Here is a 144,179-nt window from a genome sequence, read left to right as displayed (position 1 = left end):
CTTGTTCCTACACAAAAGTGTTCACCTAAATCCACAATTACAATGCAGCTAACAAAAGCAAAATTAACAGCAGTTAAAACCTACAACCATAAGCCTTAGCGCCTTTTGTATTTAATCAGATTTAGTTTCCCTGGACAACAGTTAATAACTGAGGGAATTAGTTAAGAATTTTAATACTTCTGCCATGCATTTCTGTAGCTGAGTGATGTCAGACAGTAGCCTGCTGAAAAGCATTGATACTTTATTTAAATACTTTTTAGCCTGGTTTTTTCTCCCCCAAAATGAGATCCACTTTGACAGTTGCCAGGTCCTTACCCAGAGATGGTGCCTAAAGCCAAGAATACTCTGAGGTATCAAAAGAGGCTACAAATGCTGTGCTTCCTAATTCACTCCACCCTGAATTTCCTCTCCAATCCTTCTCTGCCTTCTGCTGAAGGGAGGGAGTTGCAGACTGGCTTTATACTGCCTCATTGCTTCACAGCTTAAAAAGTTATAAAGCAGGATTCAGCAGCAATCCTCATTATGTATGTGTGTGACAGGGGAGTCAGATCTCTGTGGATGTTGTGCTTCTGTAACTATTGATCTCCAGAAAGAAAAACCCAAGAGCTGAATTATTACAGTAGAACATGTCAAATGACATGTTGCCTCTCCCCCACAAATATGTGACTGAAAATTTGTGACTGGAAATCAAATGATTTATCAAGAGTAGCAAAAAAATCTATTTATCGAGCATGTAACATCTGACTTTAAGCAGTGGGACCTCTGAAAGAACCATTTATGAGGGAAAGAAAAAAGAGTTTTGTGACATCTTAAAGGCTATTAAGGAACAAAGCTTTTATGGACTATACCTCATTTCATCATATGCATGAAGTGTATCTCACAAATTGGCAGATACATATACATGAACATGGAGGGGAAAAAACCCTTCTCCTGGGAGACAGAATACCTTCAACCAACTCTTTATTTTAGCTCAAGCAAGACAGTGTTTTGCCTCTTTTTTTCTTGTTCACTGCCTCAATGAAAACTTTCCCTTTGTGACTGTTCCTTTTGTAATAGTTCACCTTGAAGGATGGTCAAGGAACCATCTTTAGGTCTGACCTCAAGAACACCATTATTTGCTTCAGGCTAATAGCACTTATCTTCCTTCGTCTTTGTGCCTCTTTCAGAGTTAATCAGATTCAGCTTTCACAGCTCCTGGATAGCAGTCGATAATCCTGAGGAAAGAAGTCAATAATTTTAATGCTTCTGTCATGTGTTTCTGTAGCTAAGGGTGTTGTCAGTTGGTGCCCTGCTGAGAGGCATTGACAGTTTGTGTTGAAAGAATTTGCAGGCCCCATTTTCCTTCTTGCCAATAATAGGTCCTACTAAGATTCCCCAGGGTTAATGCTTGCGCTAGGAGAACCAACATTGACTATATCCATTGTCATGTGAAGCAGAGTGTCTGTGAGCATACTACAGTCTTAGCTTGTTCTGGGGAAATCACAAGATGGCTTTGTTACACCAAGGCCATCCACAAAGCCCGTGCATAGGGATGGGTATTTTTTAAGGGTCCTAAGAGGACTGGAGATGTATGAAAACTGACAGACTAATGGAATGCAGTAGAACTTGTCTTTCATTGTCCCATCTCCCAGCATAGTGTAGTGGTTAAGAGCAGTGGTTTGGAGTGGTGAACTCTTATCTGGAGAACCGGGTTTGATTCCCCACTCTCCCACATGAGCAGAGGAGGCTAATCTGGTGAACTGGATTTGTTTCCCCACTCCTCCACATGAAGCCAGCTGGGTGATCTTGGGCTAGTCACAGCTCTCTCAGCCTCACATACCTCACTGGGTGTATGTGGTGAGGAGGAGAAGGGAAGGTGATTGTAAGCCAGTTTGATTCTTTCTTAAATGGTAGAGAAAGTCAGCACATAAAAACCAACTCTTCTTCTTCTTCTTCTTCTTCTTCTTCTTCTTCTTCTTCTTCTTCTTCTTCTTCTTCTTCTTCTTCTTCTTCTTCTTCTTCTTCTTCTTCTTCTCCCCAGCCTAATTTAGACAGGGTTTGGACATTGTGATGCTGCAAGAGGTACAGGCTGAACAAGTATTTCATGCTTCCTGCTTCCCTATAACATCTTCTCATCTTCTTGTGCTAAACCACAGTCCAATTATTAACAAGAGCATGTTGTAGGTGATATGAAAGATCTCTGCCTGAGACCCTGGAAAGCCACTGCCTGTCTGAGTAGATAGTCTGATGGTCTGATGCAGTATAAGGCTGCTGAATATGTTCTGTATATGAGAAACTGGTCCATTTGTAAGAATGCTTTTAGTGGTTACTGTACATATTATACACAATGAAACAACATTTTCCTCACCTGATACGTTTCTCTGCTTTTAATTGTTCCTCCAGCATCTTTTGCCTCTGCAACATGTGTTATTCTTTCTAATTTCCCACTTCCTAAAGGAACATCTCAAGGCAGATTTAAATGTGACACTGGTGGGACAGAAGACTAGGGATGCCAGCCTCCAGGTGAGACCTGGGGATCCTCCAGAATTACAGCTCATCTCCAGACTACAGAGATCAGTTCCCCTGGAGAAAATGGATGGTTTGGAGGGTGGACTCTATGGCATTGTACCCCACTGAGGTCCCTGTCCTCCCCAGGCTCCATCCCCAAGTCTCCAGGAGTTTCCCAACCTGGATCTGTCAACCCCACCCCCCATCCCCCACTGGTGGCCAAGGGAGAACTGGCAACTCTACAAAGTCTGTATCTATGTGAAATTTTGTGTGTCTGGTATCTTGGTTGTGTTTGAAAGAAAACAGCATATGACCAATTTTATTAATGTAAATACTGATACAGGGTATGTGTTGTCCATTTAAACTCTAGTGGGAGCTGTAGTTCATTCTGTTTATGGTCCAGAGCTCATTGAATGTTTTCCTTGCCTCTTTTTGTTCTTCCTTTCTGCCTATAAGTCAGTTCTTATATCCTGAAGGTCTGTCTCTCTGCTGCTGGAAGGCCTGGCACTTGGTTAACCCTTTTTGCAAATCCCATTTTTGTAGTATACCTTACTGAAAGCAATAAAGCATGTTTGGGATTGGATTATTTCCTCAACTCTGCTAACAGGTTACAGGCTCAGATCCCAGGATAAATTGCCAGAAAGCTATAGCTGTGACTTCATAATAAATTGAAACTAAACCCTGAAAAGACAGAGGTAATGCTGACTCAGTTAAAAGCCCTGGGGTTATACTGGATCCAGCTTTAGTACTGGAGAAGCAAGTTAATGCAGCTGCAAGAAAAGGCTTTTTATGAATTCAGCCTAGCTTGTAAGATGGCCCCTTACCTTGATACAGCTGACCTGGCCTTGTGGATTCACACCACAGTAACATTGAGCTTAGACGTCTGTAATGCATTGTACCTTGGTCTGTCCTCAAAATCAACTCAGAAACTCCAGCTGGTCCAGAATGTAGCGGCTTGGCTATTAACAGGAGCTAGACAGTAGGATCCTATTTATGTAATTTCTGTACTGCTTAATGTCTCATGTGAATACTTATGCTATGCTTCAGTTCTTTCTGGTGGTTCCAGACTTCGACAATTCTGGTCACTGAATGTCCCATTTTGTTGATTGTACTGGCCCACTATGCATAATCTGCCTTGAGTTCGTGTGAGAAAGGCGAACTATAAAACAGATAGATAGATAGATAGATAGATAAGAAAGGAAGGGCATGCGCAATAATCCAGAGGAGGATGGCAAACAGTGCAGATGTTAAATTTGTTGTGGAAATTCAAAGTGGAAATGCTGCTATGTAAAGATGACCTCTAGGGCTGTCGATTCGGTTTGTCCCAAACCGAAAAACAGCCGAATTTTCCCCGATTCGGCGGTTTTTAGTTCGGATGGAACCAAACTCAAAAAAGGTGGGAAAACGGGGAGCCAAATTCGGCGAGTTCGGGGTGTTCAGCGAATAAATTCGGCAAATTCAGGGTTCGGCACAGCAGCAGAACCGTCAGTTAGTAAGCAGCATTCTCCCGGGGCCAATCGGTGGCCAAGCAGGGTCTTCTTCTGGCCAATCAGTCGCGATTGAGCACGTGAGCCCAGCTGCTGCGCGGCCCGGGGAGAGAAAGACAGAGTATCTGTTTGTGTGAGAGAGAAATCCCCATGGGGGGTGCGTGTGCACATTCGCTCCTTTCCGTGGCTGCAAGGGGCGCATTTTGGGGTTAGAGGTCTCAAACTTTCAGGGTAGCTTGAGGGGACGCTTCTTGCAAGAACCCTCAAGTTTTGTAAAGATTGGGTCAGGGGATCTTGAGATATGGGCCCCGAAAGGGGTCCCTCCTAATGTGCATTTTTATTCCATTTACAGCACACATTCGAGCCATTCCGTGGCTGCAGGGGGCACATTTTTGGGGGTACAGCCCCCAAACTTTCAGCTTAGCTTCAGAGGAGCTTTCTTGCAAGAACCCCCAAGTTTTGTAAAGATGGGATCGGGGGGCGATCAGGGGTCCCCCCCTTTTCCCTATTGGGATGAATGGGATCAGCCGATCCTGTGTGCATCTCGAGAGCGGCAAATCCAAGAAAGCAACTTCAAGCAGACGGAAGACACCTGAAAAAGATCTGTTCAATCTGGAAAGCTAAGACGAGGAAACGATTCACAGAAACGCCCAAAAGAAAAGGCTAAAGCAGCTGCTGTCAAATTGGCTGGTTGAAATATGAAAGGATGACTGAAAACCACACAGGGCAACACATCACATGGATAGTAAATAGATTTAGGGGCAACAATCATCTTGCTGAGTGACCAGGAGTTTTTCATAGACCTTGACCTCAGTAAAGGAGAAGGGCTACTTTGTGGGTGGCAAATGGATCACTGACGATGCAGTTGGCAATGGATTCTTAAAGTGCATTAAGCCATCTAAGGGGACATCTAAACTCCTTGTGGAAAATGTCCTAGATGTCCCCAAACTAGAGGGAAGCTTTCTATCAATGATGTGTCTCACTAGTGATGGCCTCATGGTGAAATTTGAAGTTCACCAATGTGAGCTTAAGAACAGGACAGAGGTTACACCCAGAGTACCTGTGAATGGACACCAGTACATTTTAATTAATTCGTTTGTACCCCACCTTTCTCCCCATCGGGGACCCAAAGCTGCTTACATCATTTTCCTCTCCTCCATTTTATCCTCACAACAACCCTGTGAGGTAGGTTAGGCTGAGAGAGTGTGACTGGCCCAAGGTCACCCAGTGAGCTTCCATGGCACGAGTGGGGATTCGAACCCAAGTCTCCCAGATACTAGTCTGACACTCTTAACCACTATACCATACTGATTCTATACACACTTACTCAACAGAATGAGCAAACTAGAACCACTTCTCAAGTTTGTCATGACAAATGCATCTTCCCGTGGCCTAGTAACCTGGGACATAGATACCCAGAAACCATAATAGAGCTTGGTGTTTATCAAAGGACATGAAGATAACATCATGTCAAATGTATGTGAAGTGCACATGTTGCATAAAAGTGAAAGCAACATGCACATACTTTGATGAACCCCCCAGACTGCTCCAGACTTCCAAGAGGAAAGGTGGGGTAAAAATATTTTAATATAATAAATACCAAGTACTGCTCAACCCCAAATTGCTAAAGAAAACCCTTCCATGAGTGAGAGAGAAACCACAAAGCAAAATGAAGTGGAACTAAAACTGACATGTTTGAATCTCGTGGGCTCTGATCTGGAGAACCGGGTTTGATTCCCCACTCCTCCACATGAGCAGCGGAGGCTAATCTGGTGTACTAGATTTGTTTTCCCACTCCTACACATTAAGCCAGCTGGGGGACCTTGGGCAAGTCACAGCTCTGTTAGAGCTCTCTCAGCCCCACCTATCTCACAGGGTGTCTGTTGTGGGGAGGGGAAAGGAAGGTGATTGTAAGCCGGTTTGAGTATCCTTTAAGTGGTAGAGAAAGTCAGCATATAAAAACCAACTCTTCTTCAAATTGGAAACTGTGAAGTAATAGGCATCAGATGCTTGATCTGAACAACCACAGGACTACTATCCTGAGAACTTTCCTATGTAGACAAAACAGATAAAATACCTGAATGTTTATCTTGGGAAGATATCTGAAAGCTGTCCAAAAATTAAGCCAGGAAGTGAAGAGAGGACACAGCAGAAGTAGAGGGGTCTCCTGGCAACCCAGTATCTTGCCCACTGGCATCTGAAGTAATGGTGGGAAGAAATGAAGGAGGGGAATTGGGGTACATGCCGGCACACTGACATTATGGGGTGGTCTAGGATTTACAAAATCCTAGTTTTATAGTTTCACTGTAGGTGTGGCCCCGATCCATGGATTTAGATATCCACAGATGGCTACATGTCGCTATTAGATATATAGATTAATGTAAATACTGACACAGGCTGTATTTAATCCATTTTAATTCTAGGGGGATCTGTAGTTCAATCTGTTTTGTGTTCAGAGCTTATTAAAATGCTTGTCTGGTTTCCCCTACCGCTGGTCGACCTTCCTCTCTGCCTGCAAGTTCTTATATCCTGAAGGTCTCTTTGCTGGTGGAAATTATTTATTGCTTTATTGAAAGCAACTCTGCTAACAATTTGAATTAGATCCTCAAGCTGCCAGGCCTGCCATGTAGGGTTGCCAACTTCTATGTGGCGCCTGGAGATCTCCTGGGTTTACAACTGATCTCCAGATGACAGAAATCAGTTCAATGGAGAAAATGGCTGTTTTGGAGTGTGGGCTCCATCATGGCATTTACCCACTAAGGTTCCTTCCTTCTCCAAACTCCACCCTCCCCAAGTTCCACTCTGGGTAACCCAAACCTGAAAGGGAGAACAGATCTGCGGCGGCTGGGAGAACCACAGCCATGCTTCCTCCTCAGAGGCTTCCTGACCACTGTGGAGGCAAAAAAAGAGGTTTAAAAAATAAAACAAAAAAGGGGGGAATCCTCCATTGCCTTCAACAGGGCTGTGCCACCAAAAAAGGTCACTCAGCACCGCCACAGCGCGAGGTGGGTGTTCCCTGGGCGAAAGGGGTGAGGAAGCTGCCTAATGGGAAAGCCTTGCTGGCGTGGCTGCACTGGCGGTAGGGGCTGATGGCTCCCAGATGCCAGTGTGTTCCCACCACACCAGTGTAATAACCTTATTCTGTGATAAGGTGGCACCTATGCTGGTGCGGGGTCACACTGGCTCCTGAGGAGCTTTGCCCCCCCTTCAAGAATGGGGTGCAAATCTCCAGTTTTGCAGCCTGTAGTTGGCAACCCAAGTAGTATGCCAAAACTCTGTTTGAGTGGCCATTGCACTAGTGTCTTAATGTTAGTATACTGGGAGCATGCAATGTCACAGGGCAAGTTACTTTTGCCCACCAGTATTGAATATAAACTGGGCTTCATTAAAAAAGAAAAAAGAAATTAGGGTTAAATTACATTGCTTGTGTTTATGCTCCAATCCTCTTCACAGTAGGGTAGCTAGCCTCCAGATGGGTCCTGGAGATCTCCTGGACTTATAGCTGATCTCCAGACTACAGAGATCAGTTTTCCTGGAGAAAATGGCGGCCTTGGAAAATGGAATCTATGGCATTATACCACGCTGAGGTCATTCCCCTCCTCAAACCCTGCGCCCCCCCAAACTCCACCCCCAAATCTCCAGGAATTTCCCAAAACCAGCGCTGACAACCTTATTTCACAGTGCCTCAGTGGCAGCCATCTCCAAGCCTGATCTTGAACATCAAGCCTGAAATGGATGTGGCTTCTAGCCCTGTTGTTTGTGAGCAAGCTGTGCCTGTTTCTCCTGCATGGAATGAGGAGCTATATTAATTTTAATTCTGAAAATGGTTACCACTTACCACTGATTTTTTTTTTTAAATGACATGATTGGATAAATAGCATTAAATCTCAATAAGAGTTTTCTAGCTTAGAAATAGTTGAATAATAGTAGCAAAAATAATTTTCCAAGACATTTTTATTTGAAAAAAAAACTCTTTATAATCCTATCAGTTACACTGAACTCTCAGGAAAAGATGCTAACCAAATGAATTTAGAGAGAAATGATCTGAACTCTTGAGATGGCACTCTGCAAAAGCTGTATGATGGGATCAAACAGCATGTTACACTTTCTTTCATGTTCACTTTCAGAGAATGGTTTCTTTTGAAAAGGCAGCTGATAGGACTTCTTTTTTTCAAGGAGGAAAGGGAAAAGGGAATCTTTAACATTTTCTCCCTTGTTGTTTTCCAGCTGGAAAAAAAAAAGCCAGTACTAAGCTGCTTTTGCCCACTTTGTAGAAAACACGAGTATCCATATTTTTCCCAATGGTGACAAAAAACAGTGCTGCACTTACTTGTAACTGTTGTTTATCGAGTCGTCTGCACATGGGACTGTGCAAGCACAGGCAGGTCCTGGGAGAACAATTTTCCCAAGCTTTCTAGTAGAATTGATAGATTAGGAGCACTCACCCCCTCCATCTCGCGCTGGCATTTTCCCGCCCAAACAGGAACATGACGGATGCTCGGAGAGCACCCTGTCCCTCAGTCTTCCCTTGGCCCCATGTAGTAAGAGAAAAATAGGTTTAAAAGGCCCACAGCGGGAATAAATAGTCACTTCGTTGGTTCTTGTAGGTTATCCGGGCTGTGTAACCGTGGTCTTGGAATTTTCTTTCCTGACGTTTCGCCAGCAACTGTGGCAGGCATCTTCAGAGTAGTAACACTGAAGGACAGTGTCTGAGACACTGTCCTTCAGTGTTACTACTCTGAAGATGCCTGCCACAGTTGCTGGCGAAACGTCAGGAAAGAAAATTCCAAGACCACGGTTACACAGCCCGGATAACCTACAAGAACCAATGAACTCTGACCGTGAAAGCCTTCGACAAAATAGTCACTTCCTTCCAACTTGACCCTGTGTAAGTTCTCCAGCTTCTTCGCTGAAGCCAGTCCAGAAGGTGGTCTCATTCATAAGTTGTTTGCACTATCCTTAATCACTTATAATATGGGTAGGGCTACAGGCCCAGATTCAGGTGTATAAAGGCCCTTCAAAATTGGGTCTGTTGCCTGAGGTTCCATAGACATGCATGTGGGAAAATGAAGTCTTTTTAAGGCTAAGGAGAAAGGAAAAGTAACGTGATATTTTACCCAAAGGTGGGCTATGTGTATCTAACATTACTATCTATTAATATTCACTTGATCTCGAATAATAAAATGTGTTATTCCATGATTCCTTTTGAACATTCTCCACTGTATGATATTCATTTATTTAGAAATTTTGTATCCAACACTGCCATTGTCATTAACAATAGCACATGAGTGGTCTCACATGAGATTAAAACAGCATACAAATTGGAAAACAAATTAAAAATCTAAACCGGCATCTAGAGCAGAACAAAAGCCATCATAAAACAGGAATTAAATTTTTAAAAGCAGCCAAGATGAAAAGCGACAATTGTCAATAAAAACCCACAGATTAAAACACCACTGTCAGAGGATAAAAGCACCAAATGCCCCAAAGAATAAAACAGTGTTCACAAGTTTCTGGAAGGCCAAGAGGGAGATGGCTTGATGGATGTTCTGGGGAAGAAAATTTTATCGTCTATACAGCCATATAAAACTTTTCTATGTGGTAGTCATTTTATAGAATCAGTTTGGAAAGAATTTAGTAAGCGTTCAGTCCCAGTGGTTCATCTTCTTTGGAAATGACAGTCTTTGGATATAGCCTTATAATTCAAGATGTCTGCAAGGAATGCGAGGAGAAAGTTGTTTGGATGTCTTGTAACAGCAAATTAATAATGAAAATATTCCCTTGTTCCAGTACTTTTCAATTAAGAGACGTCATTATATGTAACATAAGAAAAGCTATTAAGAGCTAGTATGAGTAGGTTTGAAAAGTATTGCTGCATATTGAGAAAACAAAAACTTTTACAGAGAATATAGCGATTAAAACCAGAAGACTCCAAGAGAAAATATTTTAAATTAAAGTGGGAAAGAATGATCAGCAAGGCTGTCCCTGTAGAAACTGTGAAACAAATCTTTAAGGAATGGCCAGGGGCATCTCCTTGTGTAAATCTTCTGCTCATTACTACAGACTAGTGGATTGATCTGATGGCACTTTGGTGGTAGAAAGTGCCATCAAATTGTAGCCAATTTACAGCAATCCTATATGGTTTTGAAGGCAAGTGAAGAACAAAGGCGGTTTGCCATTGCTTGCCTCTGTGTAGCGATCCTTTACTTCTTTGCTGGTCTCTCATCCATGTACTAACCAGAGCTTTCAAGATCTGATGAGATCAGGGTAGCCTGGACCATCCAGGTCAGGGCACCTTACCCTATTCATACTTTGAGTCAGTTAACACATTATGGGGTGAACAGAATGGTTTCCAATTGGCAAATGTGTTAGACAAGGATGTATTTTATCTCCCTATCTCTTCAAACTGTATGCAAAACATATGATAAAGAAAGCTGAATTAGATTTAGATGAAGGTGAGGTGAAAATTGTGGGGGAGGAACATTAACAATTTAAGATATGCCAATGATACTTCATTACTGGCAGAAAATAGCGAAGTCTTGGAATGACTACTGGTGAAAGTTAAAGGAGAAAGTGCTGAAGCAGGACTACAGCTGAACAACAAGAAGACAAAAGTAATGACTACTGGAGAATTACTCAAACTGAAGGTGGACATTGAGAAAACTGAAATTGTTCAGTACTTTCTTTTCCTTGGCTTCATCATCAACTAAAAGGGAGACTGCAACCAAGAAATCAGAAAGAGATTGAGACTGGGAAGGGCAGCCATGAAGAAGCTAGAAAAGATTCTTAAGTGTAAGGATGTGTCACACTGGCAACCAAGATCAAGTTAATTCATGCCATAGCATTCCCTATTACTATGTACAAGTGTGAAAGCTGGACAATGAAGAACGCTGACAGGAAGAAAGTAGATTCCTTTGAATTGTGGTGTTGGAAGAGAGAGTGGACCGCCAAAAAGACAAATCGGTGGGTTCTAGATCAAATCAAGCCTGAATAGTCCCTTGAAGCTAAACTGACTAAACTGACTAAGCTACCATACTTTGGTCACATTATGAGAAGACAAAAGTTACTGGAAAAGGCAATATTGCTAGAAAAGTTGAAGGCAACAGGAAAAGAGGAAGACCCAACATGAGATAGATTGACTCTATAAAGGAAGCCACATGCCTCAGTTTGCAAAACCTGAGCAAGGCTGTCAATGATAGGACATTTTGGAGGACACTGATTCATAGGGTTGCCATGAGTCGGAAGCAACTCGACGGCACTTAACACCTACACACACACCTACACACAAAAAGTAGACTTGTCCAAGGGTCAGAGATTTTTGAAAAAAAGATTCTTCATGCAATTAAATTGCTGGCCAATAATGACATTTTTTCTGACATGCATTTCGTTCAATAGCTCAATATGTAACATGGACTTCCTTGATAGATTCAAAATAGATCCCAACTATGATCTCCATTGGAAGATGGAAACACTGCATATGGAAGATTGTCGAAATGTCAAAGATAATTGATGTTGCAATCCTAAACAGTTACACCCTTCTAAATCCATTGACTTTAACAGTCTTTTTTCATATATATTTTTTATTTTTCAAAATATTATACTGTAAAGGAATACTTTTCAACAACATATACATTTTATGAATAGATAGCATAAGGAGAAATTTAACAATATTGTTGAAAAGCTCTTTCATCATTAAGAAAATATAATGTAATTAAAAAAATCTTTTGTATTTAAAATTCTAATCCTACTAGGATATTCCAAACTGTAATTTCAATTCTGTTTTCTATCACTTTAATAGGTATAACAGTTACATATTATCTTTTAACTTAAAATAATAGTAGAAAGGTTATTTTCAAAAATTATCATTAAAGTAAAAAGGATTAGGTCAATAATAACTAAAATTTGTTGGTTATTATTAAATTCCATAGGAAGCTCTCAGTCTCTCTTTCACCCATAGGTTGTACGATGTCTTTTGGATTTGTTCTTGCCATGGATTTTAGTTTTTCCACCACTTCTAGAGTTTCTTATATCTGTTCCTTTTTGTCCAAGTTTCTCTTTTTATAATTTTTTTATTATTTTTATAATAAAACAAACACAAAAACAAATAATAATAATAATACATATACAAAGAAAAAAGAAATACATGTTCAGCGCACTACTTATCCATTAATACAGTATACAATTCACTAAGTTCCATCGTGCCCTGAATCCAAATCCCACCCCCCCACCGCAGTGCCCTTCACCATTGGACTTCCGATGTAGTGTTATGACATTACAAAATAAAATATCTATAATTATATCATATTTAAAATCATATTGTACTATAATTTGTTAACTATACTTTTAAAATCCGTTTTTGCCACCTTATCCCAATATGCGGTAGCCTTTGACCATGTTGATTTAAATTCCTCCATATCTTTACAATGTAAAGAAGCAGTAATTTTGGCCATCCGCATATACATCCATAATTTTTCTCTCCACTCTTTAATTGAAGGTTTATTTGTTTGCTTCCATTTTTTTGCTATTACAATTCTTGCTGCTGCAAAACTATATTGACATATGACTCTATCACCTTTATCTAAATCTTTTTTTGAAATACCCAATAGACAAAAGGCGGGGTCTCTCTTAATTATTGATTTAATCAGATTATTAGTTTCATTCAAAACTAATCTCCAAAACCTCTTTATTTTTTTACAAAACCACCAGACATGCATAAATGTACCTATTTCCATACCACATTTCCAACATAAAGCTTCATCTTCTTTCTTCATTTTACTTAACAATACTGGGGTTATGTGCCATCTATAAAACATTTTATACAAATTCTCTCTTATTTCATTTGAAATGGTAAACTTAAATTCCTTTTTCCATAAGTTTTCCCATATTTCCAAATCTATATTATAACCTAAATCTCTCATCCATTTCAACATCACCGGCTTAATCCTTTCTTGTTCTAAGTTTATTTCTATAAGTAATTTATATACCCTCCCTATCAATCCTTTATTGCCCTTTAATAGTATAATCTCTAATTTCGATTTGGTTTGATTAAAACCCAACTTGTTATCTTTATTAAAAACATCTCTTAATTTATAATACATAAACCAGTCTTTAATCTGAAGTTCTTCTTTTAATTTCAATACCCATGTACCATCTTTGTATTCTATCAATTCTCTATAATTATTACCATCCAAGTTTAAATGTATATCCCTTCTCAGAAATGCTTCTACAGGATTAATCCAGCCAGGAGTTTTGCTTTCAAAAACATCCTTATATTTCTTCCATACTTTTAATAGATTTTTCCTAATAATGTGAGAATTAAATTCTTTATTTACTTTCTCCTTTTCATACCACAAGTAAGCATGCCACCCAAATCTCAATTTACATCCTTCTAATTCTAATAATTTCGGGTTCTCTAAGAGAATCCAATGTTTGATCCAGGTGAAACATGCTGCTTGATAATACATTTTTAAATCTGGTAGACCAAATCCTCCCGTATCTTTCAATTCAATTAAATTATTATATGCAATCCTGTGTCTTTCTTTACCCCAGAGAAATCTCATAATATCTTTTTTCCAAGCATCAAATATCTGTACACCCTTAACTATTAGGAGGTTTTGAAACAAAAAAAGCATTTTAGGTAATATCATCATTTTCACTACCGAAATTCTTCCCCACAATGATAATGGTAGTTTTTCCCAACTTGTCAAATCCTTTTTTATCTGTTGCCATTGATTCACATAATTATCTTGAAATAAATTAAGATTATTATTTGATATCCATATGCATAAATATTTAACTTTATTTTCAATAACAAACCCCGTCTTTTTTATTAATATTTGTTGTTGTGAAAGAGTCATATTCTTAGTTAAAATCTTGGTTTTAGTTTTATTTATTTTGAAACCTGAAAGCTTTCCATAAACCTCCAAAATTTTGTTCCATCTGTCAATTTGTTCAATTGGATCAATCAAAAAACAAACTAAATCATCCGCATATGCTTTACATTTATAATGATTTTTACCTATTCGTACACCAACTACATCATCATTTGTTCTAAAATTATACAATAAAAATTCTAATGCTAAAATAAACAATAAAGGGGAAAGAGGACATCCCTGTCTCGTTCCCCTTTGTATTTCAATATTTGGTGATAATGACCCATTTATAATCAGATTGGCAGTTTGTTGTGTATATATTCCTTTTATAGTTGTTTTGAAATTCACACCAAAATCCATGAAGTCTAATATCTTAAACATAAACTGCCAATTGACATTGTCAAAAGCTTTTTCAGCATCCAAAAATATCAATGCTATTGGTGTTGTATCCTGTTCAGCATATTCTAAAAGATCAATTATTACCCTCACATTCTGACTCATCAACCTTCCAGGTAAAAAACCAGCTTGGTCTTCATGTATTGCTTGATTTAATACTCTTTTTAATCTATTAGCTAATATTGCTACAAATAATTTATAATCAGCATTTAACAATGAAATTGGCCTAAAATTTTTAACTTCCAATAAATCAAAATTTACCTTTGGTATTAATGTTATATTTGCTTGTTTCCAAGTTTGAGGGATAATGCCTTCTTTCAATGCTAAGTTCATTACTTCCAATAAATAAGAAATTAACTGATCTTTAAATGTTTTATAATAGAATGCATTAAATCCATCTGGGCCGGGCGATTTATTTAATTTACTTTTTTTATTACTTCTTCTAACTCCTCTTTAGTTATTAAAGAGTCCAAAAAATCTTTATTTTCCTGTGTTATTTTTCCCCAGTCCCCTTTAATAAAATACTTATCCATTTCTACCTCTGAGACTACATTTTTTTATACAAATTTGTATAAAATTCTACAAATGTTTCTAATATCTCCTCTTTTTTTCTTGTAATCTTGCCATTCTTTTTAATTTGAGTTATTGGTATTTTTTTCTCTTTCTGTTTAAGTTGCCAAGCTAACATTTTACCCGGCTTATTTGCACGTTCAAAAAATCTTTGTTTATTATACATAAGTTTACTTTCAATTTCTTCAGCTATTAAGAATTCATATTGTTGTTGCCAATTTCTAATCTTAACCTGCTGTTCCTGCTTAGCTGCTTTATCTTGCAATCTACTTAAATATCTTTCACCTTGTCTTATTTCATCTAATATATGTTTTCTCTTTTTCTCCCTGTCCCTATACCACCTTGTGTTTTGTTGGATTAACAATCCTCTAATTACTGCCTTACCAGCATCCCAAACTATATCTTCATGGGTACCCTTATCTGTATTTTCTTTAAAATAATTCTGTATATCTATCTTCAATTTGGTAACTATTTTAATATTTTTTAAGAGGAAGTCATTAATTCTCCAGAGCTTGTATGTTCTATCTCCCATTTGAATTTTAACTGACACCGCATTATGATCAGATAGGACCCTAGGTAAAATCTCTGAATCTTCTGATTTCTCTATTAAACCCTTCGATAGCCATAACATATCTATCCTGGAATATGTAAGGTGTCTTTGATGAAAAAAAAGTATATCCTTTCTTATTGCCATGTGCCAATCTCCAGACATCAAACATATTCCATTGATCAGTAAGAGCATCAAAAACCCCTGGTAATTTTCCTTCATTAGTTGCTTTCTTCTTTTTTCCAGATCTGTCTATCTTAGGTATATTCACACCATTAAAATCCCCCATCCATATCATTTTTTCTGTGGCATATTCAGCTAGTAATATTGCTAGTTTATCATAAAAAACTTTTTGATTTATGTTAGGAGCATATATTCCCACAAGCATTATCTTCTGAAAGCCACATGTTATTTCAACTAACAAAACTCTTCCCTCCGTATCTTGGAAAACAACTTTTGGTCCTAATGAAATAGGTATATACATAGCTATTCCATTAATTTTTCTACCATTATTACATGCCGTAAAAAGTGTACCCAACCTAGAATGTTCCAATCTAAATATGTCCTTTGGGAGTATATGAGTTTCCTGTAAGCAAATAATATTAGCATTACTTTTATGTAGCTGGTGGAATATTTTCCTCCTTTTGTTAGGAGAGTTCAGACCGTTGATGTTCCAAGATAATACCTGTAACATATCAAAAATCAGTTAGATCCCATACTTTTCCATACACAACTTAAACAACCATATATCTTATTGCCCCCCTTCCCTCCATTCTTTAGTCTTCAGCTTCATCAATTGGAGAGTCCTCTGGAGAATCTGCTGGCAAGTCTCCCCCTCCAGATGCCTCTGATGCCTTTTCTTCTTCCGTAGATTCTCTGATTGGAACTTGCTTAGTTGATTTAGTAGGTTTCACCAGTTCTGCATCATATCTTCTTAAGAATTGCTCGGCCTTATCCACTTCTGTATACTTAAACCTTTTTGTTTTAAAAGTGAAGGAGATGCCTTGAGGATATTCCCATCTATATTGGATTCCATTAAGCCTTAATCATTGAACAATCTTCATGAAGTCTTTCCTTTTCCTCAGCAATCTTGTCGGTATTTCCTTCATCAATCTCAAAGGTTCATCTTCAACTTTTAGTGGTGTCTTGTAATGAGTGTTAAGTATCAAATCCCGATGACTCCTCGAAAATAATTGAAGCAGGCAATCCCTAGGTACTTTGTTTCTGGTTGCATATGCAGAATTCATTCTGTAGGCTGTCACAATCATTCCTGTAGTAACTTCTTCAGATTCTTGTAGAAAGTCTGCAAAAAGAACTGCCAAATATCCACGTAGATCCCGATTTTCAACTTTTTCTTTCAGTCCACGTATACGAAGAGAAGATTCCTTTATCTTAAGCTCTATCATCGCCATCTGGTCTTGTTGTTTCTCGTCTCTGTCAGATGAGGATGCAATTGCCATCTCGAGGGTGTCCACCTTCTTCTTAGTTTCTTTAATTTCCTGTGTATTTTTCTTTAACTTGGTTTCAACCCTGTCTTGCCTAATAGTCAGAGATGAGATTGTATCTTGCAGAGTAGCTATTGCAGCAGAATTTTGGGATGTAGTAGCTGTATTCTGGGATAACCCCTGCTTCATTTCAGTAACATCTTGATGAGTCTTAGTTAAAAGTTCAAATACAGAGGTCAGTGTTACTTCAGGCTTTGCTTTTGGAGTCATCTTGGCAGTAACAGATGTTTGTGCACCTGGAGAGGTTGTCTGTTTAGTTGCAATTTGAGTCACAGAGGGCCTTCTCTGAGGAAGTGGTACCACTAACTTTGTATCCTTAAGAATATCTTTGGTATGTTTCTCTTTTTCTCCCATTTGCAAGCTGTACAAGCTGAAGACAAAACAGCTGACAATTGTAATCCAAAAGGGGAGAGGGGGGGGGCAAAAGGTTTCTTTTATTTCATTATATGAAAATTATTTCAGATGAAAGAATCAGTTTAGAGAAAACAATCACTATGACATCTCAAATAGTTTCATTCCATGTCACTTGATTATTCTCCAACTTCTTTCTCTTACTTCCAAGTTCCTGCTTTAGTAAGAAGGTTTTTAAAATGCGTCACTCAACTGGCAAAAAGCCAAAAGTAAAAAAACAGAGTGTAACAGAATTATAGATGATTCTGAGTTAAGTCCTTAAAGAGCAATTTTGCCACACACCCCAAGTTAAAGTTTTTAAAAGTAAAAAAAGCCTTTTTTCAAAATATAAAAGAAAATCAGATCCCACCTCGCTTTCTTCTGCTGTACCTTTAAGATGGCGCCGGCAATTCAGCGGAGCCCCATCAGAGCGACCGCCGCCGCTTTCTTGGCGGCTATCGCTCAAATGATAGGGCCGCCGCCGGCCCCCGTTTCTGCATCCCCTCTTGCTCCGAGGGGTGCCGCTTGCCGGATTTCCCGGGGTTGATTGATAGCTCCGCGGCAGCGAGGCAGCAGGAGCGCGACTCCGCGCTTGTAGCGGAGGGGTCGTCCGACCCGGAAGTCCTTTTTTTGTCCAAGTTTCAAAGATGGAGCTTCTTTCCCTTCTTCTTGTTCTTGCTTCTGCTCTGGAATAATATTGATTAAATCTTGTTCGTAACATTTCAAAAAAATTTCAATGTCTTCCGGTGAAATGATGGTAGTTCTGGCCCCTTTGTAGGTAAGAATAAGTCCCTGTGGAAATATCCAGGAAAATCTTATTCCATTCCTCTTCAGTATCACAGTGAACTCTTTATACATGTTTCTCTTCATCATCAAATGTTGAGGGATATCTTTGTGTATTATCAATGGGTTTCCCTTCATTGACAAAGGATTGTCGTAAAAGATTTGCATGATCATGTCTTTCATCCTATTGTCATAGAAAGAGATCTTAACATCTCTGGTCTTCGGTTTTTCCAATCTGGATGGTAAAGGGATTCTGTATATTCTATTTATTGCATAGTTCAAATCTTGTTCATTTATCTGAGTTAGATCAGCCAATGATTTTATAATTGATTCTCTGGTATCACCTAGTTCTTCCAGCAAATTGCGAAGGCGAATATTAGATTCTCTTACTTTCATCTCCATCATAGCAAGTTGGTCTTTAATAATCTCTTCTTGGGGATGCATAGCTTTAATTTGTTGATCTTGAATTTCCAGTTTTTTCTTTATTTCTTTGTATTCTTCAACTGTCTTTTTTATTGATAAATCCATTTGTCCCATATCCGTTTTCATTATAGTAACTTGTGATTTTATATTTTTCATGTCACTTGTCAGAATGTATAGTTTTTGATTAATAGATTGGTTGGAGTTGGTTAACATGGTTAACATGCCAGTTAATTGAGTCAATTGATGTGACATTTTTTCTTGTTGTTTGCTTATCAAATTCTGTTGTTTTGCTAGCATTCCCTGTATTTTTTTCAATCTCATCCATATTTATTTTTTAAAAAGGTTCCAGAAATTTTGATGTTACAAGAGAAGTGATGCTTAGAAATCCAATCTTTAACAAAGTCAAAACTTATATCCTTAACATTTATCTTTTAAATGAAATGGCAGGGTCTAGTTCTGTTTACTTTGTATTTCCACCAACTTTAATCAGTTTAAATTTTTCCCGTTATAATGAGAATGAGACTTAAAGTTTCAACAAACCATCAAGTTTTAGTGATGCTTTAGCTCGGCAGTGTAGGAAGTAGACAGGATGCTGTTGGTTTGCGGACCTTCTGTCGTCTCCTCTCTATGATCTTGGGTTGTAGGAGTTATTTTGTAGTTGCACGAGGGAAACACACTTCCGGTCCAACGATTTAGTCTGTCCTGTCTGATCTCGATGGTGCTGGGTCTTAGTTATAGGGTACTTTGAAAAGCAGCGAGTATATTTCCTTGCAGTCTTCCGGTGCTCTGAGATAGATCATTCCAGTGAAAACATGGCTGGAGGACCGTCTCAAGCCAGAAAGACCCAAAGGTATTTTTCTTGTTTACTCCCACCCCTTTCAACGTCTCGGGATCTGAGTGGTAGTTGTAATGTCTTTCAAAAGACCCGTTTGTTGTGTCTAAGTACAGATCAAGTAGATAAGGCTCCTGCCAGTTTATCTAGTATCTTTTTAAATTCCAAAGTCACTTATTTTTTGGGCGGAGAAGCGCGGATTGCATAGGTGATTTTCCCGGTCTTTCAAGACTTCAAATTCAAGGTAAAAACAAGAGAGTTCTTGTAACTTACTCAGATTTCGGAAGATGAGGTTTCCATTCCAAAGAAATTATTATTTAAGTGTTGATAGATAGAGGAGGTCGAAGCTTGGAGCCAAAGAGACGTTCATGGCGATGGAAATCCCCTCGGTTGCCGGCGGGACAGCATCCACACTTCCGAGAGGCTTGAAACTCTCAGAGAATATGGGAGTCAAACCGCTCTTCGCGGCATGCAGGGGTGATCCTGCATCCCAGTCCGCTATTTAGGACTGGGGTGGAGTGCCTTGTTGCACCCCAATTTGAACGTTTCTTGGACATGGTGCTTGGGCCAGCGCTCTACCGGAAGTCGACTTTAACAGTCTTAGGAGGTGTAACTTGGCTGAGGATTGCACTGTGAGTTGTACAGACAAATTATGAAAGGAAGAAAAGATAAAAAAATATTATTTTGGCCTTTTTAATGTTTAATTTTTGCAGACAGCAGTACAACCTTGGCCTAAATAAGGCAGCTGCTTTATAATGATTTAATTTCTCTTGTTTTGGTTTTGCTCAACCTCTTTATTCTGATTGCACCAAACTTGTTTTTGGGGAGAAAGAGAGAGCGAGAGATGCAAACCTTTCCTAGAACCAACTTGGGGTGGAGAGGCACAGGGATGCCAGAGACGTGTGATTGACTTTTCACACCCACTGCATAATAATACTGACAGGATCATAAAAGATGCAATAAGATTAAAGAGCACTTGGAACAGTTTGTTGTTTTTATTTAAAGAACTTGGCAGGAAGGGAGGCTGTGCTGCCAGCACCAAGAGAGTGCTGACATTTTCTGCCTGATGAGCAATAAGTGCCAGGGCTGCGTGTGGAGTTCCACCGTCACCCTGACAGTTTGTTTTCCTCGGCTGCAATTAGGAATGAATTTGCGGCTGATGTAAAAAGAGCGAGAGTGAGAAAAGCCGAGCAGTGTGACCTCCCTGTTAGACCTCTCTAGTGCTGCTGTGATTACTGGGTCATTTTTGTGTATGGTAAAAACTATCTGCTCTTACTTTCGTATGGTGTGCCGTGTCAGACCCACGCCTTCCTATTAGAAGAAGCTAATTGACCAGCGTGGCTGGTTTTTGTTGCTTTTTATTTAAACAGATGTTTCAAAACACTTCCTGAAGCAAAAATTATGAACCTCAGTTCTTACAGCGAACAAATCTTTGGTATTCTGTGCAAATGGAAGGTTGACTTGATGTCTGAATGTATACTTTCCAGAGGGATTATTGCAACCACTTCCTCCTCACCATAAGGTGATTTTTGCAGATGCCTCATTGCCAGGCTCTTGAGGTGGATGGTTTTCTGCACAAACCCAACACGAAAAAAAAACCTTGCAAAGCATGTAGCGATGAAGGAATTCTTTCCATGTTGTATCTATTTACAAAATTGCCCTTCACATGTCATTAAGTAAAATAATCTCACTATATGGAAAGTGACAACAGAAATCCACACAGATTGTTTAATGTAGAGAAGTTTGGGCGTAGCTTTCTTGCCTTTCATTTCTATCCCTCACTTCTGGAAACAAACACCTTAAAGCAGGGGTCCCCAATCTTGTTGAACCCATGGGCACTTTTGGAATTTTGAGATGGGGAAATGGGGGGGGGGCACCACAAAATGGCTGCTGTGGCATGCTAGAGCCTATCAACAATGTTAGAAATCAAATATCCCCTTATGACAAAAGGGTAAGTTTGTGGGTGCATTCTACAGACACAAAATGGGTTCTTTGGAAGAATCGTATACTCCCTCCAGGTAGAAGAAAGTAGATTCTTTGTTGAGGAAGGGTTTATGGGAACCCTCTAGCAGGTGCCATGTTGTGGGCCTCGCCCTTAAAGTACAGATTTGTGTGTTTATTTTTAAAAGTTTAAATCCCATAAAGTTAACTAGGACTTACTTTCTAGTCAATATGTTTGGAAGTAAAGCCCACTCCATGGGATTTAGGATCAGATGATATATGGTTATGCCAGAAAAGCCTAGCCTCCTGCTATAATGTGAGCCCTGCCAGCATCCTACCTCATTGCCTGCTGGTGCCTCTGGTGCCAGAGGTAGCAGATGGGAAGGGAAAGGCCTGGTGCACCTATGTCACATCCAGGAAAAACTGGAAGTGACAAGACAGATGGTCTAGCGTTTTTCAAAAACTCTGTTATTTTTACCACATAGGGTTGCCAGGTTGGGAAATACCTGGAAATTTTTGGGGTGGAGTCTGAGGAGGGTGGGGTTTGGGGAGGGAGGGGACTTCAATGCCATAGAGTCCAATTGGCAAGGTGGCCATTTTCTCCTGGTAAACTGATCTCTGTCGGCTGGAGATCAGTTGTAATAGTAGGAGATCTCCAGCTACTACCTGGAGGTTGGTAACCTTAAGGTACAATGATTCCTGGCATCTCCTGTTGCAAAAATATCACAGGTAACATTGCTAGGAAACACTTCTGCATGAAACCTTGGAAAGCAGCTGTCATTTAGAATAGACAGCATTTGATGTGTGGTACAGTAGGAAGTCAAAGATAATATACAGCAGGAAAAACTTCTGTCTGGAACTGCCACCACCTGCAAGGGTCAGATTGCCTTTCAGCTAGAGCGAGGAAGCACAGGGGCAGGTTTTCCCTACTGTCCATATCCTGAAGCAGGGCTAATCCCAAGTTTGGGGAGGCCCAGGGCAGAAAGTACCCTGGGGCCCTCTACTCTTCCCTGCCAACTACTAGGCCCTCTGCTTGCACTTCCTTTCCTGTCCACCCACCCACATGTTCCCCAGCCTGTGCCCCTCCACCTGACCTGGTTTGCTAACAGCACAGGCTAACGGTTCCAAGGTTTGCAGCAGGAGGCTGGAATCCCTGCCCTTCCTAGTAGCCGGGTTAAGGTCTCGGCTTCTGCCAAGACTGACAACAGTCCTTACTCCTGAGAAAGGCTGGGATGTGATAGGCCCCGGGGTGCCCGCATACATTTCTTCATCAGCTCTGTGTCTCTGCCCTGGTCCTCCTCCGTCTTCATTCCTAGTGGTCTGGGGAGACTCTGAGAGAGACACATCATGGCTGTAGCAGCTCCAGGTCAGCCAGAAGTGCTGATGAGGTACAGGTCTCCTGGCTGGTTGAATTCCTGCGGACAGTGAACAGGTTGGTTGTTAGGGAAGGACCACAAGATCTGCCTGTGAATTGTTTTGAGAGGCCAGTGTTGTGGGCATCCTGGGGCGTGTGAAGGACTCTTCTTCATCTGGTGTAAGTATCAGTGGAGCTGGGGCAAGTCATGTGCACCACCTACTTGAAAGCCCTATCACCACCACCCTCACAGCTACAGGCACTGCCTGCAGCCCTATCCTTAGCACTGTGCCACATGTGGCTGGGAGTACCACCTCTGTGGCTACCTAGGGTTGCCAACCTCCAGGTGGTAGCTGGAGATCTCCTGCTATTACAACTGATCTCCAGGCGATAGAAATCAGTTCCCCTGGAGAAAATGGCCGCTTTGGCAATCGGTCCCTATGGCATTGATGTCCCTTGCCTCCGCAAACCCCACCCTCCTCAGGCTTCACCCCCAAAATCTCCAGATATTTCCCAAATCAAAACTGGCAACCCTATGGCTACCAGAAGTGCTGCTGCCTCCATGCCCTTTCCTGGTAGTAACGGGCAGCATGTTAAGCCAAGAATACAGGTGACAATGGTGGAGTGCTCATGAGCAGAGGGGGGTACGAGTGCATGGGTGGGTGGAAGGGGAGGAATGTAGGCGGTTGGTCGGTGGCCATGAGCCCTGCCAGAATTGTGGACCCTGGCAGCTGCCCCACCTTGGGTTATGCCAATGCTGGGCCTATCCTGAGTCCATAACCCCTTGGTCCTGACAATGTGGCTTGGAGATGGGCTTGGGGCTTTGTCTTTCACAAAGCCGTATCTGTACCTAGTTCCCTACACATTGTGGAGGCTTTTCTAACTCACTGGAAATGCTACCAGAGTCCGCTTCTGCATTCGCAGAGTCTGCCTTTGTCCTTCCTCTCGTCCAAATGAAATGATGTTGGTTGGAATTCAGTGCAAGTGGCGTTCTTATTTGGAGGTTATTTATGATAGTAGCCATGTCAGCACTGATGAGTCCCGATTGCTTGAGGCTGCCCTGCGATGTCATTTGTCATGTCATTGTCTCTCTGTTGTCGGTCAGAAACAGAACCCCCAATAGTAACTAGCTCTCTAATTGGAAAAAAATAGCAGCTTGGAACTGAAGGAGATCTCTCTGTCCCCTGCAGTCATCAACGTGCCCCTTGGTTGAATCTGAAATCAATCAGCATTTCTCTTGAGTCCAGGCTGGCTGGATGCTTGCTGCAGATCTAGCTACAGCAGCATCCATTACAAATGCTCAAAGGACATTTCTGCAGTGTTTTAAATGGTACGATGGGTTCTCTTTTGATTTTTCTCTCCAAACATTCTCTGCAAAGGCCTTGTGGTATACAGTCTGACTGCCTGAAATAAAGTATGTGTGTGGTGGTGGGGGGGGGGCAGGTTATTGCTTGATGTATTTAAGTAGGCATATGAGTGAGGTATCTTCCCCCCTCCTTTAAAGACAATTTTTATGATGAAGGTGGTCAATCCCTCATAAATTTGTTTTTTAAGAAAACACCAAGTCAAAATATTGCAGTTCAAAAATGAAGATGCATATTCCTGGGTACATAATGAAGAAAGTAGAGTACCTCAGGCCAATATCTCAGATGAACAATCTGTATTGTTGAAAAATCATCTTAAATGCACTGCCTGACTCAAGAGGTGCCTATAAGACACTTCACAAGAAAGCCATCAATTATATATATCCATTCATCAGAGGCTGTATTACTGTTTATTGATGCTGGAAGCAGAACATAGCTTAACTTTAGGATCCCAAGTTTTCTGTTGAAGCCAAAACATTAAATTATTACTCTGCATAGAAACTTTGGGTTTCCTTAGTGATCAGTTTCCCATCCAAGTACTAACCAGGGCCAATCCTGCTTATCTTCCAAGAGCTCATGAAATTAGGCTAGTTAGGGCTAGCCTGGTCAAGGTGTATTATATCATTCAAAAATGCTCACAGAGAGAGTTCAGCAGCAGAAACCTACAGACTCGGTTTATGGTAGTAACCAGCTGCAGCAGTTAACAAGTAGTATAACATAGTAGATTTGCTTTGTGACTCTCAAAGAATATTACCTAGTACATTTTATCCTACCCTTCCTCCAGGGATCTTATGCATACCTTCTTCCTCCATTTTCCCCTCACAACAGTCCTGTGAGGTTGGTAACACTGAGAGAAAATGATTAGTCACTCAGTATTGTTGCCAGGTGGTTGGTTTTGGGGGGCAATTGCCTGCCATTCCACCCAGCTACTCTGGAGCAGCAGCTATGTGTGCATGCACACATGATGATGTCACTTCCAGTTTTACTTCCAGAAGCACTGCATCACCACAGCCAATTTAATACACAAACACTACCACTTATCACATGGAAGCCACTGAAAACTCTTCTCTGTGGTAGCACTTCACAGGGTAGACCCATCTATTAAAAACTCCTACCCATGTACATCCCTCAATTGTATGTTCCACCCCACTGCCAGGATATCTGGCGCTGAGGTGTAGTCAACATATGCAGTTGGGAAGTTACACAAAGAGCATTTAAACATAACGCCAGCTGTGTTGCTTGCTGTCATTGGGAAGGACTTTTGTCATGCTCAGAGCTGTGGCTGTCCATTCAGCAGACCTCCTGAGCCAACTGAGCTATTTCACTTACAACAGAGTGGTAAAGCAAAGTTAGACTCCTACCCTGACAGCAACTGGTCAGTGCTTAGCATGATAAATGGTTTGGGTCCAGGGTGTGTCAAGGACTGCTTACTTCCATATCCTCCTCAAGTTTAGTCAGTGTATGACTTGGAAGATCCTCTGCTGTTCTTCTTCAATAACTATATGGTCTTTAAATGTGTTCCAATCTTATGGTTCTAATAAACTGCTGCGGCTTGGCCTCTATAACTAGTGAGTAGGAGTAAATTCTCCACAAGGGAGTCTGAGAGTTTTTATTCTGCCATTGTGTGTGTGTGTGTGTGTGTGTGTGTGTGTGTACGTGTGTGTGTGTAATTCATCTGACGTTCAGAAATAACAGCATGGAGTCAGAGGGAATTAATAATATAATCAGCCTGCCCAGGAAAGAAATGGCAAAATGAAATCTCTTCTGTGCGCACACTGCAAACATCTGTGACAAGTGACATGCAAGAACTCAAATATTGTGCAGGGTGTTTTTCAAGACACCCTTGACAATATGGTGGGAAAGCAAATTTTAAGCCATGTTGACACAAGCAGCTGAGATTGACTCATGAAAACTCAGGCTGGCCTTTTCTCCCCAGTCTTTACGTTCCTGATGTAAAAAAAGACTCGGCCTAGACATCGTCTCTGTTTAAACATTTCTCACAGTTTGCAGATATATAAATTCGAGTATGCTTTCCCTCTCTTTCAAACAATGGGAAGGAAAAAAATCTCCACAGAGCTGGGGGAAAAACAAGCAAGAGATGCTTGCTTCAGCTTGAATGTCTGCTAGTAATACCCGACACATGAACAATGTACTTGGATATGAAGGACAATTCCATAACATCAAACATATATTGTCCAACTAAAGTTAGTCACACATAAATCCCATGGAAATAAATGGGGAAAAACTGATTTAAATGGGACAAGTAAGATTGGTTTTAAATACATATTAAATAAAGAAATGCCTATATAAGTAGTTATTATCAATATGTACTTAATACTGCTTTTAATAATAAAGTAATTTTCTGTTGCATCATCACTGTACATTGCACTTCACAGTATAAAGAGCAACATCAGTGTAAACCCCTCTCCCTTCTGAATAGAAATATAAAAGATCTGACTGCAAGTTGGCTTTTGTATGTTCCACATCTGTAGTATGAAAATAATATCTAAATTGATTGGAATGTGCATTCAGTTTAAGTCCTCTGCTTTTTATCCTGTATTAACAAGATTCACATGTGCGCACAAATAGCACAAGAGAGATTTAAAGGGTGTTTATAAAGCTAGAACATTTGATTGTGCACCAGTTGGTGGCAAAATCTGTTTAATGGTTCAGAAAGGAAACATAACCTTCTGCTTTGTAGGAACATTTAAAATCCCTGTGAAGAAGCGTGGTCAGCAGGTGAGGGGATTTGGGCATAACAAAGCCCTCACAATCCAACAGGTTATGGGCCCAGCATTCTAGATCCAACAGATTAAGGGTACCAGCCCAGAGTTCTGGATCTACCTGGATTTGGAAAGCCCAAACCTGAAGATTTTGTGGTAAGCTCAGAGGAAGCTGCAGTATTTAAAGAGTTAAATTTGTCTCTAGCGACTTCCCAGAGAGAGGATCTGCTGGAGGGCAATTTACCTAACAATAGGCTGAGTTCCTGAGCTCTGTGTGTGTGTGTGTGTGCTAATCTCCCGGAACCATGGCAACCAAGGAGACTGCTGCAGATGGACATTACAAGCTGGAAATCCTGACAGGAGACAACTTTTCCACATGGAAAACCAGACTGAGGTTTGCCCTGGATGCGGAGGGACTGCTGGAACATCTCACAGAGAATTCACCTCAAGACCAGGCTCTTGCAGCAGAATGGGTGAAGCAAGATAAACAAGCAAAGAACTTCATCGCCTCCACAGTGAGTAGTGAACTTTTATGAGATATTGCTGAAGCACAGACAGCTAAAGAGATGTATGGGGTTTTAAATTCAGCTCACACAGACAAAGGTTGGCCGTTCATATATGCATTAAAGCAGCATTTGTATAACTTAAGATACCATGAAGGAGGTAACTTTAAAAAGCATGTGAGCCAACTGAAGGATATATATTCTCAACTGGAACTGGCAGGAGCTTCTCAAAGTGAACAAGACAAGCTCTGCGCCTTATTCTTAAGTCTGCCAGGGAGTTTTGCAAGTGTGATTGGGCTTGACTTTTAAAAGGGCCAGTGATGAGATTTGCAATCCTGAACTGAGAAATCAAAATAGAAATGCCAGGCAAGGCGGAAATGAAAGAAAACACTTTAATTATTCAGCAAGCAGCAATGTGAATGAATCTTGCTACTTTATTTTGGATTCTGGAGCTTCAGTGCATGTTTGCAACAAAGAGGAATTCTTTACTGAACTGAGAGATGTTCCCAAAGAGACTGTTTACCTTGGAAATGGTGTGAGTGTTAATGCAATGCAAAAGGGGGGTGGAATTATCCATTGCAAGTTACCAAATGGCAAAGTGTGTGACTTTCTATTGAAGAATGTGCTGTATATTCCAGAATTTACAAGCAGTTTGATCTCTATGTCTAAACTGGATGATGATGGCTTGAATTTAAGTGTTAACAATGGAAAATGTACTGTTTCAAAGAATGGGGAACTTTGTATGATTGCTACTAAACGCCAAGGGCTTTACTATATAGAAGAGGATGAAGAGGGCTTCCAGGCCCTGCCACAGGAAAGAGACTTAAATGAACAATGTGATGACATTCCAAAGCAGGAGATAAATATTGCCAAATCATGCAATCAAGAGAAATGCATACATCTTTGGCACAGGCGTTTGGGACATGTCAATTTTCATGCAATTAAGGAAATACAAAGGGAAGGTTTGACCCAAGGCATTAACCTAACAGAATGTGAATTTGAAACTAACTGTGTCTGTTGCATTAAATCCAAAGGAACCAACAAGCCGTTTCCAAAGAAAAGTGAAAGGAGAACGAAGGAGCCACTGGACCTGATTCACAGTGATGTCTGTGGTCCACTACCAACGCCAACCATTGGCGGCTTTAAGTATTATCTAACCTTTATTGATGATTTTTCCAGATATACTGTTTTGTTCCTGCTCAGTGAGAAGTCACAGGTGTTTGACAAGCTGAGAGACTATGTGGCACTCATCAGCAACAAATTTGGAAGGAAGCCAAAGGTCCTGCACAGTGACAATGCAGGAGAATACATGTCCAGCGCTACACAGCAATTCCTGAGAGAACAAGGTATTGAGCATCAAACAACACAGTGTCTCATAATCTGTCTAAGAATGGTGTCAGCGAAAGAAAGAATCAGACTCTACTTGAAATGGTAAGGTGCATGCTTAACGATGCATCCCTTACAAACAAGTTTTGGGGAGAATACATTATGACAGCCACATACATACAAAACAGGCTACCCACAAAAGCCACAAATACTACACCATACGAACTATGGCAAAGTCATAAACCTAGCATGTCACACTTGCGTGTATTTGGGAGTACAGCTTACAGGTACATACTAAAAGAGAAAAGGTCCAAACTAGACGACAGGACCACAGAGGGGATTATGGTAGGATACTCAGCTAAGAGTAAAGGCTACAGGATTTTAAACCCAAGCACCTACAAGATAAGCATCAGCAGAGCAGTTTACTTCGACGAAAGCCAGAAAGCTCCAGCTTCAGAGGGGGTGTGTGCTGAAGTAAACAGCGAGATTGCCTATCCTGGTGCTATCTGCCTTAAAGAGGAAGAAACTGAGGAACCTGAGATGAACCTACCAGAGGAAGAAACCCTTGATGATCAACCAGCGGAACCCGACCAACAGGAGGAGACCACGGAGTGTGCAGTGAGGCGATCAACGCGCTCAACCAAGGCTATTCCGGCCAAGCGACTTTCCTACCTCGCGAGAACAGTGGAAGTCCCTGAGCCAGCGTCCTGGGATGAAGTATCCCAACTGCCTCCACAGGAAGCACAGAAGTGGAAACAAGCTGCAAGAGAGGAGCTTGAAGCTCTACACAAGAATAAAACATGGACTTTAACTGAACTACCACCAAATAGGAAAGCTATCGGCTGTAAATAAAACACAATGCAGAAGGTGAGATCCAGCGCTACAAAGCCAGACTAGTAGCTAAGGGATACTCACAGAAATATGGAGAGGACAAGATTCAAGAATATGAGACTTTTGCACCAGTTGTTAAACATACCACAGTCAGAACACTCCTGAGTGTTGCTGCAAGCAGGGGAATGCAAGTTGAACACCTTGATGTGAAGACTGCATTCTTACATGGGAACTAGAGGAGGACATCTACATGCAAAGTACTGGAAATGAAGCCTTATAGCAAAAGGCAAAGAAGAACTTGTATGTAAACTGCAGAAAAGCATCTATGGACTTAAACAAGCAGCTAGAGCTTGGAACACAAAACTGAATGAGATGTGTTCAGTGCATCACAGCTCCATGCTGTTGTGGCTGCCCACGTGGAAATTAATGCTTGCTACTTATTCTAGACAAATGCTGTGAGATTTCTATTTAATGGTGGAGACACTTTATTATTGACTATATTTCTTATCTTACACCCCCTTCTTTTCTTTATGTACATTGTACAGAGAGTTGTTTAAAGGTCAGGATGCTGCTAAGAATGTAAAAACGTAAGTAGAGCCCTGCTGGATCAGAGCAGTGGTCCATCTAGTCCAGCTTCCAGTCTCACACAGTGGCAAACCAGTTGGACTGGAGGGCTAAACAAACAGGGGATAGAGGCAGAGGCCCTCTCCTGAAGCTGCCTCCCACACTGGTATTTAGATGTTTTCCCCTTTGCTACACATGAAGCCAGCTGGGTGATCTTGGCCTAGTCACAGTTCTCTTAGAGCTCTCTCAGTCCCACCTACCTAGGGTTGCCAGGTCCTACCTCTCCTCCGGCGGGAGACTTTTAAGGCACATTATACACATTTTCTTCTCAATATGAACAAGATTCAAGAGTTTTTCCTTAGGGGATAAAATTATTTGAATAAAATTTGTCAATACATTTATAGGACTCTCAAACTGATGGATAGGGTTGCCAAGTGCAAGGTGGTGGCGGGCAAACCCCCGCCAATCCACCTGGCTGCCCGCCGACCAGCTGAGGGTCAGCGGGGCAACGCGTGCATGCACTCCTGCCCATGGCACCTCGTCACTTCCAGTTTACACCGGGAAGCGCTGCATCGCAAGAGGCCGTTTACCACTCAAACTCCCAGCACTTCTGGGTGTAAATGCATCGCACGGGGCCTTTTACCACTTGAACTGGGAGTTTGAGTGGTAAACGACCCCTTGCGATGCGTTTTATACTCGGAAATGATGCATCGCTAGGGGCCTTTTACCACTCAACACTGCAAGGGGCCGAGCGCACAATCTTACCTCACCTCCACCCAAAAACCTCCTGCCGGAGGAGAGGAGGGACCTGATAAGCCTACTGATGGAACAGTATTTGGAGACATTTGAGACAGGCAGTGTATTCAAGACATGTGAGGAAACAATGGTACTCAATATAAATGTGGTATATATTTATTATGTATGTTTTAATTTGTTAGCTGCCTTGGTGGCCTTTATGAGGACAAAAGACAGGATATAAATTTATACACACACACACACACACACACATACATACATACATACATACATACATACATATTCTTTACAAACTTCCTGGTTTTCAAAGCAACCCTCTTGATTGTCTCTGTATCATTCAGATCTTCTTCAGGTTTCTTCAGCCTCTCATGTGAATAGAGAATTCCTTCCCTATTCCTCCATTTCTGTTCTTATCTATTCAGAATTAATTTAATTTTAATCAGATATAGAACTGCAGAGAAATAAATCAGTGAACTGTGAAGTATGAAAAAAAAACACCCAGCCGTAGATTTCATGGAATCTTCTCTTAAGAGGTGTATTGCATGGGCATTGTGTAAACATGTTGTAAAGCTTAACCACGTGGGGAGAAGCTTTACTTGTCCTTGGAAGCATTATGGGAACAACTAAGAGATCACAGTATCCACAGCTCTCCAGACATCAATAAAATGGGAACCTAAGCTCTCAAATTGTTAAAATATGATCATTTCAGCTTTGATGCACTGCTTGAAATGTGCTGAAAATTCATTTAAGATACACATACACAATTGCTTTTGCTATAAGGCTTCATTTCCAGTACTTTTTCTTTATTTCTTACACACATACACACACACACACTAACAAAAGAACAAGATGGAAAACACTTAAAATCAAGCAACTAAATAAGATTTTTTCAAAAGAAAAAAAATGGATATACTTAAAGTACAGACAAAAATATAATGACAGTGGCGGCGGATCTATAAACCATTTCCAAATATCTAAAATAAGTCTATATGCAATTTCCATCTATATGCCATGCGTTAACATATTGATAGAGTTCTAAGATCTTCAATCCATTGATTCACTGGAGGTGAGCTTTTATCTTTCCAGTGTTATAATAGGAGTCTTTTAGCTGTAGTAAGGGCACGGAGGGTCCATTTTCAGTGACAATTGGTTAGCCTCCAAGAGATGGGCAAATAGTTTAAAAGTACATAAGCATCCTAAAAAATCTATAAACATTCTAATACAAAATTGATATAACTTTTTCCTTTCCAATACCTTTGGCTGATATCAAGTCTACGCTGCCTAGTTGCCTAAATTCATATTTAGGACAAAAGGAATTTTTGTATTGTGTCAGTTTAGTATTCATAAAAACTGGGACCAGATGCCAAAAAATATGTTTTTCCATCTTAGCTAGTTCATTTTGAAGTGCGCAGAGGAGCAAAAAGAAAAGAAGCCATGTGATAAAATGGTTTTTGAAATGGCTGTTCTTCTTGTACTCTCTTGAATATGCTATTATTCAGCTGAGTGCTCTCTTTCACTCTGATTTTATGACGCAAATTCATGGCTCAGCCAGTTCTATTTATTCTTATGTTAAGTCAGCGAGGAGAAAATAGCTCCAGCTGTGTTTTTCTTTCTGTGGCAAGTATAGCCTCCTCTCTCCAGTGTTAAATTGTACTCACTAAAACCTTCAGTTGACCCAAACAGTTACAGTGCTTGGGCCGCTCGTATACACGACACACGCACTCAGAAATGTTATATTCAGAACGGAAGTCGTTGGAATAGAATATGAACTTACATAAACTGTTGTTACAGATATGAATGTGCCCAGTATGAATAAATATATTTTGAATTCTCTTTTGTCTTTTTAAAGCAGATGTTCAGGTATGTAAATCTTGTGCCATCAAATAACCTTGAGCATAAGCTTTGTGCATTACTACTTCGATTAGGGCCTAGACATCCTTTCTCTGGGCCCGGTACAAACTTGTATCACCCCCCCCCACACACACACACACATCTTTTAACTGCAAGTTAAACTGTAAGTGTTTTTTTCCATTATGAAGTAGGCTTGCCAATGGCCTTCGTGAGGTGGGTAAACTCCTGTCCCTGGCTTCCGTCTCCCACCCTTGAGAAACTGGGGAGCAAGATTGAAAAATGTCTGGAAAATGCCCACCACACTAATGGTCTAGGAATCTTCCCATGTCCCTATACTCCTTACCCTAGGGATTCAGGGAAATTACTATAGCATCACCTGGAAGTGATGTCACATCCTGCCCAAACTCCATCCTCCCTAGCAGGGCCATAGCTGGATGGGGACAGGAGGGCAGCGGCTGCCCTTGTGGCATGCAGAGAGGACAACAGAGCTGCCTCTCCTACAGGAGGAGTGGGCCAGTTAGGAGGGGCAGTTCTGCTACCTTCTCAGCGGCTGCCCTCCTTGCCCCCCCTTAGTTATGGCACTGCCCCCCAGGCACTTCCTTCAAAATCTCCCAGCATCTGCCGAGGCAATACTGGCAACCATATTGGCAGGAGACATAGTGAAACTGCTTCCCAGTTGGATCCCAGCTTCTGTTAGCCTGCTGCACCCCCCCCCTGTTGTTATACACTGTACTTTTCTAATACAAAGGTTAACTTATTTGATGGAGAAAAATTGGTTGCTGGAGAGCCGCTGCCGGTCTGAGTAGACAATACTGACTTTGATGGACCAAGGGTCTGATTCAGTATAAGGCAGCTTCATGTGTGTTCATGTGTGACTCTCCAGGGTCTCAGGCAAAAGTCTTTCACACCACCTACTAGCCTAGTCCCTTTATCTGGAGATGCCAGGGATTGAACCTGGGAACTTCTGCATTCCAAGCAGATGCTCTACCACTGAGCCATGGGTAGCTCTAGAAGGAATTAATATCTGTGCTCAAAGCAGGTATAATAGCATCAGTTACTTCCTTGGAGTATCTTACACTGTGTTGTATCCTTATTGGTGGCTTACCTTACTCTTGTTCTACTTGTGAATCCCAACCCATGGATATGGGAATCATTGCGAAACATACTACCTTACTTACATCCCAATCCTAAGGGGGGTAGTTTATTAAAGGCCGGGGATGGCACAGCAACGTTGCCTTCTAAGAGGCTTCCTGGGCCGTAAATAAAATAAAAAACTCAACTTTTAAAAATCCCCATGAAACTCTCTCATTGAGTTTCACAGGGCTACCCACCTGTGGGATGCCTGCAAAATGGGGCATTCTTGAGGTGGAAGGGCTTTGGAAGCTGCCTAAAGGCAGCTCTGCCCCCAGGAATTACCTGGAACGCCTCCTGGATGCCAGAGCAAGCGTTCGCACTGGATAAACACTGCTGAGGAGGCAACACCGGCACACAAGGTTCACACTTTTGCATCGCTCCCCAGAACTGGCATAAGTTGCCTTTGGGTGGTGCAAGTGGCACAGACGCCAGCGCAGGGGTCATGCCAGCTCTTGTGCAGCTTCAGCCCCCCCTTCAGGATTGCACAGTTAGCGAGTTTTTGCTTTGCAGTTTAATACATTACAGATTGTTAGAAGTTAAATATTATGAACTTCAGTCTCACTTTCCTTGGATTCAGTGCATGCATTACTACAGTTGTTTGCAAAACTGTTTCCATTAATTGATGTATCCTTTGCTGGAAAAAAAATACAGAATGCCATCATTTCAAATGAGACTATTTCCCTTCTGAATTTAAAAAGTGTGAATGTATAAACAGCTTGCATAAAATAATGATAATTTAAAATGTGCGAGGTTTGTTGATCTCTTGGGCTATTAGAAAAAGTCTTTGCAAAATTAAATAGCTATCTGTGGTTTGTGCTTGACAAGTTTCTCAACGTTGTCTCCTGTTTTGTTAGCTATTTAAATAATCATTTGTCTACAGAGCCTGACAACTTGCCCATTCCACTGCAAATTTCTTTAGAGGAAAAAGACAGCTTTTCTCCATGCTAGCAGGAAGTAAACTGAGCATGCTGTGAATTTGATTTCTAACTTGACTAGCTATGTTCAAATGCCGGCTATGATAGGCGGAGTTTGCCCCAGGGTTCTTTCTTTATTTCCCCTTCTTCTAATGGAAAACTGCTGTTTAGATTATACTTTGTGAAGATATCAAGGGTTTCCATTGAGAGGAGAGATTCATGTTAATCTTCCTGATTTACTCATTAATTTTCAAAATATGAAAATATCAGTGGGAATAGCATTTAATGTTTTTAGATCAGTGGAAGTTTTGCTTTTCAAGCTTTATTTCTCTAAAGCTAGAAATAAATTTTCCAATTTATGTAGACAGGTTTAACTTAAAAAGCACTAGTTGGGGGACTAAGGAATGACCCGGTGCTTGCACAGGGGACCTTTACCTTTACTTTTTAAGGGATGAAATAGGGTGCTTACCTGAATCTTTGCAGATTTCCATAGCAGGAAGGATAATGTGGCACACTGCCCTCCTTGTTTGTATGTCCTTTTCTGTATAGCTGATTTCAAAAAGGGAGTTTAGAGTTTGTGTGGGACTAAAGTATGAATTTGATTGTGAAGGATGTAAGCATAACTGGAATAAACACAGGTAAGATAGACTACTTGGCGTGAGAGGATAAGCAGAGAGTAAAATAAGGCCGATGAGGTGTTCTTTGGGGAGAATTTCTGTAGTGATATAGAATCTGGGATCATAGCAAAGACCTAATCAGATCTCTGGAGGGGTATTAATAGAGTAGGGAAGAATTGCATATGCTGCCATGAACTTCATGGAGAAAGGACAGGATAACTATGTGATTCACCAATTGATAAATACTTTGCCTTGGATCCTAACCTCTGTTTCTACTCACGCTAGAGACTTCTGTTTGCAGAAAAGTGGGAGGGTACATAAGAACATAAGAAAGGCCCTGCTGGATCAGACCAAGGCCCATCAAGTCCAGCAGTCTGTTCACACAGTGGCCAACCAGATGCCTCTAGGAAGCCACAAACAAGACAACTGCAGCAGCACCATCCTGCCTGTGTTCCACCGCACCCAATATAATAGGCATGCTCCTCTGATACTAGAGAGAATAGGTAAGCAGCATGACTAGTATCCATTCTAACTAATAGCCATGAATACCCCTTTCCTCCATGAATATGTCCACTCCCCTCTTAAAGCCCTCCAAGCTGGCAGCCATCACCACATCCTGGGGCAGGGAGTTCCACAATTTAACTATGCGTTGTGTGAAAAAAAATACTTCCTTTTATCTGTTTTGAATCTCTCACCCTCCAGCTTCAGCAGATGACCCCGTGTTCTAGTATTATGGGAGAGGGAGAAAAACTTCTCCCTGTCCACTCTCTCCAAACCATGCATAATTTTATAGACCTCTATCATGTCTCCCCTTAGCCGCCTTCTTTCCAAGCTAAACAGCCCTAAGCGTCCTAACCGCTCCCCATTGGACAGTTGCTCTAGTCCCCTAATCATTTTGGTTGCTCTTTTCTGCACTTTCTCAAGCTCTGTAATATCCTTTTTTAGGTGTGGTGACCAGAACTGTACACAGTATTCCAAGTGTGGTCTCACCATAGATTTATACAAGGGCAGTATGATATCAGCAGTTTTATTCTCTATTCCTCATCTAATTACGGCCAGAATGGAATTTGCCTTTTTTACAGCAGCCACACACAGGGTTGACATCTTCATTGAGCTATTCACTACCACCCCAAGATCCCTTTCTTGGTCTGTCGCTGCCAGCACAGATCCCATCAGTGTATATGTGAAGTTGGGATTTTTTGCCCCAATATGCATCACTTTACACTTACTCACATTGAATTTAATTTGCCATTTTAATGCCCATTCTTCCAGTATGCAGAGATCCTTCTGGAGCTCTTCACAGTCCAATTTTGTTTTAACCACCCTAAATAATTTGGGGTCATCTGCAAACTTGGCTACTTCACTGTTTAACCCCAATTCCAGGTCATTGATGAACAGGTTGAAAAGCACCGGTCCCAACACAGATCCCTGAGGCACCCCACTGCTCACATCCTGCCATTGGGAGAACTGACCATTGATTCCTACTCTCTGCTTCCTATTTTTCAGCCAGCTCTCAATCCATAAGAGGACTTGTCCTCTTATCCCATGACTATGAAGTTTGCTTAGCAGTCTTTGGTGGGGGACTTTGTCAAAAGCTTTTTGGAAATCCAAATACACAATATCCACAGGCTCATTCCTGTCAACATGCTTACTGACGCTTTCAAAAAACTCTAATAGGTTAGTGAGAGAGGACCTACCCCTACAGAAGCCATGTTGGGTTTTGTCCAGCAGACCTTGCCCTTCTATATGCTTGACAATTCTATCTTTAATAATGCTTTCCACCAATTTACCCGGAACAGACGTTAAGCTAACTGGCCTGTAATTTCCTGGGTCCCCCCTGGAACCTTTTTTATAAATGGGTGTTACATTGGCCATTTCTCCAGTCCTCTAATTTTTGCCAATTCGCCCTTCCACTTCAGCTCCCCTTTTCAGTCCTCTTGATGCTTCTGCTGGTCCACTGATCCACAGGAGCTCTGTTTCAGGAGTCATACAGAAGACCGCAAGAAGAGGAGGGAGGCAAGAAAGTTGCTATTTATACAGCACAGTGGTGTTTGTGCTGTATTGTATCTTACTCTGTGATGTTGTGCTTGTAACAGAGCACTTCATACTACCTATTCTCATCATGGGTTTTTGCCTCTCTCTCTTTTTAAACTGCAGATCGTATTTCTCATTTTCTCCTTTCCCACTTAAAACATCTTTTGTGCTTCAGAATACCACTGTTTAAATTATCTTTAAATAGCTATTCTCTGTTTTATTGCTTTTTGCCCTTTCAGTTACTATGATCTGGGCTATCGTCTCTGATGCTTTTCCTGCCTTCTAATTGCCTAATATTTGTGTCTTGTTTGCATTTCCTTTCATCCTTTTGTGTGTGTGTGTTTCTTTCAAAAGGTACAAGAATTATTGGAATTTAGAAATAGAGGGGCATAGTTTTCTCTGCCTCACACATGAACTCACACAATACCAGCTTCTACAGAAAATGAACAAAGATGGTAATTTTAGGTAGAGATGGACAAAAGATTTAAGTCAGAAATGTAGAAAAGCCAACACTTTGTAAATCTGTGGGGAGAGGAGAGACGCTGTTCAATTAAACACACTAAGACTCCTTTTGTATTAGTTCAGCATTATGTGGATTTATTGGTAGATTATTAAGAAGGAATGCTGAGGAAATTTTTTTAACAGTGTCTATGCATTAAACCTCTCTGAAAATGCCACTGTTAAAGAAAAACCATTGGGTGGTAATAAGATTTGTTACACACTTGTCCTGTGAGAATTATTGCTATGTGGTCTTGCAGAGGACTTCTAATTCACCTTTATGGTAAAATGATGCCCTGTTCCCCCAAAAAAAGAGTCCAAATCAAAATGCATTAGTAGAATGGTTTTTACCACTCAAAGACATTGTATTGTGGATCAATATATAGACTGATATATAGACTGACTGATTTAAATCACTAAGACGAGACTGATTTAAATCAAGTGTCCAGTTTTTAAAATTAAAATCCCTGTATTTCATGAACATATATTCTTGCAATTTGCTATAGTTGTTTGAAAATATTGCAACTAAAGGCTAAATGCCACATGTTGCTCTGAGGCTTAAACATAAGAGGCAGATTTCTTTCTCATTCTCTCTGTGTGCACACAGGGATACTAAGCAAGATCATAAATTTGGAGGCTGCACATTTATTTGTGCACATATTTGGAAAATGGCTGTGTAAAGGTGAACAGGGTCACACTATGCCTAGAACATTTACAAAGCACTGGGTGGTAGTTTATGGGCATAACAATGCTGATCCAAAGTTAATACCCATTTTGTTAGTCTGGTTTGATAGAATTATAAATATTCATAGTTTAAGAACTGTACACATTGCAGAGTTCAGATTGATGGAAGGCATAAAATAAAAGATCACCCTTACTGACGATCTTGGTGAGATACATGATGATACTTCCTGGTTCCTAATATTTGTAATGGCTTTCTATTTCCTGAGTTCACTAAGATGCCCCCTATAATAAGTACCATGTGTGACGTTGTGGTCTTGTTTATTCATTTGTTTGTTTATATCTTGCCTCTCACCCCAATGGGGACCCAAAGCGACTTACATAATTCTCCTCTCCCCCATTTTATCCTCACAACAACCTTGTGAGGTAGGACAGGCTGAGAGAGTGTGACTGCCCCAATGTCACCCAGTGAGCTTCCATGGCACGAGTGGGGATTCGAATCAGGTTCTCCCAGATCCTAGTCCAACACTATAACCACTACACCATCATTCTTTCCCCCCCCCTTTTTTTTGCAAAATACTCGGTGTGTCTCTTCAGCACCAAATGGCCCTCGTATAGCAGGCTTTACTTTTGAAGTTGTTGGTCTCTATTGCTGGATGCAGCGGTTAATCGGTATCTACTTGAGATGACTTTCCCAAAGCCAGTCATCACCTGCACATATTATCTGTTGGTTCACAACAAGTGCCAATCTAAAACGAACTAACATCCATTATGACCATGTGAATCTTATATATGTATATTTATGTTAGGGGCTAAGTTTTGCTCTGTGGAAGTTGGCAATGAGAGACAGTAGGCTGATTTCACAAACAAAGAATAGGGAGACCAAAATAACAGACTGTTGTGAGTAAAGTAATAAGCAGAGGCGCGAAGCACCAGCTGTCTATCTGAGTCATTTCATTCCCAGGCTGTTACCGCACTAGGTATTCCCAGCGATGTTAAGAGTTTGAAAATGTTATAAAAAATACTGTTCGCACTTTGTTTGGCCCCTTGAGCTGTGAAGACGTCTTCTAACCATTTTTTAGCCGTGGTATCCAGAAACCCTTTTAAAGCGGTGTTTTTTATAACATTTCCAAACTCTTGATACATCGCTGGGAATACAAGTGCGGTAACCCCCCCCCCCATTCTTACACTCAATAGCAGGGCTTTGTAGCAGTCTTCACTGGAAGGGTAATTATTGTAAGAAGGGGGAGAGACAAAAAAGGAGAGAGCTTTTTCTTATGTACAAACCTGCAAAGATTATCTGTTTGTAACACTGATCATGCTATTTTCCAGAGAGAGAATAAAAGGGAGGAACCATTCATTCAGGAATCTCCACCTGTGTCAGTTAATATGGATTACCACTATCCACAGGTATAGTTTTCCTACTTAGCCTTTTCACGACTTCTAACTGGTGTGGCCTCTCCCAGGTGGTGACTCATACTACACTGGAACTAGGCTTGGATTTGCTCGGTAGCCATTTCCTTCATATCCCCCTCTGCTCTCCAATGAAAGGGAAAGCCTTTTCAATTTGCCCAGAGAGCAGCGAGGAGACAAAGCTTTCCTCCTCAACACTGTCACTTTTGTTGGACAGCAGAGGAGGTTTTTTCTGACAGCACTTATCTGGTAACAAGATTAATAAAACTGATAAGCTTTTCCCCTCCACACTTTTGTACAGGGAAGAGCGGTTTAAATATGAAAAGAAAACATTTGAAAATATGTATACACAACTTAATGGGGACATTATTGGATGTACTAAAACTGCACCTCATGTAGAATGCATCAGTTCACATGTAGGGAGATTGAAATGTGATTGTAAATCCACCTTCTTTTAGGACCATCAGTTAAGTTTTAAAAATCCAATATGGGTTTATTTAAACTGAATTTGTCTTTTACACATACATACCTACAATGGGGAAGAGGCTAAAAAACATCTTAAGTATCTTGTGTGAAATCTGTCAGAAAGTAATTAGGAGGGACCATAGGAAGTTAGATAGAAAATAGTTAGGGTAGGATAGATAAGGAACTGCTTTCAAAAACATGCATTTAAGAAGGAAATTGAAGTACAAGAAGGGTAGCTGCTTTAATGGCCAGAGAGACAAGAAGAGGCTGTTCCAGGCACAGAAAGAAATGGAAAGGTGGGAAACAAAGAAGGGGACATGTGGGGCATTAATAGTAGATGAATTTGCATGATTTAAAAAAAAAGGGGAAGACTTGAGGGAAGAGCAGTTTACTAATATATTGAGAATGAATGTGAAGACTGACAATCTGAAATTTTGGTTGAACGGGACAGGGAACCTGTGAGGAGAGTTGCACAGCATAATGATATATTGGTAGGATGAGTATTTTAGTTGAACATTTCTGACTCAACCTAGAGAGACACAGGAGAAGAGGAGTGAGGCCTAGCTGTAGATTCAAGCAACAAGGGTTAATGAATTAAGGGAAAATAAACTCTACCCACCCTGTGTATCAAATTACTGTATATTCTGCAGTCACAAGCAGCAAATTTTATTAAAATATACAAACATTTCAGACAGTGTAGCTAGTAAGTCTTTCAGATATTGTCAAATTCAAATTCAATACCTTTATTGGCATAAACAGAGATTGTCATTATTAGCTAAGCACAGGGACTAGGGTTGTACAATAAAAAATTTGGTACATTTCAGGTGTGGGTTTATTGGGCCTGAGATCCTGCCAGTCTGAGTAGACAATACTGACTTCCGATTCAGTAGAAGGCATCTTTATGTGTTTATGGATCGTTTCCGTTGCCACACCCCGCAACACTTTGACAAGTTTCAGCTCCAAAATTATTCACTGAGTGCACGGGAGGTTTTGCCTTGGCTTTGCCGCTCCATAGATGCACATCTTCCCCCATGCGCGTCCTCCAAACTCAAAATTAAGCCCCCCTGCAGAGTTTTGAGAATTTGGTTGGGGGAAAATGTGCATCTGTGTGTGTGTGTGTGTGTTAACTGCCAACCTGGCCACGGCGAGGAGACTCCGAAGCGGAGGGCAGGGCAGAAGGCAGTGCCCCCGGCCCGCTCTTCCCCACGTCCCCGTCCTGCCCCGCACCTACCTCGGCCGCAGCCAACTCCCCGCGGCTCCTCGCCCTCCGGCTTCAGGGGGCGTGCTTCCCCAGCCCTTCCTCTGGCCAGCCGGCCCAGCCTGCCCGGGCCGCGACCCCGCACCTCCGCCCCGTGGCGGAGGGCTGCAAGCCAGGGGGGAGCAGAGGCGAAGTGACAGCCGCCCGCCCACTCGCCGGCCACTCGCCACCTCCACCTGCAAGGAGGAGCCGCAGCACGCCGCCTCCTCCTCCTCCTCGAGAGCCGCACTCCACCGGCCAAAGAGCCGCATGCAGCTTGCGAGCCGCGTTTTGCCGACCACTGTTCTAAGGATTACATTCTGGCTTTCTAGGCTAGATCTATATATATATCTTCACCACAGTGGTTTGTTTACAGTGTTTAAGGGGCTGGTTTCACAAGAACAAATTCTGTTGCTGTCTGTGTTGAGCTTATTCCAGGCCAGTTTATTAGCAAAATCTTCTCTCTGCACCTGTTCATTACTCAGTTCTTCACAGCAGAAACCACCTGTGTTCAGTGACATTTTTGTAACTTTCTCTAGTTACCCTTTAATTGGTATTTTCTGTGTGCTATAGGACAGCTCATTAGGACAGAATGGCTGCTTAATGTTTTAGATACTTTGGAAAGAAAAAAAATTCATCGGGAATGCATACAACCATCCTTGTGGGGATACAACCATCTTTGTGGGGGCATCTGATGCCATCTATATCATGAGCTAGTAATACTTTCCCCTTTCTTTCCTAATTAAAAACAGACATAGAATTTCCCTTGATATGTTCCAGTGATGCTTGCATGGAAACCCTACGTGAATGCAATGGTTTTTGAACAATGGACAACTCCCAGATCCTTCAAACAACTTTTTTTCTGCATTCAGACACACTGTGCTGAATTTGTCCTCTTGCTCTTCCGGCTGCTCAACATCTTCTAGCATGTGGAATTAGCTAAGTTAGCTGGTCTGTGGTGAAAATGATCACAACTCAGCAGAGAAAGCCAACCTACTGTTTCCTTATAAATTCATTGCACTTTGTTCTTTTTTTCTATGGCCGGATAATTAATTTCATTTCACACTCTGAGGTTGCCTGTTTATCTAAGTTATGGACCATTTGGGCAGAATATCACTGGATTTATTTATGTTCAGCTTATGGTAACAATAGTGAAAAGATGTGCTGAATATGACCTCACTTTTGCTACCTGCTTAGGCATGCCTCCCACATATTACTACCACACTAGAATATGGCAGTTTTACTTGAAATTTTGCCATTCTAGATGTATTTGATAGAGTAATTGTGTTGCAGCATAAAAACAAGATGCCACAAGTTTATAAAAATGTACACTCAAAATGATAATATGGGTTAAAATTAGACTTTCCTCATAGGAAAGGTTTGATTTGATTTTGAACTGAATATTCTTATTTTGCTACCTAAATTATCTATTTTAATAAAGCTAAACCTCTTCACATTTCTACAATACAATATTTTCATCTGCATCTATTTAATAAATGATCTGAGCCAGTGTCCCTTTCATGTCTTCCCTCGCCATGAGTTGGAAGCGACTTGACAGCACTTAAAACACACACACACCCCAACAGCAGTCTTGTAATACTCTAACCTCCATTTTTTGGCCAAGACTTGCCTAATAAAGGCCAGCATATATATGAACTTTCTGTTATCATGAGCTTTTATTCTCCAAAATTTCCCATTTCTTCTGCCTGGAAAATTCAAAATAAGGCATTTATTTGCAATCTCATTCAGGTAGATCAGGTCTGATGAACTCACATTTGCATGTGCCAAATATTGCCGTAATAGCAGAGCTGTTTGTATTTCACTTTAGCCAATGCCTTTCTTATCCATTTCAGAAAATAGCAGCCCAATCCCTTGAAATAGTAGTCTACTGTCAGAATTTTATGGAGAGTTTGTGGTATTGATGCAAATCTGCAACTGGACCCTTGGGCTAGAACTCTATTGCCGGTCTACAAGCAACTTGCAGTGCAGCTGAGGCAGTGGTTCATGCATTCTGTTGTTGAATAAGAGTGTATGCAATGAACCACGTATCTCCCCCCCCAGGGCTCATTTGTGATTATATTTTTGCCTTTGTCTGAAGTAAGAGTACTAGTGTGTTTAGCTCTGCCTCCTTCTGCTGACCCTTACTGAATTTCTTTGAAATTTTGCTAGTTTTAATATTTTGTTATCACCCAGTTCATCTTTACTTTCTGAAATTCGGAGACACTGTTCCCTCTACAAAGCACATTGACCACATAAAGCCTTCTTTCTTCAGTTCACTGCACATCCTTGACCCATCATTATCTTTCCTGTGCGCACAGATCTGTCCATGATGGAGTATGGTAATCTTTGGTTTGTGGGTTTATGAGTACAAGCAGGCAGTCTCTCTGGAATGTGTTGGTAAGCTGACAGTTCATTCTTCCTGATATGATGCTGGGCACATTAGTCAGCAATGTGGGTTTCTGTTTACTATGCTAAGAGTATTAACACTTGGTATGTATACAGACGTCACATTTCCTGGTGGCAATAATAATGGCAGTGATAAGTAAGCACACAGCTCAGTGTACTGCCCCACATCTCATTTTGTTTGTGTGCTGATATAGCATGCACATCACCTGGTGCTAAGCCTCCTGCTACTGGGGCAGTCTGCACATGCTATGGCATCACAACAATACACTTTCAATTGCAGTCACATCTCCTCCCACCCAAGGGATAGAGAAGAAGTGCAGAGGGACAGGAAGTCATTTCAATCCCCTCTGCAACATACAGCCATGCCAGCTTTCTGACTGTATACAGAGCTGACATGCGGGTGACAGGGCTTTCACTTGGTGCGTGTGTGGTGTGTACACAAGGGATAAAGAACTACAGCGTTGTCTCAAATTGGCATAATGGTTGCATTTGACCGTAGATTGAACCCTCATTAAGACCAAATTCTGACACTTGATTCACAACTGCTGAAATGTCAGCTAGCACTGCATTTAGGACTGCATTTGATTAATTTGGTGGCAGTGCTAAATTGTGTTTTCAAATTCTGGTTTTCATTATTATTATTTTATTTATATTGTAAGCCGTCTTGAGTTTCATAAGGTGGAAAGGCAGCTAATAAATGTTTTAAATAAATAAAATAGTGATGCCCAGTCCTCTGTTGACTTACTGTTAGTATAGTATGTGCATTCCTTTTTGCTGAAGCGCAGAAAAAATCCTTAAACATGAGATTTTATGAAGCAATTCCCTCCCCCAATAGCTTGCATTCCATTATTATGTTTGTAATGTATTTATCCATAATAATTGACTTGCAAAAATAGCTTTAAAAATAAAAAAAGAAGAGATCCAGACACTACCTGTCTCCTCACACAGCATAAACATGACACACTGAGTGGAATATGGAAAACAGAGAGGGATAGGAGATGACAAGAACAACGACAACAACACAAAGTGTCCCTACAAGGAACAACAGATAACACGAGGAGTGAATATTTGCATCTCATTAGTTGCATGTGAAAAGTGCAGGGAAGCAGTGAATAACTGAGGCTGGAAAGAAAACTGTTCAGCTGATATATCTACTTTAAAACACCTCTGTGCAGCTCTAATAATGCTAAAATGTACCAAAAGAATACAGCTGATGTGAAAACCTGATGCGTATCATTCCATTGCTTGAATCAAACAGGGCAGATCAGGGCAGCTCATTCCAGAGATAATTTCTTTTCGGTAGGAATTTGAAATAAAACCAACTGGCAGGAAGAGTAATGTGTGCCCCACAGCTTTGTAAGGCTCATGTAATTCTCCTGTTGCATTCACCATGTAATCACTAATATCCCAAGATTATTCCACAAGGGTCTTTGAACATTTGTATTTCAACTCACATGAGTAAAAAAAAAGTCTTACTATAGCTTCCCCCCGTTTCAACACCATTATCATTTCTTGCTTTGAACCCATATTTGTTTCTGTGTAGCATGCTGACAGTCTAAATCTACATATAATAATGTTCCAATATTAATTTTAAACAAGCAAAGTCACTTTGGAAGAGGCACTTGTGAAGCAGCAGCAAAGGTGTCTCAGCCTCTCTGTATCCACTGTTTATTTACCCAAAATCAGACCAAGCTGTTTTTACTCCCCACAGAAGAACAGATTAAAAGGAAGTTCTGTATTACCTTACAGAAGGGGGCCCCAACCTTTTTGAGCCTGCAGGCACCTTTGGAATTCTGATATAGTACAGTGGGTGCAGCCACAAAATGGCTATTTCAGGAGGTGGAGCTAGCCACAAAATGGATGCTGCAGCTTACCTTCAGCCACACAGTAAAGATCCTTCTATTATTGTGGTAGTTACTGCCAAAGCAATTTTAAAAAATCTGCACAAGCAATCAATGGCCAATTAGAAGCTTTGCTGGGCCAAAGCCCCACATGGCCCCACCCACTTTCTAAAAACATTTGGTGGGTGCTAGGAAAGGTATTGGCGGGCTCCATGGCACTCATGAACACCACACTGGGGAGCCCTGCCTTACACCAAACTCAGTATTTATCAGTGGAGATACCTCTTGCTGTGAGTCATCAAGTGATGGGAGTGATGGGTGATTGACACATACATGTCCATCAGCCCACTGAGGCTCAGCATAGTACAGCATCCAGGTTGGTTAGGGAAACTGCTGGATGGAGAGCAGAATTAGGTATAAATAAAGGACACCTATTAAAACACTTACACATAACTAGCTGTAAATAGGGTTGCCAACCTCCAGGTAGTAGCTGGAGATCTCCTGCTATTACAGCTGATCTCCAGCCGATAGAGATCAGTTCACTTGGAGATAATGGCCGCTTTGGCAACTGGACTCTATGGCATTGAAGTCCCTCCCCTCCTGAAACCCCGCCCTCCTCAGGTTCTGCCCAAAAAACCTCTTGCCGGTGGTGAAGAGGGACCTGGCAATCCTAGCTGTAGATCAGGCTAGCACAATCCATACCATAATCTCTTCTTCAGTGTGCTGCCTGCAAGCTCAAAATGAGGCTTGAGAGGGGGAGTTCTGGGTGAACGTACTTGCGTCAAGGCTCCCCAAAGAGGTCACACACATACCTAAATATTCACATTTCTGGTGTGCTCATGGAGAGAGTACAGTGGAAGATTTCACTTTTACTCTCCCAAGTCTGTTTTTCACTGAGGCTGCATCCTCCTCCCACAAAATATCCCAGGTTTCTGACTCCCCCAGGTACACACAGTACGTCTGCATCTAGCAGACAGAATCACTGGCACAACTTCAAAAGGTTCTTAAAGGCAGCATTTAATATAGCAATCTAAGATTTATCATAATTGCAGACAATAGTTGAACATTACTATTGAAACATAATTACATTTATAACTTGACTATTATTTCAAATAGAACATCCACTTGGCCAAAAATGTAAATATAACTCTAGAGTTAAATAAAATGTGCATTTACAAGCACATATGCAGACAGATACACCAATGTACTTCGTAGTACATATCTTTGCACTACTAAAGGTAGTTATAATAGCCTATAGCTACCAAATAGCAACCTATAAGGTCTAACCAACTTTATATTGCATGGTATATTTTTATAATAAACGTATTTTCTATAGGTACTTTAAGAAAAGAGCACAGATTTTGCCCATCAATTGATGCTCAAGGGAGGACAAACTACTGTATTGAAACTGATAATAAGAAAAGTTAAAATTAATATATCCTGCTATAATCAAAAATTTAGGACTCTAGTGGGCTAGTAGTAGAACATTTCTTGCACAGTGGGTTAGTATATTTCTTCCACCAAATAAATGGATGTATTATGCTCCATTCATTAAATAATCCTCCAGAGAAGTGGCAAGATAGGGCTTGCTTGGAAATGAGATGAGAAACTAAACAACTCAGAAGTATCACATGTAATTTAATAATTCAAGATGAGAGGGCGGGTCTTGGTTCTCGGGGCGGACAAGTGTGAATTCCAGGCATTTCCAGTTTATGTAGCTCAGCTGAATAACATCTGGGCTATAGCTCTTACAGAACTGTGCTCAAGATCTAGGAACTGTCAAATTCGGTAATATTGGGCATGATGAATCCACATAAAATGCATATTTGTTCTTCTGCAATAGTCTTTCACTATTCCAGCTCTGGAATTTGACAGATGTCATGGGTGGCAGCTACTAAGGAAATGCTAATGCTCTCTATTTCATTTGTTTATATTTTTCCACTGGTTTTGGTTCTCCACTGTTTATTTTATAGGTTGTTTGGTTGGTTTGTAGTGTGTACAAATGCTGTATCATTTTAATATGCCATTTATACATAGAATGTATTTTGCTGATGTGCAAATGTTGCTAAAATGCATACATTTTATGAGGGAAAATTCAGTGCAGGTAAACATACAATGGTATGAAAATAAAGACTTGCATCCAATGGAATGTTTCCATGGATGAAAGGATTTCTGCCTGTGAAATATGACTTTCTCACAAGCCCCCTTCTGCTGCAGCCCAAAATGCCCCTCAATGCTGCTCCTGGGAGGGCAGGGAACCTCTAGGAGCAGAATTGTTGGGCATTTGGGGCTGCAGCAGGAGAGGGGCAAGATAGTTGTGTTCCATGGGTAAAAATCCTTACATCTGTGGAAACACTCCAGTGGATCCAACCCAAAGAAGTGGTGGTTTGATTCACATAGGGCAGAAGTGAAACAGGAACAGGGATTTGGGGGTTGCAACAGCAGGGATGAAAAATCTGAAATCATCTTGTGTTTTGCATTGCAGCTTAGAAGCCCTATATTTGGAAACAATCACTTGCTCAACAGGAGATAACCAGTGGGTTAACCAAAGATTGATGACCAGGAGTTGTTTCAAGAGACTTGCTATGAATGAGTTCGCAGGCAGTCAGTTCATGGTAGAGTGTGTCTAGGACTTCAAAAATATGTGGCTTTCCTTTAAAATGAAGATAAAATGCAGATGGTTAAGTTAGCATGTCAACAGCATGCAGTTCCAACAATAAAACATCCCCTGTCTGAAATGCAGCTGTAAATGGCAAAATAATAATAATGCAGACTTTCTGAAAGTGAAGATCTAAGAATGCTTTCTAGTTTAGATGAAAGCGATGCAGAGAGGAACAGCTGTCAGCCATTCTGCTGTTTCTTGTGCGTCACACACTTTGGTCATTAAATACTCACCCTTGAGTAAACAACGGTCACATTTTGGAGTCTGTATGTTGGCAGTGCATCGTGCAGCTAAACTTCTTGAAACTATAGTCACAGATAGACGTAAAAACCACTTCCTGCTTCAAATCTATGTTAGGCTCCCATTACAGTCATGGAAGCCTCCCCCCCTCCTGCTGCAGCCCAAAATTTAATCCAGTGCAGCTATTGTCTCTCTGCTGTCAAAACAGTAATACTTGATTATGAAATCTTTGGAGTTATTTACACAGCATCAAATCCAAAAATACAAAGCAGAAAAACACACACATGCAAAGGAGGCAGGCTTGAACAGAAAGATGGTGGGTTTGAAATACTTTACATTTTTGGGCTCAAATATTTATTGTCAAAACCTGGAAAAGTAATGGAAGTTCATAAATAGACCTTCTACCACATTTGTTCCACAAGGATGCTTCCTTTCGGAATAAGGTTACCATATCCATTTCCCATTCCAAAGATATTCTCATTTTTTTGTAAAATGTAGCTGAATACCTTCTCTTAACTTGAAACCATATATTCAATTAAAACTATTACAATGTTCCCTGAATAAAGTTTGAAATGGGGGGAGGCACTGTGATGACCTTACCACGATTGCATTACTTTTTCATATTAACTCTGTTAAGTTTTTGATTTATTTCATTAGTAACCCACAGAAGCAGAATTAGGTCACAATTATCTCACCAGCAAATGGAAGCAGGGAAAAACTAGGTATTCTGGATAAATCAAAACATTAGGAAGTTGCTTAAGCTGAAAGTAATCATAGAGAATGTTCCTTGCCCTGTCACACTTTGAATAGCTTGAAAGAGACAAAGAAAATGGGCAGAAGCCCTTTTCATTGCAGGTCTAGCCTCCAGGGAGAGGCCTTTTGTACCCGATGCACATATTTATGTGCAACTTCCTTAAGTGAAAGATTGTCTTTCTCCGTATGAACCCTGTGTCAATGATGTTCCCCCATCAGCTTCTTCTTGTTGTGCTGCCCTCAGGAGTGAGGTCAGCCTGGGCCTGGGTTTTGGCTCTAACCGTCTGGAACAGCCTGCCTGAGGGGGTCAGCAGGGCATCATCTCTACCAGCTTTTAGAAAGAGATGAAAAACAGTCCTGTTCAGGAAAGCATTTCAGTGATGTTTCAGAGCATTCTGATGAGCTGGGTGTTTTTTTGTTTGTTTGTTTTTTGTATTCTGCCTTCCTCCACAGAGTGTGCTTTTTAAAATATGTGTGGCATTAACTGGTGGTGAATCTGTTCAGTGACTAAATTTAATGCAAATGAGTTTTTAATTATTATTGGTGACTCTAGGCAGGGTTTTTCTTTTGTTTTCCTTTCCTTTTTTTTTTGTAAGCCAATTGGAACACTCACAGAGACAGGCGAGATGTAAATATTTCGAATGAATTGTGACATATCATATTCCGTAGCCTTGAGAAGCTGCCCCTGGGCTGATCAGAAGTTACTCAGGCCAACTTGGACAGGAATTGGCCTGAACAGGAAAAAACTAAGTAGGGATGCCAGCTTCCAGGTGGGACCTGGGGATCCCCTGGAATTACAGCTCATCTCTAGACTACAGAAATCAGTTCCCCTGGAGAAAATGGATGCTTTGGAGGGGGGACCCCACTGAGGTCCCTGTTGTCCCCAGGTTCCATCCTCAAATTTCCAGGAGTTCCCCAACCTGAATCTGGCAACCCTCCTACCCCCACCCCCGGTGGCCAGGGGGGACCTGGCAACCCTAGGACTACAATTTGCAATGTATGGGGCGGCTATACAAAGAAGGCACCAGAAGATCCTGGGGTCGGTCAGAAGCGCTGAAAGGAGTTTCTTGCTGCTGCCAGAACAGGATCTCATGTTCTTGTCCCTGCTCGCAAAATGGACTGCTCAAAGGCAGCAAGAGCACAGGAAAAAAGGGCAAGGACAGATCTGAAGGTAGTCATTTTTCCTCCCCTTCCCCTGCAGTTGGGCACAGAGATTTGATTAATTAGCTTCTGTTCTCCAATCTCAAGAGGCAGGGTAAAAAGGGCACAAATGGCCAATAAGCACATGTTCTGAGCTGGAGGTAGCTTGCATGCTTGGCAGGCTGTGCTCTCTAGACCAGGGGTGGGGAACCTCCGGCCCACGGGCCGGAAATGGCCTGCGACGTCACTGGTGGCGGCCTGCGGACTCTCCTGCGGAAGCTGCCGCCATTGCCATCACAGGGCCGCGCACATGCGTGCGGATGGGAAGCTGGGAAGTCCGCCTGATCGCTCCCAGCCGCCTGCGTGCCTGGGTGTGTGTTCCCGGCTTCCCCCCCCATCACTCCCCGCCCGCCCGGCTGGGAGCGTGCGTGTGTTTATGTGTGTGTGTGGGAGGAGCTGAAAAAGCTTCTCCCCGATTGCTCCTGGCCAGGCATGGCCGGGAGTGTGCGTGCGTGTCTGTGTGTGTCTGTGTGTGGGAGGAGCTGGAAAAGCTCCCCCCTCCATCCCTCTCAACCGGGAGCATGCGTGTCTGTGTGTGTGGGAGGAGCTGGAAAAGCTCCCCCCCCCCGCACATTGCTCCCGGCTGCTTGAGCTGGGGGGCGCATGCTGCGTGTGTTTGGGAAGGGGAAGCTGGGAAGGCTTCACCCGTGTGTGTGTGTGGGGGGGAGCCTCTTCCTCTTTTTCTTTCACTTTCTCTCCCTTTCTCCCTCTTTTTCTGTCTCTTTCTCTGTCTCCTTCCATCCTTTCTTTCTTGCTCTTTCTTGCTTTCTTTCTTGCTTTCTTTCCCTCCTTTCTTTCTCTCCCTTCCTCCATTTCTTTCTCCCTTTCTCTCTCTCTCTCTGTCTTTCCCTCCTTCCTTTTTTCCCTCCCTCACCTTCCTTCCTTCTTTCTCTGCGTAGCCTCTCCTAGGGTTGCCAACCTCCAGGTGGTGGCTGGAGACCTGGCAACCCTAGTTCCTTCCTAGTCTTCCTTTCCTTTCTTCCTTCCCTCCCTCCTCTGCATAGCCTCTCCTAGGGTTGCCAACCTCCAGGTGGTGGCTGGAGACCTGGCAATCCTAACTTCTTTTTTTTCCCCCGCCGCCGGGAGAGCTATGCCTGGTATGGCCCCCGAATGATGTTAAAAATATGCAAATAGTCCTTGGCAGGAAAAAGGTTCCCCACCCCTGCTCTAGACCATCTAGTGCCCTAAGCCATGCCAGGAATATTGGGGAGGAGGAATACCACCTCCCCTAGGTTTTATTACAACCATTATTGTTTTTTATACAATATTTTGTGTTGTATAAAATACTTTAGACCAGCGGTTCCCAAACTTTTTGAGTCATGAAGCACTTTTCAGGAAAGAAATTCATCACTCAACACTAATTTTCACCTAGAACCGATATACTAAACTGAATGACAGTAGTATTTTTCTTTCCAATCTCTTCATGGTGCACTAGGAGATGTTTCGCAGAGCACCAAGTGCTCTGTGGAGCACAGTTTGGGAAGCACTGCTTTAGACCCTTAGGGCACTTTCGCACAGCCCGGATAATGCACTTTCAATCCACTGTTGGTGCACCTTAACGATCATTTGCAAGTGGATTTTGACAGTTCACACAGTAAAATCCACCTTCAAAGTGCATTGAAAGTGGATTGAAAGTGCATTATTTGGGCTGTGTGAAAGTGCCCTATTCAGAGGTAGTTCAAGGGAATAAGTTGGTTGTGCTCATTCCTGTCTGGTAGTAACCTTCCTCATACTAAAGTAGGAGTAATGTCCCTAAATTATATACATTTAGAGCTTTCAGACCAAACCTTCAAGTGAACTCTTATATTTTATTATCTCCTCATCAACTCCTCTTTGGACTGCCTTCATAAGTAAACTGGCCAGGGATACAATGTCTGTTCTCCTAAAGGAGACACTTATAAAACCCTTGCAGAGAGGAACAAACTAGCCAAAACAAAATCTTCAACAGTGCTTGAGAAAATAGCACCAGGTTGCTACGCTATTGCCAAGGGAAGGGGAGAACTCTGCCAATGTAGCTTTCATAAAAACATTAAATAATATTAAAATAAAACAGGTGTGATGCACTTTCTTTACAGTATCTCACTATCTTTGATCTCTGTATCATCTCTGTTCATCTTTACACTGAAGGGAGCAAAAGAACCATTAGACTGTGAAGTAATTGGAGATAAGCTGGGCTTGGATTTGTTCTGCTCTCTCTTTTCCATGTACAACCTTGCTGGAAAAGGATAGGATGAATGCACATTTGTCCAAATGTTATAGTGGAACCTGGTTATTAGAACTGCTTTCCAAATCCAACTGGAAAACATTGAATTTGATAGGATACTTTCAGATAAATGTCAGAGGGTAGCCCATGTTGGTCTGCAGTAGAACAGTCCAGTAATCCAGTAGTATCTTAGAGGCCAACAATTTTTTTCTGGATATAAGCTTTCAAGGGTCGAGTATCTGCCAAAGCTTCCCCCATAATCCATAGAATTATTTGTTGATAGTCCTTGTATTTACCTTTCAGAGGTGTGGCTTTGAATTATAAAAGCATCTTTCCCATATCCTGACACCTCACAAGAAAAGCATAAATAATGTCCTCCTTACCAGCACATTACCTCTCCTGCACACACACAATTCTACCAGTTGGCCACTCCTTGCTGGGTAGGAGAAAGAAAGCACAAGGTGCAAGGTAGAACGTTTTATTAGACCTTTTAGATCCCAACATCCAAGGTGGGAGCCAGGACGTTTTTGCTTGAGATCCCCTGACGAAGCTTATAGCAAAACATGTTGGGATCTAAAAGGTCTAATAAACTGCTCTACTGTTCACTTTGTTCTTTTTTTGCTCCTACGCATCAGTGCGGCCTTATTTTCTTCCTCACTTTCTATTGGGATCCCTAACTCCCCAGTTTTCTTGTCCATTAGTCAGGATCAGGGACTTTTCTTCTGTGGTCCCCTTTTAGTCATCTCACTGTCACCAGCACCACTACACGTTAGGGTTTTATTGATTACCGCTGAAAAACACTGGTTTTAACATAATGTGTGGGATGAAACTTTCAGTTAAGTTTATAAGATATTGAAATTGATATATATATATTTGTATGTTTTTATTCAGTTTTTACTTTTTTATATATATATTTATTGTATTGTTTGATTGTTGTGAGCTGCCCTGAGCCTGGCCTTGGCCAGGAAATGGAAGGATATAAATCTAATCTAATCTAATCTAATCTAATAAAATGAATGAACTACTACCCTCTCATCTATGCCTGGGCTGATTTAAATTCTTATCTGGAGCTGCTAGGATGAATTTACTGTTACTAGGGTTGCCAGGTCTCCCAGGTGTAGGGTTGCCAGATTCAGGTTGGGAAACTCCTGGAGATTTGGGGATGGAGCCTAAGAAGGACAGGGACCTCAGCGGGGTACAGTGCCATAGAGTCCACTCTCCAAAGCATCCATTGTATCCAAGGGAACTGATCGCTGTACTCTGGAGATGAGCTGTAATTCCAGGGGATCCCCAGGTCCCACCTGGAGGCTGGCATCCCTACCTGTTACTTGGACATATCTGTCTATCCCAAGAGCATTAGGCCCTGTCATTGCCTTATTTTCTGCTACTTCTGAACAGCAGAAGTATGTACCAAAATAACAATGGAAACAGCATTCATTTGCTGCAGCAGCCAAATCATATCAGATAAGGCCCACCCTGCATTGGATTCACTTTCTTACCATGTTGTGGGTCGCAGCAGGTTTCCAAAGTGCTGAGTACAATCTTCCCCAGGGCTCGCTTGGATATGTTCTTTAAAACACAAAACAATAATACAGAACATTTAGGTTCAACAAAGGTTTGTATGTACACATCTCAACAGACACGTTAGCAACACTTCTAAATTAAATATCATACACAATGTTATTGAAGGAGAGCCCTTCGTTATGCAAGTTTGGATGAAACAAACTGCATCAAATATTATTTTGGCATCCTTTCCACTTTAGCATGTTTTGACTAGCACCACAGGGAACTGATTAATATGAAACAGCAGTTTCAGAAGCTAGTTCTTATGCAAATAGATATGAGGTGTAGGAATACACACTGCTGAATGCAAGCAGGAAGGGAGAAAACTGGAAGCATCTAAGCCAGGTGAATAAGTCCTGTGCGTTTGCCCTTCCCTTTTTTCAGATAACAAATCCTGGGCTTGTCCAAAGGCACAAGTTTTGGCCCTTGGCTCTTAGCCCATGGCTTGCCGCTTGTGGGCCTTGTGAGTTGTGGTGCAAGAACCAACCAGGACATCCATGTGGCTCACTTGCTTTAAGCTTGATGGCAGTCTGTTGGGTCATGTGTGTGTGTATGTAAAGTGCTGTCAAGTTGAAGCCAACATATGGCAAGCCAGTAGGGTTTTCAAGGCAAGAGACTAAAAGAGGTGGTTTGCCATTGCCTTCCTCTGCATTGTGACCCTGGTATTCCTTAGTGTTTTTCCATCCCTGCTTAGCTTCTGAGATCTGATGAGATCAGGCTAGCCGGGGCCATTCAGGTCAGGGCATTGGGTCATATACTTTTGTTTAATTCTATTGTTCATGTGTCTTTTACTTTGTAAGCTGCTTTGAGTGTGGAGAAAAGTGGGATAAAAATATTCAGATATATAAATAAGCAGGGGTGGTCATGCTGAAGGCATTCAAAGGGGTATAAATGCATAACAGTAACTGATGAGTAGTAGAAGAGGGACAGGTGGGTAGTATGTATGCCAGAGGGAGGAAGTGGACTGCTCTGAAGCCCACTGAGATAATTTTGCTCAGCACTTTGCACATAAAATCTCTTGTAACCACTCCAATTTGGACTCTCCAGCTGCAGTCATTTATGGGCAGGAAACATCTTGCCATTGTGGTGCATGCCCTGGTAACATATAGATTAGATTACTGCAATGCACTCTACATGGGACTGCCCTTGAAGACTGCTCAGAAGCTACAGTTGGTACAGAATGCTGTGGCCAGAATGCTGACTGGAATGAGTCACAAGCACCATTATCACTCCAGTCTTGTTCCAATTTGTTTCAGGCCCAATTCAAGGGAGCAGTATTGACCTTTAAAGCTCTAAATGGCTTTTTGCAAGCATACCTCAAAGACTGCCTTCTCCCATATGAACATACCCATCCATTCCAGTAATCTGTAGAGGCCTTGCTTCGGGTGCCCCTGCCATCTGAGGTTAGATGGGTGGCAACCTGAGAAAGGGCCTTATCGGTCATGGTCCCGAAACTTGGAACTCCCTTGACACAGAGATTTGTCTGTCTCCCTCTGACATTATCTTCCATCAGCAGGTGAAAACATTTTTGTTTCATTTGGCGTACCCCCAGTAAACTCTTCATATCTTCCTCCCTGGTTGTGTTGTGTTTGTACGTCTACATATTTTTATTGCATTGTTAAATATTTTACATATACATTTTACATGCTGTTTTAATGTTTGAAATGTTTTAATGCCTTTGTGTTTGCTGCTTTGGGGGCCCTATTTGGGTAAAAAGGCAGCACAGAAATGTTTTACGCAAATGAATAAATAAAAGTAAATACTCAAATGCAGCGAGGAAGGGACTGAGCATTCAGGACAAGAAATTATACTGGCTGCAGCTGAACCATCCAAGGCAGCTTTGTTTTCCAAGTCCATGGGATCTTTAGACTTTCATATGCTCAAGCACTTCTATGTATCACTGAAAGCTCAAAATGTAGTTGGTCTCTCTGAAGGTTAAGGTAGTGTCACTTAGTTCCCTATTAGAGGAGGATATCCACCAAGAATCTTGCAAACGTGTTGCTGTATGGAGTCTTAGTATTCCTCCCAGGGTGCTGTCGGTCATCCTATTCATTAACAGCTTTTTATCGCTGCTCTGAGCTATGATACATGACCGCACACAAGACTCAAAGCACTGTTCTCACAACAGCGTGACACTCGGCTTGATGGATCATCTGCTAAACTGGAATGATTTTCGAAAACACTGCTGGTCAGCGAGGGACGTGTCAGACTCCTGACGCGGGACGCAGCTATGCCTTCCGTCAATCATAATGAGCCATGCCACTTTTGTTGTGTATCCTTCATGTTAGTGTTATTGATCCAAACAGGAAGGGCTGTCACATCAAAGACATGACAGCCTGGCGAAGTGAGCTAACACAGTAGGAGAATGCTACGTTTATTCCCAACAAATATCCACAGAATTCAGGCTTATTTTAAGCATGCTACCACAATGATCAGATCTAGTCATATTCATAAGAAGTAACAGTGAATTCCTGGCTTCACTGCAGGTAAATTTGATCTATGTCACCCGGTAACACAGTCTGCCTAGTAAACGTTGTGATGTGACATCACCCCATGGGTTAGTAATGATCCGGTGCTTGCACAGGGGACTTTCTTTACCTTTATGCAGTATTTGATTACATTTGCATCACCTCTTTCTTGGTAAACATTACCATAGATCCCTCCCCAAACACAGTGAAAATAACTTTTTAAGAGTTAACCATCTGTAACACCTTGGTTTTTAAAGCTTTCCTATGTTATTTCATAATATTTTTTTTATAATCTAGGAATGGGTGAAATTAAAAATAATAAAAATAATCATCATCATTGCTGGCTCAGTGGCTTGGGAAGGACGGCATTCTTGATTTTATATAACCAGTGACTGTGTCCAAGTTCCCTTTTTGCAAGATCTGGTTTTGTTCTGTTTGAAACTGGATTTTTCAGGCTATTTCTAGTGCTTTGTTGTTATTTATTTAGTGTGTCAGTTTTTCCTCCACTTCTTTTTCCTTGGCAGGAATTTACTCATAATTTACTCATTATAGTATAATTTACTCATTATAGTGCACACAGATTCATGAGTTTGTATATGTGTGTGCCAATTTAAATGTACATTTATTAGTATTTTATGGATATTACTAATTGTGGTGCACACATTGCAAGCAAACTGTTGACTCTGTGCAACCTATGTATTTCCTGTAGCCTCCTCTTAACCCTGCCTATCTTTCCAAGTGCCCAATATAACATAATCTGCCTCTGTGCCCTCTCTGAAACTCTGCCTTGCCCTTTTAGAGATTCCAAGTTCAAGCTTTGGTTTGCCTACTTTTTCTGCTGCCACACGCCTCCTACTGCCCACCTTATAATTCTGCCTGCCTTCTTGATCTGCTAGATGCAAGACCCCCAACAGATAGTCTGCTTGCTTTCCGAGGCATCCAAATGCCAATTTTTGGAACCCACAGCATAATGCTCCTGCCTTCTGGGATTGCCAAGCTTTCCTATGGTTCCCCTGTGCATACATGTCACTTTACTATTACAACGTAAGTCATAAGCTTCTGCAAAGCGGCATCTGCAGGGTCTCTGCAAGGAAAACAGTGAAGGTCATGAAACCAGCATTTGCCAAGACAAACCTGAACCCATGATCTGAATCTCAGTTTTACAAATTAACCATGTTTATATCTGAATCAAACCATTGCCTCTTTGCCTGGCTGGCTGTTTGATCTTCCATAACAAGGGAATCTGATGCTGAATCAGAGCTGTCCAGAGCCCTAAACTATAAGAAGATGAACCTTCCTCAGACAAGCCTAGGCTTCAGTAAACTACCATCACTGGGTTTTGCAAACACTGACTGCAATTTTCAGATTTGTATTTGAGGAGCTAGGAAGGTAAGAAAACTCTCAGAGGGCGTTAGTATGCTAAATATACAGCGAGGGAGGCAGTACTCCTCCATCTTCGATGACATTTACTGTGTTGTAAAGACCGAGCATTGCACACAGTGTTTGGTAGCAATGTACCAAGAATTCTGCTCTAAGGAAATATGAATTCAAGGATAATTCTATGTTATGAAAGTTTAACATAACTTGTTCTGGATCTAAGATCCAGAGGGCCAGGGATCACAGACAGCCTGGAGGCAAAATAGGGGTTGGCAGCAGGAGGGGCAGTTTCAGCACCCCTTTCCCTCCACCAGTGGAACTGCCATTTCACTGGCATAAGGGCTGTTACTCTAGTGAAAAATCAACTTTGGCTCTAACTCACAGCAACTAAACAAAAAGGGGAAAGGAAATGAAGCTGTGCTGAAACCCCACCTCTTACCAGTGGAAGACCTTTTCAGCCCCCCCTTTGGCTTCAATCTGACACTGGATGACGACTTTTTAGAGAATTGTGGAAACATTGTTGATATCAGTACTGGTAATGGAAAGTCATTCCCACTATCCTTCAGACTTGTTCCCGGACCCTGGCTTGTAACAAATGTCTAATTTGGCCCTGCTTGTTTAGCACATGTGCTAAATGCATACTAGGGATGTGCATTTGGATATACCCAAGCCGAAATTATACCCAAAATTAGCTGCTTCAGGTCGGAAGCACTGGAAATGGCACAAAACACTCAAAATTCTGGGAGTAACAACAATTTATCACCTGGAATTTTGGGAGTGTTGTGGTGGTGGTGGGGAGGCACAGGAAAGATGCTAACAGCTGATGGTCAGGTAGACCTGGCCTCCAGCCATGGCCCTTTAAATTTTAAAAGGGAAAGGCCCAAGACTTAGAAGAAGAGTTGGTTCTTATATGCCGACTTTCTTTGCCACTTAAGGAAGACTCAAACCGGCTTAAAATCACCTTCCCTTCCCCTCCCCACAACAGATACCCTATGAGGTAGGTGGGGCTTAGAGAGTTCTAAGAGAGCTGTGACTAGCCCAGCGTCACCCAGCTGGCTTCATGTGGAGGAGTGGGGAAACCAACCTGGTTGACCAGATTAGAGTCCACTCCTCCAAACCACTCCTCTTAACCACTCCACCACATTGACTTATCCTGATGGCATTGTCCCACTGGAGGCTTCTCCCCACCACAGAGCCCACCCCTCAGCTGGAAAACAGCGGGCAGGCTGGCGGACTCCTGTGAGGTTTGGCTGTCACTGTGGCCATTTCCTTACCCACTACTGAGCAGAATTCTGGCAGTGGGGAGAAGCCTCCAGTGGGGACAATGCCAGCATGGTAAGTCCAGGGCTGGCTTCCTCTCTTTCCCTCCCTCCCTGCTCCTGCTACCTGGGGTGTGGTGTGTGGAAATGACAAAAATAATGGTCCTGAATTTTGAGGATCCCCCCCCCCAAATTCTGAACTGGTGACAACACTTCCATAAAAAATCAGGGTAACAAAAACAGCGCCCTGACCAAAATCCAGATCTGAAATTATTATGAAGATTTTTGTACTGCACACCCCTAATGCATACTGATGCGACTAGGGGAACAGATTGATAGTTGCATTTTACTAATCTGAGGACACAGCTACAAATAATGAACAGTTTCATTATCGTTTATGCTTTTTAAAAATGTTACACCACGCAACCACCAGCACTGCAATCTGAAAGGGGAGACAAGCATTTTTCCACAGAGCATTGCTAACTCATTCTGTTTTTGAATCCACTGGAGAAAATACACAGGTACAGTTTTTTCCCAAGAGGGGTAAGGGTAGCCTGGAAGAGACACTTTTTAGCAGAAAATGGAGCAAGGAAGGAAGGAGAAATGCCCCAGTAACCACAATGTATAAAATAAAATATCAGTGAAAGGGACCACAGAAGTATGTGTAATGTGTAGCTCTGCCCTGGAACAACCTTAGTCCTAAGCCCTAAACCTTGTTTTGGAGAGCAGCATATATCTTTCTGGTGGGTGTTTTGCTTCTCCTTCCCTAATCCAGTCATTGCAGCTGAGCTTTCCTCTGGCAAGCCCAGCTTGACACTGGGTGTTGCAACAGGAGACCTTCTGAAAAGATACAAAGATGGTCCATCCTAATGGGAAGGCAGCATCAAAACCAGCTGTTTCCTCACATTCTCTTCTTTCCATACCAGATCTCGGAGCTGTTGAAGAAGCTGTAATACATCCAAGAGTTTTTCTTCCACCAATGACAGCCTTACTCTCTCTGTCTCCAACATCTGCAACTCCATCTTCAGCAATTCAGTCTCCTCCATCTTCTGCTGCAGTTCCCCTAGCAATGGGCCTTTCATCTGGACAAGGACAGATGATATGAAAAGGACTGCAGCACATACAACCCTTCTCCTTCAGAGTTATTTGCCCCCAGAAGCCTACTTTTAAAACCAAGTTAAATTTTGCTAAATGGAAAGTATCAGTGAAGAATATAGATTGCAAAGTTACACAAATATTTGTTCATCTGTTTAATTGATGTTTCATGGACTATTTGATGTTTGATTAATCTTCTACAGATTTCAGATGTTGCCTTTCTGAATATATTTTATCCATTCACTTACATAATTTTGGAGGCTGGGCTGCCCTCAGCTACCACTAATTTGGCTCCATAACTTCTGTAGTACCTATATCCATAATGTACCTATTGTGCCAATAATAAAGTCAAGCTCTCAATCAGTGCTTATCAATCTCCTTCCACCATTCATATCTGGCAACATAGTTACTAAATATACACTTAGCTGCAGGACTGTGAAGTAGCTTTGATTACTTCAAGTGGATCATTAAGCAGAGGAGAAATATTAGCATATACATTAACTTCAGTAGGACTGCCTACATGACTCAATTAAGCATGTGCTTACGAGCTGGTCACCTCCTTAAGTTTCGTGTTTTAGTCAAGTACTTTGTTGATTTGCAAGACTCATCTTTTAGGGCTGCTCTTGAGTGTGCTCTTGTAATCAGGATGCTGATTCATGAGTGTCTAATGACTGCAGCATTAAGCAATACTACCTACTGTTGAAGGCTGAGTTCAAACATGGAAAAAATCACTGTAGGATTAATACAGTATGCATGGGGAGTACTGGGTAAATGGATCCCAGGATGCTGAAACCTAGGTCAACTTGGCCCAAACTGCCATGTATGTGAAAGCACCCTGAACCCATTCGTTGGTATTAGACGACTCTTGTGCTAACTGGATGTTCAGATTATTTTAGTTGTCATGGATTACAGCAAGAGGAAGGGTGCTGTGGGTCAGGATTTTGTGATGCTTTGACCAAGGTATTTGAACCTGCCTTGGGAGGAAATTGCTCAGTTTAAGTATCTGGTTTCTCCTGAATACTTGCTTTTGTTTTAATGCCAGACCGCTCTTATTCATTACAAGGGGGAAAGAAAGAATCTGTGCAGCATTTTAAATGCCACTATTTGCAAATACTTATTGCAAACAGGCATCCAATATATTTACTTCTATTACACTTTGGGACAAGTCTCACATTTCCCAGATCTTGCTAATTTTTTTGTTACATAGCTTTTGCTAGGGCTGAGCATAGTTTGAAGAACAAGAATGCAGTTTTTTTTAGAAATAGATTTTATTTGGTTGGAAAATATTACCCTAATCAATATTTAGTAACTGAGGAGCAACTTCAAAGCTCTGGAGAGCAATGGTAAGTGAATAAAAAGTGAAGTAATCTATGACCCAGCTAGAGTTCCTCTAAGAAGGTCACCTTATTTGCTGACAGAGCAGTAATATATTTTAACTGGCACTAGGACAGCATCAGCTGAAAACTAAGTCAGTTCTGCCAGTCCAGTGTGAGCTCTGCTTCCTTAACCTTCAGGTCATTTTGTAATATGGGCAGATAACATAGCCCCTTTTATCTGCCAAACAGTGACTTAAAAATTCCCATTTCCGCACCCAGTTTCATAGCAATGAAACAAACAAAGAGCTTCCTGTTACTGACACCAGCACTGTGGTTGTCATCAAATCAGCAGCCAGGTTTAGAAATTGTTCATGCTTTCAGATAGACGAACAAACATACCTAGGAGATTATTGCAGATTTGGCAAAAAGTGAGACACATGAACTTTTTGGTTTCCCAGTGCTTATAAAAGTTATTTTTATACTTTACTGTAGTCTATTAAGTGGGGTGTAGTGGTTAAGAGTGCCAGACTCTAATCTGATGAACTGTCCCACTCCTCCACATGAAGCCTGCTGGGTGACCTTGGGCCAGTCACAGTTCTCTCAGAACTCTCTCAGCCCCACCTACCTCACAAGGTGTCTGTTGTGGGGAGAGGAAGAGAAGGTGATTGTAAGCTGCTTTAAGACTTCTTAAATATAGAGAAAAGTGGGGTATAAAAACCAACTCTTCTCCTTCTAAGTGTGCAATAGCATTATATCTAAAAAAATGTACTATAATCATATTGGAAAAGTTTGAAATATTGCAAGCATTACCAAACAGTAAGCACATGCTGTTGGGAAAATGGCACCGATAGACTTGCTTGAAAACACAGTATCTGCAAAGTGCAATAAAGCGGTGTACAATAAAACAAAACCTTGTGTGTGCCCTCCACTCTTGCTGTTCTGTTCATTGCCAACACCCTGTAGACCATGTGTGACTAAACCCAAGTCCAGATCCATATGCAATCTTGCATTCCCCCTTCCCCCAACACACACATTTAAACCATCATCAGGACAACGGGCATACAAACCTCTTTGTATCACTCAGACTACAATCTTATGCAAACTTTCACTCATAAATTTGCTACAATGTTCTATGCTCTCTGCCAATTTCTTCTTCTTTGGAAGGCAAAAATAAAATACACTGCAAACTCTCGAGCAAGTATCCACCAGACTTCAGTGTATTAAAGAAGTTAAGTGCTAACTACATTCTGTGCCAACAGAGCCATTGAAGAAATTCCACAACCCCCACCTCCAGGTATCTTAACCACCTGGAGTATTATACGTACACATCACTCATTTACTTCCTGATCAGCAATACTGAATGCCTCTGTACTCCATAAGTCACCCTGCAAGTGATACCTGTAATTTATATATCAATATGGACGAATGCAGCTCTAACGTTCCTCACCCCTTAACTATAGATATGAAGGTGCTGGTTGTGCAAGGCCAGCTGGCAATGAATCAGCTACCTCAGTGATGGATGTATCAAAAAGCTTAAATCCACCATTTGATCATTACAAAAGGGGTATCCATATGGATTTTCAGGGGAGAGGAACCTCCCCTCCCCCCATTGGCCAAGCTTCTTCCTCTCATGCTCTGGTTCTACCTCCTCAACCACCCTCCCTCCCTCTGGTTCTGGTTTCCTTCCCCTCACCCACCTGTACACTGATTTCTACTCGTCCCTGCTCTCTAATCTATCTAATTATTTAAACTCTATGCCCATTTCATCCGGTTCTTGCTTCCCCTTGCCACTGGCACTTGGGCCATTTTCTCCCCCCCCCCAACAGCTGTCTTTGCTCCTGCTTTCCCTCCATCCACTCTCCTCCTTGCTGCTATTGCTGCCACCACCATGTTTTTCAGGGTTGGTAAAGCAATGCTTTATAATGAAGAATGCTTTGTTGTTGTGATGAGGTTGCCTTGACAACCCAAAATGGTGGCCAAGATCTCACAAGGTGTTCTTGTAAAATCTCTGCTGTTAAGCAGCTGTTTTGAATGGGTGATATGTGTTTTGGGGTTTTGAAAAATAACCCCTCTTTTTAACATCATATTTTTGTATTTTCTGCAGACCTGTCTTAGCCCTGTGAGCCCTTCCCCCTTTGTGGATGTTCTGATCTGCATGGGGCCATACTTGGCTACTAGTTATATGATTGTTATTAAAGATTTGGTACTGTCTAGAATTATAATCCAGAAAATATTGTCGAAGGATTTCACAGTCAGAATTCATTGGTTCTTGTAGGTTATCCGGGCTGCGTAACCGTGGTCTTGGTATTTTCTTTCCTGACGTTTCGCCAGCAGCTGTGGCAGGCATCTTCAGAGGAGTAACACTGAAGGACAGAGAGACACTGTCCTTCAGTGTTACTCCTCTGAAGATGCCTGCCACAGCTGCTGGCGAAACGTCAGGAAAGAAAATACCAAGACCACGGTTACACAGCCCGGATAACCTACAAGAACCAATAATCCAGAAAGTTCCTTAGGGTGCACCAAAGGATGGGACATGTCTAATGAGACTGCTGATTCCCCTCTCCCTTCTCACAAATTGCAAAGACCCTTAGCAATCTAGTGCTAGGAGCAGTGGTTAGCAGCAAAAAGTCAGCAGCCCTACTGGGCAGACTGTTGATTCTGCAACGCTTGGTACCTAATAGCAGGAATATCAAAATAATTACAAGACTTCCTCAAAGTTAGTTATGTGGTTTTCCAGACTGCAGCCCAACTGTGTGTTCTAATATGACTCTGTTATCTTTTAAAAATACAGATAGTGGCTCCTTGCAAAACGCAATTCATGCAGTTGAAAACTGAATGGGCAATTTGCAAGTAAACAAACGTTTCTGACTAACTGCCTATATGAAGAAAAGGTGCTTTTCTTGGTGGGTGAAAGTCACCCTACTTTTTGATTAGTTAGTCCAGCAAAAGTCATGTGATAGCATCTATATCATCAGAATTTGTTTGTAGCATTGGACTTGGGAAAATATCAACTTGTTTTTAAAATTTACTTGTGTTTTCTTCAATATATCATTGAGGAGTTGACACCTTCATTAAACTTCCTTTGGAAGATGGCCTTATGAATTTACAGGTGCTGAGTATTGGGACACGCTTTCAAACGAATCAGAGTTAACAGCCTTTTTCATCTCCTGGCCTTTGTACTTTTAGATTGGATCGGCTATTGATCCACATGTGTGGTTATTACTCTTGACCTGCCTATGGCTGAAGAGACTTTTGTTTTGTTCTGCTTTTTTAACTGTCTTTTTAAGCTGTTATTTGACCGTACAAATAAGACACACCGTAGCGCAATTAGATCCAATTTCACCTACAGAAAATGACAGTAATACTATCTTCACTAAAATGGTTTATGTATCATTTATAAAGGGGTAGGCGGCCATTTCTGCCCAAGCCTTGGATGAGTCAGAGATTCAAAGATGCTTGGTACTTAATAATAGGGACAGCAATATCATTATAATATTTCCACACCAGAAACTTGAAATTCAGTATACACACAGTCTGGGACTTGCAAATAATCAGGGCAGACAGGATGCCATAGTAGGTCGTGTACATTTTGCATGCTTGGGAGAAAGGGAAGCAGGAATTTGTAGTGTTGTGAGAAAGGGAAGCAGGAATTTGTAGTGGTAGACAAGAAATTTCAAAGCAGTGGTTTTCAGAAAGTCTCAAAGCAAACATGCCACACATGCATGGGACTTCCTTGTAGATGCGTTTAACAACCATTGGGTGAGGAAAGGGAGATGTGACAGGCTTTTCCTACCAACTTAGCAGACCCAGATAGCCTGTTTGGGGAACCAAGTTTGTTTTCAAACTGTAAACCTTCCCCTCAGTTACCAGATGTTCTTAAGGTAGCAAGTGTAAAGGCTTTGAGTTTGCTGCCATGAGGTAAGTTTTGTGGTAAGCACCTAGAACACGGAGATTACTGAGGCAGGAGTGCTATGTAAATAACAAAGAAGATTTATTTATTTACAGGCTTGTTTCAAAGAACTGATCAGCAGCATAAGTCTTCTGGTAGTCAAAGGAGAAACCTGACCGAGGCACATAAATTTAAGCTAGTTATGCTTCAGAGTGTGGTTTAAATTTTCTTTAACACTTTCAGGTAAAAACAGGCTTTTACTTTCACACACACCAGGATTCCACCCACACCAGTCTGCCCTTTCTCAAGAGTCCATGGCACACGGTCTACTCATCACCAGAGACAGGCCTAACAATCGGGTATTGTATTCTCTCCCAGAGATAGAGTTAAATCATTCTGCCATGCTACCAGGCAGAGCTACCCTTCAAAGTGTCTACTCTTTTGCTGAGGCAGACCCAAAACTACCACTGCACTCTCTCTGAGGCAGATCTGAACTATGACTGTATGCTTCCGGAAGCAGATCTAAACTAAGACTGCTGCTGTGCTTCCCTCCAATAGTCTATCCATCCTCTGAAAGGTGATTGGATGCTGGAGAAGCACACCCATAGGCTCAGCTGAGTGCTGTTTTCCCCTTCAGGGGCAGGGCAGCCTCCCATCCATCACAGGAGGACTTACAGCGTAGGGCAAGGAAAGCAAACTTGCAGAATACAAACTATAGTTCTCTACTTACAAGTACATGTCTGAAATATAAACAATGGCACTTCAGAGGGCTTCGATCCTACCTTGCAGCCAGCGAGATATGGCATATAGCACAAGAGGATGAGTGTTACAGAGGCATGCTGAGAAAGGCATAGTCAGAAACAGAGAGTATTTGAACTATGACAAGATTATTCTAAATCAGACTAAGCCTCTGTCCAGGGGCTGACGGGGCAGTACCACTGGACCAAAGGACTATACAGATAAATCCATCGGCACATCAAGGCTCCTGAGCCCTCCTTTCCAGCTGAAAGTAGCCCTGCGAAGAGACCGTGGAAGTGATTTCTGACAACTTACAGAGCAGCGATAATGAAACCAAACCATGAGCCCAGCAGCAATTATGCACATGGGTCTCTTTGGATCTGACTCTGTGCAATTGACCCACTAGATTTTATTTAAAGGAGGCACAGCGCCAAAGAATTTACCTCTTCCATATTTATTTCCAGTTTTTTCACTTCTTTCTCTTTGGTCTCAAGCTCTTCCATTAGCTTTGAGAGTCTCTTGACTAGTTCCACAACGGTGTTCTCCTCCCTGCTGTTGATACCAAAATAGGACATCAGCTTCTTCACCACAGGGTCATCGCATCTGTGGGAAGGAAGATCCGCATGACTTTGTCACCTTAACCTAGAGACAGATGGCCTTTTCCAAGCCACAGGAAAAGATATCAGGATTAGACCAATAAGATTCGAGTCCAGTAGCACCTTAAAAACCAACAAGATTTCCAGGATGCGAGGTTCTGAGAGTCAAAGCTCCTTTGCCAGCTTATACTTTGGGAATGTTTCTGGGCTTTAAGGTGCTACTGGACTCAAATCTTGCTAGATTAGACCAGGCATCCTTGCACTCAAACTCCATTCCTCTATATAAAAAAAATATGGGACACCTGGTGCAGGAGTGCAGGGAAGAAATGAAAATATGGCTCTATTACTTATGGAAGTCCCCCCCTCCCCTATCTTGGAATCATGAGAATTGGGTCATTTGTTAAAAATGGCTGAATAATATGGCATTTGGCACTAATAATAAACGGTGTGTTTCTAAAATAATTTCCTCATTGATTTTTGTTTCTGATTGCCATCCTAGATGCATGGGCAACAAAATACCGTAAGTGGAGTTTCTACAGCAGTCAGTCATATGTGGCAAGCTGCTTATCAAGTTCAAAATCAGCTTGCCTGTTCCGTTGTACTAGGAACTCCCCACAGAAACTTCAAAGACCACTTGAGTGGCATCCACAATTGTCCCCTGATGAGCTGACACACTGTCTAGAATGTCAACCTTTGGCTCTTGCTCCTGACATTAAATCAGCATAGTACATCTGAGCACTGGAGAAGGCCATGGGGGAAGCATCACTCTCCTTTCTGGATCAGCAAAATAAAACAGGAGCCCAGTGGAACCTGAAAGTTCATCTGTATTGATTCCAAAAGTTTTTGTGAGTTAAAGCTCACTTCATAAAATGCATGGAGGGCTTGAATCATGAAGCAGATGTATTCATGCTCAAAGCTGCAGAGAGTTGAAAGGAGAGGGGTTACAAAGAGAGACCAGTCAAAAACAATAGTCAACCAAGAGAGTAATCAATTTATTCAGAGTGAATTCAGACCACTCTTAGGACCATGAGTGATAGACAGGCAAAACTAGACCAGGTTGACTTTATTCACAAGTATTCTCTGTGGTAATTAGTGGAGACAGTCACCAAGGTACTACTGCCTTTTGTATTCTACACAACTGCATTGCATCTTATTTGAAGGTGACTCAAATAAAGCAGCTTTTTGCTAAGCCCCACCGTAGCATTTGAGAGAGGTTGACAAAAATATGTTAAAATTCATACATGTGCAAGTCTTTTACAGAGACTTACCCACTACTACAGCAGGGAAGTCTGGCTAGGAGTTTTTTCACTTCAGCCGCCTGGGAGGGCTTGTCCCCAGTGCCTTTCTCTTCCTCCTCATCAGATGCTGCCTGGCCTTCCACGGAACGAAACATCTGATCTTCCACTGGGGAAAAAAGAACAGCCTTTACCTAAAATTTGACAGCATATGCCATAACACCTTCTTCAATTGATAGCTATGTAAATGAGATTTGACTTTAAGCAAGATCACATGGGAATTTTAAATGAATGGTTTGTTGAAATGTTCAGTCCATTCATTACTATTTATTTTATTTTTTTCTACTTATTTATAGTCCACCTTTTTCACTGGGACACATAGTGGATTACACAAAGTATATCAATACAACCAACAGGACGAGACATTCAATAAACAATGCAATAGGATTTGGATTATAGAAACCTGGAACCAACCAGAAATCTGAAACAGAACTGAAGCAAGGCATAAATATCAATATGACATGTTAAACAATGCAAAAATTATGTAGTCAGATCCTACTTACAACAATAGGCAGTACGAAGTATACACTGTAGTACATACCACAGTCCCTAACCCTGTACCCAAGTATCTTTCTGAACCATTACAGTACAATCCTGTTATCTTCAAGAAAGGATTTTTCAATAATTAAGTTGGTGGAAAGCCAGAAGAGTGGGAGGCTTCCTGAGCTTCTGAAGCATAAGGTGTGGGCCACAATGGAGAAAGCATATAGAAGAAGAAGGAGGAGGAGGAGTTGGTTTTTATATGCCAACTTTCTCTACCACTTAAGGAAGAATCAAAGCAGCTTACAATCACGTTCCCCTCCCCACAACAGACACCCTGTGAGGTAGGTGGGGCTGAGAGAGCTCTAAGAGATCTGTGACTAGCCCAAGGTCACCCAGCAGGCTTCGTGTGGAAGAGTGGGGAAACAAATCCAGTTCACCAGATTAGCCTCCGCCGCTCATGTGGAGGAGTGGGGAATCAAATCTGGTTCTCCAGATCAGAATCCACCACTCCAAACCACCGCTCTTAACCACTACACCATGTTGGCTTGTGTTCAAAAATATATAGTTTTTGATTTTGCCCATTTGCAAGTTGGCACCTGCAGAAAGCTCTGCTGAGACGAATGAAGCTATCATGGCGGAGCACAGGGGGAGAGGTTCCCCTTGCAGATACAAGGGACCAAGGCCGTGAAGGACTTTTTAATGTGATGGCAGAGTATACAGAAGCGTTGCCTAAATAATGGCTTTGCTGCTTCTTACTTTCTTGTTTAAGAACACTTCACATAAATCTACCTGGCACAAAAGTACAGTTCCCACTCAGTACCATGGAGGTGACTCTATTACACACAGACAAACCAGTAAGAATCTGGAAAGGCTTCCCTTGGTTGTGGAGGGGCTTTCTTCATTTTGCACTTATATAGATCGCTCATGATCAGCAGAGCCTATCCCTGTGCTCTGTTATATTTTCCCCTCCACTTTTCATAGAGGTCAACCTTTCTGAAATTTTATTATAAAATGGAACCTTCCCATAGCATGAAATCTGAGCATTTCACAAATCTCCCCCTCCCCAATTTATGTAATTTTAGTCCCTGAATGTTGAATTTATGTAAACATGGACTGTTAATTAGAGCTCAATACAATAGCACAAATTTGCTTATTTTCCCTCCCAAATGTGGGTGAAGAACATGTAGTAGAAGCTTGCATATTTAGAAAAGAGAAGAAAGCAGTAGCTTTAGGGAAAGGCATTTGAATTATACGTTGTCAGTGCATTCCCGAGGGAAAGAAAGACAGAATGAGGCACTTAGGTAATTGCCTGCTTTATAGACATGAATTTCCTCACGGACTAGCAGCCGTGGAAAAGTTGCCGCAGTTGCAACAATTTGCTAAATTTTTCAGCTACAGCCTTCTTCTCAAAAAAGGATAACCTCTGTCATATGCTTCAAGAATGATTTTCATCAGTTATCAGTTGTATTACAGCTATTTAATACATGGCTGAGCAAAAGCAGGTCTCTTGCTTAACCTGTCTGTTTGGAATTACTGTTCTTTGCTTGCCTGTCTCTCTTTAACGTTCACACGGAGCCATGAAATTTGGAGTTCACGTTCAGGACATCCTATACTCTTGGTTTAAAAACTAGTTCAATCCTCCACCCACTATTTTTTTTTCAAAGGGAAGGGCATTTAAAGGGCACTCAATGCTGTTGTTCAAAAACTATTCTGTGTGAAGTAAAAGAGGCAGTAAGATGGCCCAGTCAGGAAGGCAGATTGAAAAGAAATCAGTGAAACACCAAGGCGTTAAAGCAGAATTGTTTGTGCAAGAGGTGTAAAAGAAGTAGAAGACGGCTGTCAAGCAACGGTTAGGAACAACAGTACTCTGCCATTTTCCGGCACGCTGATCAGACAGAGAGAGATTCAGCTATCTTGTTTTGAAATAAGGCCTACTGAAATATGTGGTGTACCAGCAATCTGGTGCCACTGTGTCCTCAGCATTTTATAAAAGAGAGAGCTGTGATAGTATTTCTGATGGCCAAGTTACATGTAGAGATTCTCATGTGTTTCTATGCTTATTTTGTGGAGAATGGTGTGAGAAAGGTGAACACATTGTATTCTGCCCAGCAGAGGGCACTGCTGTAAAGCAATGAAGTCTCCAACACATTAATGGCTACACACTTGATATTATGTTCTTTCGGTAAAAAAAATCTCTTCTTCTACAACAAAGTAAAAACAGACAAAACATTTTCTACACACACACACACACCAACTACAGGTTCAACTAAAATTGATCTTCATTTATGAGTCATAAGGATCAATATGCTGTATAACTGACATTTTCTAGATTTATAATATTCCTTGAGCCTCAGTGAGAAAGGTGTGCTATAAATGAGGTAAATAAATAAAAATAATTATTTGTCAGTAGAGTTGGATCAAAAGTTTGGCTCCTGGGCATGTGGAATTATAGAGTGACAGAGTGCATCCACTTCTTAGTCCGGACTCCCCTCATGTTGTTTCTCAGAATCCCCTGTCCCCCAGGAATAGCATTTCACGGAGATCAGAGGGCTGCAGTAGACAGAGGGAAGGCAGGAAAGATCCACTCTACTGTCGTAAAATTTAGTCTGGATCCAACCCATTACTCTCTACACTGAGCAGCTGTATGTCCCCCCTCCCCCAAATCTCAGAGGGTGTTCCTAAAAGCCGCTCCGATGAGTCAGAGAGGTGTGAGACCCCACCATATAGTACATGGTTCCCTACTTTTCTGTAAACCAGCTCCTCTTACTATTTATCCCTTCCCTTTCATAAATCCCGCTGCATTCCAAGCAAGCATGAGGTATAACTGGGCCACATCAAGGGAAGCACTATATGTGGGGCTGTCCCCTATCCTCCAGCAAAAAAAAAAAAAAGTGGCACATAACTCCCATATCCAGGTTTGCAAATATAAATTCAGGCTATGGCTACTCAGCTGCTGTCTCACACGAGCTTTCTAAAATTCCTGAATATAAAAAAAAGGGTAGAAGGTCTTTGTGCCAGCGGCCATCTGTTCTTTTTGTGGCAGATCAAGACATTTGCAGGTTACATGGGAATAGAGCAGAAAGGGTGAGAGAGAGGCACAGAAAGAGAGAGAGATGTAGGGGTGTTAAAAGCCTTTACACAGATCTGGAAAAACACTGATCTGAGGCATGCCTGGCAAACCTGCAGGCATTAGTAGGATTTCGCACTACATTTCATGCAGACTACCCACAGACCACGCTGTTTATGGCCATGGATGATGCAGCATGTACAAAATGCTTTCCAGCCATTTCAGAGATGGAAATGCAGGAGGGCAATGTGATTTTTCCATATGGAAAATTACTGTTAAATGTTTTCCCAGAGCAGGCAGTGCTTGAAATTCAGAGCCAAGGTTTGAAGAAAAGTAACATATCATATTAACGAGCTGGAAGAAATGCACTAGAATTAAATTGTTCCAATTAAGTCTCTCTGCAAAGACAATTCTGTCAAGTGTTAGAAAGCTTTTACTCATGGAATGGCTGTCTTTTGGAGGCCGCTCTCAACAGACACCCCCCGATATGGCTGCCTTTTCATGGGCAAGCACAGTAGCTCAACCACATGATAAGTATGCTATGTGGACAGCTTGTCTGGTAGAGATAGTGGCCACAGGGAGCCATTTAAAATAGCCTCCATAGGGACGCTATTTCTTTTGTTATCCTCTAGATGAGACTATTAAAAATACATTCAAGAGAGTGTCATTGGGCTTTTCTGTCTTCAGACCCTTTGCCATTGGCATTGAGAGGTTTGTGTCAAGAATGAAGTGAGTGTCAAGGGATGGTGCCACATTTACACACATTCTCCATACCATTCTCTGATACTCCTGCTCCACCAGTGGGTGAACTTCTGTCTTGATGAACAACCGATGAGGAGTATTGCCCATTCACTGCTGGGCTGGCCTTCTGTTCGAGGCTGCCTGGTATCGGAAGCTGGACCTTCGAAGCCTCTGACCTGAAAAATCACAAAAGGCATCAAATGCAGGGAAAAACAACAACCCAACATGCAAAGTTTAAGAATTCTGCAGTGCAGGGGACTCCATAGCACTCAGATGAACCAATGAAGCTGCCTTATACTGAATCAGACCACTGGTCCATCAAGGTCAGGAATTGTCTACTCAGACAGGTAGCAGCTCTCCAGGGTCTCAGACAGAGGTCTTCCACATCATCTAATACTTGATACTTTTAACTGGAGATGCCAAGGGTTGAACCAGCGACCTTCTGCATGTCAAACAGATGCTCTCCTACTAAGCCCTGTACCTGCCTAAGGTATGGCTGCACTATCCTATTTTTGGCAACATTTGCTCTGGTAGTACTAGTGGCTTATACAGTCCACACGTAATACTGTGTAACATCCTGATTTGTACTTTACTTCTGGGAGTTTTGCCTACCAGGCTCTTCCCATCAGCTGTGATTAGTAGAACAAGTTTTTCTTTCCAACTGGGCGATGGTCCTGCACCCTCCAACTTTTTTTTCTTTTATCTGTTTGTATGTGTACCTGTAGGGATGTGGAATGGTATAGTATAGCCTGAGCTTGTCAGATCCCAGGGGAAACCACAAAGGAAGATTTTGCAGAGGAAGGCAGTGACAAACAACCTCTGCTTCATTACTTGCTTTGAAAACCCTAATGGGGTTGCCATAAATTGGCTGCACTTGACAGCACGTTACACACACTGCCTATTCCACCAAGCAATCTAAAAACCTCCTTACCATTTATGTTTTCCTTTCTTCCCCCTGGATTTTGAACATCCCTGTGTGTTCTATAATTCTGTATTGAAAAGATGCATCTGTTTAGTCCCTGCCTTTGATTTTGCCCTGGAAAAAAAATAGAATTGCAGGGGGTACATTTCAGCTATGTGTGAATCTAATAAGAACATGAACACTCTCCCAGCAAAACAAGTAACAACCTAATTATCCTGTGATGGACGAAGTGTATATTCTTAATATCATATCAGGATTTCAAATTTGAACAACATGGAACCCTTTATAATAGATTCCAAAATCTGGTTTTGCATGAAAAAAACACAGATTAAGGTTTTCCACTGGGCATCATATGCCAGCACAGAAATTTCTTCTAACAGAGTTGCATGAACACTTGTACGGCTTAATGGTTCCTGCTGATAGCTCTGGTTTTTCACATTAGGGATTCTGGCTATAATCTAGCTTAACGCCTTCCATGTGCTCAAGGTCTTAATGAAAAGTAATCCTTCCCACAAAATGTAGATAACTTTGTCAGGCTTTGGCAACACTGACTACTGTTGATAAAGCAGATCCAAGTGGGGGGGGAAATGAAACAACATCCTAAGCTTTTCTTTCTTTACGGTTTCACATGACTTGAAGCTGATTTCATCTGACAGCTATAATATAAATAGCCACCTTCTGGCATGACAATTACTTTATAGGAACATGGATTGGGGATCTCGTTGGGGATCAAGGTCAAGAAGCTATACAGATAAGGATGTCTTCTTTGTCATTTAGGAGCATATTGTTTGTGACACCATAAAGCAAGATTTGCATAATTCAGGGGCCTTTCGGCAATGTACTAAGGCCTGAAACATGCTTGACAATCCCCATTTTGCAGTCTATGCCAAGCATCAAAAACAAGGGTTGTCAAGTCCCTGATGAGTCAGCTTATAGGATTGGTGGGCTGTGTTCTGCTTGGAGGGTCAGAGTATGCAGGCCTGTGCCAAAGAGAGGGACGTGGACTGAAGAGCAAAGAAAACAAATTTTAGCGCTAATGCATAGAGTTGCCAGCTCCAGGTTGGGAAATACCCGGAGATCTGGAGGAGGGGGGGCTGAGGATGGTGGCGTTTGAGGAGGAACTTCAATGGGGTATAATGCCATAGAGTCCACCTTACAAAGCAGCCATTTTCTCCAGGTGAACTGATCTCTGCCACCTGGAGATCAGTTGTAATAGTGGGAGATCTCCAGCCACCACCTGGAGGTTGGCCACCCTAGACAGAGCAGAAACAACTCAAAAGTGGTGGTATGACCTTAAGCCACAAACAGGTGCATGCATGCCCTGTTTAACTGACAGTGTAGGTACTGTCGAAGGCTTTCACGGTCAGAGTTCATTGGTTCTTGTAGGTTATCCGGGCTGTGTGACCAAATACCAAGACCACGGTCACACAGCCCGGATAACCTACAAGAACCAATGACAGTGTAGGTATTTAGAGCAGGGGGTCCTCAACCTTTTTGAGCCTGTAGGCCCCTTTGGAATTCACAGGGTGGTGGGTTCAACCACAAAATGGCTGCTGCAGGAGGCAGAAGTGATCATAAAATGGAAGGGAGTGACATAATTTATTTGTTTGTTTGTTTGTCTGATTTTAGTCCGCCCTTTCCCGACCTGATGGGAAGCTGTGTTAGTCCATAGTAGCAAAACTGAACAGGGGTCCAACAGCATTTTAAAGACTAAAGAAGTCTATTCCGGCATAATTATCAGAGCTGACTTAATCAGATTCATGAAGCACTCGTCTCATTTTACTGTTTTACCTTGCTCTCCTTTTTAAATGTGGGCTTGGCTCTTTTTCATTAGTATTCATAAAACATTGCTTAAATGTTGGAGAAGAGCGAATAAGCGGCGTATCTGTGAGCAGCAAAGATCAGAGGGTAGACTAGCTCTGAGGAAGCCTGGGAAATGCGTCTCCGCCATGCAGTGTAGCAAGGTTTCCATAGAGACAGTCAAACAGATCAAATACATTTTGAGGCTTTTGTACTGAGGATAATGAGAAACTTGAAAAGGGGGAAATGCAGAAGCAGCCTGCAAAATTTTGGACCTCAAAGTCATGTCCATGACTACCTGGCTTTTAATTAAGATTATTCTAATTATCATTGGAACTTTTAACTGTGTTTCAAGGTCTGTATCACTGAAAAACAAAATGACTCTAATATGCATTGTAAACCTGATGGGATAAAAAAGGGTTATCTGTATGCATGCATATGTGTTTAGAAGAAGATTCTCTTTTTTTCCCTATGGCCCTACCCTCCAGCAGACAGTGATGAATAACACCTTCAACAGACAAGTCATAACTGATATATTCATTCTTAAGGGGGGGGCTTATTGGATGACTCATTAAAGCGCTTTTCCACATTCTTATTTTTGTTGCTTGTGTGCCCCTACTACATCTGGGGTTCCCCCCCCCCCCGGCACATATTTTGCTCCCTCTAGTGGCCACTCTGATATATCATTGCTGAATCTCCAGCTTATTTGCCTTGCCCTTTAAATTGCATGGAAATGAGGTGGAAATGCAGTGATGATATATTGAAGTGACCACTACAGGGAGCAAAACACATTCAGAAAAGACCCCTTCCCCCGTTGCAGGTTGGGCACACAATTGACGAAAATAAGAGTGCGGAAAAGTCCCCACCCCTGAGTATCATTCATGTTGCTATTGCACCTTTGTGATTTCCTTGGGTCCTTTCCCCCACTTTCTCTGATTGTAGAAACAGTGGTTTAAAAAGAGCCACTAACATTTCCCTTAGAAAGCAACAATACTTTAAAGTTGTACTGTTAAAAGTACCAATACTTTTAAGACTTTTTAGATTGCATCATAAACTAAATTTTAATATTTGATCTGCAAATATAACGCAGACATCTTAAACATAATGGATGATATTGACTTCTATAGTAACAACAGTGAAGAAATCCTTTTTATTTATGACCACCTCCTTTCAAAAAGCACTCTTTGGTAAATAATAAAATTGACCTTCTTGACTGCAACTTTCTTCTGAAACAGAATCATGTTATCTGTATCCGGGGGGAGGGAGGATCTCTTCTCTCACTGCTGCAAACAGCAACAGTCGGAAGGAGCTTCTTCTGGAACGTGCTTACCTTCAAGAGTTTTACAAACAGAAGCCCACAGGGAAACACAGAGGTAAAGATAAATGGCTTGGAAATGTCTACCGTCACACAAATTTTCCCTCCAGACATTGAAAGAGAGGTATAGGCCCCTAAGAAATTACGTGGGTGGAGAAAAGCAGGCAACTACATGGCCATGTCTTCACAGATTATCTGCCCCAAGTTCAATGCTTTTTGGAACCAGGGTTTCCCCCCCCCCACCCATGCACCTTTTGGGGTTTCTCGGCTTTTCTCCGATCTTTCTGAAACCTGCCTTGTTGTGAAGTTCTGGGAAAGATTGCAAGAAAACCTGTATGGCTGCAGTACACGTGGGAAAATTTGCATTTCCCAGCCCACAAAGCAGCAACATCCCCTGACCCTGTCCCTGCACCAACCATCTCCTTCCCCTGCCACCAGGAGGGCTTTTAATTAAAAAATGGCCCTAGAATATCATGATACTGATATACCATTGTAACAATAGGTGTAGCAGGTTGTCTGAATTCTCAGCTTTCATTTAAAAAGTATGACATTAGGCCGTTCCCTTGCAGAGCTGTAAGAAAAAAATCACTGAGCTTCATGATCACAATGGGCAGCCGTGTTAGTCTGTCTGTAGCAGTAGAAAAGAGCAAGAGCCCAGTAGCACCTTAAAGACTAACAAAATTTCTGGCAGGGTATGAGCTTGCGTGAGTCACAGGTATCTGAAGAAGTGAGCTGTGACTCACGAAAGTCATACTGGACTCTTGAGCTTCATGACAGAGTGGGACCTGAACAAGGTTTCCCGAGATCCTAGTCTAACATTCTCTAACCTCTATACTGCACTGGCTCTCAGATGTAAAGAGGGTACCCAGTGCTACTTCCGCTGTGGATAAAGGAAGCTTAATTGGTTTTAGCAGCTATGCCAAAGGCAAAAAAGGTAATCTGGTTCAGCAGCCCTTTGCAGGTTTACTTAGATGTAAGTCTCCATAACTTCAATGGCACTTATTCCCAGATAAATGCGCATAGGACTTCATTCTTATACTATAGGAACAAGGTTTCTCATTTCTGTGAAGCTGTTGATCTACTTACTTATTGTACCAATGAGAGAGTACGTATAGATGAATTGGTCTGTTTGCTCCTATTTTAACATGCGATGCTTGCTTGATATTACTTCACTGTCCTCTAGGCGTCCCTGTTATTACTTTGATGAAGCCCCAGCGAGTTGCTTCAATGGATTTTAAATAACCTGATAAATGTGGCTAAACAGAATAAGAATTAGGAACTCCAAAAACATCTTCTTGCTGTTAGAGGCTGGGATATCTGCCGTCAGATAGTGCAGTCATATACTAATTAGGTCTCATAATCTCAACACAGTATGTTCTTCTTTGTATCCACAACCTAAAGTTAATATTTAAAATGCAACATTTCCTCTTCGAACAGTTACGGCTGAGTGCTGCCAAGATGTCGAAGGCATATTGTTCAGATAATAAAATACGTAAGAAAGAGAAATTAGGATTTCTACTATTTGGTCACCTAAACAATTTCCTTCTGTTTCAGTTTGTAAAGTAATGCATCACATACACTTGATATGAGAAGATACTTTTACTATAAAGACATATGGTAATTTTTAATGAAGTCTCCTGCTGCTTCTATTACATCAATCCACGAATCACTGGATAAGAAAAACCGGTCAGTCTTTGGTAAGTAAACATATACTATTATCTAAAACTAGGAGCTACTCTGTGTTCCTCCACAGGAACAGTCCGGACATCTTTAATTGTTAAGGAGTACCGAAATGCTTACATGGTTATAGCTTAGTTCTGCAGCAAAATGACTGCTGCTGTCTTGAATCAGATCTATGAATAACTGGTACTGTCTCTTTTCTCCTTCTTTGACTATACCTATGTGAGGGTCAGGATTTTCAAAATACAGGAATGAGACCTCTTTTTTAAAACATCAGCTATGTGTGAATCTAATAAGAACACAAACTCTCTCCCAGCAAATCAAATGACAACCTAATTATCCTGTGATGGAAGAAGCACGCAAGTTTACTACAAGTTAATGTTGACTGATTATGGTTTAGAATCCCAAATCTAATGTTAGTGATGATTATAAACTAACAGTAGTGATAGAATATATTTAGGATTGCCAGCTCCAGGTTGGGAAATACCTGGAGATTTGGAAGGCGGAACCTGAGGAGGGCGGGGTTTGGAGAGGGGAAGGACTTCAGTGCCATAGAGTCCAATTGCTAAAGCAGCCATTTTCTCCAGATGAACTGATCTCTGTTAGTTGGAGATCAGTTGTAAAAGCAGATCTCCAGCCACCACCTGGAGGTTGGCAACCCTAAATATATTACTGAGTTGAGAATCGGTCAATGATCATCCAGTTAAATGTCCTGCACATGGGGTACTGAATAAAGGACCAATCCAGTGACCCTCCTCCTTAGTCAAATGAAGTAAATGCCAATTTACTATCTATGTCTATTTTTAAGTAACTTTGTTTTAAAAAAAGTATATGTATTCTGGTGCATGTGCACAAACATGTGGCACCACTGGCAGAAATTGAAATTGCCGTTGTGACACAGTCATACCTGGACTTTGCCTTAGCTGCTGCCCCATTATCAGCCATGCCTTTGCTTGCTTCCTATCCAGTGGTACATGCAGCATGACCATAGTCATCTTTCCGACTAGGTGGGACCACCATATTTCCAGGTGGGACAAATCTACAGGCTTAATCCCAGGATCATATGCACATTTGTATTGTCTATATGAATTAGGGTTGCCAACTACCAGGTAGTAGCAGGAGATCTCCTGCTAATTCAACTGATCTCCAGCCGATAGAGATCAGATCACCTGGAGAAAAATGGCTGCTCTGGCAATTGAACTCTATGGCATTGAAGTCCCTCCACTCCCCAAACCCAGCCCTCCTCAGGCTCCACCCCCAAAAATCTCCTGCTGGTGGTGAAGAGGGACCTGGTAACCCTAATGTGAATTAATAGGCAATCTGCAACTAGACTTACTTGCATCACCCTGTGCATAACCTTCAGCAGCACTATCATGCACTAACATTCCCTTACGGCTACACATTGCAGGGGAAGACCAACTGGGGTTGCCAACCTCCAGGGGAGCCTGGAGATGTCCTGGAAGTGCATCAGATCTCCAGACAACAGAGATCAGTCCCCCTGGAGAAAATAGCTGCTTTGCAGTGCAGACTCTATGGCATTATATCCCACTGAGGTCCCTCTCTGCCAAAACACCACCATCCTCAGGCTACACCCTAGGGTTGCCAGCTCCGGGTTGGGAAATACCTGGAGACTTTGGGCATGGAGCCTGAGGAGGGCGGGGTTTGGAGAGGGGAGGGACTTCAATGCCATAGAGTCCAATTGCCAAAGCAGCCATTTTCTTCAGGTGGGTAGATTTGGAATTGGAATGGTGGGCGTAGTGTCTCCAGGGGAACTGATCACTGTCACCTGGAGATCTGTTATAATAGCAGGAAATCTTCAGCCACCAGCAGGAGGCTGGCAATTCTACTACATCCCCAAATCTCCAGGAATTTTCCAACTCAGAGTTGGCAACCCTAAGTGGCCAACAAAGATGAGTTGTTTTTCAGTGAAGCTGGTCTGCATTTACTGGTCTTCTCATTGTGAAACCTCTCATAAGAGTCTGAGGAACAACATGACTCCCCCCAAAACCAGTTTGTAACCCACTAAGACAGTTGTTGGTTTTGCAGGACTGCAATTACATGTTCTGCTAAGGAAGTTTAATCCCAAACTACAGATGTCTGCCTTTTATATACTGCAATAGATGTTGAATTGTTTTTCCAGTATAAAACTTCATATGCCCCAAGCAGTTAACATAAGTGTCTGTAAACATTGCTTACTCTTTCCTTGGCACTCATATTTCTTCCATCCACATAGCTTTGTTTCATCAGTAAATGCAGTTGTCCTGTAGTTAATCTTTTTTCAGGGATAAAACCGAATCTCAAACATGCCCTTAAGACTATGTGGTAATGATAAACATAAACTAGAGCTATTTGTTATCTTCTAAGGCACACTCCAATATGAAAAAAATTTCCCTCCACATCATATTTTGGCTCGCTTGTACAATGAAATATCTATACTGGGAGGCATCCTCCCAAGCTTATGAAACACACCCTGAGAAGATATTCTTCAGTGATCTCCCCTAGGGGAATAACATTTTCCTCTTTCTCCACAAATGACCCATATAGTACTAGAGTCTGTCCATTAGTTCTGTCTTTTTTTTTTTTACCCTACAGCCTTAAAAAGCCCAAACATCAGTTCTGTACCAGCCAATAATTATTGTATTAGTAGTATGATAGTTTATCATTTCTCTAATACTTTTACGAGGCAGAACACTTTGCAGTCCTTCTCTCATTCACCTCTCCTTCATTCCTGGCAATTACTGTAAGCAGGAAGATTTTGAAACCTGTTAATCAGGAGAAAAGCAGGATATAAATATTTTAAATAAAAAGAAATGGTTTTTTTTACTAGTACCATATTAAGACAGTAAGTACATGGATCAAAGAGACTTGATTTAGAAATTAAGACAGTAGTGTAGAATCACATGCAAAGGGCACTTTCTGGGCAAGGGGTGAGGGAGACAGGAGAAGAAAACTCTGTATGCTTGAATATACTGTTTGCTTTCAGCCTGGTTCTGAAATATACCTATATCCAGCTAAAGAACAAATCCTTTGACTAAATTTTATCCAGATTCTGTAGAGTCTAGCAGACTGTCAGAAACCAGAAACAGATGGCAAATTATGTAGGCAACATCTTGTCCCATGGTTTTGTTTGTTTATTTAGATTTTTTTTCTTCAGAGAGTTTTAAAACAGGAAAGTTGATAAACAGAAATGGAGGTCCACAATTTGAAAAGGTAAAAAAAAGTAAATCATAATAAACCTCCCCTTAAGAATACTTGTTTTGATTGGCAGTTAATATCTGATTAGTAGTTGGACTGACACAAGGAATGAATGTAGAAGAAAGACACTTAAATTAATACATGGCTTTAAATGTACTTTATTTAGTTGGATGCATCCATTGTCATCATTGGTGAAACCTCGCTACTGTTGTGTGAAATGGAAACAATTTACTCTGTTTTCACCAAGAGAGAAGTACATGCCTATGCCCTGTGTTCATACATTAGCTCTCCAAAAACCACAGCAGGGAGCTCTGGAATATTGTACATAACGTCACCAAACCTGATTGTCTGGGTGGGGAATATACATAAATACTTCAATAGTAAAACACACCCTTTTCAGTAAGCCCTAGAAAGGTACCCATCTCTGTTTCACTTTGTACATATGGATACAGACGTGTGGACAGCAACAGGTATCTTTTTAGTCTATTTGACAAAACATATTGCTATTGTTCAAAACATTTTTTGATCATCTGTTGTTTATGGGCAGTCCAGGCACTGTTCGCCTGTGGGTGCAACTGGACGTCATGCTGGAGATCTCTTATAGGATTTCCAGACTTCTTTAATTCTCTTTTAAAAAACAGCTGTGGGGAGGCCAATTAGGATAACAGCCTGTTAATAATACTTTCCTCCATGTGCCATTTCTTGGATAGTCCCATCCCTAAACTATTAGTCCCAGTAGGCAATCTGACTTCCCCCCCCACCCTGGGCTAACAGCAATTTGGGAGGTGGGGTGTTCTATCCAGGAAATAGAACGGGGGAAGGATTGGACTCTCCCTCCTTCCCCAGAGCTGTGACCCTGATTCAGATCAAACACACACACACATATTGTGGCTGCATTTAAAGAAGATTAAAGAGATCATCCATCCTGAGCTACACATGCTACTGTGAATTTACCAGATTATGATTACAGAGAGAATTCATTCAGTAGTGGCTCATAAATTGGAAGAAAAGGGCAGAGAACTGGGACATGAGAAAGAGGGTTTGCAAGGATAGAGTGCATTTCAGGCTAAATACATTGAGTTGTGTCCTATGATCCTTCAGTGGAGAGTGCTAATAGTTGCAAATCTCCACATCACCCTTTCTCCAGGGAAATTTTTCCTGGAATTGTAGGACCTGCATGTGAGTTGAGGAAACAGGGATGGAGAAGGGAGAGCAATTGCCATTTCTGCCGGTTCTGTCCATGTAGCTCCGCTAACAAAGGGGATGGCAATTTCACCCCCTCCCCACTGCAGCCTCACAACCTGAATAAACCTTCCTAGAGTGGGAAATGATTGCTGGTGGGGAGGGGAACATGGGAAAGATCCAGCATTCTTGCATCCACAGACCACCAGATCCAACCCATTAGGTTTTACTTCATCACATTTTTAATTTCTATATTTCTGAGATTAACTGGAGTTAGGTCCTGACATCACTGCCATGTTTACAAACCTGCTGTTCCTTATAACCTTATAACCAAAAACACACATAAAGCAACTCCATTAATTCTTTGAGAACTCAGATGCAATTACAAATATATCCTTCTAGCATTTACATGTGATGGGTTGGATAAACAGAGTAACAAAGTTACCAAACTAAGGCTGTTTTTTAGACAGGAAAGTCTGCAATGTGAATTAAAAACTAAGTAGAATGTACATCCAATTTATCTTCTGCATTTTATCTCACATCAACACTACTCATATATGGCAAGGTTAATGTGAGAAAGAACTGAACACACTTTTTAGTTTCATGTCTGAAATTAGTTTTGAGGGATCTTTTAACTTATCCAAGTGATAAAAATGTCCCACCAGGAAGTGAACAGGAAGTACTTCAAGGAAGAGATTTGTGTTAGCACAGAGAATGGGTTCTGTCATTACTGATTTTTGTGTTCATGGAGTCGTTCTTGCTGCTAGTATATTTGGACAGCACTTGTCAGATGCATTCAGACAGCATGCCCATCTCTCACAACAGCAGTACAATCACTGGAAGTAGCTGATATCCAGAAAAGTTTTACCTTTCTCTGAGACCCAGGACCAAAACACATGACCATCCTATTTGTCATGGCTACTTTTTCTTGTGTCAAGGACAGATCCTTCGTGGAAACACACCATTTGGCTGTACACCTGAGCCTTTACACAGTGAGGAGCTTTACAGCAATGAGGATCCCATTCCATTGCCCAGAAATCACTCTTATCAATGTGTGTCTTAAAGTGCATTCCTGAAGGGGTGCTGAATGCTTTTAGGAGGCAGCGTGACCCCTACGCCGGCTTCCATGCCACTCGCGCCATGCCAACTGGCACGGATGCTGCCGTAGTGCCACTTATGCTGGCCCCCCTGAACCGCAGCAGCAACGCGGGGCTCGGGCACCGGCAGGATCTCCCGCCAAGATTCTCCCAACTGGCATCTCAGGAGGCGTTCCCAGGGGGTTCTGGGGCGGAGCAGCCGTTAGGCTGTTTCCAAACCCCTTCTGCCCCGGGAACGCCTGCCAGGATGGTGGCAGTCCTGCGCCATCTTTTTATGCGGTGCAGGCCCGCTTTCCCCTATGAGGGAAAAAAGAGCCCTTTTTCATGGTTTTGTTTTGGGGGGGAAAGGCTCCCCCCCTCCACAGTGGCCGGGAAGCCTGTGAGGAGGCTTCTCAGCTGCACCATCCCAGCCGCTGTGGTTGCCCCTCCTTCAGGAATGAATTGCTATTTGCTCAAGTTATCTATGGCAGCCACTGGGGACTGCCCACAAAGCTCCCCAATACCCTGCCAAATGGAGGTGAGGAAATAAAAATATTAGTTCCCTCAGACCAGATGCAAATTATTCTGCAGCAGGACCTGTAACTCTGGCCAGCTCACACTGATCACTATTACTGTAAACAATTACATGGATCTATGTATTAAGCCTGGATGAATGATAATGTTGCCATATCTATTAGATAAGAAATAACCAAAACAATAAAATACACTGCTTTTTGCAATATACTCCTTAATGTAGTCGAGAGTGAGCCTTTAAACTCTGCTAAGAATCTTCCCCTCCCTGAACTCTTTTTGGTCTCTTACCTTCCCTACATGCTACAATCTAAAATGATCACACAGCTGTTGAATTCTAACCTTGAATCTGTTGATAACGGAAACCGGAGCTTCCCTTGCTTTCTATAGGAGTTCTGCACAAAGCAAACTTTAGGATCCCCATGAAGTTAGGAAATTATGAAATAAAGCATTTTGACAACCTTGCAGTTCAAGCACAGCTTTTTCCTGTTTTTAAGAAGGTTCCTCAATGGAAAACAACACTCAGAAAAGGGACACTGGGCAGAAGGGAAGAAAATCTGACATAAGTACAGTAATTCCAGCTATGGATCACAGGTAATACTTGACATATAATTAAGCAGCCAATAAAAATGCCCTTTACGATATGGCAGAAAGAGAACTGATTTTTTATCCTGAAAGAATTATCTTCTCTGATTTTAAAAAAATTAAAATAAAAATCTGATGCTAAACAAGTATGGTATAAACCTGTTCAGCACCTGGAACGGCAATGCCTTATGAACTCCATCAATGTTGCCAGGGACAGGCAGATGTGGGGGGGAATCACCATCAGTAACATCACATCTTTCCAAGAATTACTGGAAACTGTGGAGGAGTAGGGAAACAAACCTGGTTCACCAGATTAGAGTCCACCGCTCTTAACTACTATACCATGCTGTATATAATTGGCAGCTGGGAATTCTTTATATGTGATAGAGCGGCATCCCTGCATACACACTGCAGCACATCATGAATCTGGCATGCGATGTAAACACACTTCCATCTGTTATTACATATGTTATATTCTATCCCACCCTGTCTCCAAGGAGTGTGAAGCACTGCACATGCTTATCCCTTCCCCATTTCATCCTGATAACAATCGTTTGAAGTAGGTTCAGCCGAATGTTACCCAGAATATCTTGGCTAAGTGGGGATATTTCTACACACGTGTGCCCACCTTCTATCATCTCTCCCCTTTCTCCCTCCCACAATGGGCTAGGAGTACAGTAGGAATTACATATTATTTGTATACATACAATTCTATGCATAGGATTCAAGATGTGATTCCCAGTGACAGAAACAGGTACCCTTATGCATGTGTTTCTTCTAAAAGGATCAGTTAAAGAACAAAATCTATTTTGTGGTTATGCACGTTTATTATTTACTTATTTATTTAGAGAATTTTATGCCATCTTTCCAGGAAACCTGTCTGAAGTGACTCACAAGATAATAAAAACATTAAAAAATATATTAAAGCCCAGCATAAAGCAACCAACCAGAGCAAAAAAGCAGACAATTAAGCATCTTAAAACGAATACCAGTTTCCAGATTTAAAAGCACTATTAAAATGGTTGTAAAACATCAACCCCTAAAAGCCTGGGTTAACATAAATGTTTTGGCCTGGTGTCTGAAAGAGAATAACACAGGCACCAGGTGAGCCTCAAGGGGAAGGGCATTCTAAAAACGAGATGCCACTACTAAAAAAGCCCTCTAAATGCCACCTGCCTCACCTCTGAAGGCAGAGGCCTGCAGACCAGGGCATGTGAGGAAGATTTTAAGTGGCGGTCTGTACAATATGGGAGGAGGCAGTCCTTGAAGTACCCTTGTCCCAAGCCAGATAGTATTTTAAAGGTAAGAACCAGCACTTTGAATTGAGCCTGGAAACAAATGGTCATCCAGTGCAGATCTTTCAGCACCACAGTTATATGATCCCTGCATACCACCCCTAACCTTGTTGTCGGGTTTTGAACCAGCTGGAATTTCCAGACCATTTTCAAAGGATTTTAAAAATGCAGGAATATTTGTTTTGCCCAGGTGTACTCCAAAACCAAATTTTCATGTTTTTCTCTTTTATCTTTAAGGATGCTTTTAAATAGTATCAAAGATTGGTTTGCCAAAGCATTGAATTTGGCAAACCAATATTTGACACTGTTGCCTTGGCAACATCCACTGAGGCTTTACCTGACCATCTCAATTTCCTTTTAGTTACTTCATGTACCTGCAAAGGCAAGTATATACAGCAGTGGGTCATTATTCTGCACCAAATTAATACAACTGTATAGCATTAATTAACAGTGCTAAACAGACCATAGAAAGTATATCATTCCTTTTCAGAATATGCCACAAAGACAAGGTAATAATGCAGACAGAGTGCAGCTAGTTAAAATGTAAAATGGAGGAACAAGGAACATGTATAAATGAAGGAAATGAAGGAACAAGTTTAAGTTAGGTGAAAGTACTTTAAATAAATGTCACAATTATCAGGGATAATTTATTTGAATCTTTCCTTCAGGAGCTCAGGGCCAACAGTTGGGACCATTAGTATTGCATCAGATTCCCATCAAACCCGATCAACAAGTTAAGTCACTTGAAAAGGATATTATGTAAACACAAATATGTCACAAGGGATTCCTTTTAAAGAGCTGTCTGTAATCTAAGGCAGCTGTAAATCCGCCTCCTTAAGGCCATCCCATAAGCATGCAAAAATCTGGTTTCTATCAGAAGGGTCTGAGGGAGGGTGTTTTATGTTTGTCCTGGCCAGAATTAGGAAACGTCAGGATGAATACATCTGCTGTAGGACTGATCTCAGTTCAGATCCAAGGGGAATACCATTAGCTGACATTGCTATGATTACCGGTAACTCCTATTGAGAACTGTTTGGAAGACACAGTTGGTTACAGATTGACTCAGTGTGTAAATATACAAAATGCAAACTTGTTTCCCAATACCTACTTAGATTTTTGTGTATATGCAAATTATCCAGGCCATATTTCAAAACCTCATATAGAGAAGATTAATGGCAGAAATAAAGTTTTCCTACACATACCAATCTATCCCAGTCCCTTTTCCAACTGTCTTTGAAACATGACTGCTTCTTTTCCCCCTTACCCCTCCTTGCTGCCAGAAAGACCCTTCTATTAAGCTCTGGAAACTTTATGCCTTAAAAACCAACTATGCTGTATTTGGACTTCAGTAAGTAGATACCTAGTCAGATTCGTTAGTTTCTATGCATCCTGCTACCACTGAACTGTATGCCTTGTTTTTAAATAGCTTTTCTAACTTTCTTCAGTAAAGCCTTACTTAGCTTTATGGTGTGTGTTATTCAAGAACTTTCTGGTAGCAAACACAGGTGAGCTTGGTTGCGTAACCGCACCATGGGAGGGACAGCCGTGACATTGCTCCAGATTCAGTACCAGACCAAGTTCTAGGTGTTGGTATTGACCTTTAAAATGCTGAACGGTCTGGAACCATCATATCTTTGGGACCCTCTCTCCCAATATACCCCCCCCCCAAAGAGTGCTGTGCTCATCTGTTTTTCTTAAAGTTTTATTTCTATACACAAACATACAAATATTTAAACATAAGCAAATATATTATTACAGTTTATACGGAGCTTACTTTTTTAAAAAATACATTTTAGTAATTCATTTCTTTGAGTTACATTATTCTATCTTCTCTATATATCTTTGTATCTAATACCAAATTAATTATAAAATATTTACATGGTTACCAATTGCCCTGGGGGACAGGCAAAAGCCTGCCAATCCACTGGGCTGCCTGCCGACCAGCTGAGGGTCAGCGGGCAAAAGAGAGCTAAGTAGAGGGGGAGGTGTGCGATGTGCATGTGCACAACTTGCACACTGTGCAGACATTGCTTCCAGGTTTACCCAGAAGGGATGTGGACACTCTAGCAACCTCCGGTGAAACTTTATGAAAACCACAGAATTTTGGTGGAGATTGCTAGTGTGTCTGCGTCGCTTCTGGGTAAACCTGAAAGTGACATCAGCACATAGTGCGGGGTGTGCGCGCCATGTGCAGGGTGTGCATGCGTATCATGTGCCCCCAGCCACACCCCTGCAAAGCTCCCACCAGTGGAGCAAAGGGACCTGGCAACCCTAAACATTTATCATTCTAGAAACAACTTACTGGTGATCCCTGGCCAAAGAAGTATCTGGCTGTCCTCAACCAGAGCTGAGGCCTTTTTGGCCCCAGCCAGGGCGTGGTGGAACTTGCTGTCAAATGAGACCCAGGCCTTGCGGGATTTGGCTCAGTTCCACAGGGCCTGTAAAATGGAGATGTTCTGCCAGGCCTATGGTTGAACACAGCAACAGTTTTATACCAACTGGTCTCCCCTGCTGGACCCCACTGGAGTGCTCCTCCTGCTGTTGCTGCTTTCTTCACCCATAGGAGGTGGTTCCCCTAGGAGAGCTGGCAAAAATGTAAGGGGAATTCTTTTTCTTAGAGAGTCATTTTTAAGTAGTTAAGTAACTGGTTTTAATTATTTTTATAGATACGTGTTGGTTTTAAGATTATACGTATGTAAAGATTACATGTATGTATGCTGAATGTATTGTCATTTGCTTCCCTGAGCCTAATGCCATTGGGGAAGAAGAAGAAGAGTTGGTTTTCATACCCTGTTTTTCTCTACCTTAAGGAGTCTCAAAGAGGCTTACAATCGCCTTCCTTCCCCCTCCCCACAACAGGCACCTTGTAAGGTAGGTGGGGCTGAAAGAATTCTTACTAGCCTATGACTAGCCCAAGGTCACCTAGCAGGGTTCATGTGGAGGAGTGGGGAATCAACCCCGGTTCTCCAGATTAGAGTCTGCCACTCATGTAGAGGTGAAAGGAATCAAACCTGGTTCTTCATATTAGAGTCCACTGCTCTTAACCACTACATCATGCTGGTGGGATATAAAAGGCGGGATATAAATCAAATAAATAAATTCATACCCTGGTGATTACAGAGAACATATCATGGACAGAGAACATATGGCAGGGAGTCATTTGTTGACATCTCACAGAATTTTCCAAAGCTATTATTTAGATGAATAAACAGATAAACACATGTTCAGGTTCAGTTCATTTGCATGCAAGAAAAAGTAGAAAGTAGAAAGCAGTAACAAACATTGGCCATTAACGCATGGCCACTTTGTCCTTCCATTCTCCTGGGAATGTAGCGAATTGGGGAGATCCACACACACGTACTTCGCCCAAGCGCGTGTTGACCCCTCCCCCTTTTGCCACAAACCCGGGTGTTCCCATTCCTCAGTTGTCGCGACTTATATGGAAGGCGTGAAACAGAGGAAGGAGTTTGCCCGTGCGTGCTTGGAGCCCGGGTTGAGTCTCTCAGGGAGATTTCCAGGCCCCGACAGCAGTCACTCCCCCTTGCTGCCGCGAGAGGAGAAGGCAGAGGGGCGAGAGACCAGGCGCCGCCAAACAGGCTGCCAGGGACGAGACAGTGGATGGGTCGATAGACTGGCCACCGCCTCCACCCCGCCTGGCTTCCCCTCACCTCTACCCGGGGACAACGGGGTGGAGGTGCGTGGAGCAGCCACGGCAGCCTCCACTCCCCATCGGCTTCCCTTCGCCTCTGCCCTGAGACAGCGGGATGGAGGAGAGCAGAGTGGTGGCGGCTTAGGCCAGGCGCTCTTTTCCCCCCATGTGGGTAGTTTTTTTGGGGGGAAACGTGCGATATTAGAGGGGGGGAAATCCGCACACACCCATGCATTAATGGCCATTGTCTCACATTAGAGTGTCCAAACATCTGCAAAAACATTGTTTTCTTGAGCCCTTTGGAAGGTAATACTAGGTCAAAGGTTACTTCAAAGGGTATAATTATAGTCAAGGGGGGAAACAGCTTAGCAGCAACTAGATTGGCTTCAAATGGAACTTGAAAGAACTAGAGGGCATTTCATTAGGTTCAGGTTTTGTAAAAAAAAAAAAGCTTCTGAGACAATTGACATTTTAAACCTGCTAAAATGCTATACAAAGCTAAAAATCAAAACCAATATGGTGATGACTGCATTAGAATCAGGGCTGTTCTTACTTTGCACCCTAAATCCTCAAGGTTTGTGAAAAGCAAACTAAAATGTATGCCATGAATACCAAACATGCTGTGCCCAGACACTATTTGATTTATTGGCTGTCCCATCCCAAGGCCTCAGGGCTAGGTGCAGGAAACAAAGAGCTAGAGTTCTAGACTTGCCATCAGGCCTAGGAAAAAAAGTCCTGTCCCTTTAACAGAAGCTTAATGTTTGGATATGGGCTGCTGAAGCTTTTCATGACATGTAGTTACTTCACCTGGTAAATAAACACCCCATTAAGTCTCTATTAAAGAGTCAGGACTTTGGGGGCATTTGGCAATCCTAAACTAAACAGCTAACGCCATCTATCAAAATCAGGTTTCTGCTTGGACTTCTTACATAGCAAGCAAGCTCTCCCATCTCTTACATAGCAAACTGATTTTGAAACTAATGGAAATTTCTAAAGCAGTACACTTTGGTTGCTATAAACACGTGATCTCAAGCTTGCAATATGTTTCCATAAAGAAAGCAGACAGTGAGTGATTCACAAGAAATCCAGGATTGCTGGGATTAACCAACATTAGCCCTTTTAGTTGATTGCAACTCACTATCACAGAAACGTTACCATTTCAGGGTAGCAGTTTCAGCTATCTACACTCCCAGCAATGCAAAAAGCATTTATCAAGGGCATTTGTAAAACCCTGGAATACAAAGTAAATTGTCATTTTGATTCTCAAGAAACAACCTATCCAGTGGTTTTTTCAGTCCATGCTATGAAGTGTAAAACCGATATTGGGCCAGGTTTTTAACCCACTTCATTAGAGAGGACTAGAATCTTCCCTAAAATCTTTTAATTGGTTTCACTAGAATTTGTATCATAACTAGGTTTAGTTTCCATGTATGTAAAGTGCCACCGAGTTGCAGCCAACTTCACAGGGTTTTCAAAGCAAGAGACTAACAGGTGATTTGCCATTGCCTGTCTCTGTATAGCGAGCCTGGTATTCCTTGGTGGTCTCCCATCCAAGTACTAACTGCTTAGCTTCCAAAATCTGATGAGATCGAGCTAGCATGGACCATCCAGGTCAGGGCTGAGTGACCATAGCTTAGTCTTTATTGGGGGGGGGGACACAATAATTTAAATAACTATCGGCTTCCTTTACTCATTAAAATTACAGGAAATTATAGGAGTCAACAGTATAGGAGTCAAAATTATAGGAGCCAACATTATTATCTTTTAATATTTATTTCCAATATTCATATACCCCAGAGCAATGGGCATGAGGCAGTGCCCAATGCAATAAAACAACAAAGGAATTAAATAGCAGCAGCAACTTAAACCCGACATTACTTTTAAAACCAGACATGACACAAAAAACAATAACCATCAAAGGGGAGAACAACTGCTGTGAAAACTAGTTTCTATAATGGATGTTGAGTTGGCACCTGGCTCAATCAGCTCCTTATTTAAGCGTAAATGTCATTAGACATTGGATAACACAGGACAAGCATATCCTTTCAAAGTGTTCTGGACACAACTTCCTTCCTCCTTTATGAGTGGCTCATACACGTCTGCCATGCCTCTCCCAAGCTCTCCTTGTGAGGCTAAAGGTCATTGTTAGGGTTGCCAGGTCCCTCTTTGCAACTGGCGGGAGGTTTTTGGGGCTGAGCCTGAGGTGGGCGGGGTTTGGGGAGGGGAGGGACTTCAATGGCATAGAGTCCAATTGCCAAAGCAACCATTTTCTCCAGGTGAACCAATCTCTATCGGCTGGAGATCAGTTGTAATAGCAGGAGATTTCCAGCTAGTACCTGGAAGTTGGCAACCCTAGTCATTGTCCAAACCAGGAAACATCATAGTTCTTTGAACAGTGTCTTCTAACCTTGGATATTAAAACTGTGAGACAGATTATTATTATTCAGGGAATAAACACCTTCCCGGATCATTCAGAGATCCCACACCCTCTTGTCTTGTACTCCATAACAGCTTTAAAAAAAGATTACAGCCATATTCTCCAGATTCATTATATACCAGATTCCACACTGGATAGTACCCATATATAGAGGCATATATGGGAAGCCCTTCGTGTTAGTGTATTAGAATGCCTATTAAATCTCTCTGAACAGAGTATAATTTGAAGACTGCCTATTTCAGTTATAGCACCCAGACAGAAATTAATTTTCTGCTTCAGAAATGGACTACCATTCTTCTAAAAATTTTTAACTGTCATAATAGCTCAAACAGGAGAAAATCTTGCAGAAGATGTAAATTCCAAATGGTGGGAAATGTTATGCTTTTAATTCAGTATTTTCAGCCACACTGTTGAAAGTGTGATTCATTGCCCCTTTTCTTTTTTCAAATGGCTTTCCCAGATACCATATATCATTCTCAAATCGTCTATCAGCTTCCATTTTGTAAAGGGCATAGATGTACAAAAATGCAGGATTCATCTAAACCAGTTCCTTTTTTACGATTATTAAAACAGAATTGCTACATTTAATGAGAGGCAGCTCTTTTTAAATCTAAAGAGAATGAAAAGGTTATGGTATTTTGTGGGCTGCTATTTGGTTACTGTTACCAATCTGTAACCCAATATGCAGTGAAAGATATCAATCCACTGTAACATGCATTTAAGTGAAAATTCTTCAATTATGAAAATAAATAGAAAGGCACACAGATGGGGCCAAACCAGATAAGATGTGAAAGATCAGTGATATCCTATTGAAATTTCTTGCTATCTTTAATTTGCCTTAGAAGCAACACAGAAACGGCAATTTGGATTGGAGCCAAGATACTGTTAATCCTTTCCCCTGAACTATTACTCAGTGTAGTCCAGCCATCGGAGTGTTGGACTGGGATCTGGGAGACTCCAAGTTTGAATCCCCTCTCTGCCTCACATTGTGTTCCACTTCTTTCAACATTTTTCCTATCAGACTCACATGCCGCAATGTAGCCACTCGGCAATGAAAAAGCTGCAAACACTGGTGTGCAGGAAAGTAAATTGCAGGAGAGAGCAAGGTTTAGTTTTTTCTGCCTGTTGTTTTTTTAACTCATTGTTTACCTCCTGTCTTAGATGTGAACAAGTGAAAACCTGCAAGGAATTAATGGGAGAGGGGGAAACCCCTCTCCCACTGGTACATGCTTCCTTTTCCTTGTCCTTGCTTTGCCCCCTTCATACTCCCACTGCCACTGCTGCCCTGTCCTCTTTACTGCCACTCTTCTCCTCTTCCTTGCCGCCTTTCTCCCCTCACCTTACTGCCATCAGTTTGTCCTCCTCACTGCTTTTCCCCCTTTGGCCTCCTGCCACCTCTTGCCTTCCTCACCTTGGCCCACCACTGCATTCTTACACTTCCTTTCTGTCTCTGCCACAAGCTGAGTTCCTAGCCTACCCCCAAAATGGTGGACAAGATCACGTATAACATATAACATTTTAAAACCTAATGTTTTCTACATATTTCGCTTTTTAATTTTCAAGTTTTTGTAAAAATCCCCCATCTGTACATGACCCCACTAGGTGGATTTTTTGAGCCACACTCTGGGATTATTTTCAGAATTAAGTAAAAAGAAGGCCCTGGATCCTGCAGTGCTGAGTGCACAATGACACAAAGCAGTCAGAGGGGGATGTGGTAATTTCTCTTCCATATGTGTCCTCATCTGATTCCTGCATGTCCAGTAAAGAGATTACTGCTAAACATGGTGCTGGTCTGATGGCATTTTGTTTACTATTTATATACCGTTTGGGCCCTCTCTGCCATGTTTCTTTCCTCTTCGGTTGCCTGGGAGAATTTTAATGTCCAATGTATTTATTTTTAAATTGCCTATAAACAGGTATCCTTCTGCTTGTCAGTCGGAAATTTGGCAGAAAGAGTCCTTTGGTGAGGGGGTATATAATTCCTGAGAATTTCATTCCAACAGGATTGGGGGGCTGTTAAAGCCACAAGTAGTAGTAGTAGAAGAATTGGTTTTTAATATGCCGACTTTCTCTACTGACTTACAATCTCCTTCCCTTCCTCTCCCCACAACATACACCTTGTGAGATAGCTGGGGTTGAGAGAGTTCAAAGAGAACTGTGACTAGCCCAAGGTCACCCAGCTGGCTTCATGTGTAGGAGCAGGGAAACCAACCCAGTTCACCAGATTAGAGTCCGCCAGTCATGTGGAGGAGTGGGGAATCAAACCCGGTTCTCCAGATGGAAGTCTACTGCTCTTAACCACTACACCATGCTGAAAAGTATGTTTTCTACTGAAACCAATGGAAACGAAAGAATACTGGTAGTGCAATCATAGACAGAGTTACACCCTTCTAAATCCACTGACTTAAATGCACTTACAAGAGTATATCTCTGCTCAGGATGGCACTGTAAAATGAAAAAGGATTTTAACAAACATAAGTCAAGGTATGTTTATTTTTAAAACCTGATTTAATGTGTATAGCCACAGGCAGCCCATTCCTGAGAGGGGGGCATTTAGGCAGCAGCCAGGAGCAGTACAGCCACACAGTCTCCACAGAGGCTTCCCGGCTGCTAAAAATAAAATAAAATAAATTTAAAATATAAAAGAAGGGAAATGCCTCCATTGAATATGGCAAGGCTATGACACCAAGGCAAGGAAGCTGGGCGCTTGGGGAGTGGAGAGGGGTGCAGGCATTCAAAGTCTGTGGGGAGGAGAGGGTCTGTGAGGGTCTTGGAGAGGTTGACATTGGCACGAAAGGGGGCAGCTTTTACTGCGTTCCTTGTGATACTGCAGTCGAACCTTGTGCAGGCGGCCACTGCTCCTGCCCTGTGTCTGCAGAACAGCCCCCCCCCCCGCCACACACATGCTCAAAAAGAATTGGGCTTCTAAATGTCACGGAAGGTGTGAACGATGAAGCCAAGGCACGCTTTGTCCTCATCAGCCGCTGTCTCCAGTCGAGACCCACTGAGAATGGATACTGGTCATACTGCATACCTATTCTCTCTAGTATCATAGGAGCATGCCTTTTATTTTGGTTGTGGTGGAACACAGGCAGGATGGTGCTGCTGCAGTCGTTTGTGGCTTCCTAGAGGCAGCCGGTTGGCCACTGTGTGAACAGACTGCTGGACTTGATGGGCCTTGGTCTGATCCAGCAGGGCCTTTCTTATGTTCTTACGCTGCTGTGGAAAGGGGAGTTCCTGAGGTGAAAAGGGTTAGGAGGCTGCCTAATAACAGCTCTCCCCACCCCCCCGGAACGCCTCCCAGGATGCCAGCGAGAGGACCTGCGCCACTTGAACGCTGCCAGAAGACAGTGCCTGTGCCCAAGCCGTGGCATGGTGTCCTGGCGCCAGCGTGGATGCCACCCATGACAGCATAAGTCCCCCTTGTCACAGATTAAATGGGCACTTACGCCAGCTTGGGGTCACGGCAGCTCTTAAGGAACCCTTCAGGATTGCAGTCTTAGAACAAAATATTTCTTCATCTATCAAGTGAAGTGTGGGGAAGGTAGTTGTGAATTTCCTACATTGTGCAGGGGGTTGGACTAGATGACCCTGGTAGTCCCATCCAACTCTATGATTCTATGAATTTCATAAGTAAGATCCAGAATACGGATGCGGTAAACTTTGTAAGGAAACCCCACAATAAGGCAACACTGTAGAATGAGTGTGGTAGAGAAATGGTACAGTAGGAATGGGCATTATTATTATTATACTGGATAAATGCAGAATTAAATTAAAATTAGGCACATATCATCCAATGGGATGTTGATAGGGGTTACTAATCAGGCTGACAGTCTGACTGTCATTATCTTTGCATATGGCTGCATTGTAAGCAATTTCACAAGTTAATGGCATCCTGTCACTAAAACTGCCCCCTCCCTGCTTTGCAAGAGAACATCATAAGGAATAAGTCTTAACATGTAATGGTAGAGGGTGGGAACTTACAAATCGGAAGCCTTGCAACATGAAAACGGAACATATTTTTTCCAGTTTTATTTGGACTTTGAGACACTAGACAGCCAGATGTTTGTAGTTATTAGCCAAACAGACAGACCACTTCCTCTGTTTACAGTATCATAATAAGCCATGGCTCAGATGTTATGCATGGGGCTGAAGCAGCCAGAGGCACTTTAAGTACAAATCTATATATAAAGTTTCCAGGCTGTGTCTTTGTTTTTTTGACCCCACTGAACAATAAAGATTTGCATTTATATTGGCAGGATTAACAAATAAACATAGATTTCTTTTCATAGGCGTTGAACAAACTGATTATTTTGCTAGTCTCTTGAAACAAACAAGGTCTAGAAGAGCATTATAATGCTTTTTTGATGTAATACTTTTCTGATATAGTGGCTCACCTATTTTCACAATATTATGTACGGGAATGTTTGGAATGGCCACCCTTAGTAAATGCTAATTTTTTACAAAATATCATTTCTGCATCATAAAGAAGGTGATGTCATATAACCGACTAAATGGTAGGCCAAACTGGGATCTTTCTTGTCCCAAACTGGCTACATTTCTAATAATATGTACAGTTCAGATCTGCCTACCACAAATAAATAAACCAATAAAATTGTAGAAGCTCTTTTTAAAAGTTATTATTTTGGCAATCCAACCAGGCATAAAAGGACATTGTGCTATACCTAATACTCTCGATACACATAGTTACCATTTTGTGCAAACAGGACAACATATGTATTTTCTAGCCTGTGGGACTGGAAAGCAGAGTTTCCAGGCGCGGCCTGAAAACTGGTGGGAGTACAGGGGGGCAGGAACATGAGGGGTGCTGTCAGCAATGGAATGATGTCACTTCCAGGGGAAATCCCTAAGTGAGATCACACCTTTATAGGAATTGCCAGAAGCTCTAAGGTTTTGAGAGGTTTTTCTTGGAAGTGATGTCACACTGTTGGCCCGCCAGTAATTTTTTATTTTATTTTTCTCTCACTGCCGCTTGGAGCTTATTCAATGTTCTCTTATTAACTTTGTGCTTTCAGTTGTTTCAAAATAGAAAAACCCCATTCCCTCCTACTACAATATAAGGTTGTTCAAGTTTCTATCTCTGGTGTTCTTCCAAGATTGCCAAGAAGTTAAAAAAGAAAGATGGCCATAGGCGGATTGCTTCTACACAAACTCTTTTTCAATGATTAATCTACATTATTGTCACCATGTATATAATTCACATGTAGTGTGTGCCATATAGCTTTGGCGATTCTGATACCACATTTCTTGTTTGATAGTTAAAGTGAGTGCCATCATAGCCAGGTGCTGCACATGAACTACTCACAACATTGCTATAGTTGCCGAATAGAGACATATAAAGCAGCCTCCACATGGAAACCATGGCCTGTAAATTGATAATCCCACAATCCACAACTCATCTAAATTAAATATGTGTATTTAAGCCAATTCAGGCCCATACTTACAGCACTGGAATTCAAAGACATGAAGTAAAATAAGTAACCCCAGCTACTTCAGTCTAGTGACTCTGGTGAACATGGAGGCAATACTAACATCCTGCTGAGCTTTGGACTGCAACCACTGTGGGGTTGCATTCTTTTTTAGCAATCCAATTTTAAAACCATGTCATCTGACAACTATCCCATCCCCTCTGGGCAGGACCAAATGAACTTTTAATTATATCAACAGACTTTGCAACCTTTTGTTCTTAGGGCACTGCAGGTGATCAACAACCTAACAAGGTCATGGAAGAACTTATCCTATTTGTATTTATTTTGATTTTACTCTTGCTCTACACTTCAAAAGATTTATAAAAACTGACTTGTACCAATAAAACAGACTTGTACTAATAAAAGAATCTACCCATTCTGTGGGATCAACAAATTACCATCAAATTTAAAACATGCAAACATGTCATAAAAGGCATGATTAGCTGGTCCTAAACTGGTGGTAGCTAACATGGTTGTAGTAACAAGAAAGTGATGTATGATTGAATTACATTTTACAGCTTCATATGCTGTTTACAAAAATACAGGTTATAGATGTTTGTAAGTTATTAACCTCTTCTGGCCTCTCTTAGAGAAAAGGAAAACTCTCTCCTCGGGGAGACTCATCTGTCCCCTTCAGTTGGCATCTTCCACCAGCAGATGAAGCCTTGTTAGCTTGGTGTTCTCTCAGTGATCCCTCCTTCCTGCCATATGTTTTAGTTGTTGTGTTTATGTTGTTGTATGTGTATTTTAGCTTTTGTCTTAATTGTTTTAATGATATGTGGGGTATTTTTGTTTTAATGGTTTTTAAGATGTGCTTTTATTATGTATGTTTTTAATGTGTTAGCCGCCTTTTTGGCCCTGATGGGGGCAGAAAGGTAGGGTACACATGTTATACATAAATAAATAAGTATTCTTATGGCATGAACTCCACAAGATGTTCGGGATACATGGTTGGATCTCCCAACAGGTATTTTAACTGTAAAAAGCCACTGTGGGTGGCGAAGGGATGCTATAGTGGGGCTAGGGCACATGGGAATGTCTTTCTCCAGCTAAACCAGAGGATCTGATCACAGATCCTCAGCATCACATGAAGCTTGACCCTGAGAATGGTAAACAGGAAACTGATGCTGAGCATGCTCATACTGTAAGGATAGTAGAGGCAAATCAATGTGAAGACATTTAAAATACTTGCAGGTGACATTTTAGAGCGTCTATAGTACTGAAAATGGAACTGAGATAAAATAATTTCAATCAAGACATATTAAAATAATATGCTAATAAATACGCCAAGCACACTCCCTGCAAACACCTCTGGCATAGAACGGCTTGGCTTGCAATCTGCTTGCTGCACAGTATAGAAAGTTTCTATTTTATTTTTTAGGAATTTTTTAGGAATGTTTGGCTCAGACTCACTACAAGGGGCTGCATATATTCTTTCCAGGCATATAGCATTTGTATATGTATATAAATATACACAGATTTTGAGTTTGATAGTATCTCTGATCCTCACTGATGAGGATTGCCAACCTCCAGGTACTAGCTGGATATTTCCTGCTATTACAGCTGATCTTCCTTGTTCCTTTCCTCTGAATGGGTCCCCATCAGTGGTTTGTGATTTTGGTTTTATGGTGCCTTGAAAAAATTTAAGTGGTTTTGTGGTTTTAAATTGTAAATTGTTGGGTTTTGATTGTATTAATATGATGTGAGCAGCTCTGAGAAGTTTGTTGCTTCTGAAAGTCAGGAAAGGCGGCATATAAGCCTAATAAATGAATAATAAATGGGGGCTGTTATTTACACTGTGTCTTGTTTGAGGGCTTCCTAGAGGCACCTGGTTGGCCACTGTGTGAACTGACTGCTGGATGGGCCTTGGTCTGATCCAGCATGCCTGTTCTTATGTTCTTTTGGCCCTTTTAGCTTTACATGCTGATTATCATCAGATAAGAACAGATCTTCTGACTCAGATCTGTGGTCCACCTTTCCAGCATGCAGTGGCCAACAGCAGGAGGGCCAAGGTCTTCCTTTGCTATTTCCCCTAAACTGGAATTCAGAGGTTTGTTGCTTCTGTATATGGAGGTTTCCTTTAGTCTCCATGTAAGGTAGCCAACCTCTAGGTGGGACCTGGAGATCTCCTGCCATTACAATTGATCTCCAGATGACAGAGATCAGTTCCTCTAAAGAAAATGGCTGCTTTGGAGGGTGGACCCAATAACATTATAGTTCACTGTGGTCACCACCCTCCCCATCCTCCATTCTCCACCCCCAAATTTCCAGGAATTGCCCAACCCAGAGTTGGCAAACCTATCACCATGGCTAGTGGCCATTGCTGGACCTTTCCTTCATGAATCTGTCTTAGTTTCCTCTGAAACCCTCTGTGCTCTTGGCCATCATCACATCCACTGGTAGTAACTTTTGGAATTTAATCTTCTTTTGTCTGTCCTGAATCTACTGCTCATCATCTTTACTGGGTGCCTCCAAGTTCTAATATTTGGTACAGCAAATACTACACTTGGTACAGCAAATAAACACTTTCTTCATGCCCTCTTCTGAACTTTTTCCAGCTCTGTAATATCTTTTTTGAGATACTAAAACCGTACACTGTACTCCAAACAAACCATATTGGCCATTTTATTTTCATTCCCTTTCCTATTTATCCCCAGTAGGGTACTGAGTTGACAGTTTCATCAAGCCTCATGCTGGTGCATATGAATTTATTCTCTATTTTATTTTGATATTTTGGGAGAAGTGTTAACTTATAGCTTATTATATACATTCTCCCAGACGTCCTTAGTTTGGGGCCTAAATAAATAATAAAACAGCAATAGTTACTCTTCCTAGCTTCTTATCACTGTAGCTTTCCTTGTTTTTACAGGATTAACACCTTCTTAAATAAACCCTAATTATTGCAGGGGGCTCAGAACACACTGATTTATTTGGACACATCACAATAATTAAAAGAAACAAAGTCGGTTATGCTGACAGGATTTTCAAAGAGATGTTCTTTTGTTACTTTCTCCATAAAGCAAAAAATCTACTAACAAACATACTTCAAGAAGCTTATCTTTGCATAGCTATTGATGTTGCAGGCTACAGAATGCACCATTAAAAAAAAAAAGCTGAGCAAGAGACTATGCATCCATAAGTCTCCATTTTAAAACAGAATTTAAAAGGATCCGCTGGAGCCAATTTGAGCCAGAATGGTGTTAGATAGGCCACACTAATTTCTATGCTCATCTGGTCTCATTGCTTTCATATGTTACCATAAAATAAGGAACTATGCTTCAGAGACGCAGGATCTTAACAAGCCCTGACTATTGTTTGTTATTCAGAGACGGGCAAATCTCTCTCTTCCAAGTATCAGACTCTGAAATAAAAGAAACAAACAGCTGAGTGTTCTCTACTGCCTCCAGATGGTTCCCCACAGCCAGCCCCGTCCTCTCTCGGTTGCCTTCTTTTGTGTTTTACACACACTGTGGTTTCATCATTCACTCTGTTTGATTTAAGCCTCCATTCCAGGGTCAGGCTGGCAAGGGAAGGATGAAAGGAGGTTACACTTTGACAGCTTCTTTTTCACAGTAACGAACCAAACGGCACTTTCTTTGACCTGCCTGGCTTCGCTATAGACTTGTTCTTCCTTTACAAAACAGCACCAAAGGGCGGGTGGTTGTGTGTGTGTATGCAGTGCCTTCCCCAAAATGTTCTATACCTTCACATGGGGGCTATTGTTAAGGAGCTTGTGGTATGTCTGAGTTATTTTTAGCTTATGTCCTTCCTGCTTGTTAACTGTTGCTGAATAGTACCAAAAGTTTCTTCACGGCAACTTGCAGCAGTCAGTAATGCACATCTGCAGACTTTATTCCAGTGGATTTGGGCTAGCATAGAAAACAAGGTTGTAGCAAATTGTATATTGTAGGTTCATAGCAAAAAAAAAAGGCATACACTTTCCCCAATTCAAAGCAGTTTCACAAAGATGCATCAAATACACAGAAAACTGTTAAGCAAAGATGATGTAGTGAAACATGGCTGCTGCGCAGAAACGATCAAAGAATTAATCCATAGAAATAGCTTTACATTTGGACTTAAGTGACAGAAAGCAATCTTATAGCATCTGAAACCAGGCAAGTTTAAAGTAAAAATGTGCTTCTGTTGTTTGGGCACGAGCGAACGCTTTATCTTCCAGAAAATTACAAAAGTCTGATACTAGGTGATACTGTGTTGTGGAATGAGAAAGACCACCTTTCAGAACTTGGCAAAATTGGCATTTAGAAATACGGTGATTTGGCTGTGAGGCAGTTGCTTCAGGTTCTGGAAATCCTGGCTTGGATCCAGTGAAGCACAAGAAAAAATATAAATAGTGCAGTTCCACCTATTCTATTTATTGACCACTTTGATCCAATTTCCATGACGGATGTTGACAAGCTCCTGGGAACTGTGAAGGCCGCTACTTGTGCCCTGGATCCTTGCCCATCCTGGCTTCTAAAATCATGTAAAAACCACATCAACAAATCCTTAGTATCTATTACAAACCAATCACTGACTCAGGGCACCTTCCCTCAACCACTCAAAGAGGAAACTGCTACTAAAAAAAAACCCTACAGAAAAATGATGTAGCCAATTTTCACCTGGTCTCTAATCTGCCCTTTCTAGGCAAGAATGTAAATTTATCCATATGTTTAAAACTATGGCCCCGAACTGAAATGGATCTTTCATGTTTTTTATAATCTGAAACGTGAATGTAGCTTTGTTTCTTTAAGAACACTTTGATAGATACTTGCTGTTCTATATAATTAAGGTCAGACGTTTACTAGGCTAAGATCTCATGATTACCACTTGAACCTGTCGGTCACTCAGAACACAGCACTGTCTGTATGATACTGAATGATTACTGGTAAGTTAATTTGTTGGCATATATTAGTATTTTCCATGTATGTATATATGTTTGTCTGTAATTTTTGTAATTAGTCACATTAAGTATTTCCTTGCACACCCTTTTCCTTAGGCTGAAGAAGCACTCAAGCGAAATGTGATATTATCTAGAAATCGTGGTCTTGTGATCCTTCAACCTGTACCATGGCTATATGCTATTATAACATTACAGCTATTTTTTTTTTGGATGAATGATGGGCGGATTTCAGCCTATATGTCCCTCTTTGAATTGCGCATGACCGTTTTCTGCCAGACCTTGGAACTGCCTTCTACATCCTTACTGCACATGTCTGCTGCTACTCCAATCATTGGATTTATTGTCACATCTTTACTGCGCATGACCAACTTACCTGATTGTCGGAGTTGATTTTTCATTGTGGTCCCTTGTTCTTTTTGTATATAGCCGTTAAGAGATTGTTTTTGTTAACTGCGCCGTTCGTACAGTTTAATAGAATTATTTTCTTGGTGTGTTTTACATACTTTTCGAATACATCATTGTATTTCTTTATACAGAGCTTGTGCTGTTTCTCTTTGCTCGTATGCTATTTATACAGCACTATTGTTTGTAGTTTTGAAAGTACCTGGAGGTTGGCAACCCTTTCTTCCGCTCTTTTATACTCTGTGGCAATGAGAGGGTAGTTCCTGCCCCCCACATTTGCAGTGTTGTGTCACCATGTTTCCTTTTGTTTGGGCCATCAATGCTGCAGAGCCGTTGTCTAAGCCCCACAGGGGCTTTCACTCACATTCTGGTAGAAACAAAATTCCCCTTTAGCTATGGCTATGAGCTGGGCAAAGGTAGTACAAGGAGATAAGGTATAATTTACAGCACGTACGGCCAAATTCGTCAAGGACAAGATTCTGCCTAGCTGTGACGCCACCCCCACTTGCAAATTAGCTACAGAGGGACTAGCCCTATCTGGAAATACTGCAGCCCCCTCCCCAGTGAGGAAGGCTAGCTACAGCCCTGACTGTCCTGCAGTGCCATGAAGCTGTCTCTCGCTGATACCCCCACAGCTAATCAGCACAAGGGATGGAAGAAGGCTCTCCTGCTGAGTGCTTCTTGGGAGGAGCAGTGTGCCGCAGTGCCTCCTGACCTGAAGAAAACAATATAGCGCAAGGTCAGGGCACAGCCTGCAGCTTCCCTGGCAACAGTTCACTGAAGTCTGTAGCTAAGTTCTTTGTACTCTTACAGCTGTCCTTAGCTAAACAAAGCCGAACAACAAAGTATACAAAAACACACAGGAAGGGGAAAATGGCAAATTTAGTGCCTGTGACTAGTATCATTCCCCAATGTATAATCTTTACTTGAGCACATTAATCATTGTTTTTTTTGGGACAGGCACCATCCTATTTTGATTCACTGCAAAGTGATTTGTTGACATGCAGTTTGTCCACTCAAGAACATTTTGCCAGTGATTAATAATATCCCACATCCTAGGAGATTGGAACTCCTCAGCAATCAATCTTCTTACAACACATGATATTCTGTTTATATGCAATGCTACCTTTCTTTAGGTAGTTGCTGCGCTGTTACTTCTGGATTTTACTGATATACTTTATAAAGAAAATAGAAACAGAGCCCTATGTGTATTTTTTAAAATAAAAAAGGAGACCAAAGGCATGGAAATGTTTTAATGTGTTCTACCTCCATACAAGAGCAGAAATTAAGGCAGAACCAGGATACAGCCAGCCAACACCTTTTTTTCCAGCAGAAAAGGGAAGAAATTGGCCTAAGAGTCAGTGTCGTGTAGTGGTTAAGAGTGAGACTAGGGTCTGGGAGACCTGGTTTTGAGTCCCCACTCGCGTCATGGAAGCTTGCTGGGTTACCGTGGGGCAATCATGCTCCCTCAGCCTTACCTACCTCACAAGGTTGTTGTGAGAATAAAATGGAAGAGAGGAAAATGACATAAGCTGCTTTGGGTTCACTGACTGAAAAATCAACAGCACCAACCTGATAGCCCTTTGCTAATTTGCTTTAAATGAAATGTAGACTTTTAAAAAAATGTATATCCTCTAAGAACTGAGGAATGCCTTTGCCCAGAAGACCTACAAGACCAGGCAACTGTATTCTATGCCAGTCTAAAAAACAAATAAAACTGAAAGCCAACAGTTTGTTTGGGAAGAGTCATCTTTGACTTCAACATCTGCCACACATACTAATGAACCATTTCTTCATGGAGACAAAGGAAAGCAAGGTGCAAGGTTGAGAATTTATTTAGCTCTTCCAGATCCTTATGCATTTTGCAATTTGCTTTGTTAGGGGATCTTGTATAGAAATTTCTCAGTTTCCACCTTGAACAAATGTGGGAACTGCGAAATTTCTATAGAAGATCCCCTGACAAAGCAAATTGCGAAACATGTAGGGATCTAGAAGAGCTAAATAGACTCTCAACCTTGCACCTTGCTCTCCTTTGTCTTCTCCTGCCCACCAGCGTGGCCTTATTTTTCTCCTGTTTCTTCATGAGCCGGCATTACACAAAGAGCTAATGATGGAATGCCAATGGTCTTGGTCAAAACTGCCCTGCTCAGCCCAAGATACGTATGTGTATGTGTGCACACACATACACACGTGAAAGAATGAGATTCCTTCTGTCATTATTGTTTTGAGTCTCCTGTATAGAAGCTCAGTGCAGTCAGAGAACAGAGGCTGTCAGTCCTCCCAGTCTTCCCACTGGAATGTTACTACAACACTGACCACAACCAATGGAACATGTACATCCCATGCTTTACTGTGCTGTGGCAGTAGATTACAGCTTCAGAGCCGCGCCTCTCATATTTTTATCTCTAAGAACCAGCAACTAAACTCTGTTCTACCAAAATTCTACTTTAAAGTTGGCTGATATCTCAGCATGCTTTACTAAATACCTCCTGTGTGTTATGTGAACTACTGCCAAGTATACTGGGATGGGGGTCAAGTGTAGAGAATAAAAACAGAGCAGATGTGCATCAGATGCCAATTTCTCAGTGTTATGACTAATATGACATCATGAACCTCCAATAAATCATTGCACTATGAAAACAGACTCTATCAAAACAAAATACTCAACCATCTCATTCTGTGGCGAAATGGAATGTTTGGAGGGTTTCCAGCGCCATCTGCTTCCTAACATTCAGCACCTCTACCATTCACATGGATAATATTTGGTATCTGTTAGTACTAGAAAGGTGGATGCCCCTCTACAAGAAAGAGTTGTGATCTTTTAGGGCTGATTCACATGCTACACAACCCTTGTGCCTACCACAAGGACTTTAGATCATGTATGTGCCCGCATTCCAGGTAAGCATGGACCTGATCTGGGTCATGACCGCATCATGCATAGAGAATGGTTTCTGCCTCTCCCCAAGCACACTGTTTTACTGACTGGAAATGGCCCCAGCTGCTATTTGCCATTTTGGAAAACTTAGATGAAATTATGGCTACGCGTAAATTTCCCCAGTGGGGTAAACAGTGGCTCTCCACGGCCATTTCAGGTCAGGAAAATGGCTCAGGGATGGATATTGAATACCCTTCTCCACATGCACTGTAGTCCTGATCCAAATTGGGCCCATGCACAACTAGGAAGCACAGAATTCCCAATGCATGTGTGATCCAAAGTTCTTGCGGCAGCCATGTGGGTCTTATAATATTTGACTTAGCCCTTAGCGTTCCAAACGTAATTAATATAGTACAGTGAATTTTCAGAGGTACATTAAATAATAAGAATCTATTAACTCCTTTGCTAGATTAAACTAAAGATCTTTTGTCCATATGGTGTCCACAACAATGGTCCCTAGGAAAACCATTCAAAAAAGCACAATGTTGACAACTGCCTCTTATGTTTGTCCCCAGCATCTTAGGCATCAAGTTATGATAGCATTATATGATTGACACTATTTTGTTCTTGTTGCCTTCATTTTAATGTTAAGACCCATTTGCCTTCATGTCCTACACTACAGCAAGTAAACCTCAGGCCAGCACAGAAGGCAGAGAACAAGCAAAGGAGGACCTATGCAATTCAATCATGCTAACAGAAGTTGGCATCCTAGGGAGTTGACTGGAGAAGTCCTCCCATACCCGTGTCTTTAACCACTTAGGGAACCTATTGCTGCTAGCATTTTCTTTATCAGAGCATAGGATCCATGCTTCTATTTTGGCCAGCTTTTGTTTCAATTCTTGCCTTTGGCCTAGAGTTGCTGAGCAATTCCAATTTGTACAGTCTGAATTGCTGCCATATGCCACTTCTTTGCTCAAGCTGAACCTGTCCCTGAACACAGCCTTGCTTCTTTTACCTCACTTGGAATTACTCCCACCCAAATAGCCCAAGATCAACATATCTAATTCTCAACGTGGTCAAATCTGTGAATACTTAAATCTGGAGGCCTGAGCTATGAACAGATAAGACAGATCTTTCTACAAACCTGAAAAATGCCCCAAGTTTTTTTAAAAAATGTTTTAAAAAACCTATTGGGGGTTAAAAATTCCCAAAATAATAGAAGCAGCCCCTGTGGCTTTAAGAAACAAACGCCCTCAGTAGGCACTGCTAGGCAACCACAAAGTATTGCCAGCCTTCAAGCCTTGATTTCTGCCAGTAGAAGACAGGTAGAGGGGGCAGGGCCCCTTCCAGAGCTATTTTGGCCTTTGAGGGAGGAATCATTGGGGCCAGGCCCACCAGTAAACACCAGTCAACCTACTACCATGCAACTTGCATGATTCACCCAAGCCCAACTGCTTGCTGTTCAACAGCAGCCACCTCATGAAAGCCAGTGTGGTGTAGTAGTTAGTGTCAGACTAAGATCCGGGAGACCCAGGTTTGAATCCTCACTCTGCCATGGAAGCTCGCTGTTTGACCTTGGGCCAGTTACCCATTCTCAGCCTCCTGTTCCTCACAGGATCATTAAGATAAAATGGAAGAGAGAATTATGTAAACTGTTTTGGGTGTCCCCTCTGTGGAGAAAAGTAGATTACAAATCCAATAATAAATACAGCTGAAGATGGAGTGCAGATAAAAAGGTAAGTTGATTGGCAGATGAGAAGAAGAGAAGGAAGCAAGGAAAGTGGGGATATGGGGAAGGGAAAAGTGGGGATATGGGGAAGGGAAAAGTGGGGATATGGGGAAGGGAAAATGAGGTACCCCCACAAGTCCTTGCAGGTTCCCCCCAATACAACCTGGCCCGGCCCAGCAGCAGGCACTGTACAACTATGCCGTAGTTTTCCCAGCTAGTGGCTGCTGGGGGAGGGAAAGCTGAAGACAGGGGAACAGTTAATGGTGGGTGGGTAAGTGGGTGGGTGGGAAGGAGAAAAGAAAACAGGAAAGTGGAAGAGGCTATTGGGACTTTCAGGGAAGGGAAACAGCAAATAGTGGGGGAGGTGAAAATGAGTGCCCAAGCAAGTCCTTATGTCCACCTTAAACACTATTCATTTAGAAGAAAATGTAATAAAAATGGGAACAATGAACAGTTTCCCCCCTTTTAAAGACTAATTTTAGTTTTCAATATTGAAATTGGACTGAGGGCTGCTCATACCAGAATCATGGGAGGTGATTGGATAGGGTTGCCAACCTCCAGGTACTAGCTGGAGATCTCCTATTACAACTGATCTCCAGCTGATAGAGATCAGTTCACCTGGAGAAAATGGCCCTTTGGCAAATGGACACTATGGCATTTAAGTCCCTCCCCTTCCTAAACCCTGCCCTCCTTAGGCTCTGCCCCAAAAACCTCCCACCGGTAGCGAAGAGTGACCTGGCAACCCTATGGTTGGAAGGGGCTTCATGCTTAGTATACTTCACTGCCACATAGCCAATATATCAGATAGTGACATTTGCCCAAAGGAAGGGAGTAAATGATTCTCTACACTTTCGTAAAACTGTTCACGCATATCACAGTTTTACAACTGCCCCATTCATTTACAATTTGACTATCGCCTTGCATGTTGCTTGGTTACTAAAGACATACAGCTGGAAAGCTATTATACCCACATTCCCCATATATCAAAACTCACAGCTGCATTCCAGTGCTAAAGCATTTGCTTTCAGGACCTCATAATTTCCATGCAACAGTCCTGGTAACTACAGCATTCTTTGTGGAAGTGAAGGACTTTGCCCCGTCTCTTATAGCCTCAGACTCCAAAGGGGTATAGAGGGACAAGCAAGATAGATAGGTCAGGACCTGTGCATCCTTTCTACTGCTGAGATGCTATCCCTTTGATGTGCAGATTGCTACTTAGGGAATCTTCCCTCCTTCTGGCTACCACCTTCTCTCTCTCCACCTTGCAACTATGAGGACAGGACATGCTTTCCTGCATTTCCGTCCATTTAAGTTTAGTAGGTAGTTTAGAATGCTGTATCAACTCTATGCTGTCTAGAATGGAGTTCCTTACAATAAAGGGCTCTAATTAGTTTGCTAAAGTACAAAAGGGCTCCCTGTGACCTTATTTCCTCAAGCGGCAGGCTAATGTATATTCTGCTATGCACATGTGCCTTGAGCACTCTGATGATCCTATTTTTTCAAAATGAACTAGGCATTGTAGAGTTGTGATCCTCAGTAACTACTAGATCCAGTTATCAGCCAAAGGCCACATGTACAGGGGCCACATAACAATTCCTGACACAACTTCAACATCGTACCTACTTCCAGAATAATATAACAGAGCACACTGTCCATTGACAAATGTAACAGGATCCTTTGTTCAGAGCGCAATGTTGAGAAGCAATTAATCACAAAACTGACTTTGAATATTTAGTTATAAGGCCAAAATCAATCAAAATCAAAATGATCTTCAGAAAAAAAGGGGGAAAGATTTCTAAGCTGATGCATGCTTTAATTCCTGAAGACACACAATTACTTTCAAGGCATTTAAAAAAGAACCTTGTAGGCCTCTTTGTTGTGGTAAAGAATGTGACACACACCCTGGGACAAAATTCCCTTGGTCCTTTGGCCTGCAATGCTTTTGTGTGTGTGTGTGTGGGGGGGGTGTTCCCTCCTGTCCATTCTAATGCTCGCAGGCCTTAGTATTTCAGCACACAGAAGGTGTGCATCACAATGTAGGTTGCTAAGCAAGGGCTACAATATGTACAACAAGCAGCTCCCACACAGGCTTATGGAGGGAATCTCTTAGACTGTGCAAATGTAGAACTGCTTGAATGAGCAGTGAGAACTGTGGGTGACACTACTATTGTGCTCCCATGGAATCGCTCCAGCTCATCAAGTAAGTCAATGATCTTTTCTAAAGAATCAAATTGGGGTGGGGGGAGAGAATTAATGAGAAACCCAGCTATCTTTCCTCAAAATATACGCTGTGTAGCAAAATGTAACTTTCACAAAGTGTTATGAAGAGCAGATTCTGTATTGTTCATCCATCCTATGCACTAAATATGCATAACAGTAGATCAGACTTGAAAACTGGAAATTCGTGGTGTAATACAGACTCAATCTAAAATTAAGTCTGGACCCAAAAAATTTTCTACTGAGTATAACACCATCAGATCTACCAGTAAGACTCAGACTTGTTTAAATATGCTACAATGGCAGCGAGAGCGGTGCTTGCAAGGAGATGGAGACAAATGACCTTACCAGAAGTTGACGAATGGAAAGATATCAGAATGGAAAGAAAAGATGTCAGAATATGCAAACATGGCAAAAATGACTTATTTGATTAACTCAGCTGATACGCAATCTGCAGAGCAATTTCATGAGAAATGGTTACCATGGTATACTTATGTCTTTAAACATTTAGACTTAGCTTTATTCCTTTCCATATGAGTAGATGTTTTCTATACTTATGATTATATTTGATCCACTTAAATAACGAGCAATTCTTAAAGAAATGGTAATTACGGTACATCTACAGCGTTATTCTTTTTTACGTTAGCGACTGTTTTTCATGCTTAAGAATAGATTTGATTCATTTATTCGATCTTTTTATAATTTTTTAACTGAATAAGATTAGGATAGAAATTAGTACATTAACTTAACTGTAATAAGTTTAAAACTTGTTTTATGAATGTATAATATCAACCAAAGAGAACACTGTCTGTTGCAGATGGAAGTGAATTTTCCCTTTTCCCTTTCTTCCCCCACATAAATACAATAAAAGCATTAAAAATTAAAAAAAAGATGAGTATTTTCAGTTCTTATTTTATTTCAGGCTTGCTATTAAACAAGCAGCTAACTATTAACTATTCTCATGCCACTGGAACATACTTAATGGCCGGGAGCTGGAGGAGGCAACAAAAAGATGAGAGATACATTCATCTAGGAAAAAAATTGGAGAAGCTGAAATACTAAAATATGAGCAAAAGAGAGTAGCACCCAACCCACTCAGAGTTTCCCCAATAATTCTGAAAGTTACCCTATCAGTAGTAATTATTTCAGCTGCTTTTTGCTTCATCTGTTCGTATGTTCCATTCCCAGTTCCCCGCTTCTCTTTCAGCTTTATTTATTAATTTACTTACATTATTTATAGTCTGCCTGTCTCACTTAGATTCAGGCTTTAAATACTTGAATTTAAATTCTTGTTTCTGCAACTTCACTGTACATGTACAATAATGGTAATGTGCAAAGATGAGTTTTGGCATCTTCTTGAGTCTCTATTACTAGATTGTTTAAGGGGAGAAAATTGCTTTTCAACAGAAACGTAAGACACAGGTTAAAAATCTGTACTACCCTAGCAAGTATTTTTACTTGTTGAATGCAAAGATGTTTATATGGAATTTTATGTCATCAAATAAAGAATTTGCACAGACAGTGGGGTGGGGAGAGAAGACCAACTTTGGCCGCAATCCTAAAATTGCATTCCTAGGAGTAAGCCTCATTGAATAAAATGGGATCTACTGAGTAGACCTGCTTCGGATTGCTCTCTTTGTGTGCTATAGTGACACTAAAGGACACTAAACCTATTACCTCAACAATCCTTCAGGCCCTGTGGCCATGTAATAGTCAGGCATTTCACTCAGGCTTGTTTGCTCAGGATCCCCACATAATCTCCACTGCAAGCACTGGAGGCTGCTAGTTCAAAACAGAACAACATAGTTAGTAGATTGGGCTCCTGGACTAATAATTTTGATTTAGTTATTTGCAACATACGTGTCTCATATTTCTTCAAATGGTTTACAAAAATGTAACAGTGAAATTCAAACAATCTATATTACAATGCAGTGGTGGCAAGTGCCATCTCGTCACAGCTGACTTGTGGCAACTTTGTAGGGTTTTCAAGGCAGGAGACAAACAGGTGCTTTACTATTGCCTTCCTCTATGTAGCAACCCTGGACTTTTTTGGGGTCTCCCATCCAAGTACTAGCCAGGGCTAGGGTTGGCAACCTCCAGGTGATGGCTGGAGATCTCCCGCTATTACAACTGATCTCCAGGCAACAGAGATCAGTTCACCTGGAGAAGATGGCTGCTTTGGTAATTGCACTCTATGGCATTGAAGTCCCTCCCCTCCCCAAACCCCGCCCTCCTCAGGCTCTGCCCCAAAAATCTCCAGGTGTTTCCCAATCCAGACCTGGAAACCCTAACTAGGGCTGACCCTGCTTCACTTCCAAGATCCAATGAGATTGGGCTAGCCTGGATCATATTAAAACATACAAGTGTAAACAAAAACAACTAGTAGCAGCATTTAAAAATACTTCAGCCACACATAAAAATACTTAGTCAAGTATGAACCATAAAATACCTGGCAATATAAAACTACAATAGCAATTAAGCACAAACCAAGGCCCTGTATTAACAGTGCAATCCTGAACAGTTACACTAAGCCCAATGGATTTGCAAAGGTGTAACTTTGTTAAGGATTGCTCTGAAAAACAACATTCATGGGTTTCAACCCACTTCAAATGCCCTCTGGCAATAGAACATCTTTACTGATCTCCAGAAGGCCAACAGAGAGGCTTTCCAGGGCAGGAATGCTGATGACACCCAGCTTTATCTATTGATGAACGGTTATCCGGACTCCACCCCGGACACACTGGCCAGGTGCTTGGATGCCATGACTGGACAGCTGAAGCAAAACCAGCTGAAACTGAATCCATTGAAGACGGAGGTCCTGTGGCTCAGCCAGGGCGACCCAGGGGTGGGGTGCCAACTACCGGCTCTTGACGGTGTGCAGTTGACATCTACGCACGCAACCAGGAACCAGGGTGGTACCTTTGACGCCTCCTTATCAATGGAGGCACAGGTCAAAGCTGTGGCTTGGACAGCTTTTTACCAGACCGGCAGTTGGTGCCTTACCTCTCCTGCCCTGACTTAGCCCCGGTGATCCATGCAATGGTCACCTCCAGGCTAAATTACTGCAACTCGCTCTTCGTAGGGCTGCCCTTGAGATTGACTCGGAGGCTCCAGCTGGTACAGAATGCCATGGTGAGGCTTCTTACCGGGACCTCATCGTGGGCATATATTACGGCAGTGTTCCACCAACTGCACTGGCTCCAGCTGGAGTATCGGGTCAGATTCAAGGTGCTGGTTTAAAGCCTTACATGGTCTGGTACCTTCATATCTACGGGACTGCCTCTCCTGGTATGTTCCCCAGAGAAGTCTTTGATCTTCTAATACCAATCTTCTGGTGGTCCCCGGCCTTTTCTGCCCTGGCCCTCGCCTAGTGGAATAGTCTCTCTAGTGAGACCAGGGCCCTGTGGGATCTCAAAGAATTCCACAGAGCCTGCAAGACCTGCCAGACATATGGTTGATGCCAGCTACGTTTTTCCCCTATAAATACTGGCCTCCCTAACCTTTCACTGCTGATCCCCTCCCCACGCTTATACCATCTTTGGGGCTTATATATCTGCTTACCCAGCTGCAGCAGATGTTGCGTTCTGGTGGAGCCATCGAACATTTTTAGGATATTTCTGTCCTTTAGTTAATAGATTTTAATTGTTTATTTTAGATGTTTTTATCTTATTTTTATTGTATGCTATAGTCTTGTGAGCCCCTCTGGCCAGGGAAGGTGGGATAGAAGTGTAATAAAACAAATAAATAAATATCCCACAAAGAGGAATATACAATCTTGGTCTTGGCCCACCATGCTGTGTCAGAATTCCAAAGGTGCCCACAGGCTGCAAAAGGTTGAGGACCCCTGACTTACACATTCCCTAAGGAGGAAAGTATGAGATACGCTGTTGATTCATGATGAGGACTATGCCTTCATTTACAAGCTGAACACATAGAACTTTCCAGTCACAAATGTTGATGTTACTGTAGTTCCCAAACTTCCTGAACAAGCCTGGGCAACCTATTGATCTTTAACTAGTTAATCTCCCTTAGCTTAAGTGAGCTTCACGCTCCAGCACACTCTGGAAAAACAACTTGGTAGGTAAGGTTGGGGGACTGAACTTGAGCTCTTGAGTACTCGGGCCAGTAGATACTTGTCCTTTTTCCCAGTCATGAAATAAAGGCTGTTCTTTGTAGTCAGCACTCAGTTATCTAAATGTCCTAAATCTAAACAAATCACCCAGAATTAAGTCACACTAAAGTTATAAATGGGACTAATGTCTAAGTAGCATGCTTTGATTTGGAATTTAAATGACAAGAACCTATATGCCAAAGATAAACATTTCAAACAAGACAACCCACTTAACAGAACATTTACGGTACAATCCTAAACCATTGGGTTTTACTCCCAGGAAAGTGTTCTTAGGCTAGCACTGTTAATTTCTGCAGATGGCAAAAATCTTGTTAAGTTAAAGGCAATTAAATAGGCATTAGGTCAGCATCAAGCCACAATATAAGACCTTTTCACACATTATGTTTGGGCACATTCTACCATGCGTATCACATGCTACCTGTGATCCTCCCAATTAATGCAGTCACCATTTTGTCTAAATAGGGCATACCTGATATCTTCCAGTTTTGGTATGCCCAAATGTAATCCCTAAAAAGTCAGAATAGGCATGTATCGAAGTTGGAAAATATATGCGGTGCCAAAATGGTGATTGTGAATATAGGGAGGATCATGACCAGCATGAACTCCCATCTTCCGGTACTCCTAGCTGGATACCCCTGAAAAGGACTATAGTGAGCCCATGCTGCACTACACAGAAGCAATTCACTGAAGGTTCAGAATGTTCTTTTATCTCCCCCCACCCCAAAAAAAAGGACTAAGCAAAATCATTGGACCGATTGACACTGGTGCCAGACTAAGGGTCTCATTTTGCATTTTCTGGGTGCTTACATTTGTTCCTGCTGGTTCATTTTGATGATGTGAGTCAAGAAATTAGTAGACACAGGACCCAAAAGACCTTTGGCTTACAGTCGTCCCTGTCTTCTCCACAATAGGGATGTCTGAGATTCCACATGCTTGGTCAGAATATTGTTACACGCTTGGCCTAAGGTATCCCAGACAAATTAATGCTGTAATTGTTCTCTTTATTAAAAAAATTAGTAAAGTGAGCTCCCAGCTATATTAAAAACTGTAAAGCCGTCTATTCAATTGCTTAATCATACCTCTGGCTTCGGTTTCTGATTTTCTTCCTCTTCAGTAAAGCCTATTTAGTGGCTACTGGATACAAAATCATTGTGACCCATTATCAGAGTTGCTTTTAAATTAGACTGAGATCCAAGTGTCCTGGGTTGGCAATAAGAAGAGTTGAACATCTCACCATGTTTAAACTTGGAAGGTCAGAATCTGGTTTCCTCCAGGGAGCATAATGGGCCAGAGACTGAATAATACTTTCCTTGCACTTATTGACACCATAATTTTGCACATGTTGTGTGCTTACAGATCAAACTACACATTATGTGTTCTTCCATATTCATTTTTAAATATTGTCTTTTTGGCAAATGGAAACTGCTGGGGCTGCATTTTCTAAAAAGTGGGACGATGGGGGGGTTGTAAGGCTTTTCTTCCCTCCAGTTTTCCTGACGAGAAACAACAAATATACACCAACCTACCTTCACCCTTACTAGGGAAAACTTACAGGAACACGTATGGTTTTCCCAGCAAGAATACAAACAGATTGGAGATCTGTTCATTTTAAAAGGCATCCTATTAAACCGTACCATTAAACAGAGTGGGGTGTATTTCTAAGCATGCATAGTACTGTGCTGGCAAAAACTTCATACAAACATGCTTAATACCTTATTTTTGGGGACTGCTTTCCTCTTTTCACCATAAATTGAGGTTAGGGTTGCCAACCTCCAGGTACTAGCTGGAGATCTCCTGCTATTACAACTAATCTACAGCTGATACAGATCAGTTCACTGGGAGAAAATGGCCATTTTGGCTATTGGACTCTATGGCATTGCAGTCCCTCCCCTCCCCAAACCCCATCCTCCTCAGGCTCTACCCCAAAAACCTCCCACTGGTGGTGAAGAGGGACCTGGCAACCCTAATTGGGGTCCCCAACATGATGCCCACCAAGTGCTTTTAGAAAGTAGTCAGGGCCAGGTGGAGCTTTTTCCCAGAAGGGCTTCTGATTGGCTAAGCAGATGTTTTAAAAATTGCTTTTGGCAGTGGCTGCCACCACAGTACAAGGATCTTCATTGCATGACTGAAGGTAAGCTGTACATATGCAAGAAAATATTTTCAAACAATATTTTAAAAGGCATTCAGTTAAGCACAGTTTTTGTCTGAAATGTTGAATTGTAACTATTCCTGACATTTTGTGGTTGGCTCCGTTTCCTGAGGCAGCCGCTTTGTGGTTGCCTGTACCACCCTGTTTCAAAATTCCAAAGCTTCCCAAAGGCTCAAAAAGGTTAGGGACCCCTGCCATGGATTATAGAAGTGGGGAAAATTAATCAACCCTATAACCAAAATTAGAAGACTAGTGTGTATTTTACTACTGTTTTTGCTAGTGGATCCAGTTGGGATAATATGTTTTTAAATTCTAAGTAGCAGATATTTAAAACATTTGAGTTCTGTTTAACTGAGTTTCCACTCCAAATTAACCCTATTGATAGAAATGGATAACAGTGCAATCCCTATGCAGAGTTACTTCAGTCTAATTCCATTTAACTCAAGGGGCAGAGCTTGCAGTAACTGCATCAGATTCTATTGTCACTCTAAGGCAGAAGTTGGCCCATCTTAAAAAACAAATAACCACTCCACTCCCCCCCCCAAAAAAACAATAATTACAACCTACTGCAAGAAACTCTCTCAACATGGCCTGAAACATTCTGTAGAAAAGCATAAAGAAAAGTTACAGAGTGTCTAAACAGGAAAACTCCTAAAGGTAAGTACTCATTTCAAGCTAAGATGTAACATGTACATCAAATGCCCTTAATGATAACCAGCTGGGTTTTTTTAATGGAATCCCCCACTGGATTATATGTTGTTCTTTCTAAACATCAACTCCCACAATACCATTAATAATGTCTCCTAAATTAGATTGTTAACATCTGCTGGTTTTTGTCAAGGGAATGTTGGGCTTTTCTTTGATGGTCTTGCTGTTACCACTAAATCATGTTTACTGTGGCATTAAGTAGAAGGGAGATAAGTAAAGCTTTTCTCCAAGCCCCTGCTAAGAAAATAACTAGGTAGAGTCTGATTCTTTACCCACCACATTTCAGAAGACTGTCACAACCGGCTTGGCAAACCACTTTTAAATTCCAAGCCTGATGTATATTTATTCCGCAGCTTTAGACTTACCTATAATATTGTAGTTCTGATTCCAATTGCTGGATATATGTCTGCATATGCGGCACTTTGCTGGCTTTAGCTTCTAGCTGTTTTACTTTTCCAAGGCTGTTAAGGACCGCCTGTCTTGCTTCTTCAGCCTTCTTCCTCATTTCAGCTAGCTCTCTCTTTAGGCTGCGATTGCTGTCTTCCAGGGTGACCACAGTTTCCTGTGAACTCCTCAGCTCCTTTTCCAGTTCTTGATTAAACCTAATTGCTTCTTCAATTTGTCCATCCCTAGAACTCCGGATTAGTTCCACTTCCTTTAGAACACTTTGAAGGCACTTGGAAGTCTGAGACTGGCTGTACGTTAATAATCTCCGGTTATGTATAAAGCAGGTACCATTTTTCTTATGATTAGCATGGCTTTTCCACAGTCCTACCTACAAGCAACAGTGGCAGAGGGAGAAAGGGAATTTAGAAACACATTTAACAATGCAAATTTGTTTTCAATGTTCTTTCAGACCTTTTTTTCTTCTTTTCAGAGCATACTATGAAGAATACTTGGATGGCTGTGAACAAATCCATCTTTACATGTTCTTACCTGAGCATTAAGACTTGAGTAACTACTTTGTCCATTGCAGATGGGAAGCTGTTAAGCATGCAGCATGATCCCAGAACAAACTAGCCCCTCATCCTGTTGCTACCCAAACTTTCAAGACATACACACTTGCCAAGAAGAACAACTTCTCATTCAGGAAACACTTCAATGTCAAGTGGCCCGCAGCTTGTGTTTAAGACGGTAAGGGCTACGTAACGCAGCTGTTTTTCCTGAATAAGTAACAAGAACAAAAACTTTGTTGTAAAGCAATCTGTACTTTAGGAAAGCTATGAAAGCAAAATGCAACCCAACCTGTGGTTGAGTGTGTATGAATGTATGTACTAGTGGTGTTTTACCAACTTCAGAAGCAGGTAGACCCATACAAGCATAAAGGAAGTACTGTTGAAAGAGTTAACGAATTATTACTGAATTATTATTAGCTTATCAAAATGCCCATTCCACCTTTAAGAAGGCACCTACATGGCTAACAAAGTAGTACAGCATCACTAAATATCAACAAAAGAGCAGCTGGTTAAAAATAGCAGCAAGGTACATGCTCACCCCCCTCAAACAGGACTGTTCTGACACATTTTCCTGAGAGAAGTGAGGTTGCCCAGTGGCCCTCCCTAGGGAGGGAGTTCAATAACCTATGGATCACTGCCAAAAAGGCCACGGTAGCAATCAGAATGGCTTCTGACACAAGCTGAAACACACAGCAGGGCTTCAGATGATGATTTAAACCAGATGGGCAGGTTCACAAATGAGCAGGTGGCCCTTCGCTATTAAATTTAGGGTCATTAAATGCACCATCATATGGTCTCCATGAGTCGGAAGAAACTTGATGGCACTTAACACACAAATAGATCTATCTAATACTACATAATGCCTTCATTCTGGATGGATATGTCCATGTGTATGTATCAACACAACAGTTAAGAAGTGAACTGATCATATTAAAGAGTTGGCCCGATTTGTCTTGTGCTCTGATCCTAAACTACACAGGTAAAAGTAACTTTGATTGAAAACAAGGGCACTAATTTCCAAACAGTAGTTTGATTCAGAAATCTTAAATCTTTTGACTGAACACAACCATACAGAGGTGCAAGATTAGATCTGTTACTTCAGTGACAAGATGAAAGTCCCAATTTTGTACTCTTAGCATCCTTAATTAACCATACTGTTGAATAGAAAAAATAAGGGCAGTATATTTCAATTATTGTCCTTCTAAGAAATAAACTATCTACCCTGAAGCCCATTGAAAGTAATGACAATTAGCTGTAATACTTTTGTCAAGTTTTTTTGCTGATAAAATATTGTGAATACACTCTGATCTGGATGTCAGTCGTAACATAGGTATATCAGAAGGAAGGCCTAATACACTGCCTGGGCTACTTGTGGATCATTTTGTCCCAGTTTCCATGATTGATATGAACAAGATCCTGGGATCTGTGAAGGCTGCTACTTGTACCCTGGATCTTTGCCCATCCTGGCTGAAGTAAGGACTACATCAACAAACCCTTAGCACCTATTATAAATCAGTCACTAACTCAGGGCACCTTCCCTCAGACACGCAAAGAGGCTGTTATTCATCTGCTAGTTAAAACCATCCCTACAGAAAGACAGTGTGGCCATGATCTCTAATCTACACTTTCTGAGCCAAGTGACTGAAAGAGCAGTAGCGAAACAACTCCAAGCCTTCTTGGATAACTCATCTGTCCTAGACCCTTTTCAATCTGGCTTCAGGCCAGGCTATGTGACAAAGACAGCTCTGCTAGCTTTAGTTGATTACCTCTGTTTGAGTGCAGACAAAGGCCAAGCCTTTCTGTTGCTCTTACTGGATTTACCTGCAGCCTTTGATACAGAACCATTCCATCATGTTAAGGCGCCTGGAGGCAGAAGTAGGTATCAGGGGATGTGCCTTGAACTGGTTCAAATAGTTCCTCATGGATTGGATTCAAGGGTGGCTACAGGAAACCATTTGTCATTGGTGCAGGACCTAACTTGTGGGGTTCCACAGAGCACAATTCTATCCCCTGTGTTTTTCAATGTCTATGTAAAGCTTTAGGAATAATCATTCGTAGCATTGGTGTTGGTTGTCATCAATATGCTAATTATACTCAGCTGTATATATCCTTACCCAAAGCTCCTGATGAGGTGGTAGACGTTCCAAATTGCTGCCTGCCCATGGTGGTTAACTAGCTAAAAGTGAACAAATTGAAACTAAAGCCTGCAAAGACAGCAGTAATGCTGGTGGAGGCCTTGACGAACATTGTTCTCCATACTTTTCATGGAGTTCAGCTGACCTTTGCTGACTCAGTTAAAAGTCTTGGGGTCATACTGGATCCAGCTTTATAACTGGAGAAGCAAGTTAACAGCTGCAAAAAAATGGTTTATAACAACTCAGCCTAGACCATAAGAGGGCCCTTTACCTTGATACAGCTGACCCAGCCACCTGGATCCACATTACACTAACATGGAGACTAGACTACTGTAATTCATTGTATATTGGTCTCCCCTCAGAATCAACTTGGAAACTCTTAACTGGTCCAGAATGCCATGGCTCAGCTATTAATGGGAGCCAGATGGAGCATGCCTATTACTCCCATTCTGTAGATGCTCCATTGGCCGCCCATCTGTTACTGGGCTCAGTTTAAGGTATTAGCTATCACATAAAGCCCCCCATGGCCGGGTTTGATTCCCCACTCCTCCACAGCGGATGCTAATCTGGTGAACCAGGTTGGTTTCCCCACTCCTACACATGAAGCGAGCTGGGTGACCGTGGGCTAGTCACAGTTCTATTAAGAGCTCTCTCAGCCCCACCTATCTCACAGGGTGTCTGTTGTGGGAGGGAAAGGTGATTGTAAACCAGATTGCCTTAAGTGGTAGAGGAAGTCGGCATATAAAAACCAGCTCTTCTTCTTTGCCCCTCTTATTTGTGGGACCACCTCTCTCCCTGTGGTCTGCCGTGAAACTTTGCTCAAGTCAGCAAGGTCTTCTGCAGGTGCCAACCTGCAAATGGCCAAAATCAGCAACTGCCTGTACATGTGCTTTCTCCATTGTAATTCCCACCTTGTGGGAATGGCCTGCCTGAGGAGATTAGGAAAGCTCCCACCTCCTGGCTTTTTGCAAACTCTGCAAAACTGAACTATTCAAGAGGGCTTTTCTGCACAGGTAATTGGATTGCACTGCACAAAATAGTTTCACAAACTTGCTTGAATAAATGATTAAGGACTGTGGTCTATACTGCTGTGTATAGCTTATTATAAGTAGGATCCTATTTATGTAATTTTTGCACCCCTTAATGTGCCTTGTGACTATTTATGATATACTTCAGTTCTTTCTGGTGGTTCTAGACTTTGACAATCCTAACTCATTGGTTACTAAATGTCCAATTTTGTTGATTGTGCTGACTCACTATGCATAATTTGCCATGAGTCCCTGTGAAAAAGGCAGACTGTAAATAATGTAATTTAAACAAAACATAAAAGCTTGTTTTACTCTATAGTGGATTGTGGACTTTGGAAAATCATATGGAATCAATCATTGTCTACCATCAGACCTAACAAGCAATTTTTTTCTGCATTAATTTGAAAATTAAAGGTGCAATTTATGGAAACAATGCTCTTCTAAAGCTTTTCCCACTACCAATGACAATTTGGGTTATTCCTCTGCTTTTTTGCACCCTGTCCATTATTTAGAAGTGAATACTCTTTTCAGTACATGCCTTCAAAGTTTCCATTGAAATCAATGTGGTCTAAATACACCTTTGACTGGAACAAGCTCAATCAGTTTGCAAAAGTGTATTGGAAGCAGGTGCACCTGGTTCCAGCTGCTCCATCCTAAGCATACTCCTTTGAACTCGCAGCCATTTTAATAAGTTCAGTGTTAAGGAATGTATTGGGCTGAGTTGTTCATCACATGTGTGTTAACCTTTTGCCAAAAACTCACAAGATTTCAGAAACGACACCAAGTAATTAACAGCATGTTTGTTCTTTGCCTGTTATACATATTATTTGACAACTCCTCATCTTTCTAGAGCCTTCTGTTTAGCTAGATTGACTGCTAACCCCTCTATGGTTATGCAGGGCAGAATTTTGAATATACCATATCCAGACAGGACCTGCCCTTGCTCTTCTGGCTCTATCGATTCACTAGCTCATGCCCTTTTGGAATGCCGCTTTTAAGAGGAACTTCGATGACATATCTCCCCCCTTTTAACATACAAGGCTACATTGTCAGTGGCAAGATTTGTTTCAGTCCTTATGTCCCTCGAACACTAGATATATGCTGCTCAAGATCAATGGATCAAGGAGCTTCTAAGGGATAAAAGGAAAGGAACAGCATATTTGTTCTAATTCTTAAAAGGGAAAAGCACAACAATTTTCCAATAGTTGTCTTAAGCAAGACAAACTCCAGTGACCTTTCAAATCCTTACAGCAGAAAAAAAAAATAGACCCAGCTTTCAAACTTTAAGAAGGATTCCCAGCACATAAATGGTATTTGCACTTCTCGGAATTTGCACTTCTCTCACTACGCCTGAATCTGGGTATCAGAAAACTACGGTGGTATAGAGGTTACAGCGTCAGACTAGTATTGGGGGAGATCCAGGATTGAATCCCCACCCTACCATGGAAGCTTGCTGGGTTGATGTGGGGGTGGTCACACACACTCAGCCTAACTTACTTCACAGGATTGTTGCAAGGATAAAGTGGAGGCGAAAGAGAATGATGTGAGCCATTTGGGGTCCCCACTGGGAAGAAAGGTGGGGGATAAATGAAGTAAGCGAATAAATAAAACAATCCAACACTGTACTCTGACAATTATACCCTAGCCTGCACTTGAGCACAGGTTGTTTAGGAGTAATTTCTTCACTTCTGGACTAATCACATACGTATGGTGTCACAATGGGCAAGGAGTACGCCTTTCCTTCTTATGCAAGAGCGAGCCCTGCCAATAAGTACATGAGCGACCCACACTAAAGGACCACATCCCCCCACACACACACACACTCACAGTTACACTCTGCTGATCTCCTCCTACTTTATGCTCGCACAGTTTGGTCCCCTCTCCCTCTGCCCCTCTCCTCACTCTCCATTTCTAGCTGGGCTTTGTAAAGTGGTCCTCTGTGGTTTGATAGAATGTCTTGGTGATGGTGGAATTCTAGAGATAGAAGGAACTTTGTTTCATTTCTGCTAGCAGCATGAACTTGTTACAGCCACTTCTGCAAACACAGCTTGTGTTCCAAAGTGTTGATGCCTGCTTGAAAACTCTCTGCTTTCTCCTTCTCCTGCCACTCCGATCGGATCTCTAATCTGTTACTTTCAGCCATTTCCCCACCCCCCACCCCCGAACTAGAGCAATTTCACCACAATGGGCAGAGAAATGCTCAGTCGTTGTGTTTTAAAGGAGATGGGGAAGAACAGTCTCTTTAGGGCTTCTTGATAGGAAGTTTTTGCCTTTTAGCTGCTGAAGGGTAGAGCTGGTTTTGGCGATTCACAGAAAGGCCCTCTCAGCACTATTTTTCGTGCTGGTCGCGTCTGTTCATCCTGGTTCTTCGGAATACTCCCTCCACATGGTCTGCCTGCCTATACATATTATCTGACAACTCCTCGTCTCTGTAGAGCTTTTTGCTTGGCCAGATTGAATGCTAACCCTTCTATGGTAAGGCAGGGCAGAATTCTGAATATACCATACTCAGACAGGATCTGCCCTTGCTCTTCTGGCTCCATTGACTCATTAGCCCATGCCCTTTTGGAAGGCCGCTTTTACGAGGAACTTCGATCGCACTATATTTCCCCCCTTTTAATATACAAACCCAATGTCTCTGTGACTGGCATAATGCCTTTTTTACTAAGCGACAGGGACCCCAAGGCTACGTTGTCAGTGGCAAGATTTGTTTCAATCCTGATATCCCTCCAACACTAGATATATGCTGCTCGAGATCAACGGATCAAGGAGCTTCTAAGGGATAAAAGGAAAGGCAGGCCCTCTGTACGTTCTTAGAGGTACTTTCCCCAGGGGCGTTTTCCAGGTGGCAGATTAAGACCTGGGGGACAGCCTGGCGGACGCTCCTTCCATTCCCCACCTGCACCACGGCAGCTCCCTAACTTCTTCTTTTTAAAAAATTATTTTTCTTCATTTAATCTATCCATAAAAACAATATAATAATAATAAAGAGAAGAACAAATAGTATTCGAATTTAACAATCAAAACTCCCTAACTTCCCCCCGCCCCGGTCCGACGCCAGACGCGCGCCGCAGCCCCGCGCCCCCGGCCTTCCCCACGTGCCTTCCGCGCCCACCTCCCCCCGCCCCCGGGGCCCGAGGCTCACCTGCAGCGCCAGGCTCCGGGCATCACTGCTCTGCAGGGCCGCCCGCATGTCCTCCACCAGCTCGCGGAGGCCGGCGTTCTCGTCCTCCAGCTTGACGATGCGGTCCTCGGCCCGCTCCAGCGCCACGATCTCCTCGTAGCACTCCCGGGAGCACGAGGCCGGCGGGGGGGAGGCGGCCCCCCGGGCCCCGCCGCCGCCGCTCCAGCCCCCCTCCCGCAGCCCCGTCCCCCTGGGGCGGGGGCGTCGTCGGCGCGGGCTGCGGAGGCGGATCTGGGTCTCGACGTGCTCGCGGTCCGCGGCCGCCGGCAGGCGAGGCAGCCCCGCGCCCGGGCCCCAAGCCCCGAAGTAGCCGCACAGCTTGGCGTGGAACTGGCGGAAGGTCAGGTGGGGCGGGAGGTCGCGGCACGGGCCGGCGCCCCCCTCCTCCCCCTCCTCCCCCTCCTCCAGCCCCAGCACCCGGCAGAGGGTGCGGAAGTCCTCGGCGGGGAGGCGGCCCTCGCCCGCCCAGTCCAGGTGGTGGAAGAGCTCCTGCAAGTACTGGTCCAGGCCGGTGGCCAGCACCACCACCTCGTTCTCCACGCCCCGGTCCAGCCCGTAGTGGTGAGCCAGGGCGCCGACCAGCCACTGGGGGCGGCGGGCCGGCCGGCGGTAGGGCTCCCGGCCCTCACTCGCCTCCATCGCGCCTGCCGCCCCACGCCCGCCTGCCCGCTCCCACCATGCTGCCCGCCCGCCCCGTCGGCATCGCGCCGCTCCCGCCCGACGCCCGCCGACCCGCGCCCCGCCCCGCCCGGGCAGGCAGGCAGGCACGCCTCCCGCCCGCCCCTGGCAGGGGGACACGGCGCGGAGGAGACGGGGGCTTTTTCTCCACCGAGGGGGCTGCGGCTCTGCTTGGGAACGGGGGTCCAAATGTCCCATTTCTCGCACAAGCTGAGGGAGGGGACAGGAAACGTTTCACTTCGACTTTCTTTCTTTTTGCAAAAGCTAAAGGCTGCGTGTGTGTGTGTGTGTGTGTGTGTGAAGTGCCGTCAAGTCGCTTCCGACTCGTCAATGAAAGTCCTCCCAAATGTCCTGTCTTTGACAGCCTTGCTCAGGTCTTGCAAATTGAGGGCCGGGGCTCCCTTTACAGAGTCCGTCTATCTCTTGTGGGGCCTTCCTCTTTCCCTGCTGCCCTCCACTTTCCCTAGCATGACTGTCTTTCTCTGTTTCTGTACGTCTGTACCTTCAACACGGGTCGCATCAGTTAGTTCTTTTTCAGCATCTGTACTTTGTTGGAAGGTATCGCCATGAAAACCCCCAAAAGGGGTCGGCCATGAATCGGCTGCGACTTGACAGCACAACACACGCAATATAATATCTCCCTTCAGGGGGTAAATTTCCAGGGGCAGCGGGTCTCAAGTCCCCTCTGGGACTGGGGGGGGCAACACCCCCCCCCCAGCATCCTGTAACTCCTCAGGCTGTCAAGGTCAGCCGTGTTTGTCTTTGTTGCAACTTAAGAAGTTCACGGGACCTACAGGGCTGGTTTTGTTAGTTTGTTTTTGTAAAGATATGGGGGGTGGGGCGGCGTTCAGTGGATAATACTGTCTGGGAAGAAACTAGAGAGAGATAAAGTACCTGGAGGAAAGGGAAAGATGAACCGAACTGATAAAATTCATCTAGCAATCAGAAGGCCTCGGTGGTTGGACTGAAGAATATATTTGCTCTAGCCTCTGACACAAACTCTGATGTAACTTAAGGGATCAAGGAAATTATGTTAGAAAAGAGCAAAAGTCCAGTAGCACCTTAAAGACTAACAAAAATATTTTCTGGCAGGGTATGAGCTTTCGTGAGCTACAGCTCACTTCTTCAGATTAAGGAAATTATGGTTTGCCTTTGTAGGTGAGATAGTCAGAATTGCAATATGACTGTATCCTGGTGGACTCTGCCTTACACAGAGAAATGGACTCGTCTCCAATTTATCTTTAGCTATGGATGGGGTGGGAGGGGAAAGCTGGCTTCCTAAAAGTGGCCAGGTTATTCTACTACCTGGACCCTCCTTTAAATAAAGAAATTTAAGAAGAGGTTAGATGGCCATCTGTTAGCAATGTTGATTCTATGATGAGAGGGAGGGCATCTTAGCCATCTTCTGGGCATGGAGTATGGGTCACTGGGGGTGTGAGGGGAGAAGGTAGTTGTGAATTTCCTGCATTGTGCAGGGGGTTGGACTAGATGACCCCGGTGGTCCCTTCCAACTCTATGATTCTATGAAATACTTATGAGGGGGAGATGGGATTCCTCCCACAGGTTCGACCTGTCACATCTTGCAACAGCAAGAGAGGGATATTGTCTTCATGCCCAGGTTGTGGGTTAGTCAGAGCTATCTGGCTGACCACTCAGGATATGCAGTTTAAAGTTTTCTCATCAGGATCTGACAGAACAGCACCAGTTCATAAATAACATAAATGTTCTGAATCCAAACATTATTTATTTCAAATAATATTGCTTCACCCAGCAATCCAAAGGTACTCGGGGTGGACTACACAGGAAAAAATATTTTTTTTAAATCAATATATCTAATTCTCAACATGGCCCTGTCTGTGAATACTTAAATACAGAGAATGGGACCATGGACAGATGACAGATTGCCTGGTGGATAGAAAAGAGAGAACAAAGCTGGAAAAGGGGAGATGTTATGGGGCTTTCAGGGGAAGGAAGAGAAAATAATGGGGGAGGTGAAAATGAGATACCCATGAAAGTTCTTGCGTGTCGAACCCTGCGAAGGATGGGGCTGCAAGCTTTCTGGGTGTGATTCCGTTATATTCCAGCCTCTAAAGAGACTTCCAATGATGAAAAAAAGCATCACAACTACAAGGTTGATGAAAAGTTGGGGTGGGGAGAGGGGTGGGTTTGCTGATGCTTGCCAGTTTCTCTCTGAATGGCTAGGTATTGAACTCTTTTCACATTGTCTTGTCTGCTGAGAAGTCTCAAACATCACCACAGAAACTTTCAATCTTGCTGAGTATTTCAGGGCACGTTGCAGAGTTCACATTCAGACCTGTTGGATCATGTCCATTAGCTTAATGTGAAGTAAGAGTATGCCCTAGAACACATCCAATATTACAGCTGTGCGTTACATGAGGAAATAAGTATTTGACAGGAAAACTGTTTTTCCAGGAAGCTTGTCTTCAATTTCTGATGGGATCTTCAGAATGCTGCACATTCCCATCCACACAGAATGCAAACATGCTTACGTACGTAAATGCTGTTAAGTCACAACTGACTTATGGTGGCCCCAGCAAGGGGCTTTTAGGAAGCAGATATTTCATACTTTTTAATTTCAGGCCCCAGCAAGGGGCTTTCAAGAAGCAGAGCTTGGTTTGCCAATGCCTCCCTCTGCAGAGTCTTCCTCGGTGGTCTCTCATCCTAGTAATGACCCTGCTTATCTTCCGAGATCTGACAAGATTGGGCAATACCATGCCACCTTCCCTCCCACAAACATGCGTAGACTAAACTAAAAACAAAAACAAAAATACACCAACATTGTGTCAAATCAAGTTTGCAAAAGATGGGAGCAAAGCAGGGGAATGATATCATGTGGATGCTCCCCAAACCCCACTCCAGCCTGGATGCCAATCTGGAGCCACATCTCCATCTGGAAGCAACTCCGAGCACTGAAAAATGCCAATGAGTTCCCCAGAACACAGTTTGAAAACCTCTGTTGTAGCACTCCTAAGGTTCCAAAGGAAAACTGAGATTAGAAGCACTGCAGTAATCAAGAAGTGTATACTGGGAAACTAAAGAATACTAATTAGACAATTTTTTAAGTGCACCTGAAAGTGGTTAATATTCAGTCTCCTTGTGAAATGGACATTTAAAATATCCCTTTCATTCACAAAACATCCCTACTCATTGTGAAACTGAATACATTTTTTCAGGAAGCCTACATAACCAGGGATTTTAAAATGGAAATGCTCACAGACCCTTTATTATAGCAGCACCACTCAAAAGTAATAATTCAACAGTGTTTCTTGAATGATCAAAGTACATGACTCCCCCATGTTGGCTGCTGGTTTTTGTCAGCAAAGAGGTTCTATTTTCTTCCTTTTGTGCTTTGCTGGGCATTCATTTTCTAACTCCATAAAATGTCAAGAATGAAGCTGGTGTTAAGGAATGGAAATGTCAGAGGCCCCAGGTTTTCAAGGAAAATAAGTATATATTTACTATAGGCAGTGATTACAGAAGGCAGTGAAGCTACTATGTTTACAGGTAGTCCTGTATGTTAAAAGTATACTGTTGTTTCCTTCTGCTGCTGCTCTTTTTGTATAGAGCGATACATGGGCTTGAGTCAAAAATTATGATCTATCTCAAGGTTTATAGCAAGGGTGGGGAACCTTTTTTCTGCCAAGGGCCATTTGGATATTTATAACATCATTAGCGGGCCATACAAAATTATCAACTTAAAAATTAGCCTGCTATATTTGGTCAAACATTTAGCCAAGAGGCACGACCGGAGATGGCTCCGAGTGTCTGCCACATAGTTTCTCCACCGCCCGGGTGGGAAAGGGTTAACACAGTTTCTTGGGCGGTCCTAGCATCTCCATAGCTAACAACTCTTCTGCAAGGGGGGGGGAAAGGTTCCTTTTCTCGGCAAAACAAACTCACATCTGCCTTGAATAGAGGCTATTCCTGTCCACGGGAGGGGAGCGGATCGTCAGTCTTACATCCTTCTGAGCTAGAGATCTGCCAGGACCCATGAAGGGCCAGACCAAATGATTTCGCGGGCCTTATAAGGCCCCTGGGCCTGACGTTCCCCACCCCTGGTTTATAGGATGTAGCCTAAAATATGGTTATTTTCTCACATACATACAGTTAAATTAACCTAGCTTCAAATAAGTATGATTGCTAAAAATGCCATAAAGCAGAAATATTTCACTGATGAAGCAACCAGTCTTTTTACAATTTTTTTGTTTGCAAAAGCTTAAAATCATTCAAATTGTTATCATAGTACTTATGCAGACTTTAAAAACGGGCCCCTTTTCCACTTGACAAGTCGCCCCAAATTAAGAGGGATTCCAGACCCAGTTAAAACACACTGGTTAGGGTCCAACATTTGCAGACTAAAACGATGGTCCTTCTTTCACAGTGAGTTAAGAATGGTTACTCAATTTCCAAGGCAAAGTATTTTTGAAGAACAAAGGGGTCCATTTACTTGCCTGCTTGAATGAAACAGAGATTTCTTATTATTCATATGATGAAATGTGCACACTGATAGCACACAATTACTCCTTGGAATTTTCGCAGTTAGTTCCCCAGTGGCTCAACACCTGAAGGATTACACGCTTGTGTTTTCATGCACATGGAGCCAGATAGAACATAGAAAATCTTCTCAGTTTGATCCTATGCCCAAGTTACACCTGCTGGGTGTGGAATAGACTGCTACAAAATCCCTTACACCAGAATATCAGATCTTAAACCAATGTAATCTGTAATGGTAATACCAGTGCGGCCTTATCATTGTGCTGCCGTTTTGGGATAGTGGCAATATACCACCAGTATGACAGGCAAGTTAGCAAATTTGGAGGTGAAGCTCATGAAACAGACCTTAGAATATTCCGCTTGCAAGAGAAAAATCTCAACCATTCTTTTATATTTTTCACTAATGTTTTATTTTATAACATAATATGCAAATATGAAGTTCCAAGCCTTGATTAAATTCTTGCAATAATTCATTCTGAAATGTTAGTAATGTTAATCGGGAACAGTTGCCTGAAAAAACAACTATGTTAGACTGTCACACGCAACACGTTTTAAATCTGCTTTGTGTATGGAAATAGACTGTATCAACAAATGTACCGTAGATAAACAGCGCCCTAAGGATTGCTCTACCTTTTGTCATTCAATTTGTAATTAAATTCCTAGATGTCCTTAATGCATACAAACAATATCTGTATTATGTATCATATGCCATATCATTAAGAATTAAAGTAAAATAAGCAGAAAGGTATAAATATTTTAATAAATAAATACAATTCTATCCATTCTTAATGTTGTCACCCTATATTATGCAAAGTCACATCTGTTATTTGCAAGCTTTAACTTAATGGATCTCAGGCCACAGCTAAGACAGAAGGATCCAAGGGGGCAGATGTTGAAAACAATCACATTTGGTTTGTTCCAGCTATTTTAAATTGTAAAATGTCCCCTAGTGAAGAGAATTGATTTAAAGACTAACAAAATCTTTACCAGACTATAAACGTGTCAGCGTAAATTTTACCACAACACCTGCAGTTTCTGCTTGAGTGACTACTGAGTTTCTGGTCATTTCTATCACTGGAATAAAGACACTAAATTTGTGGTATAGGACACTGGGCTTTTGTTGAACTGTTAGCTGTCCATCTGCCGTTCTTCTGATTTAAAAGAGGAAAGGATGAAGAGTTGGTAAGGTAAATCTTTTACTTTTCATTCAGTCAACAATAAGGACCTTTGCTGGTCAACACAATGTGGTTTCATGTTCAGAAAAGGTGAAATCATTAAATGAATGGATACAGCATTTGAGGTATAAGTGTTGTGTCCCGCCCTCCATTATTAGAAAACCAGATTATTTTCCATAATGGGATTCTTCTGCATCTGAAAAAAATCAGTATAACACAATCTGTATAATAGAATATTGTGCAAGCATACTCCAGGTCACTGGCTATACAAGACAAAAATGGACAGACAGATGGTAGATACAAGGTGAACGCATATTTAATGTTTTATCTTTAATAGCAGGAACATAAAGAGCCATTTCTTCTAAGGACAAGGAAGCAAGCTGGACTGAGATATCTTTGGTTCGCAATGATATGAGCTGATTAAGTTAATTCAGTTTATTCCAGATAAATATGTTACACTAGTGTCACAGAAGCCACTTACAGAAAGCTTGTGGGCAACTATTTCTTATAAGAAGCCATTTGTCTGAAGCTGCTCTCCAGATCCCTTGTGATGCTCAGCTGATTTTAATTATATCACTCAGCATAATCTTCTGGGGAAAAAGTGATTATGTTGATGCATGTGAAACTGGTTAAGCCATGCAGATAACCTGTCATATAAACAGTTACCTATGTGTCACAGTGACATATGGTCCCAGTTTCAAATTCCTAGCGTACTGAAGGTATAACATATAAATTTATATAAAAATGTTAACATGCACTAGTTTTCTTACAATGTATATTCATTCTTATAATAATGATGTAGGGCAAGTTATTCTTACTATTACATTGTTGTAGTTAAAGCCAGAGTGTAAGCAGATGTGCTGAAATCCACCCAGTGAGAATGATCTATGTAGTGAGCATTTGTATCTTGTTTGTACCCTGTAGCAACCCACATCTAAGCACTTTCCATGAACAATGTGAGGACAAGCTCACAGCACAGACCCACAAGTAATGTTGCTAAAGTTTAGAATGATGACTTCAATAAGAATTGTCCTTGCTTGCAATACTCGATTGTATTGAAAGACCCCAAAAAAGGATTTCCCTCCTGGAAATTCTTATTCCATTAATCATCAAAAAAGAGATACATTTCAAATGCACCTGCATCATCATTATTCATCAAACTAGGTGGGCATTCATAAAGACTGGTAGGCACTGTTGGCACAAGCCCAGATGTTGATTACTTTTACTTCTTGCTCACTCTTCGTGAAACTATCTTGCTTTGCAGAAGGTTACCAGAAGTTTTAAAGATAGGAACTGTGGTTCACAAAACAATAACTCTGGCTCCTGACTCCAGCAACCCATTCCCACATTAGAGGATAACAGGAAAAGGGCATGCATAATGTAAATAATACCTATACCTTCATGTCTGGTCCCTACATTATAATTCACAAGGAACAATTCAAGAATATGCATGTAACAAACAAACAAAAAGTTGATTTAGAACCCTTGATAGGATGCAAGGTTTTATTTTAAGACGTGTGTTTATTTATTTACTTTATTTATTTATGGCCCACCTTTCTCACTGGGACTCAGGGTGGAATGCAGAATATGAAACTATGCAGTTAGATACCCTAAGACAAACAATAGACAATGCAACAGGTCTAGCATTACAGAGTTAGAAAACGATGCAAACCAAAAATTGTCTAAGGCAAGGTATCCTATAAAAAACGTAGAAAGTAGAATTCCAAAGGCGGAAGACAATGCTGTGAAATCAAGAAGATACCTACAATACAAGACCGCAAACCCATTCCATTGTAAAATCATCCTCCAGAATGGTGCCATTCTACTACAGTTCTAATCCCTTTACAAAAACAGTAGATGTGCTTGTGATTAGTGTGGCAGTTACAATTAAAAAAGAGGGGTGTCAACCATCAGTTATGCAATGAAATCAAACTCAAGCAGCAAATAGTGTCAGAGAACACATGAGGCTTTCCTGAGCGAAAATCCTCTATTTTGGTAAGAGGAGACCAGAAAACATGGCATTCTGCAAATATCTTCCAAACCTGTTGAAAGCTTGGCTGAACAACACAAAGTTGTTATGGTATGGCATCCCTTGTTGCTACTTTGAGCGCAGTTTCTCTGGTGTGGAAATGCCTTGCAATGATTATTTCAGCTTGACAGCTGCAGCCAGGGAATGGGATAATTCTAGAACATTGTAACAGCAGCAGCAATTGAAATAAACTTAAAACATAATAAATGAAAACAGTGTGCTGGAAGGCATGGAGGTGCTGAATTCAGAAAGTTATAGTTCAGAATTTTGGTGTCATTGAATATATCACTTTTTATTTCTTACATGATAGATTCTAATTTAAAGCAGACCAGGATGTATACACTAAGACAGGGGTGTCTAACTCAGTTGTTATGAGGGCCGGATATTAGGGCTGTTGAATTAAAAAAAATTCGGTATAGTTCGGATTCAGCTGAATTCGGCCTGTTTAGATTCGGGATATGCCGAAGTCCGAACTCCCCCACTTCGGGTCTGTGTAATTCGGCGGGAATTCAAAGTTCGGGAAAAAAATTCGGCCGAATAAAGCCATTAAAAACACAACCGCGCCCTTCCGCGGCTCTGGGGGGCATTTTTGGGGGTAGAGGTCCCAAACTTTCAGAGGAGCTTCAAAGGACCCTTCTTGCCAGACCCCCCAAGTTTTGTAAAGATTGGGTCAGGGGGGGCTGAGATATGGGCCCCAAAAGGGGTCCCCCACCCTTAATGTGCATCTCTGAGCAGAGCTTGCCGCCCAGCACAAAGCTCCCAGCCCCGACAAACAGCTGATGAGAGCAAGGGCGGGGCAGCTGCCAAGAATTTTGCAAAGCAACACAACTGCAAAGCAACACCTTTGCAAGCAAGCAAAGGGCGGGGCAGGTGTGAAGAATTTTGCAAAACAATACAACTGCAAAGCAACACAAGCACACAATGCAACACCTTTGCAAAGCAACACCTGACACCTGGGAGTTTGCAAACCATGGAAAGGGACAGAGGCAGTTAGCTATGCATAATGAGCAGGAGGGGGTGGAATTTCTCCTTTTGCATTGGACTTGGGACCAGGCAGATGCATTCTTTAAGTCACCATTTGAAAACCAGTTTTGAGCAAGCATCAAAATAACCTAACTGATCTTATGAATGAGGGAAAACCTGAAGACATAAAAATGAAGCCCCCCCTCAAACCAGGGAGAGAGAGACTGGAGGGGGAACACACACCCCAGGCAGAACCGGCAAAAGCCCCCTTTGGCTTCCCCACCCACCCACAGAAACTGCTCCCTCCCCACACACACACAGACTCTGCTTTCCCCCCCACACACACACACAGAAAAGAAAAATTACAGATTAAAGCCCCCAAAGGGGTCTTACTGTGGCTGTCTTCTGTTCCATCAGGAGGGGCTGGGAGGCTGGGTAATCCAATATGATTCCATTTGTATCCAATATGAGATCCATATGTATGCATCTCTCGAGGGTGATACATTCATCCCAATAGGGAAAAGGGGAAAGCCCATATCTCGGGGGGCCCTGACCCAATGTTTACAAAACTTGGGTGGTCTCTTAAGAAGCCTTGTCTGAAGCTCCGCTGAAAGTTTGGGGTCAGCACATCCAAAAATGCGCCCCCTGCAGCCACAGAAAGAGAAAAGGGGGGAGCCGATATTTCTGCCCCCACTGAACCCATCTTTACAAAACTTGGGTGGTCTCTTAAGAAGGATTGTCTGAAGCTATGATAAAAGTTTGGGGACTGCACCCCCCAAAAAGCGCCCCCTGCAGCCATGGAAATGGAAAAGGGGGAAGAGGAAAAAGGGGTGGAGCCCATATCTCGGGACCCCCTGACCCAATGTTTACAAAACTTGGGTGGTCTCTTAAGAAGCCTTGTCTGATGCTCCGCTGAAAGTTTGGGGTCGGCACACCCAAAAATGCGCCCCCTGCAGCCATGGAAAGAAAAAGGGGGGAGCCCATATCTCGGGACCCCCTGACCCAATGTTTACAAAACTTGGGTGGTCTCTTAAGAAGGCTTGTCTGAATATGACCTGAAAGTTTGGGGTCTGTACCCCAAAAAATGCGCCCCCTGCAGCCACGGAAAGGAGCGAATGTGCACAAGCACCCCCGCACACGCACACACGAGGATTTCCCTCTCTCTCTCTTTCCCCGGCGGGGCCGCACATCAGCTGATTCCTCCAGTACTCAATCCTGACTGATTGGCTAGAAGAAGACCCAGCTTGGCCACCGATTGGCCGGGGGAGGAGAATGCTGCTTACTGAAGGTTATGCTGCTTACTGACGGCCCCGAATTGGCCGGATTTATTCGTGAATTCCCAAACTCGCTGAATTCGGGGCCCCCCCGGTTGCCCACCATTTTTGAGTTCGGTTCGTCCTGAACTAAAAACCACTGAATCAAGGGAAATTCGGCTGATTTTCAGTTCGGGCCGAACCGAATCAACAGCCCTACCGGATATGACATAAATGTCACTTGGTCGGGCCAAGCAATGCCTCGCCAGCCCAGTTCGAGAGTGTGGGGTGTGTGGAAGGGATTGAAATCGCCAGAGCGCAACTTCGGCATTAGACTCTACCCTCCAGCACCTTATAAACATCATAAGGACTACATTAAGATTAGAACCTCACCTCCAGACGCCCAAGTGAGTAGATAAGAATCTTTCGTTCTTCACTGGCGTTATCGAATAACAAGGGGTAGAAGAAAATATTCCTGGTAACCGAGTTCCTCCCTTAATTGAACTGGATGATTTTGCTGCATGAGATCCATCAGACAAAGCAGCAGGAACCTTATCAAACTGATCAGCTTAAACTAAAACAACGAGCTTGAATGATTGACTTAAGATCTGCCAATCCGACGCGTCCTTAAAGGAAGGGGAGGGAGAAGCCTTTGAGAATTTGTCCGAGTCCTCCAGCCACGTTTTACAACAAAGAGGATATTCTGGACCGGAAGACTCTGTGCTTCATATATCCCTCTCTATTGTTCTGCAAGCAAATCAACAGGAAGCAGGTCGTAGGACCGGAAATTCGTCTCACTCGTGTTACACTAAAACCATTCCTGAAGGTAACAACCATAGAGAAGAGACGATAGAAGGTCCGCGATGAGGTAATTCCTGGAATACTTCCTGGTTCTGCTGATCTAGAGCGTCTGGTAAAACTCGTTGGTATTTTCAACTTTAAAAAGTTGTTTTAAGCCTAAATACTTATTTTTTCAACCCGAAAAAGATACTAAGCTGGTCAATGAAATATTCTTTATTAACTATATGCAATGGACTCCTGCTAGACAACCACCAATTTCTTAACGAAGTTACTTATGTAAATGCCTGGAACCTCTCCCTGATCTGGCTTAATTCATAGCCCTGCCTTTATGAAATTAAAGGAAACTTTACAGAACTTAACCATGGAAAAAAAAGTGCAGGACATGCTTGCTAAACATTCTGAGGCAACAATTAAACAATTAAAACAGATATCAACACAGATGGCTCAATTGATTTCAATGATGACGACTCTTGACCAATCATCACAGATATGTAATCAGAAGTTGGATCTGGTTACAGAAGACATAAAAGATATGAAGGTTCAAATGATGGCTACCAATACAGACATGCAAGTAATGGATTCTTCTGTCAAAAAAGTTATGGAAGAATACAAGGATACAAAGAAGAAGACAGAAGTCCAAGAAGGTAACCAGCTTGTGACAATGAGAACAGACATGCAAGAAATGGACTTTTCATCTAAAAAAGTTATGGAAGGACGTGTGGATATAAGGAAGAAGAGAGCAGGTCAAGGAAAACAGATTGAAGCCATGAGGGAGATGAAGGCCAGAAAGAATTTTTTTTTGGTTATGCAACCTGCCTGAGGAAATGAGAGAGAATAAAGAGATCCTGTTCCCATACCTGACTGACTTATTTCAGTTGCAGAAGGAAGTATTAGACCATGGTTAAAGGACTGATTTAAATATGATTGCTGGATTGGAAGGCTTTGACAGTGTGGATGGGTGGCATGGCTATTTACGGTGTAGTGGAATTAAGATTTAGACATTATTTAGGGATTATGTAAACAAGACCTCCTTATATAGACTACCGATGTGATATAAATATATAGTGGAATTATCAATATTAATGTGATTATAATTTCAAGGAAAATGTTGGTAGTAAGGATATTGGTTTTTTCTTTTCCTTTTTTATAAGGGGTGGACTTGTGATATGGATTTGGGATATGATTTACAATGAAATAAGATTGATTAAACAGAAAAATATCCCTAAAATATTGGAGATGATGTTACTTAGCATGATTAAATTTATGTTATCATGGCTGCAAGATTATCTTAGGCAGCCAAATGGAAAGGGACAAATGTTTCAGAATAAAGGGATTAAATCATTTAAAGGTTAGAACTGGTGGAGTTGGAGAAATTAGGGAAAATGGGAGGCTTGGATGAATCATTGTGACAAGGTATAAGATCTGGGGAAAATGGAAGGTTACCTTTTACTCTGATCCAGAATGAAAAATTTTATATAACATGAAACTTTAGAATGAGATTAATATTAGGATCAGAATATGTTAACGAAGGATAGCAACACTTTATTAAGAGGTAGATGGAGGTGATGGGGAAGTCGTTTTATTTTTATGTTTATTGGAAATTAAGACAACAATTGATGTAATTGTGATTTTGACATTATTTTTACATTGTTGTTAAAATTATGAAGAATTTATAGTTTTAAAAAATCAATAAAATTTATTTTAAAAAAAAGAGAGTGTGGGGTGTGTGGCTGCCTCGGCTGGCTCGCGGGCCAGATAAGAGCTCTCAAGGGGCTGGATCTGGCCCATGGGCCTTATGTTTGACACCCCTGCTCTAAGAGAACATTCTTCAGCAGGTCTACTTAGAATGTTACTGAAGACTATTCAGTGGGGCTTACTCCCAGGAAAGTGGATTGCACTGAAAGAGTTCCAGGCTCCAGAAGAAGGCAATTTGTCCCCTTGCTCCATTATTGGAACCTACTCTACTCTCAGTATTGTGTGCATGCGTAAAGTGCCATTCAGTTTGCCATTGCCTTCCTCTGCATAACAACCCTGGTAGTCCTGGTGGTCTCCCATCCAAATACTAATCCGGGCCGACCCTGCTTAGCTTCTGATATCTGACAAAATCAGGCTAGCCTGGGCCATCCAGGTCATAGTATTCTCACTATTAGCTCAACACAAATATTGCTCATTTCTTAAAACTGCTAATAAAGGAAGAAAAATCTGAAGCTGGGTAGCTATTGCCTCATTACCTTATCCATGTATTATACATTGGGTTCCCAATTGACAGGCTTGAACCAAATTCTGCTAGTATCAGCAAGGGAATCTACAATGATAGTGCAGGTTTTCCAGGCTAAAACAGCTTCCCTCTGTCTACATACCTCACCCCTGCCATCCAAAGATCACTTGTGCAGCTTGGTCTAGAAAGCCACAGTTTGGGGCTATGATAGTTCCCTGTCAGCAAATATATTGAGAAGGAAGGTGCTTTCACCAAGGACAAGCTGCCATCTTTCCTTAGGAATGGACAGGGTAGAGAGAGCGAAGAAAGACTGTGGTTCTTTCTTCAGCTTTCTTGCCCCTGGACAGACATATTGAATAACATTATAGGGAAAGTGAGTTCCTTTTTAAACAACCAACCCAGCACTAAACAGTGGCTGCACCTGGGATGTGGTGCAAAAACTATTCCTGGGATATATTCCAGGAAATAAACTGTTGTATATGTACTTTCAGTGTTTCACCATATATTATAATGGTCTCCTCTACCTGTTCTATGGGCCAAACCAATTTCTTAATCAAGTATGCTATATTTAATGAGAATACATTGAATAGAGTAGCCCCCCTACCAAACGGAAAGCTTTTTACGGTCTTGTTACTTTATCTTTCTATAACAATTTTTTGTCAGAGCCCTTGAACAATAGTTTCACTGTACATATGAAGCTAAAATAAGCTATTTCAAGGGGAAAGATTACAGTAAGTAGCAGACATATAAACAGAAGCCAGGAATTTGAAATTCTACCTGGCCATTAAATAATACAAGTGGGAACCCACAAGGACTTGCGGGAGGCATCTCATTTCTCCCCTCCTCCACTATTTCCTCTTTCCCTTCACTGAAAGACCCATAGGCTTTCCCCTTTTTCTACTTCCTTCTCTCCTTCCAGGATTGCCCACCTCCAAGTGGGGCCTGGAGATCTTCTGGAATCACAACAGAACTCCCAATGTATTTTTTTTTTTAAGATTTCAGATTTTTCTGCAAACCTAGGGCCCTTTTCAGGTTTGTAGAAAGATCCGTCTTGCCCATTCACTTGCTCTATTCACTGGATTTAAGTATCCAAAATTTGGTTGACTTCACTATTATTATTTTATTTTATTTTCTACCTTGTCCTCTATCCCCGGCTGAAACCAGGGATATATTATATCCCCAAAGCCAGGGATATGTCTTATATTATAATATAAGATTCTCTATGTTGTTTGTATGTTTACTCAGTGTCATGAAATGTTTCCGCTAAGTGTTGTTCACTGAGTATGTAACTGTATTTCAGATTCTCTTTGTCACCCAAATGAAAGGACCAGGATCACAGTAATCAACAGCATTTGGAATCCCTGTTTGGAAGAACTAAATAAAGAGGCATACAAGGCTTGTTACTGCCAACTGACATTGTGCAATTGAACATCATCTGCCTCCTATCTACAGTCAAGCCACAGATCTGAGTACATTTACATAGTGGTCTGTCAATATCAAGGACCAGACTCATGTTTATACAAGCAGACATAAACCAGAGCCGCATGTAATTTTCTTTAAGACTGATCTGATTGGGCAGTGATGCCAGACTGTCCCTGAGTGTCTGGCTCTATTGTACATCTGCTTGGCCATGCTAATTTCTTTTGAGTCCTTTGAACAGCACAGTTTATAAAAGTACAGAGACATTTCTAATGGGCAATGGTTAGATTATGCGGGAGCCACATCAGAAGGACTAGTCCTACTGATTTTTCTTTCTTTTTTACAGCTCCCTCACTTTCCTTCTGTCCAGTCAAAGATGCTGCAGAAAAGGAGGCTGGCCAAAAGACCTTTGATTTTTCAGATACAAACATCTTCTGGATTTGAACAGAGATTGAACAAGAATGAGGAATTAATTTTACACTGGAATTTCCCATATTCAGACTAATTTTTGAAACTGTAGGGTTACAAATTAAAGTTTTTAAATATTAAACTTGGGATCCTCACTCTTGACTTATTTTCTATTATGAGGGAAATATTATAATAGTATTTTACATTCTAGGATGCAAGTACAACATTTTCTTAAAATAAATCTAGATAAGTTATAACAGCCCTATAGTTAGGTTAAGATAAACGTAGGTTAAGATAAACCAGAGAAGGGCTGTGACCCATGGCACGGTACCCCCCCCCCCGCCAGTAGTCTGGCTGCTACATCTGGACCAGTTTTAGTTTGTCAGTTTTCAAAAGCAGCTTAACACAGAGACCATTACAGTAATCTAGCCTGGATGTGATCAGAGCATGGATCGCTGTGGCCAAATCACACTTTTCGCTTAACAGCCATAGCTGACATATTAGCCAGACCTGACAAAAGGCTCTATGCGCCTAATAGAAAATAATTTAGTATAGATTAAAATATTGTAATGCACTCCCCCACTTTCAAGTAATTAGTAGTTCTGGGGACAGTGAACACATGAAGTTTCCTTATACTGAATCAGACCCTTGGTCCATCAAAGTCAGTCTTGTCTGCTCAGACCAGCAGTGGCTCTCCAGGGTCTTGGGCAGAGGTCTTTCACATCACCTACTTGCCTAGTCCCTTTAATTGGAGATGCCAGGGGCTGAACCTAGGGCCTTCTGCATGCCAAGCAGATGCTCTACCACTGAGCCACAGCCCCTCCCCACTACAGTGCTACCGTGCTTTAATTTCTTTTGTATGAGAAAGTACTTGTGGTGCCTTTATAATATGTTTTTTATTTATAAACATACAAGCAGTGCTCATCGGAAGCAACTGAAAAAATTGCTGGTAGCAGATCCCTAGAGAACAAATTGTACTATCCCACCAGCTCCATCTTACTCTGACAAGAAAATCTCAGATCTTTCTGTCACACAGCAAACTGCTTTTTACTATCTTTCTACCACCACCCATCCCTCTAGCTGAAATGTTTCCACCTTCTCCAAGATCTGGTATCTTATTCTATTCAAGAGAAATTCCCAGCATCAAGAAACCATCTCATACTGATGAAATATCAACTGACCCTCCCACAATCAGTCTGCTCAACCAGCTACATAACACCAGATAATTTTGATCTTTATTATACATTCTAGAGGAAATTTACAAATAACTATTAAGTCACTGATGCAATGGATGTATTAAAAATTACCCTTTAAAATGATGTGATATATTACAAAGAAAGCAGCCGAAAAATGGTGTGGGATGGACCCCATCTTCCAAATCTTTAATTTTACAGCAGGCAGTACAAAAGTTATCTTTCCTGTCCTCTTCCCTTTCTGTCAAATACACAGCTTCAAATATCTGATTTCCAACAATACATTGCTACTCCTTGCTCTGTGAATGCACATACAATCCATGTACAATGTACAAGTGAGAATTCTTTATACATACCTTGAGTAATTCTCACATTACCTTCAACAAATTTACAGCCCCACATGTATCCAGGTACTGGTCTCTGGTTTCATTGGCAAAGCGAACACGCACTGGCTTTCTCATTCACTGTAACTTGTGAACAGGGCTACTGTGTGCAGTGTACACTTGATTTTTCTTTAAATATGCATTGAGAAATTCTCATGTTTAATGCATGTACAGCTGAAAGTGTGAGTCAAACCCCAGAGTTATCCAGGCGCTGGTTTCTGGTTTCATTTGTAAAGTTAATGTGTGTTGGCACTTTCTTATAAGATGCCCACATATACATGCAGGTAGTACTTACATTCATTGTAACATTTGATGAGGGCTTCTGGTGCAAGCATATACCAGATGTTTAAATGGCTTTCATAAATACATAGACACACACATGGGAACAATCTGTAAGACCTTAAGTACTCAAAACTGCTTGATACACATTATCCTTTAACACCATTCAGCCAGCTTTTTATTTAGACAAGCAGCAGGGTTAGTTTCTGCAGCCAAAATAAACCCGTCTGCAGCTACCTGTTGAAGACTCCTGTTTATTAGTGCTTAAGGAATAACTTCCTGTGTGTTAAGGTCTGGTGCGGACCATCCTTAGCACTTTTTAAAAAGAAGAAAATCTATATAATATACAGTCCCCTGCATCCGCCGACCGCATTTTCGTCGCTAAGCATGATAACAGTTTGAGCGTTCCTTACAAGCTCCGGTCATTCTCTGCCTGGGAACAGAACGTGTTTGGAACGCACCGGCTGGAGATGTAGTTTTGCAGACTCTCTAGCAACGCAATGCAATGAAGGAGGGGATTATGCGTACACTAATGGGCACTCTCACACATGCTGAATGATGCACTTTCAATCCACTTTCAATGCACTCTGAAGCTCGATTTTCCCGTGTGCACCGGCAAAATCCACTTGCCAACGATCGTTAAAGTGTCCCGAAAGTGCATTGAAAGTGCATTATTGAGCATGTGCGAAAGTGCCGAAAGTCTATGTCCGTGAATTGCTCCCTGTTCCTTGGGACCCCCTCTGGTCTTTGCACGCTACTCCTCGCTAGCGTCTCAAAGAGCCCAAGTTGCTACGGCTTTTGCCCAGCTCGCCTCCGCAGAAAAGCAAACGACTTCCTTAGCAACTCCTGCCACCGCGTCTCTTGGGATCCCTGCGGCGAGATCCAGCAATGAAAGCTCCGGCCGCTCAGCCCGCGCGGCGCGAACTCCCGGGCAAGTTTTGGCGGCGCTGAAAACAAAGCGCAGGACTCTTTGGAGAGGCGGACGGAGATGGAACGTTGATTGCAAAGCGCGAGCGGCGCTGCGTTTGTTGGGATTGTTGTGCGCGGGCCCGGCGGGGAGGCTTCGTGGCCGCGGGCTGCCTTGGCTTCGCGCGGCGCAGGTAAAACCTGGGCTTCCTCCTGCTTGTTGTGTGTGTGTGTGTTCTCAGCGGGGCGGAGCTCCTTTCTGTCCTGGCCATTTGCTCCGGATGAATCCAGAGAAAGCCTTGCTGTAGCATGGCCCCCAAAGGCGAGCTGATGCCATGGCAAACGTGCTGCAGCCCTAGTCTATGCACGTTTCCTCGGAAGTGAGCCCCGCAGAATTCGGCGCCGCTTCCTCCGGGTAAGTATGCATAGGATAATAGCCCTCTTACGTGCCTGCTGGACTTCCTCGAATTGAATACTAACACCTGCTCTCCATACCTGCTCCACTCTACTCTGTGTACATTTGAATGAAGATTAGATACTCTCTCACACACACACACCCCCAATTGTTTTGGTCTGGTTTTTCATTTGTCACCACACTTTATTTGTTTTCAATTGTGTTAATATGGGACTATGAAAAACTAGGAACATAATGCTCCTGCCCATAAGCAGAGTCTGGTCAGGGGCCATGTTAGGGTTGCCAACCTTAAAGTGAGGCCTGGAGATCTCTCAGAATTACAACTGATTTCCAGGCACCTGGGATGAGTTCCCCTGGAGAAAGTGGATGCCTTGGAGGGTAGACTCTATGGCTTTATACCCTTCTGAGGTCACTCTCAAAACTTCTCCAGGCTCCGCCCCAAATCTCCAGGAATTTCCCAACCGAGAGTTGGCAAACCTAAACCATGTGAATTCCTGACAAAGATTCTATTAGGGGTCCCTGCTCCCACCACCCAAATCCATCCATATGTCATAGGGAAAAGGTGGGACATACTAAAACTAAGAACAGTGATTGCCCACAAACAATACATGATTGCCAGTAAAGAATGCATGATTGCCCATAGGGAATAAATGAAAGCACGCTTGCCCATAGTGGATAATGGAAAGCATGCTTGTCCATATGGAATAATGGAGAGCACGCTTACCCACAGGTGAGCTGTGTCAGGGTGCAAGGGCTCCTCTTCTCCTCCACTGATGATGTTTTTGTTGCTTGTGTTTAAAAACCCCTCTATTTTTTTAAACACACACATAAGAACATAAGTAAGGCCATGCTGAATCAGACCAAGGTCCATCTAGTCCAGCAGTCTGTTCACACAATGGCCAACCAGGTCCCTCTAGGAAGCCCACAAACAAGACAACTGCAGCAGCAACATCCTGCCTGTGTTCCAAAGCAAGGCATGCTCCTCTGATCCTGGAGAGAATAGGTATGCATCATGACTAGTATCCATTTTTACTAGTAGCCATGAATACCTCTCTCCTCCATGAACATGTCCACTCTCCTCTTAAAGCCTTCCAAGTTGGCAGCCATCACCACATCATGAGGCAGGGAGTTCCACAATTTAGCTATGTGTTGTGTGAAGAAATACTTCCCTTTATCTGCTTTGAATCTCTCACCCTCCAGCTTCAGCAGATGACCTCGCATTCTAGTATTATGGGAGAGGGAGAAAAGCTTCTCCTTGTCCACTCTCTCCATGCCATGCATAA

At 42.1% G+C, this 144,179-nt stretch overlaps 1 protein-coding gene across 2 annotated transcripts; it reads right to left on the bottom strand.

Annotated features, from left to right (window-relative positions):
- Window positions 1-48,256: 48,256 nt before the first annotated feature.
- On the bottom strand, window positions 48,257-124,900 carry EFCC1 (EF-hand and coiled-coil domain containing 1). 2 transcript variants are annotated; one of them, XM_056861621.1, is made up of 8 exons: window positions 124,223-124,900; window positions 117,324-117,733; window positions 72,724-72,866; window positions 68,373-68,508; window positions 66,952-67,111; window positions 60,376-60,552; window positions 54,303-54,372; window positions 48,257-48,398 (listed from the first exon to the last, which is right to left on the bottom strand). In XM_056861621.1, exons 1-8 carry the CDS (start codon window positions 124,898-124,900, stop codon window positions 48,265-48,267), a joined length of 1,908 nt encoding a protein of 635 aa, XP_056717599.1. In that variant the 3' UTR covers window positions 48,257-48,264. The 2 variants fall into 2 exon arrangements, with proteins under 2 accessions (XP_056717599.1, XP_056717605.1); XM_056861627.1 differs by having other exon boundaries at window positions 60,394-60,552; window positions 124,223-124,381.
- Between the last annotated feature and the right edge of the window lie 19,279 nt (window positions 124,901-144,179).

This window comes from Euleptes europaea, chromosome 1 (genome assembly GCF_029931775.1).
Source record: "Euleptes europaea isolate rEulEur1 chromosome 1, rEulEur1.hap1, whole genome shotgun sequence".
Taxonomy (NCBI): domain Eukaryota; kingdom Metazoa; phylum Chordata; class Lepidosauria; order Squamata; family Sphaerodactylidae; genus Euleptes; species Euleptes europaea.
This window is presented reverse-complemented; position numbering and strand designations above follow the sequence as displayed.

Excerpts from the sequence above, each read along its gene's own strand:
- EFCC1 (XM_056861621.1), bottom strand. The coding sequence starts at position 124,900 with ATGGAGGCGAGTGAGGGCCGGGAGCCCTACCGCCGGCCGGCCCGCCGC. Across the intron at positions 60,553-66,951 it reads TGGAAATAAATATGGAAGAG|ATGAAAGGCCCATTGCTAGG; the intron begins GTAAATTCTTTG and ends GTCCTTGTCCAG. Across the intron at positions 48,399-54,302 it reads CTGCTGCGACCCACAACATG|GAAAGCCACATATTTTTGAA; the intron begins GTAAGAAAGTGA and ends TTCATTTTAAAG.